General features: G+C 39.0%; 2 protein-coding genes across 6 annotated transcripts in view; one reads left to right on the forward strand and one right to left on the reverse strand.

Moving 5' to 3' along the window:
• Positions 1–2,328: 2,328 nt before the first annotated feature.
• On the reverse strand, positions 2,329–82,149 carry palm3 (paralemmin 3). Of its 2 annotated transcripts, none has more exons than XM_061983760.1 (8): positions 81,791–82,149; positions 34,463–34,515; positions 32,451–32,531; positions 24,967–25,082; positions 21,275–21,335; positions 17,341–17,371; positions 17,066–17,122; positions 2,329–3,321 (listed from the first exon to the last, which is right to left on the reverse strand). In XM_061983760.1, the coding sequence occupies exons 2-8, from the start codon at positions 34,505–34,507 to the stop codon at positions 2,456–2,458; spliced, it is 1,257 nt and encodes a 418-aa protein (XP_061839744.1). In that variant the 5' UTR covers positions 34,508–34,515; positions 81,791–82,149; the 3' UTR covers positions 2,329–2,455. The 2 variants fall into 2 exon arrangements, with proteins under 2 accessions (XP_061839744.1, XP_061839743.1); XM_061983759.1 differs by having other exon boundaries at positions 81,563–82,149.
• A 38,731-nt stretch (positions 82,150–120,880) lies between these two features.
• Positions 120,881–144,179, forward strand: part of plppr2b (phospholipid phosphatase related 2b) — a 165,285-nt gene continuing 141,986 nt past the window's right edge. For 2 of the 4 annotated variants that reach the window (XM_061983762.1, XM_061983761.1), the window contains exon 1: positions 143,310–143,543. In XM_061983762.1, the coding sequence (XP_061839746.1) occupies positions 143,403–143,543 (141 nt within the window). In that variant the 5' untranslated portion in view covers positions 143,310–143,402. Of the gene's footprint in view, positions 121,244–142,403; positions 142,467–143,309; positions 143,544–144,179 lie in introns of those variants that run through there. The other 2 variants (XM_061983765.1, XM_061983764.1) reach the window with 2 other exon arrangements.

The following is a 144,179-nucleotide window of genomic DNA, read 5'->3' on the forward strand; positions in this document are numbered from 1 at the left end:
TTCATGCTTCCTGCTGCTGACCTGCTCTATGGAGATGGAGATTTCAAGTTCCAACAGGACTTGGCGCCTGCACACAGCGCAAAATCTACCCGTGCCTGGTTTACGGACCATGGTATTTCTGTTCTAAATTGGCCCGCCAACTCCCCTGACCTTAGCCCCATAGAAAATCTGTGGGGTATTGTGAAAAGGAAGATGCAGAATGCCAGACCCAAAAACGCAGAAGAGTTGAAGGCCACTATCAGAGCAACCTGGGCTCTCATAACACCTGAGCAGTGCCAGAAACTCATCGACTCCATGCCACGCCGCATTAACGCAGTAATTGAGGCAAAAGGAGCTCCAACCAAGTATTGAGTATTGTACATGCTCATATTTTTCATTTTCATACTTTTCAGTTGGCCAACATTTCTAAAAATCCCTTTTTTGTACTAGCCTTACACAATATTCTAATTTTGTGACACACGGAATTTTGGATTTTCATTTGTTGCCACTTCAAATCATCAAAATTAAATGAAATAAACATTTGAATGCATCAGTCTGTGTGCAATGAATAAATATAATGTACAAGTTACACCTTTTGAATGCAATTACTGAAATAAATCAAGTTTTTCAAAATATTCTAATTTACTGGCTTTTACCTGTATATATATATATATATTTTTTTTTTTTTTCATTATTTAAAAAAATCTGTCCTTCCTAATCAATAGTCTACCGCTTGTTACTCTCGGTGTCTCCTAGTCACTCAGGCAAATCATATTGTCTAAAAATGCACTTTCCCATCCGTAATATATGTGTGTGTGTGTATATATATATATATAGTATATATATATATATATATATCCATCCATCCATTTTCTACCGCTTATTCCCTTTTTGGGGTCGCAGGGGGGCGCTGGAGCCTATCTCAGCTACAATCGGGTGGAAGGCGGGGTACACCCTGGACAAGTCGCCACCTCATCAGGGCCAACACAGATAGACAACATTCACACTCATATATATATATATATATATATATATATATATATATATATATATATATATATATATATATATATATATATATATATATATACATACATACATACATTCTGTGTTGCTCAATAGTTATTTGATGACACATAAAATTAGCATCATTTCTAACACATTATTGTTTGCTTCACAAAAATGTTTCAAGTTATTACACTAAAACAGGGGTAAGAAATTATAACATTAAAAGCTGTTTATAAGTGTTTGTCACTGTCCAACAAAAATGATCTAAGTATACTGTATGTGAGTGGACCAAACATGTAATACAAAACCATATAAATGCAAGATGAATACTTTATGTTGGACAGCAGTGATTTGTAAAATGGCAATTATCACCAACCAGGCGTTAGCGCCTCTCCTTCTGATTTTTTACCTTTTTGTGTGACGAACCTACACTTGGTACATGTGAGGTATTTTGTCAATATTGGGAAATCAGCATGGACATGAACAAATGCAAACAATACATGACAAACTTCAGTTTAATCATTAAACCATGGGTCATTTCAAAAACTCCTACAACTTCAAACCTATGTTTATACATTCAGTATAAATATGTATGTACAAGAATTTCTTCAGTTTGGTTAAATTATACAAAAAAAACCCATCATACATGTTAATTAATTACATGAGATGTTGAAGCATGACTTTGGTTTTCATATAAATGAATACACGCAGCCTGTATTATGAAGTCAACCCAAATATTTGGGCCATCTATCTCTTAAAAACACATTAGTCATTCCCACATCTATTAAATAATTCATCTTTTACGCCTCCTAATTAGAAAAAATATCCTCTCTGAACTGCTCTGCATCACTTAAAGTAAAAATCCTGTATTTACATTAGAATAGTTATATATGTACATCATTTTTTTATTGATAAAACACCTTTTTCATCTTACTGCACCAAAAATGTTGGTTTTGTGAAAAAACTTGATAAATGTTTGCCAAACTTTGAAGACATTTTAAAGGGTAAAAAAAAAAAGTGTGCAGAGAAAATGCGGAATAAAAATAGTAGCAAAAAGTAACTTTTTTTTGGCTCCAACTTATCATGGATTGAATTCAAAAATATTATACGCAATACAACACAAAAGTTAGGATGTGTGTTTAAACCTTTGACTTCATATGCTGTATTCTATAATAGCACCTTCAATGGATCCATAGGAGTTCTTTGTATTTATGAGCACTACAGTGACATAATGTGCCGCCTGTACACAGGTGGTCCTTCGTGATGTTTCATAGTTATGACTCACTTCCATGATTTATTAATACTGTAAAAAATAAATTACTTCAAAAAACTTGAAATAGGTCATGAGCTCAATAAAATGAGTGTAATAAAAGGTATTTCAATTATAAACTGCACACTGTATGAGTGGAATCATATTGTATTGTTATTGTTGTACTGCGTAAAAAAAGTGTCAATATTTTTGTTGGCTTTACATGACGGAGCAGCACTGGCAGCTTTTCTTTTTAGGTGCCTCCATGGCGTCTCCAGGTGTGCGTGTGCCAGCCGGCCGGCTCTCGGCCGCCTCCGCCTTGTGCACGTTTGCAGCTTGGACCTCCTCCAGGAGAGGTTCCTGCTCGCCGGGTTCCGCCGCAGTCCTGTGGTTCTCCAGAGTATCGCTCAGGGGAACCTCGTGGAACTGAGAGTCGATGCGCTCCTCCGGGGCTTTTAGGGAAGACGTGTCAGCTTCCCCCGGTGTTGCTTCTGCAGCTGGGGTTTCTCCTTCGGCTTGAAGAGCCTGTGAAGGCTCCGACTGAGCGTACACCGGCACAGGAGCCACTGTGGCGCCCTCTGGAGGGATGCCTGGTGATTGCGTCACCACCACGGATGCTTCAACCTCCATTTTGTTGTCCTGCGCTTGAGTCTCACACTCGCCATCGTCTCCTGCTGTTCCTGATTGCTCATCCGCATTAGCCTCAATCTCCACCCATTCTACAGAGGCTTCCAGACCTCCTTCCATCTCCTCCACGGTCTCTCCTGACGATTCTGGAGTTGTCTGCGGGGTTTCTTCTAACTCCTCCTCATCATCATCATCCAAGATGATGACTCGTTCGGCTCTCATGACGACCACCCCTTCATCCAGCTCCGTGCAGCTCAGAGTTGAAATGTTGACAAGCGGGCTCTTCCCCGGTTCCTCCTCGCTTGGTCCGTTTGTGGTGCCGGCCTGAGAGTTCCAAAGCTCCAAAGCCTCATTGTGGGGTCTCAAATCTCCTTCCTTCAAGTCTCCTCCACCATTGACTGTTGCGTCTTCGTCCCGCGCTGAGATTTGACACGCCTTCACATCACCCTCAACTTTCCCTGAAGATATGCCTTCAATTAATCTTCTCATTGGAGCATTAAAAATGAGATTAAGACCAGATACTGACTTTATTAGCGATCGCACCCTGGGGGATGATTTTGTTGTTTCATCGCTTCAATATAATTAGATGCTGATTTGCCAACAATACGTCAGAAAAAGCAGAAATAAACTCGCTTCCCAGCAACCGTAAGGGTTCGCAACTTGAACACTGACTCAACAAGGTGCGAGCTGACCCGAAATGTGGGCTGACCTCGCTATCTGTTGCTTCCCGATGGACTGGACTCCCACATTATCTATTACCGTATTTTTCGGAGTATAAGTCGCTCCGGAGTATAAGTCGCACCGGCCGAAAATACATAATAAAGAAGGAAAAAAAACAAATATTAGTCGCACTGGAGTATAAGTCGGATTTTTTGGGGAAATGTATTTGATAAAAGCCAACACCAAGAATAGACATTTGAAAGGCAATTTAAAATAAATAAAGAATAGTGAACAACAGGCTGAATAAGTGTACGTTATATGAGGCATAAATAACCAACTGAGAACGTGCCTGGTATGTTAACGTAACATATTATGGTAAGAGTCATTCAAATAACTATAACATATAGAACAGTGGTTCTTAACCTGGGTTTGATGGAACCCTAGGGGTTCGGTGAGTCGGGCTCAGGGGTTCGGCGGAGGTCAAAACATACCCGACTCATCGTGTAAATACAAACTTCTCCCTATCGGCGTATTATGGATACGGCAACAGCTGACTGGTTTGCAGGTGTGTAATTTGTTGTGAGTTTATGCACTGTGTTGGTTTTGTTGTTTGAACAAGGTGATGTTCATGCACAGTTCATTTTATGCACCAGTAAAAAAAACATGGTAACACTTTAGTATGGGGAACATATTCACCATTAATTAGTTGCTAATTAACATGCAAATTAGTAACATATTGGCTCTTAACTAGTCATTATTAAGTACTTATTAATGCCTTATTCGGCATGACCTTATAATAACCCTAACCCTGACCCTAACCATAACCAAATAACTCTAAATTAAGTCTTTATTACTTAGAATATGTTCCCCATACTAAAGTGTTATCAAAAACATAACTTTGTCTTGAATTTTAACATTGTTTTATTTTTATTTTTTTACTAAAGAAGGCTTTGGTGAATGCGCATATGAAACTGGTGGGGTTCGGTACCTCCAACAAGGTTAAGAACCACTGATATAGAACATGCTATACGTTTACCAAACAATCTGTCACTCCTAATCGCTAAATCCCATGAAATCTTACACGTCTAGTCTCTTACGTGAATGAGCTAAATAATATTATTTGATATTTTACGGTAATGTGTTAATAATTTCACACATAAGTCGCTCCTGAGTATAAGTCGCACCCCCGGCCAAACTAAGAAAAAAACTGCGACTTATAGTCCGAAAAATACGGTACTTAACAATTAAATAATGATCCCCACCTGACATCCAGTGCAGCCCATCACCCTGGAAGGGGTGTCCCTACATCTGCGGTTTCTTCTCAAGGCTTGTTGTTTTTCCCCAGCTGGGGTCTTTTGAGTTTTGAACAGGGGATGTGGTTGTGAGTTTGTGAAGCCCTTTGAGACACTCGTGATTAAAGAGGAACTACACATTTTGGGGGGAATTTTGCAAATCATTCACAATCCCTACATCAGACAAAAAAATGCATGTTTTTTTTTTAGGCAATCTAAGTCGTGAAATATGGCAAGTATGAGGAGGCTAACAATGTAGCTAATAGGAGTAATATATTCCACCCATAAATCCCACCAAAAAAAAACAATTCAATTTATATTTTGTGACCTAAATATGTACCAAGTATTAGCAATATTGTTATTATAAGCGCTAACAAGCTTATGTTGCTATATTAACATACTGAGCCGGTGAGCCGCTGCATCGCCTCTGAGTTTGTGAAAGTTAATTCTAGATTATAAATCATTCCTCACAATGGTATTGTAGAAGGATGTGGCCATAAACCGAGAAGTTGGTCAACTTTGACAGTCAATTTATACCCGGGGATGGCGAGAAAGACACGGAAAAACACTTGTTAGCGGCATTTTTTTTTTTTTAATTCCGGACCACATGCAACTACTTTTTTCCTATACTTAGAACCCTGCGGCTTATAAAACGGTGCGGCTAATTTAGAGATTTTTCTCCGCTGATGAAAAATGCAAATAGTAATGCAAATAGTTTAAAAACAAACAAAAAAGCAAATTCACTGAACATTTGTTATTTTTTGTGCAATGGCACCATTCTTTGGACAAGTTCACTCACTGCAGGTGCTGTAGTGCTGCAGTGCCCTTCCTTTTAGAGCTTTGAACCAGAAACAGAAGTGCTGTTCCGTCTTCTAGCCATCCACAGCGCTTCTACTCATATGGATTCTTCATTCATCATTCCAAGGATCATTTGTAAGTTTTAGAGTTTAACTAAAACTGTTTATACTTATTAAATCATCCCATTGGTGATGTCTGTAGGAGTGTTTTCATGCATATTTGTACGTGTTATCGTAATGTAATCAAGTGAACGTTGTTAGCATTAGCTACCATGCTAACACATTTACAAGTGTTTGTCTTAGTATTATTAACTTACAACGAAATTCTTTTTGTATTGTTTCAGTTTCACAAATTCCTCAGTAAACTCAGCATGGTTGTAAGTCTGTTCAGCTGATTGGGGAGGTATCTTCCGCAGCTAGTGCGTCCATAATGATGACTTCTGTTTTGTTTGATCAGCCGTTTTACTGCTGTGTTACAGACACCGTTTGGAAACAATGAATGTATGTAAATAGACATTTACAAAATCTTTCTGTGTAAATAACGCATTACACAACGTATATATCTGAATCTGAACGAGTGCTTTTCGTCTCATTCTTGCCAGTTCCAGGTCTTAAATGGTTGTCAACGTGTCTCAGCTTGTCAGATTATATCACCAGCCACCTTCTGTCCAGGTGAGAGGCATGCTTTTTGATGTACAATAAACTTACAAGGAGCAAGGAAGTGAGAAAGCAGCAGACCACTCGATGAGGTCGCCGCTAGAAATAGTTTGTCTGTGTTAGTGCTTATAATAACAATATCACTAATATTTTGTTAATATTCAAATCACGAAATGTAAATGGAGACCTGTTGGCACTTTTTGAATGGTTAATTACCGGATATTATGGGCGAAATAATGGAGCTCCCATATTTTTTTCATATTTAGAATGCATTAAAAAAAACATCCATCGTCATGTCTTTCATAATGATTGTAAACTATAGGCAAAATTACCAAAAAAAGTGCAGTTCCCCTTTAAGGGCTGGATAAATACATTTTGATTGATTTATGATTAATTTACTTTTTTTGTGAGAAATTACATATTAAAAGTGTGTCGATGACTTATCCTAACCTATGCGCTTGCGTCCTTACTGCTCAGCACAATATGGCTACAATTCCAAATATGGAGTCTTTAAGGAAAAAAATATATATTTTGAAATGTTCCCATCATCTACAATCCTTATGTGAGACAACACACTCTTTCCCTTTTTTGTGCATTCTAAATAGTGAAATACTGCTAGTATGAGACGGCTAACGATGCAGGTAATGATGATTAATCTACTCCGCTGATAAAGTGCTCTAAAACATCCAAAAACCACCAACAACGCGCATTTACATGCTGTAAATGTGCATATTAACAACGCTATACCGACATTGCTATTGTAAAATCTAACACAGAGGATCGACTTTTCTGCTATCGAATTGCTCACACTGCTCTTCCGACAAGTACCAAGTAGAAAGCTACTAGCTGGCTTGAGCTGCCCACAACGTTGGTTGCAACCCACCACAAAATAAAGAAGAAGGAGCTAGGAAGCATTTTTTCATCTAAAAAATGAGGATAATTCTGAATGTAGCAGCTCAAGGAGAGCACATGTGCTGAAAGATACAACCATCCCATCAGTGAGCATCCCAGTAAGAGCGGACATAAGTCACTGTTTTATGTTCTGATTTCAAATGTTTTGCAACAGTGCTACATGATAAGGCTCTAAGGGCCTGATCTACTGAGATGCAAACACCCCACACTACATAGCGTGTGCAAACTATAAAATTGTGTGTACTACTAGTGGGAGTGTGATCTACTAAGACTGCATTTAAAATTAATAACTGGTCTAGACCACCCTATTTGTCACCATGGAGACTCTCAATCCTTACTTCATGTTACAATGCTCCTAGCTGTTGAGTTTTACTGGCCTTTACAATACATAATATAGAATACACAAGCATTTTACTGTCAACATACAGACGGACACGTCCAGGATTTAGCATTGGAGAGATAATGACTCGGTATAAGTTTGACTTTAGTGTATAGTTACAGACCTGCAGCATGGTTTCTTTTTCTTTCTCTCGTCCGCCCGCATATAGTTTACTTATTGTGCCGACAATAAAACATGGTGAGCCCGTTAATCTCGCTATATCATCGGAAATGTTGTGATAAAAGTAACCTAAAACAGATGACAGGCGCCGATCATCAATGTCCAAAGTGCGCAATAAAAGCTAAAAACGACCTAAAAAAATTTGACCGGTGGGGGTGAATGCTGACTCAGGGTGGGGGCGTGGTGAAGAAGGGTTAATTTGCATTCAACAACTCTGCCTCTCAAAACAAGCTCTTTTAAAAGGGAGCAAACATATTGCTTATAAAAGAGGTCTGTAAAACAAAATCCATGTAACATAATTACATGTTATCTAGACCAAATTGGAGTGTTTTAAAAATAGGAAAAAAAAAATCATAATATAACCCATTTAATGTGAGTGGAAAATGATAGTCTCCACTGGCAAACTTCTTTTTACACTTGTATGACAACTATTAATGTCAAAAAGCCCACAAAGTGATTCGTTTTTGTTATATTGTATTGTATTATATAAAGTGGTTAACTTATTTTTACACTTGAATAAGTGTTGTCATTATGTTTGGTCTAACCCCCATGATAATACTGTAAAGGCCTTAGTTTTTATTGAGATAACTTTACTTATCTGACCTTGAGAAGCTTCCCGCCGACAAGGCTGTATAACTTAGTGTCCTCTAAAACTGCAAATGTTGCCCTTTAACCCCTAGTCACCATATTTATTTATGCGCAGCTGTAATAAATAAGGGTATGCATATTCATGAGCAAATGTGATCACAGTAGCACCCCTAAGGCTGAATGCAATCTGTTCCAAAATGCTGGTTAACCTCTTTTGTCTGGATTTAGAAACAATATTTCTTCGAAATAGAAAAAATCTGTTTCAGGGTCAAACTGTCTCCTTTGTAATACGTTCACCAGGTTACATTTTAAGTAGCGATGGTTGAAACGATACTGAATCATTGATGCATTATGAAACACAAGAAGTGATGTATTGCTTTAAGAAAAAAAAACTAGCGAAAACCACGTTTTCAATTAGTCTTCATCATTGATCTACATGGAATTAGGAAAACGGAAACATTCCGAAGCGTTACAGTGCGAAATAAGGTTATTGCTCTTCTTTTCCTTTTTACTATATGGCTTATTGACCAGAGTTGTGTGTTTCATATTCCTTTCTGTGCAGCTATTAGTTGAAAAAAATATTTAACATTTATTTATAATATTTGTAATCCAGTAAATGGCAGATGACCATAATGAAATACTAAAACAGTATTAGTGCTGTGTCAATACAGCTGGTGAGTGTGACCAACACTCGCTGAGGCGTCGGATACCCATCAATAATTTTGAGCATATGCTTACAAAACAGCAACCAAGCGGCAACAGGGGGAAAAAAAACATTTATCTCTGACAGCATGCTCATTTAATTAACACGTCAAATCCAACAGAGCACAAAACAAGCAGAGGGTCGTTAACTCAAATCACTATCTCACAACACAAGTCATGTCGGGGAGCCCGTACGCACACTTTTCCTCTGACGTGCTTCCTACGAGTGGTGCCACATCCCCAGCATGCCTTGTTTCGCAACATGACTGAGATAGTGGTTCGAGTTGATGACCCTCTGTTTATTTGTGCTATGTCTAAGTTCTCCTCGATGACCTGGATGAATGAGAACATCCGGATATGTCTAAGTTGTCGACAGCCAATAAAGAACTGCTATGAAAAACTGACCTTAAAACATAGCACTAAACTTCCTTCTGCACTAGTGATGTAGGATACCACTGATTTTCTTTCTGATCTGATAGCGATACCAAGTAAAATTCAGGCTGGTATCGGCGATATTGATCCATTTACTTTGTGCAAATATAACAACGTGTCTGCTAAAATGTGTGTATTTTCAAATAATAACATATCAGTTGAAAAAACAACAGTACACATTTAAGAAAAAAGAGCAAAAAATCATAATGAGGATTGAGAAAAGGCTAAACTAATAATTAATAATAATATATTTAGTCACCTATACCACCAAGTTTTGTTTTAAATGTATATAATATCTGTTTCGGCATTTAAAAAAAATATATATCAAAATGTCCACCCCATACTTGATTTTTCAGTATGCGGCTCTTGGTGGAAAAAAAACCCATAAAATAATAGAAGCTCTCAAAATAAAAAATACAATTTACCTAAAATATATGTATAAAAAAAAGTTAGTAAATAAAAAAATACATAATTATGAATTAATTTGAAAAATGTGGAACTGAACATTAATATTTTTGTACAGGCAGAATTTTTGACACACTAGGTTATGCAATTGTATTATTATACATTTTTGAATCCTATTCTTCCATAGGAAAAGACAATAGCAAAAATATAAGAAGAAAAGAGCTAGATATGTAATGAGAAAAAGCTGAAATGTTCTAACTAATAATTAATAATATACACCTCTAATACAAAGCTGACACGATATGTTTTTAGCATTGTTTTAAATAAAAAAAAATATCAATATGGACCCTGCATACTTTGACTTTTTTTTAGTATGTGGCCCTTGATGGAAAAGGTATAAACCCTCCTGAACTAAAGTATCAAAAATATCAATAATTTGATCAATATTAGAGCATAAAGATCTGGTATCGGCGGGATCGATATTTCTGTATTGATCCGCACATCACTAGTTGCCACCCTAAGTAGCATTAACAGATGACACCCCGCTGCTGAAAATAATCCCCTTTAGAAGAAAAGCGCAATATTTTGATTATTTTGTTCCTTAAAGACAAGCAACCTGAAGAATACTAGTAAAGAATCACTGCCTTAAAGGGGAATTGCACCTTTTTTCTTCATTCACAATCCATATGTGAGACAAAAACACATACAGAACGTCTTTCTTTTTTTTATGCATTGTAATTCTTAAATAAACTTTAGCAATAGGTGGCTCACAATGCAGCACTGTACATGTAGCAGATTCATAATACCATTTAATATTTACCGTATTTTCATACTTGCCAACCTTGAGACCTCCAAATTCGGGAGATTTGGGGGGGGGGGTCTGGGTCGGGGTGGGCGGGGCCAGGGTTAAGGGGGAGGAGTATATTCATAGCTAGAATTCACTGAAATTCAATTATTTCTTTTATATATATATATATATATATATATATATATATATATATATATATATATATTTATATGTATATATATATATATATATATATATATATATATATATATATAATAAATACTTGAATTTCAGTGAATTCTAGCTATATATAAATATGTATTTTATTATATATACAGGTAAAAGCCAGTAAATTAGAATATTTTGAAAAACTTGATTTATTTCAGTAATTGCATTCAAAAGGTGTAACTTGTACATTATATTTATTCATTGCACACAGACTGATGCATTCAAATGTTTATTTCATTTAATTTTGATGATTTGAAGTGGCAACAAATGAAATCCAAAATTCCGTGTGTCACAAAATTAGAATATTACTTAAGGCTAATACAAAAAAGGGATTTTTAGAAATGTTGGCCAACTGAAAAGTATGAAAATGAAAAATATGAGCATGTACAATACTCAATACTTGGTTGGAGCTCCTTTTGCCTCAATTACTGCGTTAATGCGGCGTGGCATGGAGTCGATGAGTTTCTGGCACTGCTCAGGTGTTATGAGAGCCCAGGTTGCTCTGATAGTGGCCTTCAACTCTTCTGCGTTTTTGGGTCTGGCATTCTGCATCTTCCTTTTCACAATACCCCACAGATTTTCTATGGGGCTAAGGTCAGGGGAGTTGGCGGGCCAATTTAGAACAGAAATACCATGGTCCGTAAACCAGGCACGGGTAGATTTTGCGCTGTGTGCAGGCGCCAAGTCCTGTTGGAACTTGAAATCTCCATCTCCATAGAGCAGGTCAGCAGCAGGAAGCATGAAGTGCTCTAAAACTTGCTGGTAGACGGCTGCGTTGACCCTGGATCTCAGGAAACAGAGTGGACCGACACCAGCAGATGACATGGCACCCCAAACCATCACCCAACCATGCAAATTTTGCATTTCCTTTGGAAATCGAGGTCCCAGAGTCTGGAGGAAGACAGGAGAGGCACAGGATCCACGTTGCCTGAAGTCTAGTGTAAAGTTTCCACCATCAGTGATGGTTTGGGGTGCCATGTCATCTGCTGGTGTCGGTCCACTCTGTTTCCTGAGATCCAGGGTCAACGCAGCCGTCTACCAGCAAGTTTTAGAGCACTTCATGCTTCCTGCTGCTGACCTGCTCTATGGAGATGGAGATTTCAAGTTCCAACAGGACTTGGCGCCTGCACACAGCGCAAAATCTACCTGTGCCTGGTTTACGGACCATGGTATTTCTGTTCTAAATTGGCCCGCCAACTCCCCTGACCTTAGCCCCATAGAAAATCTGTGGGGTATTGTGAAAAGGAAGATGCAGAATGCCAGACCCAAAAACGCAGAAGAGTTGAAGGCCACTATCAGAGCAACCTGGGCTCTCATAACACCTGAGCAGTGCCAGAAACTCATCGACTCCATGCCACGCCGCATTAACGCAGTAATTGAGGCAAAAGGAGCTCCAACCAAGTATTGAGTATTGTACATGCTCATATTTTTCATTTTCATATTTTTCAGTTGGCCAACATTTCTAAAAATCTTTTTTTTGTATTAGCCTTAAGTAATATTCTAATTTTGTGACACACGGAATTTTGGATTTTCATTTGTTGCCACTTCAAATCATCAAAATTAAATGAAATAAACATTTGAATGCATCAGTCTGTGTGCAATGAATAAATATAATGTACAAGTTACACCTTTTGAATGCAATTACTGAAATAAATCAAGTTTTTCAAAATATTCTAATTTACTGGCTTTTACCTGTATATGTATATATACATATACCGGTAAATAAAATAAATACTTGAATATCAGTGTTCATTTATTTACACATATACACACATAACACTCCTCTCTACTCATTGTTGTATTTGAAAGTGCAATGCTTTGCACCCAGTAGCACAGCCTTTGAAGGAGCCTAGGTATGGGCAGTGTAATATTCTGCGTTGGAGTCAATAACCAGGCGAGGTGATGAAGTTACGTCTCTTTACTTCATACTTCAGAACCGACTCCCACACTTGCCGTCAGGGTGCGCAATACAACGTAAACCGTTGGCCAACCAAAAAGTAACCACAGAACACTATAGAGGACACTATAGTGTTCTGTGGTTACTTTTTAAACCGTTGGCCAACCAAAAAGTTACTTTTTGGTTGGCCAGCGGTTTACGTTGTATTGCGCACCCTGACGGCAAGTGTGGGAGTCGGTTCTGAAGTATGAAGTAAAGAGCGGACGTGACAAGAGGCTGTCCTCACTCAGGTCCGCACAGACCTGGAGGGGGCGTGCCTTAAGTCCGGCTGGAAATCGGGAGAAATTCGGGAGAATGGTTGTCCCGGGAGATTTTCGGGAGAGGCACTGAAATTCGGGAGGGTTGGCACGTATGCGTATTTTGGTCATTTTAAGCATTACCGGAACATTTTGACGGCACATTAATTTCACAGAGCGTATCACAAAGTTTGCTATTTCCTTCAACAACAACAACTACTACTACTACTAATCATGGCAGACTTCATGAGAACCAACGATGATTACTTTGGGACAAATCATGATCAAGAACCTTATCTTTTTGGGCCTGAATATAAGAAGAATGAGCTCCAAGTTTTAAACGGTGAGTGATAATCAGATCATGCTCTAGTGCAGCGTTTCTCAAAGTGTGGGGCGCGCCCCACTGGTGGGGAATAGAGACATGACAGGTGGGGCGCGAGGAACAAGAGGAAATTTCACTTTAAATGTTTTTTTTTTAAATTATATTCTTAGATTTTTTTTTTTTTTACTATGCTTTCATTTTCTATACACACTGTAAATCACTTTGTGATTCCGTCAGTGAAATCCACTATATAAATAAATGTAAATTACTTAAGTTTTCCTGTAAGCTTTAAATTTCTAGGTAGGAGCGAACGTTTGACAGACATAGCAGCAGTAACTAATGGGGGCGGGGCTAAGCGGAACAAGCGCAGCAAAATTAAAAGCTGTCCCACTGTCAAACGACACAATTGCGAGACGTATATGCGACATTGCAAGTGATCTTGAGTAGACAAATGAAAAGAAAGTCGTTTTGCTTTACAAGTGGACGAAGCTACTGACAGCAATAAAGACTGCCTGTTCATCGCATACGTCCGCTTTGTGAATGGCGAGTCACTGCGAGGATTTGCTGTTTTGCAAATACATGAAAAATAGAGCCACTGCTGATGAGCTGTTCAAGATAATGGACAGTTTCCTCAAATAACACGACCTTAAATGGGAAAACTGTGTGGGCTTTTGCTGCGATGGCGCATAGACCATGGCAGGGTGAAGAAACGGGCTGCAGGCTCTAATAAAGAGGGTTGGACACACTGTGTCATTCACCGGGAAGCACTCGCGTCAAAGCAGCTCAGCCCCGAACTCAATGAGGTTTTAACAGATGTTGTGAGCGCGGTAAATTTGATCAAAACACGACCACTGAAAGTGCGACTGTTCTCTGCACTGTGTGAGGAAATGGGAACTGATCATACAGCCGTACTGTTTCACAGTGAAGCAAGGTGGCTCTCCCGGGGCAAAGTGCTGTCACTTGCCCTGTCTTGCCAAATGCATAGCTCCTCCTTTTTTGCAAAGTGGCACTTTTATTTGATTTATTATTGAACTTGATGCAAGTTATTTGATTTATTATTGAACTTGATGCAAGTTATAACACTTTTATTTGATTTATTATTGAACTTGATGCAAGTTATAACACTTTTATTTGATTTATTATTGAACTTGATGCAAGTTATTTGATTTATTATTGAACTTGATGCAAGCTATAACACTTTTTGATTAGTTATTGAACTTGATGCAAGTTATAACACTTTTTGATTTGTTATTGAACTTGATGCAAGTTATTTTATTTATTATTGAACTTGATGCAAGTTATACCACAGCTACACAGTTATTTTATTTATTATTGAACTTGATGCAAGTTATACCACAACTGCACAGTTATTTTATTTATTATTGAACTTGATGTTATTTTATGTTATTGAGTTTGAATGTATACAACTTGATGTTACTTGATGTTCAATAAATTTGAAAATGTTTAAGCTTGGCATTAGCGTTCTGTTAGGCCGATGGGGGCAGGTGGGGCTTGAAAACTCCCTCTTGTCCAAAGTGGGGGATGACAAAAAAAGTTTGAGAACCACTGCTCTAGTGAAACCTGAAGCATCATGTAACAGTATTACTAAGCGCTGAACAAGAAAAAAAAACTATGAACATAATAAAACAATCACTTACCCCGGATTTCCACTGGATGTAAAATGGCTGCGGAACGGCTACCGCACGGCGGCGGACTCTTTCGTTTTTATTTAAGTCAATATGTCGGTTTCAACCGCCTGCGGAATGTCATGACATGCTGTTGACATTCCGCACTCTAACGCTAAATATACGTAGAGCTTCTATATTCAAGATTCAAGTTTGTTTATTGTCATATGCACAGTTAAACAGACAGTTTGCCGTACAATGAAAATCTTACTTTGCTAGTCCACCCTTCAACAAGTCACACGGTACTTAGCTAAAATAAAAAAATAAAAATAAAAATGTATATTTTACAGTAAGTAACATAACATTATTGCACATTCTGATTGACAGTCAACAGTATAAATATGGAGGTGACCTTGGGTCACAGCAGCAGTTAAAGTGTCTTTATTTATATTTGCAAGACGACGGAACAAATCTGGTAATTTTAGCTCAAATGTGCTCGTGTTGGACAGGAAGTCATGCACCAACACAAAATAAATCATCCGATTTACTTTTAAAATAAAATAGTCCGTTTTTAAGGCGGATGGTATTTTACATTTTGAAACGTGGCGGCGACGGACATGAAGTAAACTTGTGACAGGTTTTTTGAAGTAATTTCACCTCATTGACACAAATGGACGAGGACGTGCTGATTCTGGAGGTCTAAAATTAAAGAATAATATACAGGCATATACTGGGCAGCTATATGGGTATAAGGGGGCCTATGTCAAATAACAGCTTATACGGAGACCAGGAAAGCAGGGGAGGGGTTGTTGTGACACGTTCGCCACGGATGATGTTACTGTTGTATTGTTACTTTATCAAGGAAAAACTGTTGTCGGTGTTGCCGTACGGCACCTGTTGATAACGGTAGGACCGACTTTATTTGGTTCTGTTTGTTGTGATTGCTTTATTACAACTTCCCTTTATCGCGTGATTACACTCGGATTTGTGAAATCTCGTAGATGTCTGTGCTATTTCGCTGCACGACAAAGCCGCAACAGAACGGCGACGGGGATTGCCGGACGGCAGATGGCGGCGTCTTTCTGTGGTGACACCGTTCCACGGCTGTTTTGGATCCAATGGAAATACCGGGGTTACAGTACAATATTTGCTCTCACTGGGATGTTTATATCTTTCTGCACAATACTTGTGTCGCCTGTTTCAATGATGAATTCATTATAAATCTCACTCCTCAAGTAAAAAACAAAAAGGTGGGACAAAACAAGCATTATGTCGCATCTTCTTAGCAATGTCTTCAAAAATATAATCTGAATTGAATTTCAAAGTTGACTTTTACCAACTCAGAGGCGATGCAACAGCTCAGTTACCTCTCGGTGATCAATGTGCTGTGTGCGTTAGCTCTTATAATAACAATATTGCTCATACTTAGTATTCAGGTCACGAGATGTAAATGGAGTATAATTTTAGAGGGTTGTATGGGCGCAATAGGTGACCCCTATTACTTACGTTGCTAGCCGTCCAGTATGAGCCATATTTTACAATTTAGAATATACAACAAAGAGAAAAAACATGTGTGTTCTTGTCTCACATAGGGATAGCGAATGATAACAAAATTAAAAAAAAGTGCAGTTCTCCTTTAAATGCAGCCATTGCCATCTTGTGGAGGTATTCAAAATAAAACGACTAATGAAACACAGATCGTTCCTTACTTTTGTTGACCACACACCTGTTGTTGGCTGGGAATTTAATTTAATAATTATTTAGTAATATTATACATTAACTTTTTTTTTTTTTTTTTTTAAATATTCTTGTCACTCAAGTATAAAAAGAAGGTCAACACTAAAAATAATAATCATTATCAGTATAACTATCCATTAAAAGTGATACAAACTGAAACAGAAATTGGACTTTCTAGGGGAAGTTGGGAGAAGATTTGACATGGATTCAAATTTCATGTTATCAAGAATCTGGTATGCGCAGGATATGTTTTAATGTTTTTAGGGTGATGGAGATTTTTAGAAGATGTTGTTACAAATAGGTCACCTGATCTCTCTGTGTTGTTGTTGTCTCTATTCAGCAGAACTGCACCTCGCATCATTTCTGAAAGACAAGAAAGTTTGTTGTCTGTGTGTACTTTGGAAACCCCAATTTTCTTTGAAAATTAAATTAAATTTTTCTGATCTTGATGTTATATATAAACGGTGTATGTATAAAGAGGCAGAGAGATGCATGATTTGAAAGTAACACTTTCATATCCACGTCTGTATCAGAACATCATTTTTTCTGACATTTGCCAAAGAATGGATTTTACCACTTACCCACGCCTTCCTCTTCCATTTCCACTGCTTCCTGTTGGGTAAAGGGCAAATAATAACAGGTTTACTGTGATGGAGTTGGTAAAGGTGCGTTGTCTATCAAGGTTATGATTTCATCAAGCATCATTATTCTCATCATAAAACAGAAGTGCATCTAAGAGAAGAGAGCAGCTGGCTTTCAAGAAAAAAATCTAGTAAAAAAAAAGGTGCCAAAAATGAAAAAAATGTAAAAGACAGGACATTTGCTGTCAATTACTGCCCACGGAATGAATTTCTGGAAGGCCTTCTTGTTGCTGACAAATTGGTATAAGGGTCACACATTCAAGTCTCTTCCATCCCAGCTTACATCACTAATCTTCTATATTTTTTTCTTTTATGAAACAGGCCATTTATGTTTAAGGCTGACTTTAGCTAAAAGGTTTCCTATTGATAATAAAAAAAACACCCCGAAAAGACAGCAAAGAAAGAGTACAAGTGATAATGAGATGCTTTTGTAAACCGCCCTCAAAGAGGTGAGATGTGAAAGAACAGTAAATAAATGCATTTGGCTTAAGTAACCAAGTCCATAAGAAAATGTGTCGTCATGATTATAGAATTGAAGCCTGTCTCTAAAAAACAGTGGGATTAACAGCTGTGGCTGTATGCAGCCCACTGGTATATCTTCATCCCACAGCAACATGGATCTCTGCATGCAGGTTGCACTATTCAGCTGTTGATGGCGCTATTTGCAGTACGGTTGTGAACAATGAACTCATCAGTGATGCAAATGCAGTTTCTTCTTGACCAGGATTTCACACAGTAGTTCTGCTGCCGCCATTTTGTGCAATATACTGTACTTGTTGATAAATGAGGTCAAAGAGAGCAAGATCGTTTTCTCCCCCTCTTTCTTTCATGCTTTGCAAAACATTGTTGAAATAAAATAAAAAAAATTTGATCAGCAATTAAGTTTTATCTTATGTAATTTACTGTATTGTAAAACCACACAGACCTTTACTATGTCACATGTAGGGATGAGTACTTGAATTTGGTACTTTTATCGGCACAGACCAAATTCCATCGGTGCGACCGAGTGTCGGTTCACGTAAAATCATTGAGTGCTCAAAAAAAATATTGATATCCGAATCACAATTTTTATTAATCCCGATTCTAAATCAATTTATAATCTTCAAAAATGTATTAAATATATATAGAGTACAGGCCAAAAGTTTGGACACACCTTCTTACTTCAATGCGTTTTCTTTATTTTCATGACTACCGTATTTTTCGGAGTATAAGTCGCACCGGAGTTTAAGTCGCACCTGCCGAAAATGCATAATAAAGAAGGAAAAAAACATATATAAGTTGCACTGGAGCCCGGCCAAACTATGAAAAAAACTGCGACTTATAGTCCGAAAAATACGGTATTTACATTGTAGATGGTCACTGAAGGCATCAAAACTATGACACCTGTGAAGTAAAAACCATTTCAGGTGACTACCTCTTGAAGCTCATCAAGAGAATGCCAAGAGTGTGCAAAACAGTAATCAGAGCAAAGAGTGGCTATTTTGAAGAAACTAGAATATAAAACATGTTTTCAGTTATGTCACCTTTTTTTGTTAAGTACATAACTCCACACGTGTTCATTCATAGTTTTGATGCCTTCAGTGACAATCCACAATGTAAATAGTCATGAAAATAAAAAAAACACATTGAATGAGAAGGTGTGTCCAAACTTTTGACCTGTACCAATATATATATATATATATATATATATATATATATATATATATATATATATATATATATATATATATATATATATATATATATATACACATATATATATTTTTTATTTTTTATTTTTTTTTATAAAAAAAAAAAAAAAAAGAATCAATGTTTAAAAATACATTTTTAGGCTATCTCCATTCAACCAGAAGGAGCTTTTATAACCTGTAACTTGTTTAGAAAAAGTTCCATTATGATTATTATACCAAATAATACATCGGTTTGAATCTAAAATCGATTCTGAATAGAATTGTCAGTTCAGGAATCGAATCAAAGCGTTAGGTGCCATATTTCGATAACTTTGCTGCTCGTGACGTCACGTCCGAATGCAGACTAAAAACAGACTCAAACACTTGGCGAGGAAACGCGAACTCAGCCAAACTGCCTCAAAGTAATGTTGCAATTTTCAATGCCAGCAAAGTAAGTATGTCTGATAGAAAACGCGCCAAAAAAATAAATAAATAAATAACTTAATTCAGTCAAAAGTGTAATAAGGCTCCACTTTTCCAAAGTGCGATAGATCCATGCTAATTTACATTCACATGCTACTGATTAGCGTTAGCGATTTTATATGGCAATTTCAAAACCTCCATTTTGATAAGGAAAACTTAAACTAAGATGCAGGGTAAACTCAAACAGCCGGTGTGTAATAAGTACAATATTTATAGTTTAAACACTTTGTAGGGCGCAACATAGGACGAGACTGGCACATTCAGCTTTATTGCAAAAACGACTTCCTTGCTCGGCAACACGCCATAGTCACACTGCTATCTAATGTGTTGGAATTGCAAATCCACATTTCTCAGTGTTAGTGAGATTGAGAAATGTAATAGAAAAACACAAATTTTTGAATTTCTTATAAACACACACGCATTAGAGATGTCCGATAATGGCTTTTTTGCCGATATCCGATATTCCGATATTGTCCAACTCTTAATTACCGATTCCGATATCAACCGATACTGATATATACAGTCGTGGAATTAACACATTATTATGCCTAATTTTGTTGTGATGCCCCGCTGGATGCATTAAACAATGTAATAAGGTTTTCCCAAATAAATCAACTCAAGTTATGGAACAAAATGCCAAGTCACAAAGTGCATTATTTTTTTTAACATGCCTCAAAACAGCAGCTTGGAATTTAGGACATGCTCTCCCTGAGAGAGCATGAGGAGGTTGAGGTGGGCGGGGTAGAGGATAGCGGGGGGTGTATATTGTAGTGTCTCGGAAGAGTTAGTGCTGCAAGGGGTTCTGGGTATTTGTTCTGTTGTGTTTACGTTGTGTTACGGTGCGGATATTCTCCCGAAATGTGTTTGTCATTCTTGTTTGGTGTGGGTTCACAGTGTGGCGCATATTTGTAACAGTGTTAAGTTGTTTATACGGCCACCCTCAGTGTGACCTGTATGGCTGGTGACCAAGTATGCTTTGCATTCACTTGTGTGTGTGAAAAGCCGTAGATATTATGTGATTGGGCCGGCACGCAAAAGGCAGTGCCTTTAAGGCACGCCCCCAATATTGTTGTCTGGGTGGAAATCGGGAGAATGGTTGACTCGGGAGGGGCACTGAAATTCGGGAGTCTCCCGGGAAAATCGGGAGGGTTGGCAAGTATGACTGGGAGACGCAACTGGTCTGTACTTCTCCCTACGTCCGTGTACCACTCCGTACAGCGGCGTTTTAAAAAGACATAAATTTTACTTTTTGAAACCGATGCCGATAGTTTCCGATATTACATTTTAAAGCATTTATCGGCCGATAATATCGGCAGTCCGATATTATCGGACATCTCTAACACGCACACACACATCAATACAATTGTTACCATTGAGTACCAGTATCGATTGCCAGGTAGTGGGAATTGGTACCGTATTGGTTCTAACGTGAAAGGTGCCTATCCCTAATTACATGCCCTTCAGGCAGCCTTTTTCTTATACAACATTATGTATTTTCTGACCTCCTGTTTATATGCCCGAGTGAATCCCAAAATCTATGAAATACTCTTCAAATTTGCAATGAACTGATGAGTAGATCTTTAAATAAAGTAAGTCAAGCGCGCGCAAATTAATTATTTAGATCCTAATGCCATGAACACAAGATGTGATAGAGAAAGCTTGTTTGATACAGATTCTACAATGTAGGCAAATGTGTGTGTGTGTGTGTGTGTGTGTCTTACCGTTTGGCCCACTGCGATCTGTTCTTCCTCCTCTCCCTCTGAAACCTGCACACTGTGTGACCTACCATGGGAACACAGGCATCACACGTCTCCATTTGCTCAAAAATATGTCATGCTTTAAAACAATGAACTCTAGCTTGCAACAAAGAGAATAGTATGTCTGGTATTGCCATGGCGACTGAGGAAGATATATGTGGACTCGCCGGGACACATTATTGTGTCCCAAAGCCTGCATTGGCGTTACCATTTTGTGATGTTAGAGATTTTGTATTTGTAAGTGTTTATTCTATGAAAACACTTTTTCGTAAACTCAAACACATTCAGGGGCTTCAAATCAATTAGTTGTCTTTTGAATTATTGCTCTATAAAGCAGAAATAGGTAACTCTGACTTTACAGTGACACTTTTCCAAAGTCATGTTTTAGTCAGTTTAGTTAGTATTTTGAGCAAAACATCTAGCAGCTATTTCTTTAAGAAGAATAATTGCATCAGCTATTGCCAAGGTAACCTCAGAACACTTATTTTAAAGGTCTCTAATATTAGTGGAGCAGCAAGGACACCTCTCATGTCACATTATTGCACATATTATGTTTGCTGTACAGTACAGCATTATATGCATCTATAAATCTGTGATTATTATTAGAGGTCACCTGATACAACTTTTACACCTCTGATACGATACCAATATTGGCGCCTTAATTATTGGCCGATACCGATATTGAGTCGATCAGTCCGAACCATATACACTACATTATTTTGTAGTGCAAAATGTTAGAAAAGGCTTTGCCACGTGATATTACTCAAACAGAGAACAATGGTGTGGATGAGGATATAAACGCACGCTGATATAATCTGATACTTGTTTTATTTTATTTTTTGTTGTTGACTGATATCCGGTATCAATATTGAATTGGGACACCTGATTATTATCCTATAAATGAACAGAAAAGCCCAAAATTATTTGATCATTGGATAATTTGTTTAATTTCTTCATCATAGCTTTTCTATATTTGTTGATTAGATAGAAGAGTATTCCATCATTTATAGCTGTTGACTGGTTGCGGGCCTAACCGTAGTAAATTAATTTCTGTGAAGTAGGAATTATTAATTATGAATAGAATATTTTCATAGCTAGAGCCTAAAGAACCTGTTTGCATTCATCTAGATACATTTTTAACAAAAAAGAGAGTCCACTATATATGAAATAACACCCACAAAGTCACCTCTACACTCTTTAAATCCAATATACTAAAGCTTCATGAGGCTGAGCCAATCAGTGGCCTCGATGCTGAACAGTTGGCTTAGAGATTGACCAATTATTGATGCCGATATTTGGCATTTTTGTGTTGTTGTTTTATTTAACAACTACACCAAAACTACATCAGCAGATGCAATGTATAAACTTATACCAGTATTTAGTATATAAAAAAACAAATAACTCATGTAGATAGTTATAAACACTGCTCAAACATCTGCTTGTAAGGAGGTGACTTTTTTTTGTTTCTACTGCAGCATTTACGCGGCTTGAAAAAAACAATTAAAGCCTTGTCCAGCTGTTTACTGACAAATACAATTCATGTTTACATAACTTTAACTGCAAATGAATATCGCCTCTAAATCGTCCCCCCAGACTGCTAATCATCGGTATCGGCCCTTAAAAAAACATATCGGTCAATCTCCATTATAAATATTTTTATTTTGCCGTTTTTTTGCTTGAAAATGTTTAATTTATGCCAAAAATATTTAGAATTGGATTAACCCACGCAGTGAAGCTGCAAACTTTGAAGCGCGATGTGGCAAGGGCCGACTGTAGTTGATCCACTAGTTACCAGGATCTTTTTAAAATAAACATTTTCAAAATGTAAAAAATTAAAAGTTTGATTATTTTTCTTTACTGTAACTTTATATTGATAACTTTTAACAGTAATTTCCAGCCTAAAGATACACTATATTGCCAAAAGTATTTGGCCACCCATCCAAATGATCAGAATCAAGTGTCTAAATCACTTGGCCCGGCCACAGGTGTATAAAATCAAGCACTTAGGCATGGAGACTATTTCTACAAACATTTGTGAAAGAATGGGCCTCTCTCAGGAGCTCAGTGATTTCCAACGTGGAACGGCCATAGGATGCCACCTGTGCAACAAATCCAGTCGTGAAATGTCCTCGCTCCTGAATATTCCAAAGTCAACTGTCGGCTTTATTATAAGAAAATGGAAGAGTTTGGGAACAACAGCAATTCAGCCACGTAAACTGAGAGAGAGGGGTCAGCGAATGCTGAAGCGCATAGTGCAAAGAGGTCGCCGACTTTCTGCACAGTCAATTGCTACAGAGCTCCAAAATTCATGTGACCTTCCAATTAGCCCACGTACAGTACGCAGAGAGCTTCATGGAATGGGTTTCCATGGCCGAGCAGCTGCATCTAAACAAAACATCAACAAGTCCAATGCAAAGCGTCGGATGCAGTGGTGTGAAGCACGTCGCCACTGGACTCTAGAGCAGTGGAGACGCGTTCTTCGGAGTGATGAATCACACTTTTCCATCTGGCAATCTGAGGGACGAGTCTGGGTTTGGAGGTTGCCAGGAGAACGCTACATTTCGGACTGCATTGAGTGAAATTTGGTGGAGGAGGAATTATGATGTGGGTTTGTTTTTTCAGGAGTTGGGCTTGGCCTCTTAGTTCCAGTGAAAGGAACTTTGAATGCTCCAAGGTACCAAAACATTTTGGACAATAAACATTTTGGACAATTCCATGCTCCCAACCTTGTGGGAACAGTTTGGAGTGGGCCCCTTCCTCTTCCAACATGACTGTGCACCAGTCCACAAAGCAAGGTCTATAAAGACATGGATGACGGAGTCTGGTGTGGATAAACTTGACTGGCCTGCACAGAGTCCTTACCTGAACCCGATAGAACACCTTTGGGATGAATTAGAACGGAGACTGAGAGCCAGGCCTTCTCGACCAACATCAGTGTGTGATTTCACCGTTGCGCTTTTGGAAGAATGGTCGAAAATTCCTATAAACACACTCTGCAACCTTGTGGACAGCCTTCCCAGAAGAGTTGCAAATGTAATAGCTGCAAAAGGTGGACCGACATCATATTGAACCCTATGGGTTAGGAATGGGATGGCACTTCAAGTTCATATGTGAGTCAAGGCAGGTGGCCAAATACTTTTGGCAATATAGTGTACCTTAAATGCTCTACCTTTATGGCAATTTAATGTAGGGGCTTGAAATGGAATTAAACTTTACACCTGACAGGGGAGTTAGAGAGCAAAAAAAATTTTTTAACTTTAAAATACAAAAATAAATACAGCTCTTTAGCTATGAAGAAAGAAATATAGCCTATTTTCTCTTAGCTGAATTTATCTTCATCCTGCAACCTTTATTTAAGTCACATTTTTGTTTTTAAACTCCCCCAGGGGCCACACTTAAGATAAGTGAGGTGGAGCTGAGCAACTCTACAATAACAACAGTGTATGCAATCGTGGGAGTGTCGTCTTGGGGGACCTGAAAACGATTTTTTTTACTTTTCGTGTGATGGCAGAGTGAAAACTCTTGCCAGAGCATACATAATGCAGAAGCACAGCTTGTGAGTGTAAGAAGCATTAAAAAAAGGGAACATACTCTATGCATGAGGTGTTAAATCACTGCTAAAGCACGTCCTTTGCACACTGTGGCTGTGCTCCTACCTGTTCTCTCCCACCTCCGGAGAGGCCCATGGAGGAGTGCGTGGGCTTTGGGAATCCAGGGAAGAAGGAGACAAAGGAGCTCCCTCCATCAGCCATTGATCCCTCAAGGACTTCCTCTGGAGGAACACAGAGTGATGTCATACATCTGAAGAAGACTATTAGCCTTAGTGTAGGTCTGCAATATATGTAACTGGCCTTGAAGTTATAACTATCATTGTCACATTCATCCTCATTAAGTCTTCCTCCTCCTGCTGATTCACTATCGCTATTATTATGTTCGGCCTGTATTGCCTTAACGTTTCCGGACTCCCTGGGAAATGCTAAGATATTATTTGCAACATCTTTTAAATGCGCTGCACGATTCAACTCCCATAAACAGGAGCCATAAAAGTCCAGGGATTTATTAAGTGACATTTTGTTTTGTTATGTTCATTAGAAAGGACTCGTTCCAGATGATGATGATGATGATGATGATGATGACGCAATCTCATTGTACAGAAGTCAATACTATTTATACATTACCAAATTATCTCAAAGTACTTTACACAAATGGTGGAGATCTAGAACCACCTTTTTCATACATTACGACAGAGGTCTTCAATAGGGGTCTGTGAACCCCAGGGGCTCGGCAGAGGTACTGCGGAGGGGCCTTGAAATTTTTGGTACATTTAAAAAAAAAAAAATACATGTTTTGATATTTCCCCCCGCAATATTTACACAAATATTTTTACACAAATGTAAATGTGTTTGAAATGTTCGCCAACACACTGTCATGTAGCTGAATGTGAATGAATTAGGGCTCGGCGATATGGCCTTTTATTTATATCTCGATATTTTTAGGCCATGTCACGATACACGATATATATCTCGATATTTTGCCTTAGCTTTGAATTAACCCTTGATGCATATAATTACACCAGTATGATGATTATATGTGTCTACATTAAAACATTCTTCTTCATACTGCATTAATATATGCTCATTTAAAACTTTCATGCAGAGAGGGAAATCACAACTAAGTCAATTTACCAAAACTGTATTTATTAAACAGTTTTTAAGCAGTGGCACTAACATTCATGTAATTTCCAAAACAGAACATGCAAGATTATCAGACATGCTGCTCACTGCTTCCTTCACCTCCCAGGGGGTGATCAAGAGTGATGGGTCAATTAGTGTGTGTGTGACAATCATGGGTACCGGTACTTCAACATTTTAAAACAAGCTATTAGTGCACTTTTGTGCATGATGTCACTAAAAGATGACCTATCAAAACAACACTAAATTAAAGTGCACTTTTTGTACAGAACACCACTACAATAGTTTAAAACAAAATAAAGTGCACTTTTGTGCATGATGTCACACAAGATATTTCAAAAAGTGTAAAATAAAAATGAGCTGCATAATAGGAAATCAAATAGTGTATGTCCTTCGCTATGTGGTAGGTTACTGCGGACGTTATCTCCTTCTGTTGTTGACTATTTGTTTCATTCGGTGTTGATCTGGAAATGGTTGCTTGGGCATTTTGTGGGTGTGGCACCGGCCGTAGATGTTGACATGCGGAGTTTCAAGCACTCTTCATTCTCTAGCGGGTGACTTTTCAAATGATGCTACAAATTAGCAGTAGGTGCTACTTTTTGTAACAACGCTTTTGATGCATACTTGACATATTACGGTTGTCTGTTCAACATATTCCCGCTTGAACCCAAACCACCGCCAGACGATGGACCTCGTGCTGTTTTTCTTGGGAATTAATTCTTCTTCCTCCATTTGTTACCAGATTCGCACCTTCTCTCTCTCCCACTCGCACCACAGCTAACTTTACCCATGCTGCTACCTCTCTGCTCCGCGAAACAGCACGTGACGTATGTAAGAAGGTGTGCTTGTTTTATGTCTCTGTGAGAAGGAGAGACAAGAAAGAGTGAGAAACGCATGTAGTGTAATGCCCGCAACTAAAAGCAACTGCGTGAGAACGTATACTCGAATATCACGATATAGTCATTTTCTATATCACACAGAGACAAACCCGCTATATCGAGTATATTTGATATATCGCCCAGTCCTAGAATGAATAATACCATATAACACGAATAAATAGTTATATTAATATATTAATTTCATCATCTACGACAGCTAACGATTGCTGCGCTAGTTTTTAGCTCATGATTAATGCCATAGTTATCAGCTAGCGATCAGCCCTCTAAATGCCAGCGAACAAGTAGCGCTCTAGGTAGGTGTCAGCTAGCAATAAGCGCATTAGTTGCAAACTAACAATTAACGCGCCAATTGTCAGCTGGTGATTAATGCCATACTTGTCAGCTAGTGATTGCTGCGCTAGTTGTCAGATAGCAATTGGGATGCTAGTTGTCAGCTAGCGGTTTGTGCTCTAGTGACATATGAAAGTGTACTACTGTGGAAAGAAACTTCACACCATGTAATTCCTGTGTTCCGTGTTTTAATTCCTGTTTAGTGCTCGTATTTTGTTTCCTCTTCCTGTTCTCTGTACTGTTAGTGTGCAGTGACTTCACCCCTGCCTCAGAGTGCTGTTATAGCCACCTGCCTGTGATTTGCAATCAGTGAGCTTCTTAAGCTAGCCATATTGTGCTGTATTATTAGAACTGTTTAACGCTGTTCGTTTTGTGTCACATTTATACAGTGAGTGATTGACAAATGTTTCCAAGTAGTCTTACGTGCATTCCCAACTGCACTGGTGGTTTGTTTTGCGAGCCCTTCCCTGCACAATAGTTTTTGTGTTTTGCCTGGTCTTATATTAACTACCTTCAACCTGTACACTGTCTTCTGCATTCTGGGATCAGAACTACCGCGATCATGCAACCCTAGCTTGCAAACATTTCAAAGGAATGATATCAATATACTAGTTAAGAAGGGCCCGCAAGAAATTCATAGTATATTTTTCACCCTGCGTCCAAAAAGAATCGGACTCGACCAAATTCAAACGATGCCCAATCTTAATTAGATATCACACGAATTAGATCGGATATATGTACATAAATCATCTATAATTATACAAAATGTATCAAAGAGAGCACCGCATCATGTTTCCAGGTTACAAAATGAAATATAAAATTAAAATCATAAAGACAGCCAGTAGTAACATAAGAGAAAATCAAAGTGGAAGCATGGCAGCTTAAGAAAAACTAATAAAAAAATTTTTTTTTTTTATTCAAAGCTCTTAAGCTACCTTCAATTGTGTTGAAAGCAAACTTGGGAGTATGTAGAAAACACCACAACATACAGTGCATCTGGAAAGTATTTACAGTGCTTCACTTTTCGACACTTTGTTACAGCCTTATTCCAACATTTTAAACACATATTTTTGTACTCAAGATTCTACAAACAATACCCCATAATGACAATAACAAAATAACAAAAGTTTTTGCAAGTAAAAAGTTTGCCAACCTGCGCCTGAAAGACTCTCAGACCATGAGAAATACAATTCTCTGGTCTGATTAGACAACGATTAAACTCTATGGCGTGAATACAAGGCTTCATGTTTGAAGGAACCCAGGCACCACTCATCACCAGGCCAATACCATCCCTACAGTGAAGCATGGTGGTGGCAGCATCATGTGGGGATGGTTTTCAGCAGCAGGAAACTAGTCAGGATAGAGGGAACAATGAATGCAGCAATGTGCAGAGACATTCTGGATCAAACCCAACATTTCCCGTCCAACCTGATGGAGGTTGAGAAGTGCTGCAAAGAGGAATGGGCAAAACTGCCCATAGATAGGTGTGCCAAGCTTGTGGCAGCATACTCAAAAAGACTTGAGGCTGTAATTGCTGCCAAAGGTGCATTAACAAAGTATTGGGCAAAGGGTCTGAATACTTATGCATATGTGTTTATTTTTTATTTTTAAGAAATTTGCAAAATAAAAAAAAATGTTTTTCACATTGTCATTATGGGGTATTGTGTGTAGAATTCTTAAGAACAATAATTCATTTATTCCATTTTGGAATAAGGCTGTAACATAACAAAATGTGGAAAAAGTGAAGCGCTGTGAATACTTTCCAAAAGCACTGTGTGCTCCAGAAAGCATATTTTTTCTCTGCAATTAGGGAAGGTCCTATTACCTTAAGGTTTATGAGGAGAGACCTACTGTGCCACACTTTACAATATACATTTATTAATTAAGATAAGTCAACCAAAAATAGCAAATATTACACAAAGCACCAACGGGGACCGTATTCGGGGCCACAGCTGCACGTGAAGTTTATGACTTGCTTCTGAAATCTCCGTCTCCACTACAGCCATGTCCTCAGGTTTCTAAATAGTCTGCCAATAAGTTATTTGCTCGCTCCCTTAACCATAATGGGCACAAAACCATCTTTGTCTTCTCTTGCTGCAGAGCACAAGCTCGTCTCTGTTACCTTGCCTGCTAGATGCAGACTACCTCCAAACATTCCTATGAGGCCCAGAGCAATGTTCATGTGGATACTTCCCTTTTTAACGATGACATCAACAGAGACAGATTAAGCGGAAGGTAAAAGACAATAACCCGGCCGCAAATTCTCCTTTTTTTTTAATGACTGCAACACTATTGTTAAAGGTAATGCTAATAAATGTACTTGGAGCTCTCTCGAAGGGAGGAAGTATCAGTTCATGAAAAATTAAAGTGCGCTGCAACCAGCTTGAACGGCCACAATGTCAACAAACTCATGGGTGCACTAAGACACTGTTTTTCAACCACTGTGCCGCGGCACACACGTGTGCCGTGAGATACAGTCTGGTGTACCGTGGGAGATTATCTAATTTCACCTATTTGGGGTAAAAAATATTTTGCAAACCAGTAATTATACTCTGCAAATTATGTGTTGTTGAGTGTCGGTGCTGTCTAGAGCTCGGCAGTGTAACCGTGCAATACTCTTCCATATCAGTAGGTGGCAGCAGGTAGCTAATTGCTTTGTGGATGTCGGAAACAGCGGGAGGCAGCGTGTAGGTAAAAAGGTATCTAATGCTTAAACAAAAAATAAACAAAAGGTAAGTGCCCCTAAGAAAAGGCATTGAAGCTTAGGGAAGGCTATGCAGAACGAAACTAAAACTGAACTGGCTACAAAGTAAACAAAAACAGAATGCTGGACGACAGCAAAGACTTACTGTGGAGCAAAGATGGCGTCCACAATGTACATCCGAACATGACATGACAATAGACAATGTCCCTACGAAGAAGGATAAAAACAAAGTAGATGCTGGAAATATTGCTCAAAGGAAGACATGAAACTGCTACAGGAAAATACCAAAACAAGAGAAAAAGCCACCAAAATAGGAGCGCAAGACAAGAACTAAACCCTACACACAGGAAAACAGCAAACAACTCCAAATAAGTCACGACGTGATGTGACAGGTCGTGACAGTACACCTACTTTGAGACAAGAGCTACAGGTAAAAGCCAGTAAATTAGAATATTTTGAAAAACTTGATTTATTTCAGTAATTGCATTCAAAAGGTGTAACTTGTACATTATATTTATTCATTGCACACAGACTGATGCATTCAAATGTTTATTTCATTTAATTTTGATGATTTGAAGTGGCAACAAATGAAAATCCAAAATTCCGTGTGTCACAAAATTAGAATATTACTTAAGGCTAATACAAAAAAGGGATTTTTAGAAATGTTGGCCAACTGAAAAGTATGAAAATGAAATATATGAGCATGTACAATACTCAATACTTGGTTGGAGCTCCTTTTGCCTCAATTACTGCGTTAATGCGGCGTGGCATGGAGTCGATGAGTTTCTGGCACTGCTCAGGTGTTATGAGAGCCCAGGTTGCTCTGATAGTGGCCTTCAACTCTTCTGCGTTTTTGGGTCTGGCATTCTGCATCTTCCTTTTCACAATACCCCACAGATTTTCTATGGGGCTAAGGTCAGGGGAGTTGGCGGGCCAATTTAGAACAGAAATACCATGGTCCGTAAACCAGGCACGGGTAGATTTTGCGCTCTGTGCAGGCGCCAAGTCCTGTTGGAACTTGAAATCTCCATCTCCATAGAGCAGGTCAGCAGCAGGAAGCATGAAGTGCTCTAAAACTTGCTGGTAGACGGCTGCGTTGACCCTGGATCTCAGGAAACAGAGTGGACCGACACCAGCAGATGACATGGCACCCCAAACCATCACCCAACCATGCAAATTTTGCATTTCCTTTGGAAATCGAGGTCCCAGAGTCTGGAGGAAGACAGGAGAGGCACAGGATCCACGTTGCCTGAAGTCTAGTGTAAAGTTTCCACCATCAGTGATGGTTTGGGGTGCCATATCATCTGCTGGTGTCGGTCCACTCTGTTTCCTGAGATCCAGGGTCAACGCAGCCGTCTACCAGCAAGTTTTAGAGCACTTCATGCTTCCTGCTGCTGACCTGCTCTATGGAGATGGAGATTTCAAGTTCCAACAGGACTTGGCGCCTGCACACAGCGCAAAATCTACCCGTGCCTGGTTTACGGACCATGGTATTTCTGTTCTAAATTGGCCCGCCAACTCCCCTGACCTTAGCCCCATAGAAAATCTGTGGGGTATTGTGAAAAGGAAGATGCAGAATGCCAGACCCAAAAACGCAGAAGAGTTGAAGGCCACTATCAGAGCAACCTGGGCTCTCATAACACCTGAGCAGTGCCAGAAACTCATCGACTCCATGCCACGCCGCATTAATGCAGTAATTGAGGCAAAAGGAGCTCCAACCAAGTATTGAGTATTGTACATGCTCATATATTTCATTTTCATACTTTTCAGTTGGCCAACATTTCTAAAAATCCCTTTTTTGTATTAGCCTTAAGTAATATTCTAATTTTGTGACACACGGAATTTTGGATTTTCATTTGTTGCCACTTCAAATCATCAAAATTAAATGAAATAAACATTTGAATGCATCAGTCTGTGTGCAATGAATAAATATAATGTACAAGTTACACCTTTTGAATGCAATTACTGAAATAAATCAAGTTTTTCAAAATATTCTAATTTACTGGCTTTTACCTGTATATTGATGCATGGTTGGTTATGGTTTAAAGTCATATCCAACAATTGCGACGACGACTTTTTACAGTCAACTGAGTTTCATTTTTTAATGATTTCTGCTGATGGTGTGCCTCCGGATTTTCTCAACGCAAAAATTGTGCCTTGGCTCAAAAAAGGTTGAAAAACACTGCACTAAGATACGCGGTGCAGATGCAGTCGTACCTGCATGCGCAATAAGACGGGCCGAGCTAAATTGTGCACAACTTGAGGAATGTGCCGCAGGCAGCGTAACACAGGAGAGTAGGAAGTGGGAAAGGCAGTTTAGACATGATGTGAAAACAATGGAGGCACTCTCTGGGTGGAAACATTTCACCCGGGCAAAAAGGGGGTGAGAGTGTGTGAACAGGAAACACATGAAGGCTATCTGCGCTCTAACAAGTCAGAATGAGTCCAATGAAGATTGTGTGTGTGTGTGTGACATGAAATGAGACATTTAAAGTCATCCTTGGTAGGTGTCAGACCTTGAGCTGCTGCACTCTCAGTTTTTCGTCCTCCATCTCTCTTTTGGCTCGCTCCTGCTCCTCCTGCAGCCGCCGCTTCTCCTGAAAGAGGACATGGAGGCGGCAGGAAGGACAGAAATTGCATAAGAGAAAGAATCGTGGCATAAATTGAATAGCCAGATTGGCGGTGGGCATAATAATGCATCATTAAGAATATGGTCGTTGGTTAATTGTCTCTTCAAGCAATGTTAACAAAAATGGAGCGCACGAGTTGGCTGCAAGGTGGTGTTGATTTAATGTCAATTAGTTTGATGCCAAATAAAGAACAATAAGGCGTACGTTACGCTACATCTACACAAACATCCACTGTGGTAGCATTAGTACAGGTGTCAAACTTATTTTCATTGAGGGCCACATTGCAGTGAGAGGGCCACTTGTAACAGTATATATATATATCCATCCATCCATCCATTTTCTACCGCTTATTCCCTTTGGGGTCGCTGGAGCCTATCTCAGCTACAATCGGGCGGAAGGCGGTGTACACCCTGGACAAGTCGTATATGTATATATATATATATATATATATATATATATATATATATATATATATATATATATATATATATATATATATATATATATATATATATATATATATGTACATATATATGTATATATATATATATATATATATGCCCACACACATATATGTATACATAAATATACATATATGTATATAGATACATATATACATACATACATGTAAACATAAATATATATACACAGTATATATATATATATATGTATATATATATATATATATACATACATACATACATACATGAATATACATGCACACATACATGAATATACATACACACATACATGAATATACATACATACATATATATATATACATACATACATATGTACGTACATATGTATAAGGCGTGAGCTTTTACAAGCATTATAACACAGACGTGCAACATGCAGTGATATAAATGCTGCTAAAAGCACCTTGTTTTATGCACTCTGAATCGATCAGAGAGCGCAGGTGTCCCTAATGTTGTAGCCGGGTGAATCTATATACTGTTTATGAAGGTGGCGTTCGTTTTTAAGATATATATTTAAACTCTGTACATTTTCAAAAGATCAATTATTATACTTTTGGAGAGGGTGGAGCATGATTTAATTTGCAATTTAGGAACGCCTCCAAAATCGAACATCTTGCAGATATACACAGAAAGTAGGTTATAAATGTGACTGTGAAACAAAATTTACACCAAAGCATATGGAATACATATTATCTCGACCAGAAGGAAATGTTTTAAATGTGGGTTCAATTATCATATGTCCCTTTTTAAGATGACACTGACATGGAAACAGGAGCATATCTACCACCCCATTAATAATATGTATTTTTTAATGTAATCATTTATTTATTAAATTTATACATCCAATTAATAAAATCATTAACATCCCCATACTTGAACATGGTTATTTAGTAAAATGCATAGATACAATAAAATAAAATACATGGACTATTGTATTAACCTAAATATAAGACAATCATTCTTGACCCGTTTTGTAAAAGTATTTTAAAGACAAATAAACCCCAAAATATTTTATTCATTGATGGTGGTTCTGTATTTATCACCTTTTTCTGATGTGTGTGTGTGTGTGTGTGTGTGTGTGTGTGTGTGTGTGTGTGTGTGTGTGTGTGTGTGTGTGTGTGTGTGTGTGTGTGTGACAGTGCTTTGGGACAAGCCATTTGGCGCCACCTGTTGGTTTGCGTGTACAAATCTCATCATTTATAAACTACAATTTTTAATGATGACAGGCGAATTAATCAACAGGACGATATCACAGGGAATAAAACATAACTGAGGAACCATCACAGGTGTATTTGTGCCACGGTCACTCTTAATACCAACAACACGATGTCCCACAGCGTCCTGTGCAACCTGATGTTGTTTTTTCCAATCTTTATGAATTATTTATGAGCTACCAACAGCTCTTTATTGTGGACTTACAGCAATGGCCTCCAGACGGTGTTTGTACTTCTGCGCCTCATCCATCCTGGCACCTGCGACACACGCAAAGGGGGCAGAGGTTAAAGACGAGGGATTAAAGAACAGCAGATCTATTCACAGTATTGTGACAAAACACAAACTATCAGAAGAAGAAACAATAGACACTTTTACACTAGCTAAAAAAGAGAAATCTATGTTTTGTGTCTAGCAAAGACTTTGTGAAAAGGACAGACGAAATTGGCGACCTGCTTCAGAGGCAACATCAAAAGATTTGACAATGGCTGTTGGCTTTGGGGTGTGACTCAGTACTCCTTCCCTATAGTCCATCCATTGAAAGCAATTGTCACTGTTCGAAATATATTGTATAAGTCACACTGTGACCGTATCTAATTATGTGATTTCAGGACTTGTGTAATTTTTTTCTGGACTGTGCTTTGCTGGTTTCTGTGGAAAAGACACCTTAGGTCGATGTCAATCGGGATATAAACGACAGGCTATACCAGTGGTTCTCAAAATTGTTTCACCAAGTACCACCATAATGACCATCATTAAAATGCAGTAGCGTAGTAGACTTAAGTATTTATTAAAAACAAGGCATAGGTTTTATATAACAAACATATGTGATATTTTCGGCCACTGTGACAGTACACACAGTTTGAACAGTAACACTGTAATTGAATATAGGGAAATAAAACACTGTACTTTAATCAAGTGATTATTTGGCGTACCACTAGATGGAGCCTGTGTACCACTAGTACTACACGTACCACAGTTTGGGAAACACTGGGCTATACAATATACATTTAGTCAACAATAGAGCTATTAACACTATCCTTATATCATGATAATGCATGGTAATGCCACATTCTAGCTGTGTTCCGCAAATTTGACAGCTACAAGCGAAGGAACGTAACGCAATATAGCATTCTTGCCAGCGGCTAACGTCCCTCCACAGTGCAAAGCCACTTCTAAGTTAGTCATCCTCGCCATGATGGTGGCACATAAACTATGTTTCTTACAAGTATCCATGGAGGACGAGGAATAGCTATAGATGCTACATTTCACAGTGTAGAAGTAAACAATATGTCATGCTAACCGCTAACAGCAAGCTAGCGCACTTGAATATAAACAAAGGTGAGTGGATCGATACACATATCGACAGTAACGATACCAAGTATAAGAGCCGTATATAGTCAATACTACTTTATCATCACAAAATCTTTCATCATTTTGTTATTGTTTACAATTGGGAAAAAAGTCCCGGGACACATTAGGACTTTCAGGGCACAAATCTAGGGATTTAAATCAGAGCCAATAGTAGGAAATAATTTTAATATTTAATTTATATTTTTACACCGCCATTAGGTGCTTTTTGTCTGATTATAATTGTGAGCAAGAATTTCATCATTCAGTGATCTTGAAAATTTTAAGTATGAGTATCAGCATTGGTATAACCAATACTACCAATGTATCTACTTGGTATTTCATCAATACCCAAATTTGTAGTATCACCCAAAACTAATGCAAAGTATCCAAACAATAGAAGAATAAGTGGTTATTACATTTTAACTGAAGTGTAGATAGGACCATGTTACAACAGAAAGTAACCAGATATTAACAGTAAATTAGCAAGTAGATGTATAATAATTTAGAGAAAATAATACAACCATAAATGATGCACAATTTTACTGCACGTCAGCAGCTAAATTAGGAGGGTTTGCATAATTATTTCATCATAATACAAAATATAATACAAATATAATACATAATATTGAATATATTGTGATATATATAATTATGGTAGGAGGCCGCAATATTTATATCAGGATACAGATTTTAGGCCATTTCACCCACCTCCAAGCACCAATATTTTGGAATGTCTGTGTTTTAAAAATGTAGTATCTACAGAAGTATCGTTACTGCTCTTAATAAGTGGCGGTGGCAGCTGACAGTATTAGCCTCCAGAGGGACCAGAGCGGTGCATCTCAACATAGCCCCAGCCAGAGATAAACAAGCAAACACAATTGGCAGCTCTGAATGAAGAGATATTGAGGAGCTCCCTTAAGACATACACTGACTCCGACAATTAGATGTAATACAGTAGGACAGAGCAAGGATGCTGACATTGATAAAAAGTTAATACAAAGAGGAAGAAAAGTTGAGATGGTCGGACCCACTGCAGGAGCCGCAGAGACAAGATGAGAAGAAGAATGAGGTGATGTTAAAACTTATGTCTGTTTCTCAAAAGACGCTTGGAGCTAAAATGTAATCTGCGGTCAGTCAGCGTCCTAACTTCCCCGGTGGTTCAGTAGTTCAGACAGCTCTCAGAAGAGCGAGGTTAGGGTGATACTAATAGGCTGAAAAGATAATAATATCAGGCGGAAGGAAGAAGATCATGCCGCTTATCCTGTGCAGGGTCATGGGAGTATTCATGTCTGTGGGAATTGAAATTCCTGAAACTATCCATAGTTCCAAAATCAAAAAGGAAACACACGTTTTTAGGAATCCAGACTGCTTTTACTTAAATTGGAACTTAAACTTCCTTAATGGCTACAATTTAAGGCCCAATCCCAAAGTTCCCCCTCACTCACGACCACTAGCCCACACCCACTACCACTACACCCTAAAACTTAAGCAACAAGGGGTAGGGCTTTGTAATCGTCCCTAAGAATTGGGACACCACTTGCTTCGTCACTGCATAGTTTATGTTCGGGCACGTAAGCGACTACGTAGTTACGTTTGCACATATGTCCCACCTAAAGTTGTCCGGACACAAGTATTTTGGTACCTCTACCAATATTTTGGTACTGGTACCAAGATGTATATCTTTATGTATTTCATTACTTTGATACTTTTTCAAATAAAGGCGACCACAAACAAAATGTCATTATTGGCCAATTTGGCCTCATTTTTCCAGACAATCTTGTGATAAAACTTATGATTAAACATACATTTTTTTTATTGCACTCAAAGAAAAAATTTAGAAGATTGGAATTCAAATTAAAAGGATATTAACGCATGGGTTTTTCTTATTGCACTCAAAGAACAGTTTAATTATTTTAGATATTACATATAGTTTGACGTAATCTAAAATTAAGTTAGAATAGAATAGACAGCTTTAATTACATTTACATTATATTGAATGCTTCATGATTTATGGTTGCCAATTTTGGGAAGCGAGGAAACAGCAGACCACTCGATGATGTAAACAGACAAACAGAAGTGATTACGTCTCTGCTATAAATAGTTTGTCTGCGTTAGTGCTTATAATAACAATATCACTAATACTGAGTTAATATTCAAGTCACAAAATGTAAATTGAGTATTGTTGGCGCTTTTTGAATGTTATTTATTGGATTTTATGGGGGCTCTAAGAAGACTTTTATTTAAGTTTATTTAATATTTAGAATGCATTTTTTTAAAATCCATCCGTACCTACCTTTTTTAATTAATTAGTAGCGCTGTGCATTATTAGTAGCGGTGTGCCTTTCAACCTTAGTCCCACCATTACACAACAAACCTGGCAGGAATGGAGTTAACAGCAGAGATCGATTTTTTAAATCATTCATCATGCTTCTGTTGATGAATAACCAAATAACTACACAGAGAAGAAGCCGCCATCGACGACTGTTGTCTCTAATTAATTTTTTGAAGACACTGTTGCTGTTAACGCACTTTTTGTATATCTTTACGCATTGAAATCAGAAAGGACGCGCATTTCCGGAAGTCCGCGTGTCCCCAGGACGCAGATTTTATTTTATTTTTTTACCGACACTGCCTTTTTCGGGTCAAAACTCCAGTTTGCTTGTTTTTTTTATCGAGTATATCTTTCCGCCGGTGTTTTGTTCTTTTAATATTTGCCGCATCAAATTTCCGTCCCCGTTTACTGTGTTTTTATTGGTCGTACATTTTGATTCGCCGAAAGTTTTATCAATGACAAATACTGCCTCAGTGTGCACTCGGACAACTTTACCGCGAGGGGCTGTCAGAAGAAAGACTTCATGGTAAACACTAAGGTGAGTGTAAAGGCAACCTTTTTAACTTGATCCTGTGCCATGGCTCCAGTAAATGAGTTGTTTTGGTCTTTGTGCGTCCATTGAAACTTCACCCTTATTTCCCGCTGGATCGACATCGTTCAAGGATGGAGACAGGCTAGCTGTTAGCGTCAAGCTAACCAGCACCCTCCACTCCAAAAACATACTTTGCAGGTCAACAAACGGGGCAAATATATGCCTTTTGAAGAAGTGTTAATGTGCCAGGAGTGTTAAAAAGGAGTCTCTTGGAGAAGTAGCTGACAAGTTAGCAAGTGTCGCTCGCATCGCTGACAGTGACTTCATCACTGTCATTGTTTACTGAAGCAGAGATGCTGACTGTGCGTTATGATAAACGTGCATGTGTCGCCAGGCTCTGCTTTTTATCAATAGACTTATCAGATTACATTTTTTATTAAAAGTGTGGCCCGGAGGCCATTTGCGGGCCGCAGCTAATGTTTTAAAAGGCCCACGGCACATTCTAAAACTACTATTAAAATAAACAAAAACATAACAAAAGTGGAATAAAAAAAGCTTACAGGTGAAATGTTATTTAGAAAAAGTTGCAATGTTGACTAATAAAACAAAGCTGTTTTTTTTTTTCTTTAAACCTGTCATTGCTCAAAACATAATATTGAATCAAAACCAATGTTTTTATGAATTATTGACCTATCCAAGGCTCCCATTACTTCACTTCTAATATTCCACTTTGAAAAATATTTTTTTTGGAAGATTTTGCATATTTTGTGTGTTTGCCATAAAAAAAAAAAAAAACATTTATGAAAAACTTAAAATTGATGGATAGATCTGAAGTTGATGTAGACTCTAGAGATTTAAGCGTTAAATAAATAATTATCCTAATTTCATGACCGAAGCAAAAAACGTTTTACACTTTTACACTGAAATAAATACAGCTACAACTTATTAAATAAAAAATATATAAAAAACTACCGGCAGCGGTAAAGTTTAGATGGCAGTCACGGGGAGAAAATGCAAACTCCACACAGAAAGACCCTGAGCAGTGGAATCGAACCCAGGACCCAGTGTCAAACGAAGGAGAGCATGTGCATCAGAAATACAGTAAGAGGGAGAGTATCGGTCTGGTGATAATTTCAAGCTTTCATTCCAGGACCTTTGTTGGCATGAGATCTTAAATACACAAGAACACCCTAAAAAAACACCACAGTTGATGGTAACCCAAACAGAATGTGATTATGTGTTAGTTGAGAAACCTAAAGCCAATTAAAACAATATTGTAATCAATTGCAATCAGCAGGGACTGAAAGAATAAACATTGTCTCCCTGCAGTAATTCTTTGCAACACAATATAATTATTTCATTGCTTCCAGACACACATGATTTAAATGAAAACTTTATGTGAAATGGCCAAAAAAAAAAAAAAATCCGGCTGTCATTTACTCCTTACTGAGGCAGGTCATCATGGTTTCATTGCACACATTCCTCCTGCCCTGTTGCAAAGTATATTTACCTTCAGCGTACGCATGCATGTTTATAGAAGAGTGTATATTTGCTTAGTAGGGGGCCGTGAATTCTATATGCTGAGCACCGGTTTAGTGACATTGCCTCTGTTGGAACAGATGGAAGAACAGCAGGGTGCCGAGAACATAAATCTTTTTGGATCTAGTTAATATTGTAGCTTTCTTAACCAAACAAAGTGCAAATCTATTTTTTCTTCGGAGCTATATCCACACAAACAAACAAAAAACACCTCTCTGGTGTTAAAACGATCACCATTCACACGAGTGTGGCGTCAAAACAATCTCTTGTCTCCAGGGAAACACATTCACAGGGGGTCATGCGCATTTTGTCCAATCAAAAGCCCAAAAAAGCAATCACAGCAGACATTGTACGTAGGCATCCCAAACAAAGTCACAATCCGAAGAGCTTTTTTATCATATTTTCAAACAGTAAAATGCCAGAAGGACCAAGCATTAGCATTTTATCCTCCGGTGGCTTAAAGGTCTTGGAAAGGACAGTTTCAGTTTGCTAAAAGTCAGCATTTACATACATACAGTGCCTCGTGCCACTTAAAGAATGTTGAATGTTGTTGCTAAAGAACTGAGAGTAGGTCAAACAGATGACATCAGCTCTCTGTCTAGGAAAGGCCCGTGCTTGAGGAATTCAAGTCATGAATGAGGCATTAGCGCGTTCAAAGCATGAATACGGTTGCACATTTTTCGGCTTTTACGTGACTGGAAGGTGTGGAGCATAAAAACTGCTGCCCAGGCCATTTTCGATCTCCAGGCTTCACTGAACTGGGATATTTGTTGACAAAGCCTCGGTGAGGCTGAGCCAAATAGGGAACTACTGTGCTGTAACTACAGCAAAAAGATGGTACTGAGAAGAGATGTACTAAATCATATCACTGCTTAAAGGGGAACATTATCACCAGACCTATGTAAGCGTCAATATATACCTTGATGTTGCAGAAAAAAGACCATATATTTTTTTAACCGATTTTCGAACTCTAAATGGGTGAATTTTGGCGAATTAAACGCCTTTCTATTATTCACCCTCGGAGCGATGACGTCACAACGTGACGTTCTCAAACACATTACAAACACAGAGTCAAATCAGCTCTGTTATGTTGTTTTTTCAACTGTTTTCCGTACCTTGGAGACATCATGCCTCGTCGGTGTGTTGTCGGAGGGTGTAACAACACGAACAGGGACGGATTCAAGTTGCACCAGTGGCCCAAAGAGGCAAGAAATTGGACGTTTGTTCCGCACACTTAGCCGACGAAAGCTATGCTACGACAGAGATGACAAGAATGTGTGGCTATCCTGCGACACTCAAAGCAGATGCATTTCCAACGATAAAGTCAAAGAAATCTGCTGCCAGAACCCCAGGAAAAGAGAGCGGATGAGGGTATGTCTACAGAATATATTAATTGATGAAAACTGGGCTGTCTGCACTCTCAAAGTGCATGTTGTTGCCAAATGTATTTCATATGCTGTAAACCTAGTTCATAGTTAGTTTCCTTTAATGCCAAACAAACACATACCAATCGTTGGTTAGAAGGCGATCGCCGAATTTGTCCTCGCTTTCTCCCGTGTCGCTGGCTGTCGTGTCGTTTTCGTCGGTTTCGCTTGCATACGGTTCAAACCGATATGGCTCAATAGCTTCAGTTTCTTCTTCAATTTTGTTTTCGCTACCTGCCTCCACACTACAACCATCCGTTTCAATACATGCGTAATCTGTTGAATCGCTTAAGCTGCTGAAATCCGAGTCTGAATCCGAGCTAATGTCGCTATAAACTTGCTGTTCTATCCGCCATGTTTGTTTGTATCGGCATCACTATGTGACGTCACAGGAAAATGGACGGGTGTATATAACGATGGTTAAAATCAGGCACTTTGAAGCTTTTTTTAGGGATATTGCATGATGGGTAAAATTTTGAAAAAAACTTTGAAAAATAAAATAAGCCACTGGGAACTGATTTTTAATGGTTTTAACCCTTCTGAAATTGTGATAATGTTCCCCTTTAAAGAGCCACATAATGTCAGGAAGATTACGGCCACATTCACACTGCCATTGGACCAAACACAGTAAACAACATAAATGCTGTCTTCTGGGGTGAATACGTTTGTTATTTCATATTGTGTTATTGTTCAAATACAATACAAAAAGTTTTATTCTACAGCACTTTATAACAAACGGAGCTAACTATATATAGGGCTACACAAATTAGGACAGGTAAAATAAGGACACTATGACCGACTCAAAAAGCCAGAGAATGAAAACAGGCGTTCAAACGCGACTAAAAGACTTCCACCAAAGGCGACTATCTGGGCCACCATCCTCAAAGGGCTTCTTCACAAATCACAACATCATCCCCTGATCTGAACCCACATCAGAGTAAGCAAAAACTCCAAAAGCCCGAAATGGGAAAAATAAAAAGGTACTGTAACTTGTTCCGGAGTTTTGTGCCCACAGGAAAGAACGCTTGATCACCACTAAATTCTGCAGACTTGTGCAAGTGGGAAGGAACATACAATCGTGGTCAAAAGTTTACATACACTTGTAAAGAACATAATGTCATGGCTGTCTTGAGTTTCCAATAATGTCTACAACTTTTATTTTTTTGTGATAGAGTGATTGGAGCACATACTGTACTTGTTGGTCACAAAAAACAGTTTGGTTCTTTTATGAATTTATTATGGGTCTACTGAAAATGTGACCAAATCTGCTGGGTCAAAAGTATACATACAGCAATGTCAATATTTGGTTACATGTGCCTTGGCAAGTTTCACTGCAATGGGGCGCTTTTGGTAGCCATCCACAAGCTTTTGGCAAGCTTCTGGTTGAACTTTTGACCACCCCTCTTGACAAAATTGGTGCAGTTCATCTAAATTTGTTGGTTTTCAGACAAGGACTTGTTTCTTTAGCATTGTCCACACATCAGGACTTTGGGAAGGCCATTCTAAAACCTTAATTCTAGCCTGATTTAGCCATTAATTTATCACTTTTGACGTGTGTTTGGGGTCAATGTCCTGTTGGAACACCCAACTGCGCCCAAGACCCAACCTGCGGGCTGATGTTCTTAGGTTGTCCTGAAGAATTTGGAGGTAATCCTCCTTTTCCTTTGTCCCATTTACTCTCTGGAAAGCATCAGTTCCATTGGCAGAAAAACAGGCCCAGAGCGTACTGCTACCACCATGCTTGACGGAAGGGATTGGTGTTCCTGGGATTAAAGGCCTCACCTTTTCTCCTCCAAACATATTGCTGGGCTCAATTTTTGTTTCATCTAACCACAAAACTTTCCTCCAGAAGGTCTTATCTTTGTCCATGTGATGTCATGACATTATGTTCTTTACAAGTGTATGTAAACTTTTGACCACGCTGTAAGAATGAAGCAAAATAAGATGGGGCACAACCATTCAGGAATGGCGAAGCAAATAAAAAAAGTTAAGGTACAGCCAGCCAATAACAGCAAGCCGAGTAGCAGTGAGCAATCTGACAGAAACATTTTGTACCAGCTGTAATCGAGCAGCTGAGATGTCACTAAAGATACTGAAACTCATTTTAAATGTTGGGAATGATTAGTTTTTGCGGTCTCAAAAAAGTCATTGTAAATTTAAAACATCAGTAAATGTAACTGTAATACTGTACTAAGTTCAATTTACACAACTATTGATACCCTTTTTCAATACAGGAATAATAATACACTTAATTCATGAAACATACTGCAAAAAGGGCAGTTGGGATAATACATAATGCTGGTGAGAAAATATATAAACCTTCTATTCTTAACCCAGCTTTTGCATTTACACACAGCTTAAAGGGATCCTACAATGATTTGTCTACCTACATTTAAAACACTTTATTGTGGTGTACATAACAGGAAATTGTGTTTTTTTGGAAAAAATTTCAATAGATTATGTTTTACAGACCATCTTGAAGCCGCTTTATGACCGTCTCTTCAGAATGTGCCGTTTTGTGGGCGGTCTTAGTTACGTGCCTCCACTTTGACTGTACCCCCTCCCCTTTAGCCATGTTGTAGTTTTTAGCGCTTCCATATGGAATGTACTGACACATACAAGTTAGAACTGAACGCTACTTTGTATTAGAAATGGCAACAACGGCGGATGCATGTGGATGTGCGAGCCAGTCTGCCTCACAACAAGAGGATAGAGAAAAAGAAGAAACGTATTGACTACAATGTCAAACTACAATGGCAGACTCGCACAAAGCTCTTCGGGTAAATTTATACCATATATGGAGATATCCGCTGTCGTTACCAATTGGGAAAAACGCCACTAATGGGGCAAATACTAAACGGCTCGTTTGGAGGAAGTATATAGAAAGGAAAGATTGTTTTATAAATGTTTCTGCCATACCTCCATGTTTGATTTCAAATTTATGCGAATCCCAAATACACAAAAAAAAGGTACCGATAGGTTTTGCATAATAGGGCCCCTTTAAATCAACCTGCTAATGTAAATATTTTTTGAAACAAGAGGGGAATGATACAATATCTGGGAAGAACATTTTTAAAATCCGTATGCTCACACAACACACAAAAAAGTAACATCCGTATGTAGAAATGTTTTGTCTACAGTATTTCCTGCAATCTTTCTGTGAGCGACTATTTGTATTTATTTATTTGTTTACTTATTGGAATAGGAAGTATATATATCTAATACATTATTATTATTAAGTAGGGATGGGCATTATGGCCTGAAATATATGTCGCAATATATATTGCAGCCTCTCGCGACAAAAATATATATTACTAGGGCTGGGCCGATAAAACGATATCAATATATATCGTAATAGAAACATTAATAATACCAATATAAAATGTGATTGATAAAATATTCAATATATATATATATATATATATATATATATATATATATATATATATATATTTATTTATTTTTTTATTTATTTTTTTTTTTTATTTATTTATTTATTTATTTATTTTTTTTTTAATCGGATGAAAGCGGAATTTATGAAGCAAGATTTGTTCGTGCTTGGAAATCCAGCAAACAGGATAGAGTAAGTGTCACTGAGCAATGGGAGGGACAAGCTAACAGCCAATCAGTTAACAGTATCGACTACCATGTTCAGTTGCGTCGTCTTTCTGTCTTGCTTTTGATTCACTGCATGGAGTGAGAAGATAAACTGTGTTATCTTGATGTAACAACTCAATAACAGAAACATGTCTTTAATTTTGTTGATTTAATGCAGACGGTGCGGGAACATTCTGACACTTCTAATGCGTTGGTTTAATGAGTAGCTTCCCAAACTACTCTGTGTAGTGTTCAATAGCTTATACACTACTGTCTCAAATCTGCAACTACCTTCAAATCTACTTAAATGTTTTTATCACCTTAGCCGCGTTCATCCTACCTGGCTACCAGACACTCTCTCCACTGATAAATAGCACTCTTGGTAAGTTGGAAATTGTTTTACTGTATGTATTGGCAGACTATAATATGTCATAAAACGTACCAATAATTATTGATATCTGTGGTATATAAAAACACTTATTTTGTGATATAGCTTTCAGCCATATCGTCCAGATCGTCAATCCTGTATATCACAATATATTATTTGGCATATAAATGATGATATAACCATTTAAAAAATGGTTACAAAAGTTTTCAAATTTGGCTGCTGACGTATGCCGTACCATATTGCATAATTTCCAGTTGTATCAGTTGCTCAAAACTATTGTTCTGTACTTGCTAATTTACTGTTAATTTCTGGTTACCTTCTGCTGAAACCTGTCTCTATCTACACTTCTATTAAAATGTAATAATCACTTATTCTTCTGTTGTTTGGATACTTTACATTAGTTTTGGGAGCTACCACAGATGTGGGTATCTATCGAATACCAAGTATCTGATACTTCAAATTTTCAAGATCAATAAATGATTACATTTTGATCACAATTATAATCATACAAAACCACAGGATGGCGGTATAACAATATCAATTGAATGTTCAAATTATTTCCCTATTCTCTTTTAATACATACAATATTTTAGGCAAAATCTGATTTAAATCCTTTGGTTTTTACCCTTGAAGCCCTTTTGTATCCAGGGACATATGTCTTCAGTTTGTACACATTTGGACCTAATCACTGTAGTACCAACCATATATTGATACTACACTCTGTATTGTTATTGTCAATATTTGTAGCAATCCGCCAAACTCCACCCCAGTCCCCACTCTTCACCGTGAATATAAATGGTATCATTTGTCTATATAATTGTTGCAAGTACACCTCTGCATAACTGCGTATCCTTATTAAAAATAACGTGAACAAAACAAACAGAAAAAGGAAAGGAAAATAGACCGACCTAGCAACAAAGAGTATCTGTATTAATATTGTTTTTTACTTTTAACATAAAAGATTTAAAGTGCGTCACTTTGCCTGGAATTCTTCCCAAAAATGTATCCTTATTTAAACTATAAATATTTTTTGAACGACTTGAACCCTTTGATACTCAATTCATCCATCTTTTTTCTACTGCTTGTGTCCCTCTCTGGGTCGCAGTATTGCTGGAGCTTATCCCAGCTGCACTCGGGCGGAAGGAGGTGTACACCCTGGACAAGTCGCCACCTCATTGCAGGGCCAACACAGATAGACAGACAACATTCACACTCACATTCACATAATAGGGCCAATTATAGTGTTGCCAATCAACCTATCCTCAGGTGCATGTCTTTGGAGGTGGGAAGAAGCCGGAATACCCGGAGGGAACCCAGGCAGTCACAGGGAGAACATGCAAACTCAACACAGAAAGACCCTGAGCACGGGAATCGAACCCAGGACCTTCTTATTGTGAGGCACGAGCACTAACCCCTCTCCACCGTGCTTCCCTTTGATACTGAAAAGCAGAAATGAATATATATCTATCTCAGATTATATCTTCTAACTGTAACAACCCCAGAGTTCTGTTTAAAACTATTAACACTGTCATTGATGCTCCCAAATCTGCTGGTTTTGATGCTTCTTTTGAATTCTGTGAAAATTGTCTCCATTTTTTCACTGACAAAATTGTGTCAACTAGAGCCAGTCTATCTCAGCCTTCATATGACCCTTCTGTTCCCCTGCATTTCTCTTCTGTTTTCCATCAGTTTGAGCCGGTGTCCTTTTCTTTTTTAAGTGACACAGTTAGTCATATGAAGCCCTCTGGTTCTCCTGCAGATGCCCTCCCACCTCGCCTGTTTAAGGAGGTACTTGCAACTATTGGATCAAGTGTCCTTAACATTATCAATAGTAGCCTCTCTTCTGGAATAGTTCCAGTAGAGTTTAAACATGCAGTGGTACGACCTCTACTTAAAAAACCCAGCCTCGACCCCTCTCTCCTCTCTAACTTCAGACCTATCTCTAATCTTCCATACATTTCCAAAATATTAGAGAAGGTTGTCTACAGTCAGTTGTTGCCCTTCTTAGAGGATAATGGTATCACTGAGCTGTTCCAGTCCGGTTTTAAAGCCCTCCACAGCACAGAGTCAGCGCTTCTAAAAGTTTTTAACGATATCCTCCTGTCCACTGATTCTGGTAAATATGTTGTCCTGGTGCTTTTAGATCTGTCTGCTGCGTTCGACACCGTCGACCACGCCACCTTAATCACTCGTCTTGAGAACTGTGTGGGCATTAAGGGCGCCGCCCTCAACTGGTTCCGGTCGTACCTAACCGACAGGAGTTTTTGTGTAAAAGTAGACAGTTTTATGTCGTCCACAGCTCCTTTACCACATGGGGTCCCCCAGGGCTCAATCCTTGCCCCAATTTTATTTGCGCTTTACCTTCTCCCCCTTGGTTCTATTTTTAGGAAGTACAGTATTGCATTTCATTTTTATGCCGATGATTGCCAGATTTATTTTCCCATGGCACAAAATAACACGGTGCAACGTCTTATTGACTGCCTGCACGACATCAAAGTCTGGCTTTCAGCTAACTTCCTGAGCCTAAATGAAGATAAAACAGAAGTTATGTTGTTCGGTCCAAGTCGCTCTCCCTCCCCCAACGTTGACCTCGGCACTCTGACCCCGTATCTCAGCGACTCTGTCACAAACCTGGGGGTAAAGTTTGACTCAGATTTTAAATTCGAAAAACAAATCAGCAGCGTCGTTCAAAAAAGTTTTTATCAATTACGCCAAATAGCGAAAGTGAAACCGCTTCTATCAAGACATGATCTTGAGAAATTAATCCACGCTTTTATCTCGACTCGTCTTGATTATTGTAATGCCCTGTATGTAGGCATTAGCCAGGCCTCCCTCGCCCGCCTGCAGCTCGTGCAGAACTCTGCTGCTCGTCTGCTAACACAGACCCGCAGACGTGAGCACATCACCCCTATTTTAGCGTCCCTTCACTGGCTCCCTGTGCGTTACCGAATACATTTTAAACTCCTTTTATTTGTTTTTAAATGTCTAAACAACCTCGCGCCAACCTATCTCTCCGACCTCCTTCAGCCTTACTGCCCCACCCGATCCTTAAGATCAGCTGCTGTTGACGGTCCCTGACACAAGGCTGAAGCTTAGAGGTGACAGAGCTTTCGCCGTTGCTGCTCCCAAGCTCTGGAACGACCTACCCCTGAGTGTTAGACAAGCCTCCTCTCTTCCTGTTTTTAAATCTCTCTTAAAAACATACTTTTATTCCATGGCTTTTAACACTGAGTGATATCCATCCTGCAATGGCGCCCCATAATACACCTGCTGTGATCCTGTTTTTATGTTTTTATGTATTCTATTTTAATTATTTATTTTTTATCGTGTTCTGTTTGTGTTGTGTTGTGTTTGCTCGGTACTCGTTTTATCTTTTAACCTGCTCATTGTACAGCACTTTGGCTACCCCTGTGGTAAATTTTAAATGTGCTCTATAAATAAAGTTGATTTGATTTGATTTGATTTGAAAAATAAACTCAATAAATAATAATGCATTCCAATTGATTAGCAATATTAACTCAAGAGCACAATAAATAAAACACTTTAACCTACAAAACAACAATGAAAAATAAAATTTTTACAGATTTTTTTTTTTCATCAAAATGAAAAAATCAGAATTATTGGTTACAAAGAGCATGTTTTGTTGTGCACAGCTTTTCGAAGCAGGATTTGAAGCATGAAACTGCATGATATTGATAAAGCATGTCACACATAAAGCATGTGTGATAAAGCATGTCCCTACATCTAAAATGTCTCATGACTCTCATCAACATGCATTATCACGATATGGCAGTAGTATTACAAGCTCTATTAATGGCCAAATGTATATAATTTATATCGTATACCGTCATTTTCTAAAAATCAGTAGTATACCCATACATGATTAAAAGCTACACCTACAAAATATTTTCACATGTGCTGGCATGAAAATAATTGGATATTCCAAGGCCACTGTAAACTGGATACATCCTTTCAAACAAACATCACTGTCCTCCAGACCATTACCGACAGAACATGCAATCGCAGGGACCCTGACCCCTGAACCTGCACGTCCTCTGCTGTCGTCACTGTCCGCTGCTCAGGAAAAGGCCCGACTTGGACGGCCAACAGCCAAACAAATTAAAGATAAACTCTGTAGTAGGGCTGCATGACGTTTCTTCACAGAAATAACTAAAAAGACTGCAAAAAAATCCATAAACATGGCAAGCTTGCTGACTTGATAGTACACTCATTCACGTATAAAAGACAAGTCAAAAGATAAATCAATTTAATTAATGTGACCCCTCTTCTCCCGAGCCAATGAATGATAACCAGCAAGCCACACCGGCAGCGGATGTTATGCAAATGACAGTTCAGTGCGCAGACCTTGAATTTTTTGTGCAGCCCCCCTATGTAGCTGGTAGGAGCCTGAAAACTACTGCTCAGTGCCATTCATCAGCCATTGATTTTCAGTCGCTTTATTGACGGCAGCAAAAATTACTTTATTGGAAATGGATATTCTGCTAATCCAGACGGATATAAACCTAACACAGTCGGAGGGAAAGGATTTGCCCGTGTGTGCTTGCAAAGCATGAGCTAATCTATGGGAGAATGGTTGTTGAAACGCTATGCGGCAAAGTCCCTTTGATTGGCACTTTAAATCAGGAATGAAAACACTGCATGCCAGTCATGGTGAAGAGGGATGTGTGTTTAAAAAGTGATATACAGGCTTGAGGGTGCAGTGGTTTTTGGAGTGCGATGGGGATAATCAAAGTCAACAATTGTTTTAGGATGTTTAATCCAGTTAATCTCTGCACTTCACTGGAAGAGACACCCCATAAAAGCGCACTAAAAATATGTACAACCTGTACAATTTCAGTCGTATCCAACAAGCAATGCAGGAATTAATCGCCTATGAAGGAAAGACAGAAGTATGGGTCGCCTGAGAACCATGACTGGACTGTTCATTCTCTACATTTTGGTCTAATAAATAGAGATGGTTACTGAATTTGGTACTTTTATAAGTACCAGCCAGGTACAAAACGGTGCCCTATTTCGATACCTTTGTTGCATGTGATGTCAAGTCCGGTTGCAGACTCGAGCACTTGGCCAGAAAACGAGCAGCCAAGCACTCAGGGCATACTCAGCCGGACTTAGATTTAGACAAGCTTTAATGATCCACAAGGGAAATTGTTCAAAACATAGGTAATGTTACCAATGCCAACAAAGCAAGAAGAAGGCGCTCAAAAATACATTAAGTCTTCACTTTCAGTATAGTACAGTACAGTACTTGAAAATTAAACACAGATGTTTAAGAAAACAAAAACTGGACAGCAGAGCTCACTGTTTAAAGGGGAACATTATCACAATTTCAGAAGGGTTAAAACCATTAAAAATCAGTTCCAAGTGGCTTATTTTATTTTTCGAAGTTTTTTTCAAAATTTTACCCATCACGCAATATCCCTAAAAAAAGCTTCAAAGTGCCTGATTTTAACCATCGTTATATACACCCGTCCATTTTCCTGTGACGTCACATAGTGATGCCAATACAAACAAACATGGCGGATAGAACAGCAAGGTAGTGACATTAGCTCGGATTCAGACTCGGATTTCAGCGGCTTAAGCAAAATTGAAGAAGAAACTGAAGCTATTGAGCCATATCGGTTTGAACCGTATGCAAGCGAAACCGACGAAAACGACACGACAGCCAGCGACACGGGAGAAAACGAGGACGAATTCGGCGATCGCCTTCTAACCAACGATTGGTATGTGTTTGTTTTTAAGTGTTGTAATGTTTTTAAGCTAAATTATTGGTAAACACAGTTTATGTATAATAATTTACGTAAAACCGAGAGTAATGAATAAAGTTTTCATCAATTAATATATTCTGTAGACAAACCCTCATCCGCTCTCTTTTCCTGAAAGCTGATATGTCCAGTTTTGGAGTTGATGTCAGCAGGCCAGGGAAGCTAGGGTCGATATTCTTCTCTTGATCATCTTCGGTGGCATAAGGGACGGTAGAAGCAGTGTGAGCCAAGACATCCAGGGTGCGACTTATACTCCAATATATATATATATATATATATATATATATATATATATACATATACATATACATATATATATATATATATTTATATATACACACACACACATATACACAAATGCAACTGTCTTTCTTAATGGGATTTAATTGGCTCTTAGCTTGTCAGTCAAATGTGCATGAGCAGATTGTCCAAGAAAAACTTAACTTGTGATATCATCAAGGAAACTTACTCATGGTGCATCAAGGTTAGGCCCTAAATTTTAAATACTGGAATGCATTTTAAAAAGCAACTACAAGCTGCTTTGGTTGCATTGACTTGATGTTTTCTATACCATCAAAGCACAGTTGCAGCCACAATCTTGTCGGACCAACCCACACATGATTGGCAGGGCACTTAACTCTTGATATAGGTGTGAATGGCTTGATATTGCCCTCTAAATGGCTTCCAATCTGGACACGCGTCTGATAACAAGTCGTGTCAAAATTAACATCTGCCACCCGCGTTTGACAGAAAATTAAATGTGGAAGGATTTCGGTGAGGAAAATCAGTTTCACGGCCTTTGAGCTGCGCAGTAGATTTGAAGTGACAGCATGGTGACGCTTCTGTTGGAAAATTATTATTTCAAATCACTGCAGGGGCCTCCATAATATTACAGTCATCCGGGATGTAGATAGATATGATGAAAAAAAATAAAACATAACCCAGTGTGCATTTAAAATTAGCCATCTTGGCTTGCTGTGATTACCATGCAGTGCCGGTTTTAACGGTTAATGTAATTTCCAAGTATGCTTTTTTATTGTTTTTCCACTTCTATTGAGAAGTTATCTGATGGATATAATCATTCCACTTGGTTTATAAAATACACTTTCAATAAAACCCAATGATGTTTTATAGAGGACTTCGGATGTTTAGCTTAAGTATGCCATAGCAGCCATATTCAAAGGCTAGTGGCATCACGATAGCGGCACACGTAATACCTCCAAACTATTTAGTGGAAAATACTGATGGATAAATACTGTGAGGGACTAGATAAGAAGTCCCTACGTCACAAGGAGAAAACCGCCGTAATTGGATGCAAGAATCCGTACAAGATTGACAAGTCTGAGCGCAGCAGAGACCACAACATCTTCCCCGATGTTTCATACCCGGACTTAGTGAACTATTTCATTTTTGAACCAAGTCCATTTTACACTTTGAAGAACTTTAAAAATTGTAGGAGTCTAGAAAGCTATGACCCGTGAACATTGTGTCGTCAAGCCAGGCCAGAGTCATGCACTTGCAGAAATGATCCGACCCAAGTTTGACACCATGGATAATCACAAATAACCAATTGAATGTCATCTCCACACACTGTGACTGTAAGGCAGGATTGGGAGAAAGATGTTCTCTTGTCGCTTCAGTTTTTTTATATGTTGAGGCTACAGTCCGGATGAGAGAAGTGAGTACTATTTTATCAATACAACTACTATCAAAGTTTATTCGACCAAGCACAAAAAGTTAATGGAAAGTGGGGATGTCATTTATTTTGGATTAATTTCTACTTACAAAATTTCCTCAATTACCTGATATAAAATAATTCGAACAAACACAAAGTCGTCAAAGCACGTCACATCTCGGTTGATTGCAGCAATCCATGCTCGCTTTCGCCGTTCACTCTTCTTTTCAGCCGCTTCCATTTGTCCAGAAATACACTTAGGAATTCGATAAAAGCTAGTGATATCTCACCCACCTCGGTTGTGGCAGTTGACAATCAAACACATCGTCGGCATTGTCAATATCACTAAATGAATGATCAGCAACAGTGACCGTGATACAAACGTAGCTTTCTAATATGGAGACTGCAGTGCCTCAGACTGGAAGTCTCTGCAGAGAGTGGTGAGGACGGCGGAAAAGACCATCAGGACTCCTCTTCCTCCTATCCAGGAAATTGCAAAAAGCCGCTGCCTGACCAGGGCTCAGAAAATCTGTAGAGACTCCTCCCACCCCCACCAAGGACTGTTTTCACTACTGGACTCTAGAAAGAGGTTCCGCAGCCTCCGTAGCAGAAACTCCAGGTTCTGTAACAGCTTCTTCACTCAGGCCATCAGACTCTTGAACGCATCAAAATAATTCCCTCAATTCCCCCCCAAAAACAGATTAAGTCGCTGGAATATAAAGACAATATAACATACATCATTAAACGTGGATGCATATGAAAAAGTGCAACATATTTATCTGTACAGTAATCTATTTATTTACAAACCCCGTTTCCATGAGTTGGGAAATTGTATTACATGTAAATATAAACGGAATACAATGATTTGCAAATCCTTTTCAAACCATATTCAATTGAATGCACTACAAAGACAAGATATTTGATGTTCAAACTCATAAACTTTATCTTTTTTTTGCAAATAATAATTAACTTAAAATTTCATGGCTGCAACACGTGCCAAAGTAGTTGGGAAAGGGCATGTTCACCACTGTGTTACATCACCTTTTCTTTTAACAACACTCAAACGATTGGGAACTGAGGAAACTAATTGTTGAAGCTTTAAAAGTGGAATTCTTTCCCATTCTTGTTATAGGTAGAGTTTCAGTCATTCAACAGTCCGGGGTCTCCGCTGTCGTATTTTACGCTTCATAATGTGCCACACATTTTCGATGGGAGACAGGTCTGGACTGCCAGGAAAGTACCCACACTCTTTTTTTACGAAGCCACGCTGTTGTAACATGTGCTGAATGTGGCTTGGCATTGTCTTGCTGAAATAAGCAGGGGCGTCCATGAAAAAGACGGCGCTTAGATGGCAGCATATGTTGTTCCAAAACCTGTATGTACCTTTCAGCATTAATGGTGCCTTCACAGATGTGTAAGTTACCCATGCCTTGGGCACTAATGCACCCCCATACCATCACAGATGCTGGCTTTTGAACTTTGCGTCGATAACAGTCTGGATGGTTCGCTTCCCCTTTGGTCCGGATGACACGATGTCGAATATTTCCAAAAACAATTTGAAATGTGGACTCCTCAGACCACAGAACACGCTTCCACTTTGCATCAATACCAAAAAGCAAATTGCTAAAATGGTAAGTGAGCAAAAAAATCCTGACTTTCAAATTCTTTGGCATTTAAGCGCCATTACATCCACAGTTTAATGCCCTCAAACGTTGTATACATACAGTCAAGCCACACACAATAAGAGCATGAACATCGTCTTTTAAATGCGGGAAAGAATGCTGTATGTGTGTGTGCGCGCGCGCGTGCGTGCGTGCGTGCGTGCGTGCGTGCGTGCGTGTGTGCGTGTGTGTGTGTGTGTGTGTGTGTGTGTGTGTGTGTGTGTGTGTGTGCGTGCATGTGTGTCTTGTTCAACTCTGCCAATGAATACAGATTACAAGCTTGCAGTATTGTCATTGGGAATTCAGACAGCATGACTGAGGGCAAATTTGTCTTGAAACGGTGACCGAAGGTCATTAAAGCGGTTCACCTCGTGTCTCAGATTTACAAAAAAATGCGCTATGTTGTGCATAATCACTCATCTAGCTCTAATCTACACAATCACAACATCAACAAGTGCAAACTGCATACTGTCTCTGTGTGATAACAGAGAAACAGAGAAAGTCATGCAGCGCTCATACAATTGCTGATTGATATAATCAGGAAGTAAGTAAAGGAAATTTGCAAATACAAGAAACAACAATTAAGGGTGAAATAGACAACATACAAATGGAAGAGCCAGAGGTTAAAAACAATGACTATAGGTGATGCAAGGAGAGCAGACAGAGCTTAAATGGGAACTGCATTTTTTCTGGAATTGTGTCTACTGTTCACAAACATTATGAGTGACAAGAAGACAAAAGTTTTTTTTTCTTTCCGCTTTCTAACATAAAAATTGGCTCGTTCTAGAAGGCCAGCAATACAGTTAATGGGAGCAATAATTTCTACCTCTAAATCACTTCAAAAATGCATTCAAAATCCGTCAATACTTTATTTACGTTCCGTAATCCATATAAAAACCAAGCTGTAGCAGCATTGTTATTGTAAAAGCGAACACTGAGGAACTCTTTTTCTAGCGTAGTAATACATGGCCATGCTACGGTATTAGTCGTAAAAGCTAGCTACGGCAAGAGATAAGACATCTTCTACGTCAACACGAAACGCGTTAGAGTTTGTAATGCACAACACACTCCGATAAGAAAACAATTTGTACTGATTGAAAAACATGAACAATCAGTAAACAGTATCTGTAAAGTATTAGCCCACATTTCTTGTTTCATTTGTACACAGCTGAGCTAGCCAGACAGCGTATGTACTGTAGTTGTACTAACACGTATGGCGTGCTGCCTGTATCATGATCGATATAGAATTGACTCACTCGATGGACAGTTGTTCGTCTGGTCCAGTTGGCCGGGGACGTTTCCTGTAGATTATGGTTAAGCACTCTATTTATGTCAAAATAGCTTGGCTCCAAGTTCCACATTTATAGCGTCAAAATCGCTTTTATACCCCTCTCTCGGCTTTCGTCTGCTCCAACATCTCACTCCTCCTTTGTGCTGGCTTCTATAAACAGAAATATATTTAACTTTAAAAGTATAATGTTGTGAATCCTCATTTGTCCAAAAATGTCTTTGTTGTCCATTACAAAGTCTGCCATGATTACAAAACACACTTGTGTTTGATTCCAGAAGTAGGAACACATTGTTGCCAGAAGTCAGACATGCGCTACCATGGAAACGGAAATCAATGCATGGAAGAAATCAGTCCGGGAAATAATTAAAATGATCAAAATACGGTAAATATTGAACATGTATAATATTGTTATGAACGTGTCTGTTACTACATTATATATATATATATATATATATATATATATATATATATATATATATATATATATATATATATATATATATATATATATATAAATACATATATATATAAATACATATATATATATATATATATATATATATATATATATATATATATATATATACTTGCAATGTGTATATAAAATGTTGCTCAAGGGTTTTGAAGTTGTTTTAGAGGACTTTGAAGGCTACAATGGTGATTCCCATTAGTCGCATCTTTCAAGTGTCCATTTTAAAATTGTAAAAAAAAAAAAAAGACATCTGTGTTCTTGTCTCTCATAAAGACTGTAAACGATGAGCATACGATCAACGATCCGATCCGAAACAATTCAGTGAGTTGAAATTGATTCAGTACTGGTAACTTTTTAGCAAACAAAAAATTCAACCAGTGTGACTGTGAAATAAACACTACATACTGGACGACTGCAGGTGAAGTTTCCTATATTCCGCAAATTTATTGTAAGGGAAATAGGTAAAAATCCATTATGAAAACAAACAAGCAAGTGAACATTCAATGGCCAATGCATTCACATCTTATTTGAAAAAAGTGCAACCCACACTTGAGGTTTAATTAACAAGATGACATATGTTTTGCTCATTTTCAACATTCAAAACATTTTTCAATAAAAGTACAGTAACCAACATTTTAACAGTACATTTACCTGCTTCTAAGGCTTTTGTTTTTCAACATTTAAATACATCAATATTAAAGTGCAACCATCATGAACGGAACATCAAAAAGACGTAACCGATGTGACAGCAAACAAGTTTCAGCGATAGACGGACCAAATGGGCGAGTGTTCAATGAACGAAGTATGAAAAGTAAATGAAATGTGACCACTTTTTCAGCCATAAATAACTTTTTTTTACGTTTCCAATAATACTAACATATTATGTTCATTACCCTGTTTATAACCTTCTGTCTCAACCTGGTCCGTCGCCAAAACTTGCTCTGCTGTTACTTGTTTTGTCTGTTGCGTCCTTTGAGTCTTAAAGTTGAGTTATGGCTTTAAATTATCATATTGTGTTTGCATTTGATGTAGCTTTTACAATCGTGCTGTAGCTGAACGTTTTTATGTTGTAGTTAATGATATTGTCTTGTGTCCACCATATTTGTTTTGATGACGCCACAGACGAGCAGACGAACTTGACATTTAGCGTCGTTATCATTAAAAGTGGTAAACTTTACATAAAATCTGCTGTTCTTAAATACAATGTTTTCTTTTTTCTAGTATTGACAAAATAGATGTATTGCCTTTGAAAATAATATTGGATCGATACATATCTTCTGGAAGGTCAACTTGCCGAGCACAGATCGATACACTTGAAGTTTAGGAATATAAATTGATCTATCGATAATATGGATTAATCGTTAGACCCCTCGTGTGAATCGATTTTTTTTTTTAGCACCCCTTACACAGTGTACTACAAACAACTACAGTAGCTTTATTAAGTAATGTAATTATCATGTGAAGCATGTACCTCTTCTGGCAGCATGAAGAGGATTTTTAAATTATTTTTGGTCTGTTCTGATTGTTGTACATGTACAATGAGCTGATTTAGCAAAGAAAGAAAGGCTGATCAACAAGGCAGGGATAAAAAGTGAGTAATGGTGTTGAAAAAGTGAATATTTTTGCTTATACTATTTCCCACCATCACGGTAGTTGGGGAGAGGAGTGGGTGCTTTCCAGGCAATGTGCTGGTAGGGTCACTCACCATCACACTCGGGTGTGTAGCAGCAGGACCAGAAAGAAGGAAACCGCTGGTTTGGAGCGTGGTGGCTGTTTGGTGCTTTCGTGAGGTAAAGAACACTGAAACTCTGCAAAATAATCTTCATTCAAAATAGACTTTGCACTGTAATTTTTTTTCAATATTCCTTTATAAGAGTTGTTTTTAATGACTTCTGGAACGCCTCATGGCCACACGCGAACACATTATTCTTGCAGCTAATCGTTCCCCCTGTTTGACTTGTGCCGGCTTGCTTTGTCTGCAGGATTAGTGTGTGTGAATGTGTGTCAAACAGGTTTGGAGAGGAATGCAGCGCTAGTGTAATCTGCCCTCAGCTCATTCTCTTTATTGTCAGTGCATCAAAAGCCTGTAGGCTTGTGTGCTTCAGGCCACGAAACGTTACAACTGATTGCTTTAAAGCAAGTAATCTACATACTGTACGTAGATATACGGTATATTCTAATAAACCTTGTAGACTTAGACGTATCAATAAGCTAGATATACCTTACAATCTCGGGCATTACTGTACCCATGGGGGACACATTGGATTCCTTTTCATGGTTTCAATTTTGTATTTTTATAACAGTACTTTCAGAAAAAGCTAACAGTGTATTATTGGAAGCGTTTGTTCAACAACTCTTATGGGACAGGTAAGAGTCAGGATGATGGCCTGTGGGATACACTGTGGTCATCTATGTGCATTGATTTCTTTCTTTGGCAGTCAGGTCACATAAAAAACATCTGATTCTTAGGCAGGGCAATATTTAACTTTCCTCCTACCCAATTATTAGTGAGGACAAACAAAGTGATATTCAAAACAACCTTGCAACAAATTTGTCTGATAACATCAACAACTTAGTGCCAGTGAAGGACACATTTGCAACCTAAATTACGCATGGAAAAGACCACTTTGGCTAAAATAACCTTTGAACACAGCAGTTACATTAAGCATTTATTTCATATATACATCACAACCAAAAGTTAAAGAATAAACTCTGACTCAACCCTGTAAGTCATCTGAAGGTTATCTGAAGATTGAAGTTGAATTGAACATGCCACCAGAACCATGTGAACTGGTATTCCAACTCATGAATGGCCCATTGAATTCCAGTTTATTACAATAATACTGTTTTTTCAAGTGTTATATTTTTTTAAGCTTAGTTTTTTGACACATTTACCAGATAAAAAAAGATCAGTCTTTTTGACCGAAGACAGGCATATGATGTAAGCAGTTTAGAGCTATTAAGGCATCAATCAACATATTTAAGATGATTGCAGTATTTTCTTTTACAAACAGTAAAGATACTCTAAATACTTGTTACTTGGCAGCTGGAGTAACTACCCATGGATTTGAAAGTAATGTCAACACTGCAGAAACTAAATAAAACCAAAGTGAAGATTGACAGTAATAACTATTTGAGGTACAACTATAGAACATGAAGCCATGAACATCTTAACCAAAGACAGGGAAAGAGTTCCGTTCACGATTACACTACACTCCAACAGTGTAGGTATGATTGACTCTATGCAATGGTACTGTAGTACGAAGCTGATTATGCTTCTACTTGTTCTAGCTGGGATCACATCTGTGGCCTTTCAGAAAGAGCACTACAGCTGTAAAGTCATGAAAAAAGCCCACACAAACACCCAAAAAACACTTTACAATCTTGTCTAAAATTCCAGCCGAGACAATGAACAACTGGTATCCCGTCATCCCTTTTCATATTATGCAGCCAAACTACGGGACTCCAATTTCAACATTATGAACTTTTGGAAAATTCACTGGCAGGACATAACATCACAGACTCAATTCCCATTCCTCCCTATCACCACGCCACCACGATTAGAGGAAAGGGTTTGGGTCACTCTAAACGGGATCAGAACTGCCATCAGTTGTTTGAACTAGGGCAGAACGATTAATCGAAATCGAATCGACATGAAGTCTTTAATTGGTGTGGTAAATAACCACAAGATGCTAAGAATTTTTTTTCTCTCCTCCGTCACCGGCATTTGAGTGACAGCCATCTTCGCCAATCAGAATAGTTGAGCTTGGCGTTTGTGTGTCTCTTGCTTTAAACAGAAAGAAAGACGTCTTACTTTGTGCATTGCTCTCATCAGCTGAGGGCGATAATTTCACAGTGGCATTAACTAAACAGAGTGACCCCTTTTTTCAGTCATTCACAATCTTGGTCTCGGCGGAGACGAGAGCGGGGCGCAGTCGCCAACACACTCACAGTGCATGTACAGTGAGCCTCGCGACTCGCCAGTGAGAAGTGCCGCAAAGTAACAAATTATGAGGAAAAAAATAAGATTATAAAAGCCAAACGTCCTTTTGTGGAAATATTTCAGCTTCAAATCGGATGGGTTATATGAGCCCATCAACACGGACGAACGAGCAAAAATGCCGTCGTGATCACATAATAGCAATAAACAAAAAGACAACATCAGACCTCATTCTTGAAACTGGGAAAACATTTTCTTCAAGATGTTTAATATCTATTTTGGTTAAATTTTTGCTTACAGAAATTAGTCCATTTTTTAATATGCGTTTGTTTATTTAGGATAACAGTTATTTACTTTTCAATTACAATACAATGCTAAACAATTCTGCAGTAATGATAAATAAAAGTTGATAGCCTTTTAAATGGTTACTTGCATTATTATGATATATTATGATTACATTACATTGTAAACACTGCATCATTTTAATCTAATATGTCTTCAGTTAAAGAGCATGGTGTAGACCAGGGGTGCTCACACTTTTTCTGCAGGCGAGCTACTTTTCAATTGATCAAGTCGTGGGGATCTACGTCATTCATATATATAAAATTTACATTTACTTATTTATGAAATATATGTTTTTGTTAACAAGTAAAAGGTGTTTAAAGATAATGCAAGCATGTTTAACACATATAGTTAATATTGTTAAAAAATTAAAGGTGTGTAATGATAATACAAGCATGTTTAATACATATAGTTAATATTGTTAACAAGTTAAAGGTGTTTAATGATAATACAAGCATGTTTAACACAGTTAATATTGTTAAAAAATTAAAGGTGTTTAATGATAATACAAGAATGTTTAATACATATAGTTAATATTGTTAACAACTTAAAGGTGTTTAAAGATAATACAAGCATGTTTAACACATATAGTTAATATTGTTAACAAGTTAAAGGTGTTTAAAGATAATACAAGCATGTTTAACACATAGTTAATATTGTTAATAAGTTAAAGGTGTTTAAAGATAATACAAGCATGTTTAACACATATAGTTAATATTGTTAATAAGTTAAAGGTGTTTAAAGATAATACAAGCATGTTTAACACATATAGATTCATTTCTTTCATGAAGACAAGAATATAAGTTGGTGTATTACCTGATTCTGATGACTTGCATTGATAGGAATCAGACAGTGGTGCTGATAATGTCCGCATTTTCGAATGGAGGAGAAAAAAAGTCCTCCTTTCTGTCCAATACCACATGAAAGTGGTTGGTTTTTGGCATCTTATTTGTCCAGCTTCCGTACTCCTTTGTATACACTTTACAAGAAATACATTGTCGGCAAACTCCGTAGCTTGCTAACTTGTGCACGCCAGCTTTCTGAGACTCTTATTTTGTTAGCGCAACTGTGCAACTGTGCAGTCGGTCTTTGGAGTTTTGACGACAGGTACGGCGCCAGAGTCTGTTGAAATAAAGTGTTTCTCGCCTTCCTGTCGGTAATTTTAATGAGCTGGCAGCAGCCAGCGTCATCTCAGAAGACCCTCGGGTGCCGTGAATGTCAATCAAGTGACGAAAGTGACGTCATAGTGAAGATTTATGATCGCTCATTATTAGGACTATTTTTTTAATGCCTGGCTGGTGATCGACTGACACACCCTCCGAGATCGACCGGTAGCTCGCGATCGACGTAATGAGCACCCCTGGTGTAGACAAAAGGTCTGAGTCTGTCTGCATACAGTTAAATATTTTTGAAAGTAAATTATTGCATCTTGTTCTAATGTGTGGCACCTTTAGACAAGAATATGTTTATTGACAGTCTAAAAGTAACATGTCTTCCTTCACTTGCTATTATTGCAGTTTTATGCATTTTTATGTAAAAAAAAAAAAAAAAAAAAAATCAAATCGCAATTACCGGTAGGTTTTTTTCTCACAATCGTGCAGCCCTAGTTTGAACCATAACATGAAACACTGTGAGCTACGCTCGTCTGTAGCCCGTATCTGCGTCCTGACTGACCAATGCTCAACATGTGCTGCTGGAGTGCCCTATACTGCATCCTTCATTATTCATCCTTAACATTTGGAGCAGATAAAGTAGCGGTCTCATACGCAAGAAAAGAGGAAAAAGCTGCTTATGGAGCAAACTCCTCCAAAAACTTAAGTTGGATTTAACAGGTTTTCACAATCATAAAATAATTTGTTTGTCTTATAAGTGGAAAGTGGAACTCTTAACATATTCCAAAAAAAGGATATTTATTTAGTACACCCCTGCAAGCAACAAACAAAAAACTCAAATTGAAGAGAGTAAAGAGTACCACACATCAATGTTGGAAAACAAACACGACAAAGCTTGATGGCAACTCGCCTTTAACACCATGTGCATAATTTGGCCTGGTTATGTGCTCCGCTCCATTGTTGTGCTTGGGGCTTGTGACCAAAAGTATATTCAATATATAATGTGTACTCCAGCTGTGAAGTGTGTCAAATAGAAACACCATTTGGTTAATTGTTGACTCAAATCTGCCATTTTTATAACTCATGTGCACGACAACATGACTAACAAGACAATTTATCCCACCAAATACACATGTACACATTTGCTATCTGAGGTTGAAAATGTGGATGTTTTGTATCAATAGCATGTACTGTTAATGTAGATATCAAAACTAACTTTTACTGGCAATAAACATTGGAATCTCTAAAGTCAAAATACACTGAGGAATACAATTCAGAGTTCAACCATAAATTTGGGAATGCAGCGTAAGTATGCATGACACCAAATGAGGCATCAGCATATTGCAAAAGACAATTAAATGATAAATACTAGACGTGTGGCTTGCTTTTTATTTGGCTTTTTGCAACACTTATCCCTAAGTGGACCCTCATCGAATGAAGGATGTCCAAAAAAGGATTAAAAGGAAGACAAGCCTCAAGTAGGGTGGTTAAGATAAAAAGAAAGTGAGAGCGAAGAACATACTTTAAAACGTGTCCATACAGTGAAGTTAAGTTCAAATGGTTTGCTTCTACACTTCAATGCAAGTGGAGAATGTAATTTAGCTCATTGTTGTGACTAATTATACCTCATAAAGATTTCACGCTGAGATAGATCATTTCTTTTCCAAATAAAAGTTCAGAATCAGAGTTCAAATAGCATCCTGAAATGAATCATACTCAACCTTTGAAGTTACAGAATTAATCTCTGAAGAAAGTTCTTGGATTTTACAATGCTGAATTGCAACATTGACTGCAAACCAAGTTAATGACCTTCTCAAGCAAATGACATGTCCTTACAGTCTAATCTCAGTATTCTGGATCAATACATAGCTGATGGTGTCAAAAGAAAGTCAAGAGGATAGCAAAGTTGAAACAACAGACCGAGTAAACAGAATGTTTCTCCAACCTCCGCCTTTCTCTACTTGGACAGGACATCTGAGGCCTTAAATCAACAGATAATTGCAAATGAAAGTGTGTTTTCTCCACACACACGCAGACACACACTGTCCTCACAAAGCAAATATCAGAGGACATTTCGCACTTTCATGTTAGGCATCTCAGACTGATACGAATTCAACAATTACTTGATTTAATCCTTTCTTCAGTAACAGAACATCACAAATGCATTCACCTACGCAGGTCCCTTTTGAATAATGTAATCAGTCCTTGATTGCTTCAAAGACAAAAATCAGTAAGAGAACTATAAAATTGTAATTGAGTACAGCTCCACTAAATAACATATAGGAATTAGGCATCAACCATTCATTACTTTAACAATTTATATTTTTTCAGCACATTCATCAATCATTAATGATATTCAACTCTCCTCTGTATCTATATATTTGCTTTATGTTACCTTAAACTAAAGAGGAGCCAATCAATATCAGTATCAGCTGAATTCCCTGTAAAAGTAGGCTATCAGTCAATGGCGATTCAGGCGTTTCGATGCTAATCCCAAAAGCCGATGCCCTTTGGCTGATATTTGTTTTGTTTTTTTGGTCCCCCAGCTGGGAAAAGCAGAAAACAGCTAACAATACATTTCGGCAAATAAACTAAAATTCTTACAAAAATTATTAGCACTAAAGGACAAGACCAAATATGTTACACAACAAATAAGAGCAAACAGGAGCAGAGAATAAGGTATGCTAATTGATAAATTAGCTGTGAAGCTAAGAAATAAGTACACTGATTTGTCCACTTTAACAAGTCTAGATTGAACCATGTTACAGCAGAATGTAAACTAGACTCTAAGACTCTAGAGCAGGGCTAGTCAACTATGTAATGAAGAGGGCTGCGGTTTCAAGAGCCGAAGGGCTAAGGGGCTGGACATCAAAATGTGGAGGTTTTGTCAGAAAGTGCCTCTGCAGGTTACATTCCTTTGAGACTGCGTTTACTTCATTGCAAAATAAACACATCCGCTTTATTCAGCTCTCTCTACTTGTTCCCAGCATGTGCAGCTAGACAGATAGTTAACAGCATGAAGAAATAGAAGCTCCAGAGGTTTTGTTGAGGGTTGAGGTTTTCTTTTAAATTATTTTCCTTCCTCAGTTTTATTTCTTTACACTTCTTCCCTTATCTAGGTTTGTAAGACTATAAATATAAACATAAAATAAACGCTACAAAATGGTAACATCCATTGTGTTCTTGTATACTACTTTATGTTGAGATAAGAGTTTTGGTCCATATCGACCAGCCCTACACTCATGTTACCGACAGCGCTAGCACAGTTTAGGGATGTTCTCTGTGTTTAATTAAACGTTACAGTAGGCCTTATGATGGCATTGTGTTTATAGTGCACATGTGTACGTTATTTGAGTGTTAATAAAGAAATTGTGAGATTTAAGACATTTCATATTGCTACTAAATGTACCAAAAAAATTCTGTGCTACTAATTTTTTTCATTTAGTAGCACCGGTGGTACTAGTGAAAAAGCTAAGCATACAGCCCCGATTTATGCTTTTGTTTAGGTATTGTGTACTGTTGATTATGTTTTTTGCTCAAACAATTATACGTCATAAAAGAGAAAAAGGAACTTGTTTAAATATTGTGTTGATATTTTTTACACTGTCAATACCACTCACCATAAATACTTTTAAAACATTTTTTACAGATAATGCATGTGATAGGTATCGGTATATCTCACTCATGGGCGATCGGAATCAGCAGCATAAAACCCTGATCAGAACACACTGACTTTAAACGGATGAGCTTTGGGTTCTTGAAAAAGCTTCAATGCAGATTTTGCAAACTTTATGGACAAAACCATCAAGCTTCATTTGTACACCGACTAAAACCTTATTGAAAAATAATTATGAGGCGTATTAGTCCTGATATGTTGAGCTATTGTTCACCGCACCCACTGTCTTTAAAGCCAAGTAAGGCCATTGTCCTTGTGTCTCCGTAATGTTGTTTCCAGGTGAACCATATTTGTGTGAGACTAATCTCCGGTTCACCCATAATAACAAGTCTGGAGCCAAGTGTTTCTGTGCAATGTTGAAAAATTATTGAGGTCAGTGGAAACAGAGCGCATTGACACAACTTGCGGTGAAATGCTGAAGTAAAAGACAACGGAAGACATTCAGCCAAATTGGACATTCTGATGGTCCTTAGATTGTTGGAATTTCCAGGATTGTAAAAAAAACGACCTTTTCAGCTGTATTTGGCCTTCTACAATGCATCCTTAACTTTCCAAATAGAAGACCCAACCACATTGTTTTACACACATTTTAGACATGTTACAATTTACTACCAACAACGGAAAATAGCTATCTAAGGTGGTTCATTTTGAAAGAACAAGCACGACAATTATTAGGTTTTTGGTTGTCTCACATGCTGTTTTTACTGGAGACTGTAACAGAGAAAACTGCTATGGTAGTGATATAGTTAGTAAAGAGGAGAGAGATTAGAGTCCAACATCACTAGAACTGTGGCAGGAGCGGGAGAGATACGCCAAGAGCGATGCTAGAGTGAGGAATTTCCCTCTTCCTGAAAATCCATCCATCAGCCAGTGTGACAAGTTAGTGTAAGAGATGAGTTTAATATCTGCTGGCTGCACTGCATCTTTCTGTTAAAAAAAAAAATCTCCTTCTACCTGCTTTTCAGTCAGAACATATCCTTTTGTTTTCGTGTCTAAGGCAATGTCTACACGAAAACAGATAGTTTACAAAACGCATGTCCGGGGTTGAAACTATCTCCATCCACACAGATGTAGTTTCAAAACTGTCATACACCAACTGTCATGCACATTTGGTCCAATCAGAAGGCTAGAAAAGCTGCAAAAGCAGACATGGTTGCATTACACCTCATAATGTTTATTTTGATATACTAGATGTACAATAACATGTACAATGTCTTTAAAACCAGCCTGCATTTATACAGAGCCTTGGGAACATTATGCATCTTTTTTAAGACCTACCAAAAGCCCATTTTGGTAGGTCAATTTCATCAATGTTGAGTGAAAGTAGCAGCATGTTTACATTCAAACATACAGTACGTCTTCTTATAGTGCGTTAAAAGCCAGCAAGGCAGCGTTGTTGAGCTTTGGAAATGACAGCGCACAACCGTGACGTCATCAGAGGAGAACAAGTCTCCGTTTGTGCCGTGTACATGCATACACTGAGCGGAGAGTTTTGTAAATCTTCACCTTGGCCAGAGTTTAAAAGTCTGCCTCTTTAAGAAAAAAAGTGTGTGTTTGCGTATGTACAAGAGGCCTAATGCAGAAATAAGTATGCGTTTATTAGGTATCCGTGTTCATGTGGACATGACCTTAGCCTGGATTTACACTACATGGTTCAAGTGTCTGAGTTTTTTCTCACAAGTATCCCAGCTATGCATCATGGGAGCAAACAGAGAAAAATTCACGGAGTTAGATATTCTCAGCTCTGAATCAGGCTCTTCCAAATGTAGCTAAAATCCGATATGAATCTGACATATGCCGATGCGACAGAAGCACAAATGGACAGATCAGATCTACCCTGTCCATTTCAGCCTAATGTTAGGCACACAGAAAAATAAATGCCTGTGCTAACTCCAGTAAAAGCAAAGACAAGCAGTTTTTTTTAAAAGTGGAAGGCAACAGACTTCTGTCAAAGGTGCTGCAGCTAGAAAAATAAAAGATAAATACATTTTTAAACCTACTGCACTAACTTCAGTTACATTAAAATGCAAAATGAATTATTTTTTAGTTCCTAAAGTGAAAGAATAAACAGTCTTGAGCCTAAGTGGGCAGAAAACAAAAATTTGCTGCAGAAACTCCAGCATGTAGGGAAAACACAAGCTCCATGTTATTCTTCGAGTCGATGTGTGTGACATATTTTAGCATATAGTACACACTGCTCGAGGCTGAAATAATGTGCAAGGATGTAGGAAAGTAGCAGCAAACACAACACACAATGGTTATGTGACAGATTATGAAAGTGTGACAAAAAACAATTTGTAAACATGACATGACCGTAAATTACATTTGCGATGCGCCCTTTGGGTTATGATCAAACACTTGCTAGCATACATGTATCACGGATATCTGTAAAGTTTTATAATCATTAGATAGATGGTCAAAGACCTATGGGCAATTAGTTGCTGAATATAGATGTTTGGCTTGATGATGGCTTAGTTTTTCGACCAATTTTACACCCAAGTGCCAGTCAGCCCCCTTAAAAGGGAAATACACTTATTTTGGAATTTTGCCTATTGTTCACAATCATTATGAAAAACATGACAATGGAGGATTTTTTTTTAATGCATTCTAAATATTAAATAAACGTAAATAAAAGTCGACTTACAACGGAGCCAATGGGAGCTCCATTATTTCGCCCATAAAATCCAATAAATAACCATACAAAAAGCGGCAATAACACTGAATTTACATTTCGTGACTTGAATATTAACATTATTAATATTAAAATTATTAGTATGTTATTATAAGCTCTAACGCAGACAAACTATAGCGGCGACGTGATCACAAGCTTGTGTGCCTTTGTTTACGTCATCGAGTGGTCTGCTGCTTCCTCACTTCCTTGCTCCCTGTAAGTTTATTCTAGATCAAAAATCATGCATCTTACCTGCACGGAAGAAGTCTGAGTAGGTATTTCGACAAGTTGGTGCATTTGATAGCCATTTAGGACCCGAAACTGGCGAGGACGACACGAAAAGTTTGGTGCCCGCATCGAAGGATCCCCTAGTTCGCATTTTGTTGCAGATTATCGGTAACTCACATTACTATACAAAAATAGAAGAAAATAGAAGAAAAACAGCCACTTGCGCGTCCAAAGTTAGTCCAAGACTGGCCTACAATGCACTCCATTTTTAGTACGCCGGACCAATATTTATTCGAGTTTTGGTCCTTTGTTTTTTTAGATGTACAGCGTCTTTTTCTTCCTCTGATTTCCTCTTTTTATTTTTTAGCAGTGTATGCCGTAAAGGCAAGCGCAGGTATTGCAATCTTTCTAGGTGGGTGTTCGGCAGCTGGGTGATGCAGAGACGTACTGACAGAGGCAGAGGCAGAACTAAGCGGAGCAGCTTGTTAAGACTTTAGTTTAGGCAGTGGCTCTTTGTTGTTAAGGCGGCCGCCTTAACAACAAAGCGCTGCGAGAAACCCTGAATTATAAGGCAGAGACAGCACGCAGACGTATGATTTTTTCAGAAATGATTACTGTTACGATATACTGTATGATGTAGATATGATTTTTTTTTTGTTAAAGAATATAACATAGGTACCCAAGCTTTAAAGCCATTGATGTTGAAATATTAGCTTTGTATCCATATTGGTTCTCTGCGAGTATTTTAAATTTGTTTATGAAATCTGTTATTAAACATTTTTTCAATAATTTTTGAAAATTGTGGAAGTTAAGAAACACGTCTATAATATTTAAATTGGTGTTTGTCTCGTTATGTTTAATATAAGAGTTAGAACACACTAACTGTGTGAAATACGTAATTTCGATTCCAGGTATGTCTTGTACATGTAAATAATTGAATAAAACTGACTTTGACTTTGATTAAAAAAATACATCTGTCTTCTTGTCTTACATAATGATTGTGAACGATATACAAAATTCCAAAAAAGTGCAGTTCCCCTTAAAGCTGTGTGACAAATGTCAATTCTATCCAATAGAGTCCAACTATAGGATTCAGTAATAGCCCCACCATGTGCTATATTTAACATAAAAAACAATATCACAGGTGACTCGGTCGGTAGGCATGTTTTGCCAGATTTCCACTATTTTGTGTAAAGTGATTCAGTCGTCGAAGTTTTCTACTGTTGGGTGTACTAATATTTTCACTTGACTACGTATACAATATCATATGCAACTATTTTATTGCTGCCGCCTAACAAGATGTTCAATCAATATGACATTGTCATCTGCAGCTATATTTCTCTACAGATCAGTGGGAATACAAACACAGCGTAAAAGGTACTCCCAGAGGAAAATATGCCAATGAACCAAAGTTACATCACTGAACTGTCACACGAATAAATCAGATGATATGTGCAAAAAAAAAACTACTTATACTTTGCTTGTACAATCTTGTGACTGGATCAGGGTTTTTTATTCTCGCTTAACTGGAAAGAGAGTGAGTTAAAAAAAACAAGCAGGGCAAAGTTCCACCAAAGCCCTCATGATGAATTTAGGCATCACAAATCATTTACAACAGTTCAGCCGTGGCTGTTTCCTTTTTGTCGAACCTTGAACAGTGAGTGTCAGCAGCTGTAGTTCAATTTGTAGTATGTCTTTTTAACTACAATGACTTCCTTAGTGAAGATTTACAGACCTGCAGATCAACAGTGCAATGTGTTCTTTTGCTAGTGTGACATTCTCACAAATCTTGTGTTGGGATTCTTTACATTCAACGTCTCCTTGAAACCTCATGCTAAATGGGCTGTACACCAGATGTTTTTCTTTTTCACTTCCAAAAAAGGTAATTTGTGATGTCAACAGTATTTTGTCAAATGACAGGGTCATTCATCTACCGCTCGTTACTCCCATTAAACAACGGTCTTATCTTAGGACATGTTTGTTGTGCTTTGTTACAGTCCAGTGATGTAACTATATGAACATTTCATATCACAGTTATCGTGACCAAAATTATCACATTTATCATTATTATCACAGTATTGTTTAATGTAGTCAAAAAGTACTTATACACATTGCAATCTTTTGATCAAGTAATTTTTTTTAATAACTAAAATAAATACATTGTTGGAAATCCCACTATTTTGTGTTTTTTATGCTTCACTGATAGTGTTTAAGTCTTAGTATTTTATCTTTTTTAATGGCTCAGCTTTTATTGTTTTAAAATTTGGTTTGTACTGCAGCACTTTAAGATTTATTGAAATGAAAATAAATAAAATATGTTATTATAGGTGTACTGGAGAGGAGGCTACGCCGGATAGTCGAACCTCGGATTCAGGAGGAACCGTGTGGTTTTCGTCCTGGTCGTGGAACTGTGGACCAGCTCTATACTCTCGGCAGGGTCCTTGAGGGTGCATGGGAGTTTGCCCAACCAGTCTACATGTGCTTTGTGGACTTGGAGAAGGCATTCGACCGTGTCCCTCGGGAAGTCCTGTGGGGAGTGCTCAGAGTATGGGGTATCGGACTATCTGATTGTGGCGGTCGCTCCCTGTACGATCAGTGTCAGAGCTTGGTCCGCATTGCCGGCAGTAGGTCGGACACGTTTCCAGTGAGGGTTGGACTCCGCCAAGGCTGCCCTTTGTCACCGATTCTGTTCATAACTTTTATGGACAGAATTTCTAGCCGCAGTCAAGGCGTTGAGGGGATCCGGTTTGGTGGCTGCAGGATTAGGTCTCTGCTTTTTGCGGATGATGTGGTCCTGATGGCTTCATCTGGCCAGGATCTTCAGCTCTCACTGGATCGGTTCGCAGCTGAGTGTGAAGCGACTGGGATGAGAATCAGCACCTCCAAGTCCGAGTCCATGGTTCTCGCCCGGAAAAGGGTGGAGTGCCATCTCCGGGTTGGGGAGGAGACCCTGCCCCAAGTGGAGGAGTTCAAATACCTAGGAGTCTTGTTCACGAGTGGGGGAAGAGTGGATCGTGAGATCGACAGGCGGATCGGTGCGGCATCTTCAGTAATGCGGACGCTGTATCGATCCGTTGTGGTGAAGAAGGAGCTGAGCCGGAAGGCAAAGCTCTCAATTTACCGGTCGATCTACGTCGATCTATGGTCATGAGCTTTGGGTTATGACCGAAAGGACAAGATCACGGGTACAAGCGGCCGAAATGAGTTTCCTCCGCCGGGTGGCGGGGCTCTCCCTTAGAGATAGGGTGAGAAGCTCTGTCATCCGGGGGGAGCTCAAAGTAAAGCCGCTGCTCCTCCACATCGAGAGGAGCCAGATGAGGTGGTTCGGGCATCTGGTCAGGATGCCACCCGAACGCCTCCCTAGGGAGGTGTTTAGGGCACGTCCAACCGGTAGGAGGCCACGGGGAAGACCCAGGACACGTTGGGAAGACTATGTCTCCCGGCTGGCCTGGGAACGCCTCGGGATCCCCCGGGAAGAGCTGGACGAAGTGGCTGGGGAGAGGAAAGTCTGGGCTTCCCTGCTTAGGCTGCTGCCCCCGCGACTCGACCTCGGATAAGCGGAAGAAGATGGATGGATGGATGGATGGATGTTATTATTATTATTTCTGGGTGTGGTGTGGCACTCTGTTCAGCTCACTTTGAACGCACTGTAAAAACACCTCCGTCTCATATTCCTCTGTCTATAGAATAAAGGTGGGGGAAAAAAAATTTTTTTAGATGCATCGCAATTCAGACATGAACAATTATAAAATCGCTTAGTAAACGTCATAAATCGATAATTGTTTTTTTTTTTAATTGTAAATAAAGTAAAGCAATTATACAATTTGGCTGACTGCAGCGAGCCACCTCACTGAAAGATCCGACCAGCTCCTTTATTTTAGGGCACTTATGGTACAGTTTTGCACACATTTTCATTAATTTAATAAATGTGATGGAATTCATTTAACAGTTTCTCATTATAAATGCACTGTTTTTAGAAGTTACAATTGATAAACGTTTATTTAGTGAAACAAAAAGAAATGTAAAACTGCATCAATATACTGTATTTTTCAGAGTATAAGTCGCACCGGAGTATAAGTCGCACCTGCCGAAAATGCATAATAAAAAAGGAAAAAAACATATAAAAGTGGCACTGGAGCCCGGCCAAACTATGAAAAAAACTGCGACTTATAGTCCGAAAAATACGGTACATAAATTATAGATGTAACAATAATTGATTTTTAATCGAATCGTAGCTCCTGAATTGTAATCGTAATCGAATCGTGAGGTGCCCAAAGATTCCCACTTCTAGTATAGAACGATCACTCTGTTTTAAGAGAGCACAGCTTGTAGGTTCAATGTGCACAACTAAATAGCTCAGACAGTAATGTGGTTGTATAAGTTTATATTGTGGTATGTCGTTTCTTAATAGGGAATTACGTTAATGTCTTTTGTTTTCATGTGAGAATTTGAGCTGGCGCCAGTCAGTCAGTGAGTTTATCAAAGTGCATTTATCAATTTCAGTTCGTCAATCATTTTAATTTAAAACGGTAACACTAACCATGTGGAGTTTTACTGTGCTTATCATTGTTACTGTTTATCTTTACATTCCAATTCCAGTCTTGAAGTGTCATCGCCTACTAGTGTTCTGGAATGCACACAGCTTGAAATGGCCATAGCATCATCAATGTTTAGTATTATGTTGGTTGTCAATAAATCGGTTAATTGAACGATAAATAAAATTAACTCGATAATTTTGCAGGCATCAATACATTGCTGTGTCTTTGTATGTTTGTTTTCTTCGTCAAACAGGGTGCAAGACAGTTCACTTTGTCTTGCTCCCAGCACTTAAGCTTGTTTATTCAATAGTAGAATTAAATGAGCACGGACAGAGCTTCAATAGCATTGACTTGCTAGTGAAAATCACCTCAAAATAACACAGATCATGAAGAAAAAAATGACGATTTCAAAACCAAACCTCCATGTGTGGGAATATTTTTGCATCAAACCAAACAAACAAGATTAGCCCATCAACACGGACAAACAAGCCGGTATGCCGAATTTGTTGGAAAGTGAGGGACAGCAAAAGAGGCAACAAAACAAACCACCCTACCCAGTTTTTCATACTAGGGGGAAAATCAACATTTCCTGTCATGTCAATATTCAAAATATATTGAAGTGCAAATTGGCTAACAAAGATTGAGAGTGCATTTAATTATATTGTTTGTTTACTTAATTAGGACATTTAAAATGTTTTTGACCTTTCAATTACTGCACAATGGTAAACAAATATACTACAGTAATGAGTAATAAAAGTTTATCGTGTTTCAAAGGGTTACTTGCATTATTATTATGAAATATTATGATAACATTGCATGATCTCCAAATAATAGTGACAATAATATAGTTTATCGGCAATAATTTGTGGGACAATATATCGTCCAGAAAAATGTATTATCGGCCCAGGCCAAGTTAATTGTTTGGAATTGATTAGAGTACATAGGGAAAAATAAAGGTTACTACTTGGCACCGTTAGTAATCTGTTTCAAAGGTTCCGACAAAGACCAAATCGCACAAAAACTACAACTAAACTAAAATCCAAATCCAATTAAATAGGTTTTAGACACCCAAAAATAATACCATAAACACATTTTAGAGATATTTTTCATAGATATAAATGAAGAAAAAATGTGGAATACTTTTAAATGATGAATTAAATAAATAAATTAAGGTTTAAAATCACTTAAATCTTAATTGAAGAATTCTTGTTAGCAAAGAAGGCGATGACAGAGAGGGAGGTGGGAAAGAGAGTGGTACCTTGGGACTTAACTATGGGTTCGATCTTGAACTACAGTCAACCAGTAATGATGTCATAGAGGGGCGACTTCGCTAAGAGAGAATGATTTCCGGCTAACATAGGCACAGTTTGTAATAAAGACACGTTACGAACACAGTAGGACTCATGAAGAGAATTAATAACATGACAAGACGTGTAGGATTTTGTTTGGCTTTACGATTCTGCAAAATGTTACTTGAGCAAAAAACGGGCCAGGGGCAAACTTTTGGCCAAAATCTGAATCCTACAAAAAGTAGGGCGTACCAAAACAATTGTTCGAACATCGTCATTATACGTTAAAGCTTTCAAAAGCGCAAATAAAAAAACAAGGTCGTTGTAGTGTAAACATAGCTCATTGCTTCTCAAATAGTGGATCAGAACCCCAGTGGCAGTGAGAGGGTCAATGTAGTCAGGAACGGTTGAGGAAATGTTCATTATTTATGGGTATACACTAGTATTCATGTTAGAACGATACACAAGCCTGCAGCTGGATGGCAGCAGTGTTTAATCTAACTAACAGTAGTAAATACTAGAGATGGACCATTATATCTTTTTTTTTTTTACAACTACAACAGATCAGCAGATACAATATTTACACGTATGATAGCAGTATTTACTATTTAGTATTTAAAAAAATAAATAATTAGTCAAGTAGATAGTTATAAACACTGCTCAAGCACTATAGCCTGTTTGCCGTGGTTGCTTCTATTTTTTTTTTTTTTTACTGCAGCGCTTACGCAGCCACGCACCTTTCTCTTCCTCCTGCAATGTTGGTCGTTTGTACACAGTATAGCTCTTCTGCTTAACTTTCAAAACTTCCATTTTTGCTGGCAAATCTAGTTTTTGTCTTTCTTTCCCGGCGTCTTAATGGTTCTGTTTTGTTTGTTTTGCGACTGCAACGAACAAGACTCCGTCCACAGCAAGGAGTGTGGGCTCATTAAAGGAGCGAGGCAAGTGTCATGTCCCGTGATTCAATCAAATAACAACGCGACATACATGGGTGGACATTAAGATGACTGAAAAGATATCTCTGACAAAAATCCCAACTTTGTGTAAATATATTGACAAAAAGGAGGATTATTATACAGGTAAAGAAAAAGAGGCAGCATTCTTAAATGTTCTGCAACATCCAGAAACAAATTATGTCGGCCAGCTTGAAAAATGTCTCATCTATTGTATAAGGAGCCTAGAATGGATTGCATTTAAATGTTTGCAATATTTCAGGGTTCCTCACAAGGAAACTTAAATGCATTAAATCCATACATTGCTATAAAGTTGAGTTATTGCAATGTAGAGAATTCACATATTTTTTTATAAATTTTGGAATGCAAATGTTGATTTTCCTCTGACCCGCAGCATTAGACACACGTAATAAGGGTGTTTGTGAAATCCCTTGATGTTATTTGGCGCTAAATCAACAACAACATTAGTGTCGCATAAAACACTGTCTCGCTACTGGTCCGACATTTCCTCAAAAATAATGTTAAAAAACAAATTAAAGCCTTGACCGGCTGTTTACTTTTCATCTTTGCTGGAGATGAATAATGGCTCCAAATATCGGTTACCGGCCTCCTTGACTACTACTAATCGGTATCGGCCCTAAAAAAACATATAAGTCAATCTCTAGTAAGTACACAAGAACAGAGTAGGGGTGCAGTTATCAGTTATTTTATCTCTCTTCTTCTTCAGCTTATGGTTATTTTAATAATCGAGTAATGTATCGATTTTTTTGTTCGAGTAATTGGATAAAACACTTTATAGCCTCAATGTATATTTTAGGGAAAATAGTTTAAACTGACAACCATTTTCCTGTTTGCCATAACCTTCATTCTTTTTTTAAATAATAAATTTACATGATCAACATTGAAATAGCAACATCCATCCATCCATCCATTTTCTACTACTTGTCCCCTTTGGGGTCTCGGGGGGTGCTGGAGCCTATCTCAGCTGCATTCGTGCGGTAGGCAGGGTACACCATGGACAAGTCGCCACCTCATCGCAGGGCCAATACAGATAGACAGACAACATTCACGCTCACATTCACACACTAGGGCCAATTTAGTTTTGCCAATCAACCTATGAAATAGCCACACGTGTAACACAGATAGACAGACAACATTCACACTCACATTCACACACTAGGGCCAATTTAGTGTTGCCAATCAACCTATGAAATAGCAACACGTGTAAATTAATAAAAATTCAAGAACAAAAAAAAATACTCTCCGCTGTTTGCCCCCACACTGAAAATCGAGTTTCAGTAAAAATTAGAGATGCCCGATAATATCGGACTGCCGATATTATCGGCCGATAAATGCTTTAAAATGTAATATCGGAAATTATCGGTATTGGTTTCAAAAAGGAAAATGTATGACTTTTTAAAACGCCGGTGTGTACACGGACGTAGGGAGAAGTACAGAGCACCAATAAACCTTAAAGGCACTGCCTTTGCAGTCACATAATATCTACGGCTTTTCACACACACAAGGGAATGCAAGGCATACTTGGTCAACAGCCATACAGGTCACACTGAGGGTGGCCGTATAAACAACTTTAACACTGTTAAAAATATGCGCCACACTGTGAACCCACACCAAACAAGAATGACAAACACATTTCGGGAGAACATCCGCACCGTAACACAACATAAACACAACAGAACAAATACCCAGAACCCCTTGCAGCACTAACTCTTCCGGGACGCTACAATATACACCCCCCGCTACCCCCTACCCCCACCTCAACCCCCCCCCAACCCTGCCCACCTCAACCTCCTCATGCTCTCTCAGGGAGAGCATGTCCCAAATTCCAAGCTGCTGTTTTGAGGCATGTTAAAAAAAAAAAGCACTTTCTGACTTCAATAATACATATGGCAGTGCAGTACAGATAAATCAGTGTTAGCGCTAGGAATTTTCAAAATGGGGTCCCAGGAACCCCATCAAATCATAAAAATGGGGTCCCAAAGTAAATTTTTGGGGTCCCACTTTTTTTTTTAACCGTTTTGAAAACAAATAATAAATGTATGCATTATCCTGTTATATCTCACATTCTATATTGCGTTTTGGAAAAAGGGTGTCTCCCCTGCGCTCCTCGACTACGGTCTTGGAGCCGACAAGCAGGATGTAACATGATGTTTTTTGGTGCCTGGTGAGGCTGGATCTTTGAAAATCAGTGCACCCGGTCGTAAAGGTGTTCTTTTTATTAGCCCGTTTACATGGCGTGCAAAACATCTTTCCATCTTCATAAGTGAGCTATTTGCTGAAAAGTGTCTCCTTTCGCCATGACGAAAACATTAACACACGGAAATGCAGTATTTGTGATTGATAAAACTTTTGGCGAGTCAAAATTTAAGAAATTGTACCGGGAAGTTCATTACTTTGAAGTGGATCAATAAAAACGCAATAAACGGGGACGGAAATGTGACTCTGCAAATATAAACAAAACACTGTTTTGACAGAGAGAAGGCAGGGTCGGTAAAAATAAAAATAGAAATTTGCTTCTCAGGGGACACGCGGACTTCCAAAAATGCGCGTCCTTTCTGATTTCAATGCGTAAAAAGACACTTAAAGTGTGTTAACGCCAACACTGGATAAATACATCAATATTATTACATTTTTAAAAGCAATTCAAATCAGGAGGGTCGCGGAAAATGTATTTCCCCCAGGTGGGTTAATGACGGAAAATAATCGAGAAGCACTGCCTAACTGTGCTTGTTAGCAAGCCTTCAAAAAGAACGTATTTCCTGTGTGTCAAATTAAACCAGAAGTGAGCGTCACCCCTTGGCGTAAAAGGCCTTAAGACCCCTCCGTTTGGAGCTTGACAGAAGCAGCAGCATTTGAGGAGCTCCTGCTGGGAACTTTATTTACAAATCAGCATGCTCCGCTGCATGCAAAGCAGTGTTTGTTTGATGCATTGCTCAGATGAGGTTTGCCACAAACAAACCTTGCAGACCAATAATAGCTTGGATAGTTGCAAGAGTGTTGCCATTCAGTAGGCCTACGTGAGTCATAAAAGCCGGTGTGGTTAACCTAGTAGAACTCAAGACCTTGCACATACATTAAGGCCATGTCTACACTAAGTCGTTTAACCCCTTAAACGAATAATTATTTAGCCTAAACCCCGTTTCAGCCACACTAAACCAGCGTTTAAGGTCCCCCTCCTCGGACACATTTTTACACGAGTAAGTGCGCCGTGTATTTCTTGAATCTCCGGCACTTAGCTTTGTATGGACTCATTGATCGTTTACAAAGTGAGTTCAGAGAGGAAGTGATGCCAGAAAGACCTCACCCAAACAGGAAGTGACATCAGAAAGAACATGCCACAGCCAGATTCATAATAAAGCAGTTTTGGTAGCTCAGAGCTAACCACTGGAAATATGAAGGCGAGTCATCCAGACATGCCCGTGTTTCTCCTTCTTCTACATGTACAGACGCTTGTGGAAATCACACATGAATACCTTAAGAGAAAGCGATTGCAGCTATTTGGGATACAACACTTCTCAGACGGAAAGAGAACTTTCCAATGTCCGGCCGGGTCAGCTGTGATGCTACTTAGCGAAAAACTTTGTCCATTTGTCGAAGGAGAGACAAGGAGAACGCAAGCTCCCGTGGATTTGATAAAAAAAGGCAGGGTGTGCTTTGTATTACCTGGCCGTCTAGGAAAACGGTGAATGCTTTTGGACTGGCAAAGCAGACTGTATCAGTTATTGTCCGCCATGTATGTCGCGGACTCGACGTCTCGGTCCAGAGTTTATAAAGTCACCAAAAACGTATGGACAATGAAGGTGAAGGCAAAAGAGTGAGGCGGGTCCTGACCAGATATCTAGATCCCTAGATTAATGTTAAATGTTCTTTATCACATTGTTTACGTGTCTAATAAAGATTTTATTAATTTATGATGTCTCAGGTGGGATTCACTACAATAGGGCCCCACAGTGCCATACTTGCCAACCTTGAGACCTCCGAATTCGGGAGATTGGGGGGGGGGGGGGGGGGGGGGGTTGAGGTGTGTGCGTGTGGGGTTAGCGGGGTGTATATATTTTCAAGTATTTCTCCATATATATATGTATATATATATATATATATATATATATGTATATATATATATATATATATAAATAAATAATCCGTTCATGAATGAGCATATCCGTTCGGCCACCGTGTTCAATGGAGAAGTCTGATCTACAAAATTTGCAGGCAGCATACCCCTTCCCCTTCGAGCTGTCCTGGATGAACTGAAATTATTTTTTTCCAATAATTTTGGAACTTGCAAGCGTACTTCTTCTTCTTACTCGCCGTCGCCATGTCTCTTCTTCGTTCTTTTGCTTCGTCTCTGTTATGTTTTTGGACATTACTACTTGCCGGAGTTTTGAAGCAATGCATGATGGGAATCCGGATGTTGTGTGTCAGAAATAGCTCCGTGCCTGCCTACTTTATGGGTTATAGATAAACCTATGGATAACGGAGACATATATAGGGATGCAACAACTAATCGATTAAATAGATTAAAATCGATTATAAAAATAGTTGGCGATAAATTTAGTCATCGATTCGTTGGATCTATGCTACGCGCATGCGCAGGAGCTAAGTTTTTCTTTTTTTGTTTTTTTTTCTAACCTTTATTTATAAACTGCAACATTTACAAACAGCTCAGAAACAATAATCTAAATAATAGGGGTGTAACGGTACGTGTATTTGTATCGAACCGTTTCGGTACGGGGGTTTTGTTTCGGTGCGGAAGTGTACCGAACGAGTTTCCACACGGACATATTAAGTAGCGTTCTGCACGTTGTGTAAATAATACTCAAAATGCCGGACATTTGAGGCATTTATCAGAATCAGAATGAAAATCCGCCCTGACAGCTCCGCAAAAGAGGACATGTCCGGTGAAAAGAGGACGTATGGTCAGTCTATCATAGCCCGTTAGCTGCTAGCATGCTAGCAAAAGAGGACTAGCAGCGATCGGTTTCACCGGACGTGAAACCGATCGCTGCTAGCATGCTAGTGGCGACAGGGCTAGGTCCTGACCATACGTCCTCTTTTCACCGGACATGCCCTCTTTTGCAGAGCTGTCGGGCGGTGTTTCTTAAATGCCTCAAATGTCCGGCATTTTGAGTTAGGGTTGCGTGTATTTTCAATATACGTTCAGGGTTAAGAAGGTTAAAAACACAACAAATTGTGCGTGGAGCAACATTCGTGAGGGAGGGGCAGAGACAAAGAGAGCGAGAGAGATGTGATAAATGCGCATGCGTCGTCAGGCTCTGCTTTTTATAGATACATTTATCAGATTTAATTTTATAGCAGGGGTGTCAAATGTGTGCATTTTTGTAACATTTTCCTTGTTTTATTTGGTAAGTTGAAAGAACATGACGCCATTATGCTGTTTTTTTCCCCCAATAAAATACTGGAAAGGATGGAAATGTAGTTTGTCTCTTTTATCCGATTATTAATCGATTAATCGAAGTAATAATCGACAGATTAATCGATGATCAAATTAATCGTTAGTTGCAGCCCTAGATATATATAATAGTCTCCTTTTCAGGTGAGAGAGGACGCTAAAAGGCAGTGCCTTTAAGGCACGCCCCGAATATTTTTGTCCTGGTGAAAATCGGGAGAAATTCGGGAGAATGGTTGCCCCGGGAGATTTTCGGGAGGGGCACTGAAATTCGTGAGTCTCCCGGGAAAATCGGGAAGGTTGGCAAGTATGCACAGCGCACAGGATTCAAGTTAATTGAAATACCACAACACTGGATATGGTTCAGATAAGTTACATTTAAGAACTTGCACGCAAAGCAACACTGGAGATGACTATGATGTGCGCATTTTCCGCGCATGCGTGCTAGGTCGTGTTGCGCCGGCGGACGGAGGGTGCTGGGGTCTTAAACGTTGGCATTGTTGTGTGTGGACACGGATAAGGTTAGGTGTGATAACCTTATCCGGCTTAGTGTAAACGGGGTCTAAATAGGCCTATGTGAGTCATAAAAGCCTGTGTGGTTAACCGAGTAGAACTCAAGACCTTGCACATACAGTAAGTGTGAGATGCAACTGCTTGAAAGTGTCAAATGAGTGTCCTGGTGTCTAAACTACTGCATCATAAAAGTGGTCCAAATAGCCTGCAGACCTGGACTTTATTACTCATAAAAGTGTTCAAAGGCACACTTGCAAACTGAAAGAGTTCCTGATGATGTGACACAAAATCAATAGGCTACTGCAAAATCCCACACAGATTAAATCAGTTTTTTTCACGATGTGAGTGACATTTGCATCGTTTCCAGAACAAAATGGGGACTTTAAAAATACACAAGTGACACTTAAATTGTAGTGTAACTTTCCAGGTAAGACAAGTGAACAGCTATGCATAGCTCATGAATGGGCTCACATCCAGCAGCTGGACTGCTTTCAAAAATCTAAATAATAAGGTAATAATTAATAGTAGCAAATTGAGTTAAAATGGCGAAAGTGAAAGTAGACTCACCTGTTTACACTGGATCGCTTGACAGGAGTCCAGTCCAAAACTAGCACAAAAAAGCCGCGGAAATAGACTAATAAAACGAAGTAAAGGTTAAAAACTTTGTTGAACTTTCTCCAACTAAAAAAGAGAACGTGACAGTAAAAAAAAAAAAAAAAGGAGTGGAGAGACAAGCGCTCTCCTTATGCGTCCTTTCGTGTGTGTGCGAGGAGGAGGAAGCCAGTCGGCGGTTACCTGACTCCGGCGGTGAGTGTGTGTGAAGCCCCGGCCCTCCTCCTACTTCCTCGCAGCACAGACTGGCGGGGTTGTGTTCCCAACAATGCTCGGCTGCAGCCAGTTGGATGCTTTAATTACTTGAACTTGCGCCATCATGGCTGCCGGACGATGCTACGCTTCACTTTTGCTAGCTAGCTAGCCAGCTATAGCTACGTGTTTTACTGTTAATCAAAAAAATTAAATGAATAAATTGTCTAATATGTAATCTTAGCAACAAGTGTAATGCTAGTCCAGTATGTAAAAGAGCAAAATATTTGTAAAGTATCGGAAAAGTACAAACACACAAAAAAACAAGTAGACTACAAGTTCCACTCCAGTCCTTTAGGTGGCGGTAGTCCAATTTATAAAGTACCAAATACCATTTATATACAGTGATACAGTCTTTTTCAACCACTGTGCCGCGGCACACTAGTGTTAACTCTCTGTACCATGAATTGATTAACGTGGACCCCGACTTAAACAAGTTGAAAAACTTATTCGGGTGTTACAATTTAGTGGTCAATTGTACGGAATATGTACTGTACTGTGCAATCTACTAATAAAAGTCTCAATCAATCAATCATTTCCCTCGATCCCAGATCCTTGTGTGGAGCTCAGCAAACTACAAGGATCTGGCGAGAGTCAGGTTACACTAGTGTGCCGTGAGATACAGTCTGGTGTGCCGTGGGAGATTATGTAATTTCACCTAATTGGGTTAAAAATATTTTTTGCACACCAGTAATTATAATTCGCAATTAATGTGCCGTTGTGGAGTGTCTGTACAACGCAGGCAGCTAATCGCTTTGTAGAGGTCGGGAACACGTCGTGTGAGACAACGATGGTTTGTCGTGATCACAACATGCAGACGACAGCGGGAGCGTGCAGGTAAAAAAGGTATCTAATGCTTAAACGCGAGTGCCGCTAAAAAAAGGCATTGAAGCTTAGGCATGGCTCTGCAAAACGAAACTAAAACTGAATGGCTGCAAAGTAAACAAAACACAAAATGCTGGACGACAGCAAAGACTTACAGCGTGTGGAGCAGAGACGGGGTCCACAAAGTACATCCGTACATGACATGACAATCAACAATGTCCCCACAAAGAAGAATAGCGTCCGCACAACTTGGATAGTCTCGATTGCGAAAACAAAGCAGGCGCGGAGAATAGCGCTCAAGGAAGACATGAAACTGCAACTGGAAAATACCAACAAAACAGGGAAAAAAAACAAAATAGGAGCGCAAGACAAGGACTAAAACACTACACACAGGAAAACACCTAAAAACTCAGAATAAGTCAGGGCGTGATGTGACAGGTGGTGACAGTACACCTACTTTGAGACAAGAGCTATAGTGATGCATGCTTGGTTATGGTTTGAATTCATATCCAACAATTGCGAGAACGACCTTTTTATTGTCAATGAGTTTCGTTTTTTTAATGATTTCTGCTTGTGGTGTGCCTCAGGATTTTTTCAATGAAAAAAATCTGCCTTGGCTCAAAAAAGGTTGAAAAACACTGCAGTAGTACATGGCTATTCAACTGGCGGAAGGGCAATGACAACAGGCAAGCCCTTGAGTTTATTTGTTTCAAGGGGTCTAATTGTGATTTTTTTTTTCTACATTTAAAACACTTCCTTGTGGTCTACAAAACATGTACCGGTAATTGTGTTTTTTGTGGCAAAATTTTGCACAGATTATGTTTTACAGACCACCTTCAAGCCGCTTTCTGACCATCCCTTCAGGATGCGCCATTTTGTGGGCGGTCTTATTTACGTGCCTCCACTGCGACTGCGTCTTGTCCCCGTCAGCCATGTTGTAGTTTTTAGCGCTTCCGTATGGAGTCTACTGACGAATAAAATCTAGAACTATACGCTACTCTGTATTAGAAATGGCAACAGCGGAGGATGCATGTGCATGTACGAGCCAGTCTGCATCACAACAAGAGGATAGAGAAAAAGAAGGAACTTTTTGACTATGGCTTGTTTGGAGGAAGTATGAAGGAAAAAAAGATTGTTTTATAAATATGTCTAACATGCCTGTCTAAATATATCTCACGGGACATATGCAGATCCCAAATACACAACAGGTATCAATAGGTAAGAAAAGTTGCTTTTGCATATTAGGTCCCCTTTAAGTTCAGTTAAAAAAACTTGGAAGAGACTTTTCAGCTGATTCCTAAAACACTAAGGTGCTGTTATATAGAGGATCTTTGACTACCTTTTTGGTAGTAGGTCCTTAAAATCAGCTGGGTGCTCCTGTTGGAAAGATTGGGCTATTTTTTTCTGAACTTAGTAACGCTGGCAAGATATACAAAAGTCAGATGTCCACTGATGGTTCTCAGGAATATACAAAATGGAGTAAAGGGAGAAGTCCGGCCTCGCAGGATTTTAGCTTTCTGGAAATGCGGCCCTTAAACAATTTAGTTGTATAGCCCTGCAGTAGTACCTCAATTTACAAACTTAATTGGTGCTGTGACAGAGCTCTTATAGCCCCATTTAATAACTTTCTGTTTTGGTTGATTTTGGCAGCGCCAGTGGACCAAAGCTGTAGTGTTTTGCCAGAAAAAGACCACATTTCCCATGATGACTAGCGCACATTGCGTCAAACTGACTTGATGTCCGCTGTAATATTGGCACAAATATTACGTCTCTAATGGCAATGCTGATTTTAAATAGAAGACACTATTAGGAAATGATCTTGGATTGCGCTACAAAAATGACGCTACTACCAAGAATGTATCGGAGCAGATGCAGGTCCGAAGCAAAGCAATTTTTTTCGGATAAAGTAGTAGTGGCTATTTATTGCTAACACAAACATTTCCGATAGCTAACATTTGCATTAGCATTTTGATTTGAGCAGTGAAAGTCACCAACTAGTCCAGCAGGAACAGAGCCAAAGCAGGATTGGTCTGAAATTCTTCATCTTTGAGCTCATGCCATCAAATGAAAGCTGGGTCTATGTTTATCCTGACTGCTCTGTTTTTCTTTTTTTGTCTCCTTAGAAAAAACTTTTCGTTTCTTTGGTTGTTTTGAAACGTCAGCCATGATAGCAGTAATTGCACACAGGCGTTCTTCTTTTTGTTCTTCTTTTCATTTTCTGGTGGCATGTAAGCGTTTGCACCAATTTCCGTCTGTTTAAGAAATGGGGTAAGGGGCAGTGACGTATGCCGTAAAGCAAGTCAGCACATTTGTAGGTTTTTGTGTGGCAGGGTTCCTAAGTCGCTAAGTGCCAGTGAAAGCGATACAGATCCCCTCCGGCCATGACAGAAGTGTCATTGAACTAGTTGTAAGTCCATGTATCATCCCAAAAGTTATGAAAATATTTTATGAAGGTTGAAAAGTTACTTAGTGCTGCTTTAACTCACAACACTTGTATTTCAAATCAACATTTCCAATTTAAATCACTTTCATTGGTGCACAATTTTAGCATGCCTTTTAAACCTAAAAACAAACTTTTAGATTCTATGCCACATCAATGTGGAATGCGCTCCCAACAGGTATAAAAGAAAGGGCATCTCTATCCTTCTTCAAAACCGCAATAAAAGTACACCTCAGGGCAACTTCAACCCTAAACTAACACCCTCCCCGGATTGTTAATAATCAAATGTAAACAATCAAATGTAGATACTTTTTCTTATGCCTTCTGATCTCTCTCTCTCTCTCTCTCTCTCTCTCTCTCTCTCTCTCTCTCTCTCTCTCTCTCTCTCTCTCTCTCTCTCTCTATGTCCACTACTTGCTGTACATATCCTACCAAGTCAGACCTACACTGTTTCAATGTCAATTTCTCTGTTCTCAGTTGTTGATGACTGATGATAACAACCAAACCTAACCCCCCCCCCCCCCCCCCCCCACACACACCCCGAATTGTAAATAATGTAAATAATTCAATGTATACACCCTGATGATTATCTTGTGTGATGACTGTATTATGATGATAGTATATATGATAGTATATATCTGTATCATGAATCAATTTAAGTGGACCCCCACTTAAACAAGTTGAAAAACTTATTCGGGTGTTACCATTTAGTGGTCAATTGTACGGAATATGTACTTCACTGTGCAACCTACTAATAAAAGTCTCAATCAATCAATATTGTATAAAAAATGCAATAGAATGTACTACAGTGATACCTCAACTTACGGACACAATGAAAGTGACAGCGGACCAAATTTATAATAACAATATAAATATAAAATCCCGTTTTAAAAATAAACAAATGTTTCAAAAAGTACATTATTGATGATTCATGACAGTCAGAGAGTGACATCGCTCACAATAACTTACTTTCACTTACATTTCCAACTTTGTTAATTAAAATGGTCTCAACTTTCCGCCTCAGTCACTTGGTTAGTTGTCACTTCTGTCGTAGCTTAAAGTTGTTATGTTGTGGCTTTTTAATTTTGAGCTGTGGCATTTGTATTTGTTGTGGCGTTTTTATTTGTGCTGTAGCTGTAAGTTGTTGTGTTGTGGTTTTATGTTGTTGTGTTGTGCCGTTTGCATTTGTTGGGACCTTTTTTGGGTGTCCAGGGGATATCGATATTATGGGTGGATGGAAGGCCTATATAACTATACTACTATAAAACATACTGTACCGCTATCCAGTAGGCCAGTCCTGGGCAAATTAAGGCCCGGGGGCCACATGCGGCCCGTTAAGCTTTTCAATCTGGCCCGCCGGACATTCCCAAATCTTTTTTTTAGATCTTTAAGATGGAAAGTGTATGATGTGCAGTGATGTTTTCTAATGACCGTAAGTCTTGAACTATACAAAGTATGTTAATGGTTGGAATCTGTGCTTATGGCTGATATACCAGTTACTATGGTAATCTAATTAGTTACTATGGTAATCTAATTAGTTACTATGGTCATCTAATTAGTTACTATGGTAATCTACGTCACAGCAGCTCAGACGAGGCACCAAGTAGTGTGGGCGGGAAGCGTTCCCACAGACGCAAAAGAACATTTTTACAACGAAGTTCTAAAGTTTAGTGAAAAATCAGATATATCAGATTGTAGGTGGGTTTATTTTGTACCCTTCGCGTTCATATTTCACTGTTTGTTGCATTTTTGTTGCGTTTCACTTGATTGTAAAATTTGTCGATCGAAAGGGGGTGTGACATTCATATTTTGTTAATATTCAGTGTTTTATCGTTCATAGACAAATTTAAAAATTCCATTACGTTTTTTAAGGCGGTCTGTCATAACATTTTTAGCATTCAATCAGACATTATTGTGAGGTTTTGTATTAGTGTTCTTAAAAATAGATATACCGGCCCCCAGACACATTTTTTTCTGTAAATGTGGCCCCCGAGTCAAAATAATTGCCCAGGCCTGCAGTAGGCTGTGAATCTTTGAGCACCCCACAATTCGATTCAGAATCGATTTCCGATTCAAAATCAATACTTTTTTAATAACATTGGATGCCAGTTCTATGATTAAATACATTCATCCATAAAATAGATAACAGCTCTGATAAATTTCTGTATTACTTAAAATAAAACTGGTTTTGTTTATAATAATTCTACCCAAACATTTAACAAAGTCAAATAAAAAAGTACCAATGATTGTCACACACACGAGGTGTGGTGAGATTATCCTCTACAATAGGGCAACAAGAGAAGTATCTCACACTTCTCTTTTCTAAAGTAAATCTGTTCAGCAGCTATCGGAATCTACATCAACAATATGATTTGCCTGAGTGGCCGGACAGGACAGATAAAAAAATTATATATATATATATGTATATATATATATTTATTTTTTATTTTTTTATTTTTTTTTGGGAAATCAACTTTTTTGACTCGATTAAGAATCGTTACAAGTAATACTCCCGATTAATTCGAAAATCGATTTTTTTTTTGACACCCCTAGTATCCAGTGTTGCTCTATGCCATACTTGCCAACTAGTGATGGGTTGATGAGGCGTCATGAAGCGTTTCGACACATTGCAAAACTGTATTGATACTGTGTCGATACTGTGTCACTAAATACTGACATCTGCTGGACATTAAAAATCCCTACAGGCAACCTATGGACCAACTCAACTGACACTGATTTTATGACCTAGTATATACAATAATATAAACTAAGTCATTGTATTTCATTTAGGATTATTTCTAGAGATAAATGCATTCAAATGTAATATCGGAAATTATCGGTATCGGTTTTTTTTTATTATCGGTATCGTTTTTTTTTGTTTTTTGTTTTTAAATCAACATAAAAAACACAAGATACACTTACAATTAGTGCACCAACCCAAAAAACCTCCCTCCCCCATTTACACTCATTCACACAAAAGGGTTGTTTCTTTCTGTTATTAATATTCTGGTTCCTACATTATATATCAATATATATATCAATACAGTCTGCAAGGGATCCAGTCCGAAAGCACACTTGATTGTGCGTGCTGCTGGTCCACTAATAGTACTAACCTTTAACACTTCATTTGACTCATTTTCATTAATTACTAGTTTCTATGTAACTGTTTTTATATTGTTTAACTCTTTTTTATTCAAGAAAATGTTTTTAATTTATTTAACTTATTTTATTTTATAAATTTTTTTAAAAAGTACCTCATCTTCACCATACCTGGTTGTCCAAATTAGGCATAATAATGTGTTAATTCCACGACTATATATTGGTTGATATCGGTATCGGTTGATATCGGTATCGGTAATTAAAGAGTTGGGCAATATCCAGAGGTGGGTAGAGTAGCCAGAAATTGTACTCAAGTAAGAGTACTGTTACTTTAGAGATTTATTACTCAAGTAAAAGTAAGGAGTAGTCACCCAAATATTTACTTGAGTAAAAGTAAAAAGTATGTTGTAAAAAAACTACTCAAGTACTGAGTAACTGATGAGTAACATATACACACATATCATATATATATATATATATATATATATATATATATATATATATATATATATATATATATATATATATATATATATATATATATACACACACACACATATATACATATATATATATATATATACACACACACATATATATATATATATATATATATATATATATATATATATATATATATATATATATATATATATATATATATATATACATACGTTGATATATACAGTATATAATTTATATTTATTGTTTTTGCCGTTTTTGTTTACATGTTAATAGTGTTTTAATGAATATACATGCATGTTTAACACATATAGATTCCTTTCTTTCATGAAGACAAGAATATAAGTTGGTGTATTACCTGATTCTGATGACTTGCATTGATTGTAATCAGACAGTAGTGATGACAAACGTCCACGTTTTCAAATGGAGGAGAAAAAAAGTTCCTCCTTTCTGTCTAATACCACATGAAAGTGGTTGGTTTTTGGCATCTTATATGTCCAGCTTCCATATTCGTTTTTATACACTTTACAAGAAATACATTGGCGGCAAACTCCGTAGCTTGCTAGCTTGTTTGCGCAGGCTTTCGGAGACTCTTATTTTGAAAGCGCAGGCGCGATGGAGCGGCACTTTTATTGTGAAGACAGGAACTGTGCAGTCAGTCTTTAGGCTTTTGACGGGGTGTACGGTTAAAATAAAAAATGGTCTTTTTTCCTTCACACTTTTGATTGATTGATTGGAACTTTTATTAGTAGTTTGCACAGTACCGTACATATTCCGTACAATTGACCACTAAATGGTAACACCCCAATAAGTTTTTCAACTTGTTTAAGTCAGGTCATGTGACCCCTGGCTCTGTTTGATTGGTCCAACGTCACCAGTGACTGCATCTGATTGGTGGAACGGAGTGAACGTCACCAGTGACTGTATTTGTTGAAACGCAGGCACTATGAAGGTCTGTCTGACAGACCAAAACAAACAAAGCGTGCATTAACAGATCGATAAAAAATTAGTAGTGAGTAGCGAGCTGAATGTAGATAAAAGTAGCGGAGTAAAAGTAGCGTTTCTTCTCCAGAAATATACTCAAGTAAAAGTAAAAGTATGTTGCATTAAAACTACTCTTAGAAGTACAATTTATCCCAAAAGTTACTCAAGTAGATGTAACGGAGTAAATGTAGCGCGTTACTACCCACCTCTGGCAATATCGGAATATTGGCAAAAAGCCATTATCGGACATCCCTAATTATTTCATATTTTCATTTAAATAAAAATAGGTTTTTATCTTTTTTAGATACAATCTAATGTGAACATGTATCATAACATGAAAATCTAAGATAACGTGTTGTGAACGAGGATGCTTGTGGACTGGGAATGTTTTTTTGTTTGTTTTTTTTACACATTTTTATACCGATACACTTTGCGTATCGGTCACGTGACCCAAACGGCTCATGATTGGTCACGTGACTTTCTAAAAGCGGTACGCGCAACGACACAGGGTTTTGCTCTATGAGCTCGATGCATGCGCCGATGCACCGGTGTTGCCGGACCCATCACTATTGCCAACCTTGAAACCTCCGATTTCGGGAGGTGGGGGGGCGGTTGGGGGCGTGGTTAAGAGGGGAGGAGTATATTTACACCAATTCACCAAGTCAAGTATTTCATATTAATATATATATAAGAAATACTTGACTTTCAGTGAATTCTAGCTATATATATATTTATTTATTTATTTTATCATATATATATATATATATATATATATATATATATATATATATATATATATATAAGAGAAATACTTGAATTTCAGTGTTCATTTATTTACACATATACACACACATAACACTCATCTACTCATTGTTGAGTTAAGGGTTGAATTGTCCATCCTTGTTCTATTCTCTGTCACTATTTTTCTAACCATGCTGAACACCCTCTCTGATGATGCATTCTGCTTCGTCTCCTTGTTGTGTGTGCAGTTGTGCACTGCACTCTCTCACATATGCATGTACAGTAGATGGCAGTATTGTCCTGTTTAAGAGTGTCACAACATTGCTGTTTATGGCAGACGAACTGCTTTACGGTACACGAAAACGTGACTGCTGTTGTTGTGTGTTGTTACCGCGCTGGGAGGACGTTAATGAAACTGCCTAACAATAAACCCACATAAGAAACCAATAACTCACCCTCCATCATTCTACAGTTATAACGTGATTGGGCAGGCATGCTGTTTATATTGTGGGAAAGCGGACGTGGAAAAAAAGCTGTCGACACGTCACTCAGGTCCGCCTGAATTTCGGGAGATTTTCGGGAGAAAATTTGTCCCGGGAGGTTTTCGGGAGAGGCGCTGAATTTCGGGAGTCTCCAGGAAAATCCGGGAGGGTTGGCAAGTATGCTCTATGCGTCATTCAGTATTTCACTGAAAATTGATGGGAAATCTATTTACCATTTTATCTACTTTGCCTCCTGTAGTACCATATAACTTATTAATTTGAAAAGAATGTCTTCTTGTAAAAGAGGCTCTCCCACATAAATTAGTCATACAATGTGCTTATCAAATACTAACATTGACCCTGAAGAATCAAGTGTTTAGAATAATTAGTGACAGCAACTGATTGACTGACTGGTAGCCATTGCAGGGCATAACCCGCCTGTCACCCATAAGTCAGCTGGGATAGGCTCTATCTCATCGGTGTCAAACGTAAGGCCAGCGGGCCAGATCAGGCCCGCAAACAGATTTTATCCGGCCCGCGGGATGAGTTTGCTCAGTATAAAAATGAGCCGAAATTTTTGAATGAAAGAAACTGCTGTTCTAAATGTGTCCACTAGATGTCGCAATAGCAATTCTGTGTAGATGATGCTACATATGTTAAAAAAACACATGATGTTAGTGCACCAGTCAAGGAAAATGAGCAAACTACATAAATAACATCCTGTAATTTTGATATAATTTTTTTATCTTTATAGATTAAAAATGAACACCAATGAGTTGACTGATGAACATTATCACATAATTTATTCAGGAAGTATAAATAAGGACAAATAAAGATAGCATACTATTAACCGCAACATGTAAGTGTAAAAAAAAACCTAACAACATTAAGACTTGTACATTTTCAGAATGTGCTCGTTCTATTTTTAAACAAAGAAAACAATCTGAAGTTGTGTGTATTTCTAAGTTATCGTGCCGCGATTTTACCAGTCCGGCCCACTTGGGAGTAGATTTTTTTCCATATGGCCCCCGATCTACAATGAGTTTGACACCCCTGCTCTAGCTTGATGGATGGATGGAGTGACAGCAATGCAGCATATTTCATGAAGCATTGTTACATTCATGCTTGGAATTATTGATTGTTAGTTTAGGGAAAACCCTATAAAGGCAATAGTGATAAATCAATATATGTTTTTCTCTATAGAAGACATTAGCATGGCAGTATGAAACTATATTGTCCTTGGCTGAGATTCAGACTGGCAGTGTATGTAATGAGCACAGCCATGATTCGGCCTACTTCTGATTTCCCATGATGACAGGAGATGGTCTTCCCCGGGTAACACAAACAGACGCGCTCGTATCACATGGCTTTCTCTTAATAATATGGCAGCGCGGTCCCTCACTTTTTCTGGTGCGCGTGCGTATGTCTGGTCGGGGATTTGTCGGTAGTGCTCTCTGCCATTAACAATGCAGAGAGCTTGTGCTTTTGTACCTGTGTGTCCATGCGTACAAAAACCAGAAGCTTCTAAACACTGCCCTTTGTTTGCTTGTGTGCATGTTTGTCTGCCTTGTGCTGCACCCTGCAGAAAAGAGCACATATTCATTTCAAACCTGTAAAGGGGAACTAGATCAATGGGATGCTAATGTGAGGCCACACAGTAAATCAAGTATGCTTGTGTCAAGTACACTACATGCACAATTTTTTGAAGTATTTTTTGTTGTTGTTATTATGTCGGTGCAGTTTTTCTTTTTTATCTTCAAGGGTTATTATCTTGAACTTATTGAAAAAAAGGTATTCATGTCATTATGTAAATTATAACTGACTCAATTATTTATTACTGTAAGAGAACTCCTGTATTTAGAATTCATTGATGTAAATTGTGTTACAAACTAAGAAAAGGAAGTGAACAATAGTTCTAGTAGTTGCTATGGAGTTGAAAAGGGGTAGTATTAAATAGGCTTTGCTTCTTCCTACTTTTCTTTGGACATGTTAAGACAAATGAAAAATTAAATGTATCATGTTGAAGTTGCATGCATGTTCGAAATAAATGTCAACCAACCAATTGTATTTAACAAAGAATAATAAACGCCCCATATTTAGGTTTGCATAATCAAAGCTAAAATTGGAAAGAGAGATTGGTCTAAAATATTGTAAAATAGCTCAATTATTGTTTCAAAACCTCCGGACAATCGAACATTTTGTTGCAAAATGTCTAAGTGTTGCAAGAAAATGCATGGGAAAGAAAAAAAACTACAAAAGTGGGACATAAAAACGGCCTTTTTAAATCAGAAAAACCAAGTTATTTAGTGTTCGCCCTTACTTTTATCCAACAGTCGGGTTAATTTAGATTAGACCACCCTCAGACTGAGATTCTTGACCCATGACTTGGCTGCTGCCTTGGAGAAGACCCACCAGGTCTTTGCACTTTCTTTGGCACATCCACCAGTAGTGGGTGGCCTGTTGAGCACTGGCTCATTTGCATGCCCTTCAAAAATCTGCTGCTCTGAACAGGACTGATTAGAGGGGCTGATAAGTAGGGTTGTGCTATAAAGACGATATACAGTGTGATATAAATGAAGGCCGGCGATCGAGATTTTGACTCTATCGTTATATCAATATTCTATCAATTTGTTGATGACACATTCTAGCTGTCTACCTACCGCAAATTTGACAGCGATAAGCGAACGATCTTGTCCTCAAAGAACTGTGCGTCCTCGCTAGCGAGCCAGTGGCTAACATGCCTTTACAGTGCAAATAAAGCCCTATCTAGTCAGATATATATAGCAAATAAACCAAGTATCATTAGAATATAACAGAATAGCTTTATTGTCATTGCACTTAAAAAAACCCCAACAAGATTGATTTTCAGTACAACTGTCCAAGAGCAGAGGTACAATACAGTTACAGGGGTATACAGAACTGGAAGACACATATGGAAGTCAAAAAAAGGTAGAAAATGGTAAACATGGATTACTGGAGGATGAGGAATATCTAAACATGCTACACTACACACCGTAGGAAGATATGCTAAATGCTAACTGCAAGCTAGAGCTCATGAAGGTAAACAGAGGTGGGTGGATCGATATAACTATCGACAGTAACGATACGCATAGTATTAGTATATGGTCAATACTGCAATGATGAGAGCAAAATTGGCCGTGGGCTGAAAGCCGACTGCATGTTTTTTTAATGTATATATTTATTTATTTATTTATTCATATACTTTATATACTTAAATATTAATATATACCGTATTTTCCGCACTATTAGCCGCACCTAAAAACCACAAATTTACTCAAAAGCTGACAGTGCGGCTTTTAACCCGGTGCGCTTTATATATGGATTAATATTACGATTCATTTTCATAAAGTTTCGATCTCGCAACTTCGGTAAACAGCCGCCATCTTTTTTCCCGGTAGAACAGGAAGCGCTTCTTCTTCTACGCAAGCAACCGCCAAGGTAAGCACCCGCCCCCATAGAACAGGAAGCGCTTCTTCTTCTACTGTAAGCAACCACCCGCCCGCGTAGAAGGAGAAAAAACGCGCGGATATACCGTACGTTTCATTTCCTTTGTGTGTTTACATCTGTAAAGACCACAAAATGGCTCCTACTAAGCGTCAGGGATCCGGTTCATGAAAAGACGCAATCTCTCCATCCGCACACGGATTACTATTTCACAGCAACTGATATTCCTGTGAACCGCACTGTGGATACAACGGGAGCACGTACGGTGAATATTCGCACCACAGGGAATGAGAAGTCATCCTTCACTGTGGTTCTAGCTTGCCATGCTAATGGCCAGAAACTTCCACCCATGGTGATATTCAAAAGGAAGACCTTGCCAAAAGAGACCTTTCCAGCCGGCGTCATCATAAAAGCTAACTCGAAGGGATGGATGAAGAAAAGATGAGCGAGTGGTTAAGGTAAGTTTAAGTTTACGCGAAGAGGCCGGGTGGCTTTTTTCACGCAGCTCTGTCCATGTTGATATACGTATGTTTGTGATTGCACATTTGCGTACATTTTGGGAGTGAACAGAGTTGTTAGAACGCTGGTTTTTAATATATTATTAAAGTTTGACTGACCTATCTGACTGTTTTTTTGACATTCCTTTAGCGCAGTTAGATGCGGCTTACAACACCGGGCGGCTTATAGGTGGACAAAGTTTTGAAATATGCCGTTCATTGAAGGCGTGGCTTTTAACCCAGGGCGCCTTATGGTGCGGAAAATACGGTATATATATATATATACATGTTTTATTTATGTATTTATTTATATGTATACTCATATATATACATTAAAAAATATATATACATATAATTTTTTATTCATATATACTCTTATATATACACATATATAGCCTATACATATGTGTGTACTGTGCACACACACACACACACACACACACACACACACACACACACACACACACACACACACACACTAATGTATATATATATATATATATATATATATGTATATATATATATATATATATATATATATATATATATATATATATATATATACACACACACTGTATATATATATATACAGTATATGATTTTGAATTATGTTATATATATATATATATCCATCCATCTTCTTCCGCTAATTCGAGGTCGGGTCGCGGGGGCAGCAGCCTAAGCAGGGAAGACCAGACTTTCCTCTCCCCAGCCACTTGGTCCAGCTCTTCCCAGGGGATCCTGAGGCGTTCCCAGGACAGCCGGGAGACATAGTCTACCCAACATGTCCTGGGTCTTCCCCGTGGCCTCCTACCGTGCCCCAAACACCTCCCTCGGGAGGCGTTCGGGTGGTATCCTGACCAGATGCCCGAACCACCTCATCTGGCTCTTCTCGATGTGGAGGAGCAGCGGCTTTACTCTGAGTTCCTCCCAGATGACAGAGCTTCTCACTCTATCTCTAAGGGAGAGACCCGCCACCCGTGATCTTGTCCTTTAGGTCATAACCCAAAGCTCATGACCATAGGTGAGGATGGGAACGTAGATCGACCGGTAAATTGAGAGCTTTGCCTTCCGGCTCAGCTCCTTCTTCACCTCCTCATATATATATATATATATATATATATATATATATATATATATATATATATATATACATACACACACTTTATTAAAAAAAAAAAAAAAAAAAAAATAATATATATATATATATATATATATATATATATATATATATATATATATATATGTGTCAGGCTTGTCCCTGACAGTTTGGTTATGTTTTAGTTTTTCCTCTGTTTGTCTTTATTTCCTGTCACCGCTTTTATTTTGGTTGTTTCCTGCTTGTCTCCCTGAGCGCTGTGTTCCCTCAGCTGCGGCTGATTGGCACCTGGTGTCAATCAGCCAGATGCTATTTAAACCTGCCTTGCCAGCCAGTCTGTGCTGGAGTATTGTCGCTAATACTTGTCGATGTCAGTGTAGCTGTATGCTGCAGCTGAATGCTGTGGACTGTTTGTTTTTTTCCATAGTTCCTGTTTTCCTGGTATCCTGTTTCCTGTCTTCAAGTTCCTGGTTCGTGTTTTCTTTATTTTTTTACATTAAATCATGTTTTCCTGTACCAAGCCTGCCTTCTCTGCATCCTGGGGTTCGTCACCAACACTATGTGACATATATATAATTTTAAATATTGGATATATAATTAATACAATTGGATAATAAGAGTATGTGAAAGTTTGACTCCTACCTTGTTTACTTCCATGACAACATCCTAAAAAATGTTGTATTCCATCAGAAATATCAAGCAGCTAAAATGCACCAAACATGGATAAGTATGGAGAGACAGTTTTTTTCCCATCATGCATTGCATGGGATTTAAATGGGTGTAATGTTGAATTATGTGTGGTGTTTGGACATTTTTATAATATCAAAAAAAATTCAGTGGGCACGTTGTGTCATGTGTGACATTGTGTGTTGACTTTTTTGTTAGTTAATTTGCATCATGAGTGAGAAAAGTTGTTGGAATGGGTCATATATATATGGGTTATTCATAAACAATGACCTAAATTATTGACATTGTCCACAAGATAGCGGCAAACGTGTCGCAATTATACTGGCAGATATTTAAAATTAAGTTGGAAGCAAACCACTGGCCAGATTCCTTATTAAACTCATGACGTCTCACGGGCCAAAATAAACACGCTCGTGTGCTGCACTTGGCCCGCAGGCCGTAGTTTGGACACCCTTTGCTAAGTGAGTTTTTTTCAGTCCCACAAAATATTCTGTCGTTTTTGGTATTGTTTACAAACTCAGGAAAAATTCCATAACACAGGAGGACTTTAAAGGCAAACAACTATTTAAATCAGAGTCAATAGTAGTAAAGAAAATGGATGGATGGAATTTAAATGTTTAATTGATATATTTACGCCACCATTATGTGTTTTTGTCTAATTATAATTATGATCAAAAATTTATTATTTTTTAGTGCCACTGATAGTCACACACAAACACTAGGTGTGGTGAAATTACTCTCTGCATTTGACCCCCTGGGAGGTGAGGGGAGCAGTGAGCAGCAGCGGTGGCTGCGCTCGGGAATCATTTTTGGTAATTTAACCCCCAGTTCCAACCCTTGATGCTGAGTGCCAAGCAGGGAGGTAATGGGTCCCATTTTTATAGTCTTTGGTATGACTCGGCCGGGTTTGATTCAATGATCCTGACCATTTGAAGTATCAGTATCAGCACTGGTACGACCAATACTGTCCCTTTAACTACTTAGTATTGGATTGATACCCAAATTTGCACTATTGTCTGAAACTAACGTGAAGTATCAAACAATAGAAGAATAAATGCTTTGTACATGTTAATAAAAGTGTAGATTGAACCATGTCACAACAGAATATAGCCAGATATTACCAGTAAATTAACAAGTAGATTAATAATAGTTTTAAGAATTTAGTACAACCGTAAATGACGCAATTTGTTACTGCATAAGTCAGCAGCCAAATTCGGAGCCATTGTAACACGTTCTGTTGTCATTTATATGTCTATATAATTGTCACAGGAGGCTGCAATATACAAACCCTGTTTCCATATGAGTTGGGAAATTGTGTTAGATGTAAATATAAACGGAATACAATGATTTGCAAATCCTTTTCAACCCATATTCAGTTGAATATGCTACAAAGACAACATATTTGATGTTCTAATAGATAAACTTATTTTTTTTTGCAAATAATCATTAACTTTAGAATTTTATGCCAGCAACACGTGACAAAGAAGTTGGGAAAGGTGGCAATAAATACTGATAAAGTTGAGGAATGCTCATCAAACACTTATTTGGAACATCCCACAGGTGAACAGGCAAATTGGGAACAGGTGGGTGCCATGATTGGGTATTAAAGTAGATTCCATGAAATGCTCAGTCATTCACAAACAAGGATGGGGCGAGGATCACCACTTTGTCAACAAATGCGTGAGCAAATTGTTGAACAGTTTAAGAAAAACCTTTCTCAACAAGCTATTGCAAGGAATTTAGGGATTTCACCATCTACGGTCCGTAATATCATCAAAGGGTTCAGAGAATCTGGAGAAATCACTGCACGTAAGCAGCTAAGCCCGTGACCTTCGATCCCTCAGGCTGTACTGCATCAACAAGCGACATCAGTGTGTAAAGGATATCACCACATGGGTTCAGGAACACTTCAGAAACCCACTGTCAGTAACTACAGTTGGTCGCTACATCTGTAAGTGCAAGTTAAAACTCTCCTATGCAAGGCAAAAACCGTTTATCAACAACACCCAGAAACGCCGTCGGCTTCGCTGGGCCTGAGCTCATCTAAGATGGACTGATACAAAGTGGAAAAGTGTTCTGTGGTCTGACAAGTCCACATTTCAAATTGTTTTTGGAAACTGTGGACGTCGTGTCCTCCGGACCAAAGAGGAAAAGAACCATCCTGATTGTTATAGGCGCAAAGTTGAAAAGCCAGCATCTGTGATGGTATGGGGGTGTATTAGTGCCCAAGACATGGGTAACTTACACATCTGTGAAAGCACCATTAATGCTGAAAGGTACATACAGAATTTGGAGCAACATATGTTGCCATCCAAGCAACGTTACCATGGACGCCCCTGCTTATTTCAGCAAGACAATGCCAAGCCACGTGTTACATCAACGTGGCTTCATAGTAGAAGACTGCGGGTACTAGACTGGCCTGCCTGTAGTCCAGACCTGTCTCCCATTGAAAATGTGTGGCGCATTATGAAGCCTAAAATACCACAACGGAGACCCCCGGACTGTTGAACAACTTAAGCTGAACATCAAGCAAGAATGGGAAAGAATTCCACCTGAGAAGCTTCAAATATGTGTCTCCTCAGTTCCCAAATGTTTACTGAGTGTTGTTAAAAGGAAAGGCCATGTAACACAGTGGTGAACATGCCCTTTCCCAACTACTTTGGCACGTGTTGCTGCCAAGAAATTCTAAGTTAATTATTATTTTATGAGTTTGAACATCAAATATCTTGTCTTTGTAGTGCATTCAATTGAATATGGGTTGAAAAGGATTTGCAAATCATTGTATTCCGTTTATATTTACATCTAACACAATTTCCCAACTCATATGGAAACGGGGTTTTGTATTTCACGATAAAGATTTGAGGCCATATCGCTCATCACTAGAAAAAAAAGTGTTGAGTAATTCTTAATTCATGATGTATTTTGACCAAAGCAAGTCACCAACATTTTATTAAGACTCCAGGGAAAATGCCATAGTCTGTCTCATTTAAGTATAATTACATGATGACAATGAACACATTATGACACCTACTTGCAGACTGTAGGTTGTGGTTCTAGAAAATGTTGGCGCTGGCGTATCATTTGTTTCTGGTAGATTCACATGGTCAAAGTAATGAAGGCTGAAACACTACCACCACTGAATAAGACTCACAAATCGAAGCATCAAAAATGTATTATTATGAACTGATGAAATGAAAGTCATGCTTGATTGACATACGGCACCACTTCCACTCAGCCGCCAGCAAGGTGGTGGAGCTTTTTGCATGGAAGATGACAGATATCTTACTGGTGATTAGCTCCCACAACTACTGCACAGGTAGGTGCCTGCAACATTCAGTATTCAGGAAAGCCATGATCTGTATGCAGGAGGCTCCATCACCATCACAAGTTCAAAGTACAGTAGTCCACTGCTTAAAAATATTGAAAATGACCCCCTTCTTCACATGATTGAATCCCTATGAGGATTTGTGGGTTATTCCCAAACGTGTGCTTTACAGCGAGGCAAGATAATGCACCTCCTTGAAGAGTATCTGGCAGGCAGCGATTGCTGCTTCAGCGAAACTTGACCATGAACTGATTAAGGAACTCCACAGAAGGATGGCTGTGATTAAAAAAAAATAGGGTGCCTATATTTGTCAGTCAATATGCGTGAAAGGCCTACATTTTAACTGAAGGGGAACTGCGCTTTTTTTGGAATTTTTCCTATCGTTCACAATCACGAGAGATAAGAAGACATGTCTTTTTTTCAGGATTTTAAAGATGATAAACGCTTGGAAGATGTGGCTAATGGTAGTCACCGTTGTAGTCTTCAAAGCCCACTAAAACAACTTCAAAACTCTCCATCAACGTTTTATGTACCCTCTGCAAGTTTATATACAATGTTGGTTGGTTGGTGTCAGTTTATTTCCAACATGCATACAATTACAATGTAATGCATTACATATTTCCTGTTGTTTCATTACAGCATGTCCAAAAAGGAGTAGGAAGAAGTAGAGCAGTGACGTGCAGTCACTAGAGGCTCCGCCTCACCTGCCATCATGGAAAGAAAAAAAATGTAAAAAGAAAAAAAAATAATTAAATTATTATATGTATCCAGTGATTATACTATAAAGTTATTTTCCATTTAACTTCACCAGTTTTAGATTATTTTTTATTTAAAATTGCTGAATTTTCACATTTGCCGTTCAAATACTGAGAAGAGACGGTGCGGTGATCAGCAGCCAGTTGAGGCACGTCACTCAGTTGTGCCTCAACATGGATTGCGGACTCGGCTAACTGCTGGCCTGCTGTGCAGTGAGACCGTATTGCTATATGAACTATATTATACATTTCCATAGTTTAGTTAGCTGAGGTTTATAATGTACAGTGTATTTTGTCAACAACTGTATGTGTGTAACGTATTTCTTGTGCTGAGCAATCATAAAACGGCTGCAAAAGACGCACTGTGTGAGGCTCGCAGTAATCCCGCCTCCTGGTGGTAGAGAAGCACCCCCTGACGGGAGTATTATATCAACTAAAGCCCACACTTAAACTTTCCACGTGCAAGATTTAATCTATTTAAAAAAGTTATTTAATAAGAAGCCAAAAAGTGCAAAAACAGTCATGTTCGTGTTGGAGGAGTTGTGAATGACAGGGCCACAACATTAGGTACACCTGCAGACTGCAGCACGGATTTCATATTTCATTCATTCACAACTCCTCCAACACGAACATTATTGTTTTTGCACTTTTTGGCTTCTTATTGAGCTGCTGCATTTTTTGGTTTGGTTGTTTATTTCTTTTGAGTAACTTCTACATTTGTAAAAAGGGAGGAATGTAATAGAGTGATCTATGTTTGTCTGTTGCCATCTCCTGGTTAATGTTGGCTATAGCGTACTGGGAATCTTTTTGGTTGGCCAGCGATTTACGTGCCGTTGCGCACCTGACGTCAAGTGTGTTGAGTCTGTTCTGAAGTCTACAGTAAAGAGACGTACTTCATCACCTCGCCTGGTTATTGCCTCCAACCCAATATATTACATAAAGGTAAGACCATAATAACGTTTTTTTTAAATTAAATGTGCTTTTTTGTGTGCTACAGTTTGTATGTGTAAAGTTAAAGTTAAGTTAAAGTACCAATGATTGTCACACACACACTAGGTGTAATGAAATTTGTAGTCTGTATTTGACCCATCCCCTTGTTCACCCCCTGGGAGGTGAGGGGAGCAGTGGGCAGCAGCGGCGCCGCGCCCGGGAATAATTTTTGGTGATTTAACCCCCAATTCCAACCCTTGATGCTGAGTGCCAAGCAGGGAAGAATGCTGGTATGAGCTTTTAAACATAACCCGTTAACTGCTGCCAATCAAATGGTGAATAAGATACTCTTTAGGGTTCATATGTTTGTAAATCTGACTGTGATGAAGTCAGTGCCTCACCAGCCATCAACCTCACCGCACGTCACTGAAGCAGAGCTTATTTAATCCTACCCCTTTTCGTATCATAGCAGTTTTACCACTTTTGTTTGTTTTCTATTTGTAACACAACATTTAATAAATAAATGAGTAAATCAATAAATTAGTATACAATGAGTAAGTAAATAATTATTAAACACATTAATAAACAATAATTAAAGTTCTCATAAATAAATAGTTAAGCGACTTGTGGTTCATGTATGAGATGGATAAGATTATCTGTTATATTTTTAAATAAGGTCCAAGACTTTTATCAAGATTCTTCTTCTTTGTACATTTTGAACACATTGAGTTTACCAGTTTCTTAAACTGGATCATAGTTCGACTTCCTTGCGTAATCCATTCCATATTTTAATTCCACATATGCTAAAAGTGTTATACGTGCATACGGATGTGTAAATTATATTTTTCTCTGAGGTTATATTTCTCCTCCTTATAGTGACAATAACAGTTAAAAAAATATGTAGGGTAGTAAGAGATGTTCTAAATAATCTTATTCAAATAAAAATTTATGTCACAAATTAGTAACAGACACGTTCATAGCAATATGTAATATGCACAATATTTACCCTATTTTAGTCATTTTAATCATTGCCAGAACTAATTCCTCGACGCATTTATTTACGTTTCCATAACAGTCCACTTCCGACTTCTGGCAACAAATGTGTGTCCTACTTCCGGAAACAAACACAAGTGTGTTTTCTAATCATGGGAGACTTAGTACTAGAGAACAAAGACTATTTTTGGACAAATGAAGATTCACAACCTTATCTTTTTGAAGCTGAATATACGGAGGATGAACTGCTGCTTACAGAAGCGAGCACAAAGGAAGAGTGAGACGTTTGTACAGACGTAAGCCGAGAGAGAGTGAGGTGAAAGTGTTTTTGCCACTGTAAATTTTTGCTATTGCGACATACTGTAAATGGATTGCTTACCCAAATAAACCGAAAAAAACGTCCCTGGACAGCTGCACCAAATACACAACTGTCCATCGAGTGATTCACACTTTAATATTGTACATTAAACATACAGCACGTCTGGCTCGCTGTGTACAAATAAAACATGAAATTTGGGCTAATACTTTACAGATACTGTAATATGATTGTTCATGTCTTTCAGTCAGTACAGATTGGTGTTCTATCACATTGTGTTGTGCATTACAAACTCAAACGTGTTTCGTGCTGATGTGAAAGCGAACGTATCTCTTTCCGTAGTTTTTACCGCTAATACCGAAGCATGTCGATGTGTTACTCCAATAGAAAAAGAGTTCCTCAGTGTTTGCTCTTACAATAACATTGTCGCTACAGCTCGGTTATTATACAGGTTACGGCAGTGTTTTTCAACCACGTGGGAGATTATGTAATTTCACCAATTTGGGATAAAAGTATTTTGTTGCAAACCAGTAATTATAGTCTGCAAATAATGTGCCGTTGTTGGGTGTCGGTGCTGTCTAGAGCTCGCCAGCGTAACCATGTAATACTCTTTTATATCAGTAGGTGGCAGCCGATAGCTAATTGCTTTACAGATGTCAGGAACACGTCGTGTGAGACGACGATAGTTTGTCGTGATCACAATATGCAGACCACAGGGGGAGGCAGTGTGCAGGTGAAACGGTATCTAATGCTTAAACCAAAAATAAACAAAAGGTGAGTTCCCCTAAGAAAAGGGGAAGGGTATTCAGAACGAAACTAAAACTGAACTGGCTACAAAATAAACAACAACAGAATGCTGGACGACGGCAAAGACTTACAGCGTGTGGAGCAGATGGCGTCCACAAAATACATCCAAACATGACATGACAATCAACAATGTCCTCACAAAGAAGGACAGCAACAACTTAAATAGTCTTGATTGCCAAAACAAAGCAGGTGCGGGGAATGGCGTTCAAGGAAGACATGAAACTGCTACAGGAAAACACCAGAAAAAGAGAAAAACCACCAAAATAGGAGCGCAAGACATGAACTAAAACTAGGGATGTCCGATAATTGCTTTTTGCCGATATCCGATATTCCGATATTGTCCAACTCTTTAATTACCGATACCGATATCAACCGATATATACAGTCGTGGAATTAACACATTATTATGCCTAATTTGGACAACCAGGTATGGTGAAGATAAGGTACTTTTTAAAAAAATTAATAAAATAAGATAAATAAATTAAAAACATTTTCTTGAATAAAAAAGAAAGTAAAACAATATAAAAACTGTTAGGATCCGCTGCCCGGATCATATTTTTGTTTTTGTTTTCAAGTCACTTGTGTTTTCAGCACCTCTTGAGTTTGTTTCTGTTGCCATGACGGCAGATTATAGTCACCTGCCTCTGGTTAGTGTCCCGGACGCGCACCTGTTGCCCGGGCACTAATCAGAGGGCTATTTAGTTTACGTGCTGGCCTCACTCGGTCTGTTGGTCTTGTTTGCTCCTACGCAACAAGTTACGCTCTTGGTTTCTCTCATAGTCTACATTTTTTGATATTAGCATCTTTTGGCTACCCTCTTGTTTTCCGTGCCGTGGTGCACCGCGCAGCATTTTGTTCTGCAATCAGAATAAATCATTTATTCTCACCTGCAAGCCGCTTCCTGACATCCCTCTGCATCTTGAAAAGACGACCTCCGGCATCACAATGCCACGCAAGCGTAACAAAAAACAGTTACATTGAAACTAGTAATTAATGAAAATGAGTAAAATTAACTGTTAAAGGTTAGTACTATTAGTGGACCAGCAGCACGCACAATCATGTGTGCCTACGGACTGTATCCCTTGCAGACTGTATTGATATATATTGATATATAATGTAGGAACCAGAATATTAATAACAGAAAGAAACAACTATTTTGTGTGAATGAGTGTGAATGAGGGAGGAAGGTTTTTTGGGTTGGTGCACTAATTGTACGTGTATCTTGTTTTTTATGTTGATTTAATAAAAAATAAAAAAAATAAAAACGATACGGATAAAAAAAAACGATACCGATCATTTCCGATATTAAATTTTAATGCATTTATTGGCCGATATTACTGGCCATCTCTAACTAAAACTATACGCACGGGAAAACACCCAAAAAGTCCAAATAAATCAGGGCGTGGTGTGACAGGTGGTGACAGTACACCTACTTTGAGACAAGAGCTATATTGATGCATGCTTGGTCATGGTTTAAAGTCATATCCAACAATTGCAACACAGACTTTTGTATTGTCTACTGAGTTTCATTTCTTAATGATTTCTGCTGGTGGTGTGCCTCCCGATTTTTTCAATGAAAAAAATGTGCCTTGGCTCAAAAAAGGTTGAAAAACACTGGGTTATGGAACGTAAATGAAGTATTGTTGACGGTTTTTGAATATGTTTTTAAAGTGATTTAGAGGTAGAATTGATTGTTCCCAATAGCTGCATTGCTTGCCACCAAGAACGAGTCAATTTTTACATGTTAAAATGAAAAACAAAATAAAAAATTTGGTCTTGTCTCTCATAATGATTGTGAACGATAGGCAACATTCCTGAAAAAAAGTGCAGTTCCCCTTCAAGTGATGGTTATTTTAGGGCTGTCAAAAATAACAAGTTAACTCAAACAAATTAATCACAAACAATGATTGCATTAATCATGTACACACTTCGATTAATCATGCATTTTATTTTGACCATACAAGGTAGGCTCCAGCTCCCCCCACGACCCCGAAAGGGACAAGCGGTAGAAAATAGATGGATGGATACAAGCTTTTTTACCTTAACCGCTATATGGTCAGTGATTAAATAAATTCTTACAAAAATGAGTAAGAAGAGTCTGACTGGTGTGCTTGTTGGAAAATGTCACTCCAAAATACAGCCTGAGAGAACTTTAGATGGTTTTGTGCAAATAAATTACATTCATTTAAGTTAAACGTTTAAAAATGTTCCTAAATGAGATTCCGAGATTGCATTTGTGTAGAAATATTGGGGTCCTTTCCTAAACCAATTTTAATTATGCAAGCGAGTAATCACCTGTGATTAGAGATGTCCGATAATGTCTTTTTTGCCGATATCCGATATTGGGTTAAATGGGTTATACTTGTATAGCGCTTTTCTACCTTCAAGGTACTCAAAGCGCTTTGACAGTATTTCCACATTCACCCATTCACACACACATTCACACACTGATGGCGGGAGCTGCCATGCAAGGCGCTAACCAGCAGCCATCAGGAGCAAGGGGTGAAGTGTCTTGCCCAAGGACACAACGGACGTGACTAGGATGGTAGAAGGTGGGGATTGAACCCTAGTAACCAGCAACCCTCCGATTGCTGGCACGGCCACTCTACCAACTTCGCCACGCCGTCCCCATATTCCGATATTGTCCACCTCTAAATTACAGATTCCGATATCAACCGATACCGATATATACAGTCGTGGAATTAACACATTATTATGCCTAATTTTGTTGTGATACAAAGTCATACAACTATACCAATAATGAAGAACTAATTTCACTCAGTCATATCTTTTCATCATCATGATTTTTACATTTACTGAGTTTATACATGATTAATGTGTCATGTCTGTGTAATCATGTTTTGTTTTAGTCATGTTTTGTTTAGTTATTGGACTCTTTAGTTTCTGGCTTTTCACTCCCTTGTCTTGTTTCCATGATTACCCATTAGTTTCACCTGTTCCACATTTGGACTCATTGTGCACTCTTGTTTGTCACCATAGCAACCCATTAGTTTTCACCTGTCAAGTCACGCACCTGTTTCACGTTTTGAGTCACGCACCTGTTTTCGTTAATCATGTCTGTAGTATTTAAGTTCATTGTTTTCAGTTTGTCTTTCTGGTGACATCCCACAATTTCGCTCTACACACTCTTCATCCTCTTAGATCCTGCTTCATGTCCCATGCCAAAAGTAAGTTTTTGTTCCATGTTTATAGTCTTTTTGGTGTCATAGTTTGTTCTCCGCCATTGTGCGCGCCTTTTGTTTACTTCCTTTTTGTGTAGTTATAGTGTTTGAATAAAAATGTACTTACATTCCCGTCTCGCCCGAGCCAACTTTCCGTTGCATCCCGGAAAAGCAAACACCCAGGATCAAGTCATGACATAATGCAATTATTTATGTGATTAATCACATGCATTGACACGTTAACTTTGACATCACTAATACACCAATAAACCTGTTCAGTGGCTTTGTGGTTAGAGTGTCCGCCCTGAGACTGGAAGGTCGTGAGTCATACCAAAGACTATAAAAATGGGACCCATTGCCTCCCTGCTTGGCACTCAGCATTAAGGGTTGGAATTGGGGGTTAAATCACCAGATGATTCTCGAGCGCGGCCACCGCTGCTGCTCACTGCTCCCCTCACCTCCCAGGGGTGGGGATGGGTCAAATGCAGAGGACAAATTTCACCACACCTAGTGTGTGCATGACAATCATTGGGACTTTATTTTGATTAAACAAAAAGTAATATAGAGATGTGTCACAGCTGTTTATCTGTTTTATAGAGGAATGTAGTTAATCATAGAACTGGCACCCAATGTTATTAAAAACTATGGATTTTGAAACGAGAATCGTTGTCATGTCTGTGTAATTATGTTTTGTTTTAGTCATGTTTTGTTTAGTTATTGACTCTTTAGTTTCTGGATTTTCACTCCCTTGTCTTGTTTCCATGGTTACCCATTAGTTTCACCTGTTCCACGTTTGGACTCATTATGCACTCTTGTTTGTCACCATAGCAACCCATTAGTTTTCACCTGTCATGTCACACACCTGTTTTGAGTCACGCACCTGTTGTTAATCATGTCTGTGTTATTTAAGCTTTTCATTTTCTGTTGTTCGTCCTGGTGTCATATCTTTTCTAACCCTGCTATCCTCTGGTTTCAAGCCCTGTTCACGGTCCCATGCCACAGTAAGTGTTTTGTTATTTCGTGTTCAGTTTCTGCCTTTGTGCAAGTTTTGTTTTCATTCGCCAAATTTTTTTTACCTCCGCCATTGTGCGTGCTTTTCGTTTGTTCCTTTTTGATAGTAGTAAATAAATCATGTACCCACCTTCAAGCCATGTCCGATCCAAATTCACTTGCATCTTTGGAAAACAAAAACTCCATAGTCCAAGTCTTGACAATCGTTGAATTGAATCAAATTGTTACCACCAAGAATTGAATGGAATGGAATGGTGTGGTGCCCTAAGATTCACAGCCCTACAAGTCGAAGGTTATATATATCACTGTATACAATGAATCTCCAGGAACAAAAAGATAGACATGAAAACCTGATAATCTTCACATAAATATTAATGCAACAGATGAGATATTAGACACTGAGATGAAAGAAGGAAAATGAAAGCACTGTTCTTCGATTGATTATGGGACTGTGTTCTGATGAAGCCTTTGAGCTTTTTCGAGAGTGTAAGTGGATTGAAAGTCATTTAATAACATTTAATTCAAGGATCTCCGGCATCTCCGCTGATTTTGTTTGCTCTCTCAGTTCCCAACATTTTTGCTCATTTGCGTCCCTTGTGTGCAAGGCTGTTTTGAAGTGACACTTTCCCTTTCAGCCGCACTGTATCTGCTCTTGAAACGTGTATGAGCATGGGTTACCATGGGAACTGCAGTGCGTCGTCTGTGACAACACAAGATTTGATTACTTTTAATAGAAGGGGGGGGGGGTTAAAAAAAAAAAAAAAAGCTTATTTGCTGCTAGTAGTAGTCTTTTGTCCGTGAATGGACGTGAGTTCTGGAGTGCAGCAGTGTAGTTTATTGTACAACAAAAATCATTAGCGCTGGGTGAAATGATTAAGCCATTTAATTATTTTTTTTATTCCTTATTGCCAGGTCTTGTTTGGCGGTGCCAGTCTGACCAGCTGTCCACTGGGGCGGTGTTATTGCAGCATGCTTGAACATGTTGAGACAAAACATGCCTGTCAATATTCTACACAGACATGAGGACACTGTTCTGCAGATGTAGACTCCCACCAGAACAGACTATTCTCCAAAATCTTTTGTAGGATTTGAATGCATTGTAATGTTGTGCAATGCCCACTCATTAGTCAGGGCTGGTTTTATGTGCACATAATAATGGGTGAACACAAAATGGCACAGATGTAAATTACTGTCCATAGACTTAGACTTAGACTTAGACTTCCTTTTTATTGTCATTCAAATTTGAACTTTACAGTACAGATACGAACTAAGTTGTGTTGCATTAGCTCATGATAGTGCAGGATAAAAAATCAATAAGGTGCAGATATAAATAAATAGATTACTGTACAGATAAATAATATGCACTTTTGCATATGCATCCATGTTTATAGATGTATGTTATATTGTCTTTATATTCCAGCGAGTTCATCCATTTTAGTAGGAAAACCACTCAACGGTATTCTGAATGGTATTTCTTTACAAATCTAGAGATTAACAAACAAACAAACAAACAAACAAAAACAACAGCAATGTACAGTAGCTGAGTATAATCCCCCAGGATTGTTTTTCTTCCTTGGATGGTCACTTGTTGCTAGTCAGAATTCATAGGCATGGCTGTTCGATTAGCTTTTTCACTAGTAGCACTGGAAAAAAGTTAGTGGCACAGAATTTTTTTGTTGCACAGAAAAAAATTAGGAGCAATATGAGATTAGGTATCACAATTTCATTCTTATCACTCAAACAACGTACACCGAGTCATACCAAAGACTATACAAATGGCACTTGGCATCAAGGGTTGGAATTGGGGGTTAAATCACCAAAATGATTCCCGAGCGCAGCCACCGCCGCTGCTCACTGCTCCCCTCACCTCCCAAGGGGTGAACAAAGGTGATGGGTCAAATGCAGAGAATAATTTCGCCACACCTAGTGTGTGTGTGACAATCATTGGTACTTTAACTTTAACTTTACTGAGGACACTTGTATAGAAAACTGATGGATAGATGAACTTTTAAGACCGACTCAGTGACAGCTCTAAATTTAAAAATACATACGAGAAAGACAGATTATACATATGCTGTATCATGTGTGGCACTTTAATGCCTATAATGCATCGTCACCACAGATGGCGTTTATAGTGCAGAACAGTGACGTGCGGTGAGGTTCATGGCTGGTGAGGCACTGACTTCATCACAGTCAGATTTACAAACATATGAACCCTAAAGAGTATCTTATTCACCATTTGATTGGCAGCAGTTAACAGGTTATGTTTAAAAGCTCATACCAGCATTCTTCCCTGCTTGGCACTCAGCATCAAGGGTTGGAATTGGGGATTAAATCACCAAAAATGATTCCCGGGCGCGGCCCCGCTGCTGCCCACTGCTCCCCACTGCTCCCCTCACCTCCCAGGGGGTGATCAAGGGGATGGGTCAAATGCAGAGGACAAATTTCACCACACCTAGTGTGTGTGTGACAATCATTGGTACTTTAACTTAACTTTAACTTTACACATACAAACTGTAGCACACAAAAAAGCACATTTAATTAAAAAAACGTTAATATGGTCTTACCTTTACTTATATGTGCGGGAACAGTGGTGTTGGTGTTGGAGGAGTTGTGAATGAATGAAATATGAAATCCGTGCTGCAGTCTGCAGGTGTACCTAATGTTGTGTCCCTGCAGTCGTTCACGGCTCCTCCGGCGCGAGCAATGTTGTTTTTGCACTTTTTGGCTTCTTGTTAAGTGACTTTTTTTGGGTGGATTCGGTCTTGCACGTGGAGGTGGGCTTTGGTTGGTGTGGCGCTCCCGTTGGGGGGTGCGTTCTGCGGCGGGGGGTGCATTAACCGGCACCAGGAGGCGGGATTACACGAGCCTCACACAGTGCGTCTTCGCAGCAGTTTTATGATTGCTCAGCACAAGAAATACGTTACACACATACAGTTGTTGACAAAATACACTGTACATTATACACCTCAGCTAACTAAACTATGGAAATGTATAATATAATTCATATAGCAATACGGTCTCACTGCACAGCAGGCCAGCAGTTAGCCGAGTCCGCAATCCATGGTGAGGCACAACTGAGTGACGTGCCTCAACTGGCTGCTGATTACCGCACCGTCTCTTCTCAGTATTTGAACGGCAAATGTGAAAATTCAGCGATTTTGAATAAAAATAATCGAAAACTGGTGAAGTTAATTGGAAAATAATTTTATAGAATAATTACTGAATACATATAACAATTTAATAGATTTTTTTTCTTTTTACATTTTTTTTCTTTCCATGATGGCAGGTGAGGCCCCGCCTCACCTGCCTCCAGTGACCGCACGTCACTGGTGCAGAACATGAAAACAATAAAAGACTATAATGAATAACAAAGACTATAGAAGTCCAATAATCATTTTTTGTTATTCTTAATTCTCACCGAAGTTGAAAAATAAGTGGACAGCTGTCATTAGCAGGAGCAGAATTAAGATTGCATAGGATTGACTGATGGACTTTTTTGAAGGTGTAACAATATTTGTGCTTTTTAAAAATTATACAGCCTCTCATCGTTTCAACATTTCTGACGACTATAAAGCTGACAAAACACTGGAATGCACTAAAAAATATGTTAAATGAAGCAAAAATTTTTATATCCAAGCTTGTCCGGATTATATCCCACGTAACTATGGAGAGACATTTGTGTCAAGTGGCCTTGCCAGCAACTTGAGGGTTCCAGGTTCGATTCCTGCTTCCGCCATCCTCGTCACTGCTGTTATGTCCTTGGGCAAGACACTTTACTCACCTGCTCGCAGTGCCACCCACACTGGTTTAAATGTAGCTTAAATATGTAGATAATGGGTTCCATCATGTAAAGCGCTTTGAGTCTCGAGAGAAAAGCGCTATATAAATATAATTCACTTCACGCACTTCACTTATTTTTATCCCATCAAACAAAACTAAAAAATGCCACATTTTCTTGCTATCATTCACTTTCTTTGTGCCATGACTTTACTAATAGTCAGCTAACATTGGGTAAACCAGCAGAGTTTAAAATAAGATTCACAAACCAGAGTCATCACCTGTTCCACAACAGCTGGTGTTGTTTTCAATCTGTTGCGGTACTTTTGGTAAAAAATACATCAGAATATCCATGTTTACAGTTTTCCGCTGAATGCTTCTCCCTCTGGGGCGCCTATGTTGGCTGTATGCAGGCCACTTTATGCAACTGTTGCCTCTCTGTGAGACTCCAGTACTTCACTTTACTTCCGACAGGTTTTTGTTCCCCTCCTCAATGGTAAAATTCGAAATGGGTGCTTTTCAGAAATGTAACTACCTCCAAAAGCAAAAAGTAAAACCAAAAAATGTCACGTCATATCTAGTGTGTTCCCGTCTCGCTTTCATCTTTTCTCATCACCCGTTGTTGAGACTGTTATTTTTTTGGGAATAATTCACAGAAGTCAAAGACAGAGGTAATTCTTTGACGTTTTCTGACAGCGTCAAGAAAAATTCTTAGCCAAAATCAAAAATTAGAGAAAAAATAAAATAATAATAATAATAATAAACATTGCAATTTCAATAATTATTATGCAAATATTACCATTGCATTTATGGCTACAGCTGTGTACTAACCTGGGATTTCACAAGTTAGAATTTAACCTTCAAAGAATAAAACAATCATAAAATTGTGGATAAAAAATATATACCACTGGAATTCCAACAATATAAAATACAAATAATATAATATATACAGTACATGCCAAAAGTTTGGACACACCTTCTCATTTCAATGTGTTTTCTTTATTTTCATGACTATTTACATTGTAGATTGTCACTGAAGGCCACAGGTGGGTAGAGTAGCCAGAAATTGTACTCAAGTAAGAGTACTGTTACTTTAGAGATTTATTACTCAAGTAAAAGTAAGGAGTAGTCACCCAAATATTTACTTGAGTAAAAGTAAAAAGTATGTTGTGAAAAAACTACTCAAGTACTGAGTAACTGATGAGTAACCTGTTCGTTTAATGATGCACAAAAACATAAAAATAGCAATGAGCAAATTCAGAGCCAGGGATATCTCTTAAGCAACTAAAACAATAATATATATGAAATAATAATACATTAACATAAAAAAAAAATAAGGCAAATTGAGCAACAATAACTTAACAGAATCATAGGCTCAGTAGGCAGAGATTACAAAGTAAAATAACAAGTTAGCCTTTACGCAAACCATTAACTGATAGGTGTGGGCTGCACCTGGGAACACACTGTACCATGAATTGATTTACGTGGACCCCGACTTAAACAAGTTGAAAAACTTATTCGGGTGTTACCATTTAGTGGTCAATTGTACGGAATATGTACTGAACTGTGCAATTTACTAATAAAAGTTTCAATCAATCAATCAAAAAAGTGTGCACTTCTGATTGGTGTTTCTATGCATGCGTGTGTGTGTGTGTGCGTGACTGTGCGCGCGTGTGTGTGTGTGTGTGTGTGTGTGTGTGTGTGTGTGTGTGTGTGTGTGTGTGTGTGTGTGTGTGTGTGTGTGTGTGTGTGTGTGTGTGTGTGTGTGTGTGTGTGTGTGTCTGTCTACGAGGCTGCAGTGCGTTAATAAATGTCCCCACACGATGTACATTTGACAGTGATTCATAGCAGGGAAGATAACATCAGCCTACGGTGACAGCCAAAATATCTACTAACGTTACTTCCCGCGATGTGCTTCCTCAAATTTGACGTTGAGTTCATGTAAGCTTAAGCTTGTTGTCGTTTGCCGCTGAAACTTTATGTGCAGTTAATCATGTGACCGCCTGGCTCTGTTTGATTGGTGAAGCGGAATCAAACTTCACCAGTGACTGTATTTGATTGGTGAAATGCAGGCATGCGATAGATCCTACTTTGAAGGTCTGTCTGACAAACCAAAACAAACAAAGTGTGCATAAACAGATGGATGAAAATCAGTAGCGAGTAGCGAGCTGAATGTAGATAAATGGAGCAGAGTAAAAGTAGCGTTTCTTCTCTATAAATATACTCAAGTAAAAGTAAAAGTATGTTGCATTAAAACTACTCTTAGAAGAACAATTTATCCCAAAAGTTACTCAAGTAGATGTAACGGAGTAAATGTAGCGCTTTACTACCCACCTCTGCTGAAGGCATCAAAACTATGACACCTGTGAAGTGGAAAACATTCAAGGTGACTACCTCTTAAAGCTCATCGAGAGAATACCAAGAGTGTACAAAACAGTAATCAGAGCAAAGGGTGGCTATTTTGAAGAAACTAGAATATAAAACATGTTTTCCTTTATTCCACCTTTTTTGTCAAGTAGATAACTCCACATGTGTTTTGATGCCTTCCGTGACAATCTACAATGTAAAAGTCATGAAAATAAAGAAAACGCATTGAATGAGAAGGCGTGTTCAAACTTTTAGCCTGTACTGCATATATTCCAAAGAAGAAATCAACAGAGAAGTATAACGTGGGTTGTTCTACTACAGCCAAACTCATTGGAACATTGGAAAATTGCTCAGCTTTGTCCCGCCCATTGGACGCTTAGCATCTCTGGGAGTTTATAGACAGTGGGTTGGCCTGGACGCTGGACTTTCCATTACGAAGGGATGATCTGTCTAAGGCTGAATCACTTATTACTTGATAGCAAAATAAGCCAATCAGTGATTTTTCTAGTGCCATCAGCGGTTTTTCTAGTGCCATTCCATTGCCTCGCTCTGCAGTCCCAGCTGGCGCTTCCCCTCGTGATATTTCCACGTTATATGTTTTGCAGATCGCTGTCCACGGGTTTCTCTCTGATATATTGAAGTGCAATCTACCAGTGAAGTGCGGTGAGGTTGATGACTGGTGAGGCACTGACTTCATCACAGTCAGATTTACAAACATATGAACCCTAAAGAGTATCTTATTCACCATTTGATTGGCAGCAGTTAACGGTTTTGTTTAAAAGCTCATACCAGCATTCTTCCCTGCTTGGCACTCAGCATCAAGGGTTGGAATTGGGGGTTAAATCACCAAAAATTATTCCCGGGCACGGCGCCGCTGCTGCCCACTGCTCCCCTCACCTCCCAGAGGGTGAGCAAGGGGATGGGTCAAATGCAGAGGACAAATTTCACCACATCTAGTGTGTGTGACAATCATTGGTACTTTAACTTAACTTTAACTTTACATATACAAACTGTAGCACACAAAAAAGCACATTTAATAAAAAAAACAACGTTATTATGGTCTTACCTTTACTTATAAATGAAGTCCATGCGCAGCTCCTTTTGAACAAAAGCATCGATAACTTGTTTATAGAAGTCTTCCTTATCTTTCTTCAGTTTTAAAAGTCCCTCTGTCTCGATGGAGATCTTCCTTTAAGTATTACCTCCTGCTTCGATTGAAAGTCCAGTTTAAAAAATTGTTTTATTTTAGATATGTAATCCTCCATGTTAATAGTCCAGGCGCAAGGAAGAAATAAACGAGTAGCCGAGTAGTCGCAGAAATGAGCTCTGGGATCAATAGCGCCCTCTACCACCAGGAGGCGGGATTACTGCGAGCCTCAGCCAGTGCGTCTTCGTAGCCGTTTTATGATTGCTCAGCACAAGAAATACGTTACACACATACAGTTGTTGACCAAATACACTGTACATTATATACCTCAGCTAACTAAACTATGGAAATGTATAATATAATTCATACAGCATTTATTTATATAGCAATACGGTCTCACTGCACAGCAGGCCAGCAGTTAGCCGAGTCATTGCGTAATCCATGGTGAGGCTCAACTCAGTGACGTGCCTCAACTGGCTGCTGATCACCGCACCGTCTCTTCTCAGTATTTGAACGGCAAATGTGAAAATTCAGCGATTTTGAATAAAAATAATCCAAAACTGGTGAAGTTAAATGGAAAATAACTTTATAGTATAATCACTGGATACATATACAGTAACAATTTAATTTTAATTTTTTATTTTTACTTTTGTTTTCTTTCCATGATGGCACGTGAGGCCCCGCCTCCCCTGCCTCCCCTGACTGCACGTCACTGCAATCTACAAAGTACAATCAGACAATCGCAGACTTCTTGCTTACGTCATCATGACATCTTGTTTCGACACTGTTGTTTCGGTGCTAAAAGTCCTTCAGCCAAAAGCTGAAAATGCAATTGTGGACCATTTTTAGTGGCCGAAATGTCGGTGCTTCACTAGTATGTACATCATGACGACAATTGCATACAAGCCCAGGAGAAAGCAATACATCTGCTCTGTGAACAAGATATGCCGAAAATTCCAGACTTTAAGCCGTTTAAAACTGTGCGGCTGATTTATGTTTTTTTCTTCACTAACAGCCATAATGCAAATAGTTTTCATAAAACACTTTGAAAAGATGTTATTGTTTGTGTTAGGGTACCATCTTTTGGACAAGTCTGCTCACTACAGGTGCTGCGGTGTGAACGTCTATAGTATTTTCTTCAGTTTGGTGCTCTCAACCTGAAGTACAAGTGCCGTTCCAACTTCTAGTCGTCCATAACGTACCTATTCGTATGACTTCTTCATTTGTCACTCCAAGAAACCTTTGTCAGTTGTTCAATGTAACCACAACTATTCATTCTTACTAAACCTTCCCAGGTGTGATATCTATAGTTGTTTTCATGCATATTTGTATGTGTCATGTCTGTTGATCATGTTTTTGTTTGGCCATGTGCTGTTTGTTTTTTGGACTCTTTTTAGTTCCTGGTTGCACTTCCTTGTTTGTTTGTTACCTTGACAACCATTAGTGTCACCTGTTTCACGTCTTGGACTCACGCACCTGATTCATTTGAACTCACGCACCTGTTTTCAATCACCACATGACTATTTAAGCCTGTCATTTTCTGTTGGTCGGCCTGGCGACATCACATTCATGCTCTGCACTCTTGACACGCTGCTTACTGTGTCCAGGTCATAGTTCATGCTGCTCTTTTCTTGCCACGCAAGTTTTTTTGTTTATTCAAGCCACTGTTTTGTACCTCCGCTGTGAGCGCCTTTTGTTTGTTCCTTTTTTTCCATAGTTCTGCCTTTGTGCTAGTTTTGTTTTATTAGCCAAGTTTGTTCCCCGCCTTGTGAGCGCCTTTTGTTTATACTTTTTATAGTCAATTATTAAATCATGTATTTACCTTCACGCCATGTCCAGTCCAATTCTTATGCATCTCGGGAAAACAAACCACGCCAAAGTCCAAATCTTGACAGTAGGTGCTTTCATAATGTAATCAAGCTAGCGTCATTAGCATTAGCTAATATGCTAACACGTCTACGAGTGCCTGTCTTAGTATTATTAACTTACAATAGCATTCTTTTTTGTCTTGTTTTAGTTTCACAAGTTCCTCAGTAAATTCACCTAAATTTCACCTTGGAGTTATTGAGTATGTTTAGTTGTTCGGAGAGCTAGCTTCCGCAGCTACTGGGTTCATGAAGATGGCTTCTGTTTTGTTTGATCAGCCATTTTACTGCTGTGTTACAGGCACCGTTTGAAAACAATTAATTAAGGTATGCAAGTAAACATTTACCAAATCTTTCTGCGTAAAAAACTCATTTCCCAACCTAAATAATTTTTTCTTCTATAATTTAGCGAGTGCGGCTCATATGCAGATGTGCTCTACAGGCCGGTGAAGTGAATGAATTAACTCATGCTATGTTTTGCATATGGTGAATGTTTATATTCATCTTGGAGAAAGCGAACCACCAGGTTTAAGTAAATAGTAGCATTTCAGTTTGGGCACATCATACCATAGGACCCTTTAGTACTGACATTTGTGTGTGGATTGGATTAGTTCTCGCCAAAGAAAAGGCAATACAATTGGACCTTGGTATGCAAAGGTGATGGCCCTATCCGTGAGAAGAGACTACACGTGTAGCTTAATGACAGCATCTAAGATACGACCGGCATCTGTTTTCTTTTCAGTCACTTACACACAAACATCCCATTTATGGCCAGGATGCAGTCTCCTGACACAGACGGGAGGTACACTGCAAAAAGTCAGTGTTCAAAAACAAGAAAAAAAAATACAAAAGTCAGGGGCATTTTACTTGAACTGAGCAAAATTATCTGCCAATAGAACAAGAACATTTGGCTTGTCAAGAATCTCCAAAACTAGTAAAATTAGCTAACCCCAATGAACCCAAAAATACCTTAAAATAAGTATAATCTCACTAAAAACAAGTGCACTTTTTTTGGTAGAAAAAACAAATATGAGACCTTTTTTCTCAATATGTTGAAAAATATTCTTAAATTAGGTAAATGCTAGTGCCATTATCTTGACATAATGATATGCACTCGGCATTACATTTTTTGCATTTTCCCATGACATCATCGCGCCAAGTGCGTGCTCTTTCAGTCAATTAGTGTGCAAGGAATATACACAGGTAAAAGCCAGTAAATTAGAATATTTTGAAAAACTTGATTTATTTCAGTAATTGCATTCAAAATGTGTAACTTCTACATTATATTTATTCATTGCACACAGACTGGTGCATTCAAATGTTTATTTCATTTAATTTTGATGATTTGAAGTGGCAACAAATGAAAATCCAAAATTCCGTGTGTCACAAAATTAGAATATTGTGTAAGGCTAATACAAAAAAGGGATTTTTAGAAATGTTGGCCAACTGAAAAGTATGAAAATGAAAAATATGAGCATGTACAATACTCAATACTTGGTTGGAGCTCCTTTTGCCTCAATTACTGCGTTAATGCGGCGTGGCATGGAGTCGATGAGTTTCTGGCACTGCTCAGGTGTTATGAGAGCCCAGGTTGCTCTGATAGTGGCCTTCAACTCTTCTGCGTTTTTGGGTCTGGCATTCTGCATCTTCCTTTTCACAATACCCCACAGATTTTCTATGGGGCTAAGGTCAGGGGAGTTGGCGGGCCAATTTAGAACAGAAATACCATGGTCCGTAAACCAGGCACGGGTAGATTTTGCGCTGTGTGCAGGCGCCAAGTCCTGTTGGAACTTGAAATCTCCATCTCCATAGAGCAGGTCAGCAGCAGGAAGCATGAAGTGCTCTAAAACTTGCTGGTAGACGGCTGCGTTGACCCTGGATCTCAGGAAACAGAGTGGACCGACACCAGAAAAAATGTATAAAATAAAATAAGATAAATAAATTAAAATCATTTTCGTGAATAAAAAAGAAAGTAAAACAATATAAAAACAGTTACATTGAAACTAGTAATTAATGAAAATTAGTAAAATTAACTGTTAAAGGTTAGTACTATTAGTGGACCAGCAGCAGCATACGGACTGTATCCCTTGCAGATTGTATTGATATATATTGATATATAATGTAGGAACCAGAATATTAATAACAGAAAGAAACAACTCTTTTGTGTGAATGAGTGTGAATGGGGGAGGAAGGTTTTTTGGGTTGGTGCACTAATTGTAAGTGTATCCTGTGTTTTTTATGTTGATTTAATAAAAAAAATAAAAAATAAAAAAAAGATACCGATAATAAAAAAAACGATACCGATAATTTCCGATATTACATTTTAACGCATTTATCGGCCAATAATATCAGCAGGCCGATATTATCGGACATCTCTAATATATATATATATATACAGTATATTATATATATATATATATATATATATATATATATATATATATATATATATATATATATATATATATTTACAGACCGGCCCCCGACCAAATTTTTTTTAATTGTAATTTTGAAGAATTTATCTGAATGTGCATGAACTATTTCTGTTCAAAATTGTTAGAAATGTCACATGTTAAATGTTTAAATATCAACTGTCAGTTTACTGTACTGTGCCAACCGTACTACTATATGAGTACCTATTTTATATTGTTTCATTGAAAATAAAACAGCAAAGTCCATTTGGCTGCCATCCGTTTTAATTATGAGACACAACTGTGTCAATCATGATTTTTTATTTCATGCTTGAAATAAGAAATTCTTACTTTGAAAAAGCAGTTTTATACTTGTGAGTGTTGATGACACAGCTTTACAACTGTTGATATTCTAGTTTCAAGCATGTTTTACTCAATATAGGTCATAACATCTCAGCAACAAGCTGTAATATCTTACTGAGATGATTTAGGACCAACACCCTTAAAACAAGTAAAACAAGTAAAACACTCTAACATGAAATCTGTTTAGTGAGAAGAATGATCTTGTCAGACAGAAAATAAGCAAATATAACCCTTATTTGAGATATTTCATCTTACCTAGATTTCAGTTTTTGTAGTGTAGGAATATAAAACGGATGGTTTGGCTCCTCCAAGTTATGAGTGATTAATTTTTGACCTGACCTCCTCCAGGAACTGCAGTCCTGTATATTAATGAAGCAACTTTTGGTCCGACGTCACTTTTGATCCAGCCGCACTGCCGTGTCACCCTTCTGTCCGGACGAGGACGTCAACACCAGAAATACACATCACCGGAAAAATACAGTAAGTCATGTAAATGCACTAAAAAATATTGTAAGATTGCACACAGCTTGTACTCGCAGGCCTCTGACCCATTTAGGACCTTGATCTGGAGCGTGCCCCACTTTCCCTACTTATATTTGCAAGGGTACCGTTCATCAGCCGTCATTCTTTGATGCAATACAACACTGGTTTTCCAGAATGATTATTTGGAGTTTTGTAACATACGAGGTATGCCTGTGCTGATTTACTGAGTTGTTAAAAGTGCAGCGTGTCTTCCATTTTAGCCACAGTGCTCCCTCCTGGCTTTGACACATTCAGACCTCCACTGCCTCCATCTCTTGCTTCCTTTCGGTCCCCCGCTCGCCGCATCCCTCGCTCCCTGGCGCACACGCCGGCCGTCTCTTCTCCTGCTGTCACATTCTCTCATTCCCATTTCCCACCCTCTGCTTTTTGCCCTCCTCCTCTCCGCCTTTCTCTCCCACACAGACATGCAGATGCGCACACACTTGCTCTCCATCCCCCCTCTCTTTCTTTCCCTCCACATCCTCTCCCTTTCACCAGCAGCGACACACAGCATCCTCTTTCTTCCAGAGCCCGTGGATCCTTTGACTTGACTAATTAGCCTTGAAGATCATCATCTTCACGGTAGCAACATAGCAGCGGACTGCAGACAGATCATTAGGTGCAGGGTGTCTGGTACCAGCCTGTTTTCTCTTCACTCTCCGCCTCTTGGACTTTTTAGTGATCCAGCCGCAGAAGTAAGAGGAGGTTCTGTCCGTGAAGAAATCCCGAGACCAAAATCACAGCATGGGCTGCCGGAGCAAATCCTAGTGGAGGCGAGGACCTGACGGAGGCTCTGCAGGTGACTGCTTGAAACAAACGGGGGTTAAAGGTGAGTTATAAGTGCAGGGATGCAAACGTAGCACCACTTGTTGGACTGGCACTGAAGTTGAAATGTATATTTTTGTGATGAGCATACAGATGTGCAGATGTGATGTAGCAAACTGGTACTTTGTGCACACGGGAGCGTGTCAATGTAAAAGACACTTGCAATCAGTCATGCCAGCTTTATGCCCGATGGCATCTCTGGCGAAGGAAGACAGGCACATCAAAGAGCCACATTGTGTATTTCTTGCAGAGAACTTGTGTGTGGGTGGGTGTGTATACTGTACATGGAATAAGTGTGGTTTATAAAAAAAAAAAAGGTTTTGGGTCGACAGTATCAGTTTTAGCACAATTCAACTTATAATGGCAGAGGGCAGTTTTTTTCTTTAACCGTCTTTTGGAGTATAGCATTTTTACTAAGGCATTTGGTATTAGCTATTTGTATCATTTTTTCTACAGGTATAGTATATATTTCAATGCATTGTGATAAATATGATGGACTGTACACAAATATATATATATATATATATATATATATATATATATATATATATATATATATATATATATATATATATATATATATATATATATATATATATATATATATATATATATATATATATATATATATATATATAAAAGCTCAAATCGAATCAAGGTCAAAAACACTTATTTTTGAATAACCAAATGTTTTTTTCTAATAGAATGTGAGACCAGTGTTCTTATCTTAAAGGGGAACGATGACAATTTTAATTTACTTCAGGGGTCCCCAAACTACGGCCTGCGGGCCGGATACGGCCCCCCAGCGTCCAAAATCCGGCCCGCGGGAAGTCCCAAGTTAAAAAAAATATATATATCTATTTTTTTTTTTCTATTCTTTTTTTTTTTTTAATCTGTCCTTACTAGTCCATTTTCTACCATCTCCTAGCCACTCAGGCAAATCCATCCATCCATCCATTTTCTACTGCTTAATCCCTTGGGGTCATATTCTCTAAAAATGCATTTTACCATCGATAACGTGACATGCAGCAAGTGCACTCTTTAAGTCAATAAGTGCGCGAGAAATATATATATATATATATATATATATATATATATATATATATATATATATATATATATATATATATATATACATATATATATATATATATATATATATATATATATATATATATATATATATATATATATATATACCATATTTTTCGGACTATAAGTCGCAGTTTTTTTCATAGTTTGGCCGGGCTCCAGTGCGATTTATATGTTTTTTTCCTTCTTTGTTGTGCATTTTCGGCAGGTGTGACTTATACTCCGGTGCGACTTATACTCCGAAAATACGGTGTGTATATATATATATATATATATATATATATATATATATATATATATATATACAGTATATATATATATATATATATATATATATATATATATGACGACTTGTCCAGGGTGTACTCCGCCTTCCGCCCGATTGTAGCTGAGATAGGCTCCAGCGCCCCCGCGACCCCAAAGGGAATAAGCGGCAGAAAATGGATGGATGGATGGATGGATATATATATATATATATATATATATATATATATATATATATATATATATATATATATATATATATATGTATATATATGTATGTATGAGTGAAGTGAATTATATTTATAAAGTGCTTTTCTCTAGTGACTCAAAGCGCTTTTACATAGTGAAACCCAATATCTAAGTTACATTTAAACCAGTGTGGGTGTCACTGGGAGCAGGTGGGTAAAGTGTCTTGCCGAAGGACACAACGGCAGTGACAAGGATGGCGGAAGCGGGGATCGAACCTGGAACCCTCAAGTTGCTGGCACGGCCACTCAACCAACCGAGCTGTACCGCCCCACACATATATACATATATACACATATATACACATTTACATATATATATATATATATATATATACATATACATATATACACACACATATATACACATACACATATATATATATATATATATATATATATATATATATATATATATATATATATATATATATATATATATATATATATATATACACATATATATATATATATATATATATATATATATATATATATATATATATATATATATACATGTAGCGCAGCCCCCAGCCAAATTGTTTTAACCAAATGCGGCCCCGGAGTCAAAAAGTTTGGGGACCCCTGATCTACATTTACTTGTGGTATACTTGTGGTCCAGGTAACACTGTAGCGTTGGATGGCATATTGATGGTCTTTAATTGAAGATGTCAAGATATGCTGACACTATGTATGATCATAGCCGAGTTTAATGATCTTGTTTAAATTGAACACATACACATAGAAGTGAATGAAAAGGCATACTTGCTCAACAGCCATACACGTCACACTAAGAGTGGCCGTATAAACAACTCTGACACTGTCATAAAGCCATGCAATATAATAAAACCACAGTAAACAACAAGGATAAACACATTTCAAGGGCATATTTGCACCGAAACATAACATAAACACAACGGAACAACTTCCCAGAATTCCCTGCAGCACCAACTCTTCCGGGACGCTACGATACGTATCCAATATGCTTTGTTGTAAATTTTGCTCCACAGTCACTTTTAGAACCCGTTTTTTGAGTCTGTCTGCACGGGGCCGTAACCAGGATCTAACAAATACCGAGGTTAAAAATTGGTGGTCCAAGAGCAGCTTTGAAAGGCTGAAAACATTGGTATCCCAGCACTGTAATATTACATTGAGCAACATAATGAACAATCCACTTTTTTATATCACTATGTTGAAGTTTAGCATATTAAACACTTTTGACATAATTAAAACACAAGTTTGAAAACATGACCTCATTTCATCTCCGACATGGGTTTGAACCCAAGATTTTAAGTACGAGTGACTCGCCCTACCAGAGACGCCGGAAGTCCAAGGGGGAACTCTGTCTTATATTATAGTCAGTAACAAAGGTAAAGTTTGATACGAAGCGCCTTGTCATTCGACATACGCTTTTTCACACAAAACAGATGGCAAACCATAGGGCGAGGAGGCACCTGACTGTCCGTTTCTCATCAATTTTATTAACATCAATATACTTTAATGTTATTGTTGAGTTGGCAGCGCATTTCGGATCGGGTGATGTTTAAAGTAAAAGTGGACTTCATCGTAGCGGGTTGTGCATGACCAAAGATCGTATATTGAGAGAGGATGATTTGTACTTTGCACACAATGTCCCAAACAAAGTATATTTGCAGTCAGTCATATCATCTTCTTTTTGTCACATAATACTAACCCTGTTTCCATGTGAGTTGGGAAATTGTGTTAGATGTAAATATAAACAGAATACAATGATTTGCAAATCCTTTTCAATCCATATTAAATTGAATGCACTACAAAGACAAGCTATTTGATGTTCAAACTCATAAACTTTATTTTTTTTTGCAAATAATAATTAACTTAGAATTTCATGGCTGCAACACGTGCCAAAGTAGTTGGGAAAGGGCATGTTCACCACTGTGTTACATGGCCTTTCCTTTTAACAACACTCAGTAAACGTTTGGGAACTGAGGAGACACATTTTTTAAGCTTCTCAGGTGGAATTCTTTCCCATTCTTGCTTGATGTACAGCTTAAGTTGTTCAACAGTCCGGGGGTCTCCGTTGTGGTATTTTAGGCTTCATAATGCGCCACACATTTTCAATGGGAGACAGGTCTGGACTACAGGCAGGCCAGTCTAGTACCCGCACTCTTTTACTATGAAGCCACGTTGATGTAACACGTGGCTTGGCATTGTCTTGCTGAAATAAGCAGGGGCGTCCATGGTAACGTTGCTTGGATGGCAACATATGTTGCTCCAAAACCTGTATGTACCTTTCAGCATTAATGGTGCCTTCACAGATGTGTAAGTTACCCATGTCTTGGGCACTAATACACCCCCATACCATCACACATGCTGCCTTTTCAACTTTGCGCCTATAACAATCCAGATGGTTCTTTTCCTCTTTGGTCCGGAGGACACGACGCCCACAGTTTCCAAAAACAATTTGAAATGTGGACTCGTCAGACCACAGAACACTTTTCCACTTTGTATCAGTCCATCTTAGATGAGCTCAGGCCCAGCGAAGTCGACGGCGTTTCTGGGTGTTGTTGATAAACGGTTTTTGCCTTGCATAGGAGAGTTTTAACTTGCACTTACAGATGTAGCGACCAACTGTAGTTACTGACAGTGGGTTTCTGAAGTGTTCCTGAGCCCATGTGGTGATATCCTTTACACACTGATGTCGCTTGTTGATGCAGTACAGCCTGAGGGATCGAAGGTCACGGGCTTAGCTGCTTACGTGCAGTGATTTATCCAGATTCTCTGAACCCTTTGATGATATTACAGACCGTAGATGGTGAAATCCCTAAATTCCTTGCAATAGCTGGTTGAGAAAGGTTTTTCTTAAACTGTTCAACAATTTGCTCACGCATTTGTTGACAAAGTGGTGACCCTCGCACCATCCTTTTTTGTGAATGACTGAGCATTTCATGGAATCTACTTTTATACCCAATCATGGCACCCACCTGTTCCCAATTTGCCTGTTCACCTGTGGGATGTTCCAAATAAGTGTTTGATGAGCATTCCTCAACTTTATCAGTATTTATTGCCACCTTTCCCAACTTCTTTGTCACGTGTTGCTGGCATCAAATTCTAAAGTTAATGATTATTTGCAAAAAAAAAATGTTTATCAGTTTGAACATCAAATATGTTGTCTTTGTAGCATATTCAACTGAATATGGGTTGAAAATGATTTGCAAATCATTGTATTCCGTTTATATTTACATCTAACACAATTTCCCAACTCATATGGAAACGGGGTTTGTAAATTACAGAGGACATATCTCGGTGTCATCAATGGTAGTTACCGCCATGTATGTGCAAGATGTTCATTTGTGGAGGCGTTCCCAGGTTGCAAATGAAATACAAAAAAAATAAATAATAAACTTCATAAACATTATGTAGAATGACCCCATCACACATTTGGTACACCTACACACCTTTTTCATAGCCTGAAGCAGAAGGGTAGGAGCTCTTCCCTCTCTGGCTGAGGGCTTGACTTAATAGTCAATAGTGGGGCGGGCCCACCTGGGGGGGGGTTTGACCCCGGGGAACATCCTTTTTTTGCGGGTTCCAGACAATGATGAAGCGTATGCAGCACTTGGCTTCACTGTAACCACGGTGGGAGACAAGGAAAGACCAATGTGTTGTTTCCTTTAATGTTAATAAGCTTGCAATATTATGCAGAGAAATAGTTATAACAATTTTATAGACAAATTATACTATTTATAGTCACGGTGGAGAGTTGGCGGGCACAAAATATTTTCTTCTTCCAAGGGGTGGTGTAACATATTTGAGAAGCACTGACTTAATGCAAGGCTGTCAAACTGGGTTTAATTGAGGGCCACATCCCAGTTATGGCTGCCTTCAGAGGGCCAAATGTCTTAATATAAATGTATAATAGCCTCAAATATATTGTTGCAAAATTGCCTATGCATTTGTATCGTTGATTCTTCTACATATAAATTGATGGATAACTTGTTTTGAAATCATAAGTCAAATTGACAAGCAGATACAGTATTTAAGTATTTATTTGATTTTTTACAAACAAATTGTAATACAGTATACAATAATTTGCTTTCTTTTGTATTTCAACTTATCATTGCATATATGTATTGTTGCATTTGAAACAATTGTATTGTTGATAATAGAAATAATAATTATTATAATTCATTATCAATAATGCTATTTTTATTACTTTTTGTATTGTTCCATTTGTAGTGCAATAGTGTTTATTGTCATTTCTGTGTTATTAATATTTACTTCACTAACTGCTTCTTTGCTATCACATATTGTATTTGCTGATGCTGTTCTTCTGTTGTTGTGGTTGTTGTTGTTATTGCTGTGTTTGTTGTTGTTGTTGTCGTTGTCTCTCTGTCTTATCCCCCTCATGTCCCCGCAGTTTCCCCCTCTGTCTTACTTTTTTTTCATTTTCTATCCCCTCCTGCTTCGCTCTGGCTGCACCAAACAAAAATAAAAATCCATTTAATAAAGGGGACCAATACAAAGGTACTGGGTTCGATCCTGGGCTCTTTCTGTGTGGAGTTTGCATGTTTTCCCTGTGACTGCGTAGTACCCCGCCTTCCACCCGAATGCAGCTGGGATAGGCTCCAGCGGTAGAAAATGGATGGATGGATGGCATTTAATAAAGTCCAGTACAAATAAGGCAACAAGAGTAGTATCCCACACTTCTCTTTTATAAAGTAAATCAGTACAGCAAATATGCACATCTACATCAACAATATGATTTGCCTGAGTAGCTGGACAGGACAAACAAATTTAATAAAAATACATTAATATCCGAATCGCAACTGTTATTTATTTAGATTCTAAAATGAATAATACTTTTCAAAAATCCCTTTTAAAAATATTAAAAGAAATGTAAAGTCTCAATTTTACAAAATACCTTTTTCAGGCCATACATCATACATCATAAAAGGGGGGTTTGTAACCTGTTTTAAAAAAGGGTTTATTATAATTACTGTACCAAAAAATACATTGCGAGAATCTTTTTGAATCGAGAATCGTGTTCAATAAGGAATCAATTCTGAATCGAATCGTCACCCAGAGAATCTGAATCGGATCAAATCGTGAAGATTCGAACCTCTACTAATATAATATTTGTTGCATGAGCAGATACTATTAAAGTTTAAAACATATCCAATTCCATGCATTGTATATTTTTGTTCTGTCAAAATGGAAACAAACTACATTATCAGCAGAGAATAAATAGTGTTAAAAATTTTGAAACTTTTCGGGTGGAATTCATTCCCATTCTTGCTTAATCTTTGCAGTCTATGCAATTGAATATAAGTTGAAAAGGATTTGAAAATCATTGTATTCTGTTTTTATTTACGATTTACTCAACTTGCGAACTTCAATGGTTTTGGGTTTTGTATTTTTTGATTGTGTTTTTTGATTGTGTTTTGCAATGTTTTAAGCGTTTTCGTAATATGTGATGTTTTGTGTGAACCCTAGTAAGACTATGGTGATCCTTTTCAAATGAACAAATAACTGTTATGGTTGGAGGAGGAAGTTGTGACAGCACAGAACCACGAGGGGGCAATATCGCTCTATGTATTTATTATATATAGTTATAAACAATATAATATAATAAATAATGAACAATATAATTAATTAAACAACAAAGGAGTGGCGTGTGACAAAACCCAAAGGGTGTATGGTGTAAGACTATGTGTAGGAATTCATTGCTGAGTGTTTACCCGAAGTGATGAGTGAGAGGCGGAACATCAGGAAGACAAGGCAGAGCTCGGAGGTCGTGAGGCGAGTAGGAAGTCGGGGCTAAGCGGGGCGTTGAAGGTCTGTGTCCAAGCGGGAGGTCAAGAATCCAAAAGGGCAGTCCGGGAAGCAAGGGAACAAGAAAATGACGAGACGCACAGCTCGCCAACACATGAACAAGGGCAGACGCTGGAAGGACAACGAAGATACGGGAGCAAATCAGACACGACGGGAGAAACGCGCACAGAGAGAGAGAAAGAGCAAGATTTCATCAAGCATGTAGATCGCTTACGGTACGCCAACAGAAGGTTATATTCCGGCGAGGGATGGCAGGTTGTGCAGACTTTTGAAGGCAAGTCTGATCATCAGCTCCAGGTGTGCAGATTGCCGGCGATTGATTGCAGCTGTTCACTGCTGCTGGCCTGGGGTGCGCTTTGCGCGCTCTCAGAGCTGCGTTCGATGCAGCGCACAAATGAATGCGCACTGATGCGCGCCCGGACCGTGACAGTACCCCCCTCCTGTGGACAGCTTCCAGATGTCAGACTGAAATCAGAACAACAAGATCAGGAGACAAGGGAGGGCGGAAACTATCGGGGACGAGTCTGGTGGCAGCGGCTAGTCGAACGGCCAATGGACAGCCATCCTCTAGGCCTTCGGGAAGGCTGATGCAAGTGGCGCCCTAACCACAGCAGCCCATGAGTACCACGCCCAATACCTGGGCGTCACTGCCGTTGGCGCAAAAAGCATCCACGCACTGGCCACAGAGGGCGCTGCGTGCGGGCGCCTGATGGCCGCCTGTGCGGCCAGCCAGCCGGAAGTCGCGGGAGCGACAATGCAGGAGACAAGAAGGACAATGTCGTCAAAGCCGGAGACAAGGAGGACAATGTCGTCGGAGTCGGAGACGAGGAGGACGATGTCGTCGGAGCCGGAGACGAGGAGGACGATGTCGTCGCAGTGGAGGTGCAGAAGTATCTGCTGGCTGAGGTGCTGAAGCCGGCGCTGCTGGCCGAGGTGCTGAAGCCGGCGCTGATGGCCGAGGTGCTGAGGCCGGCCGGCGCTGCTGGCCGAGGTTCTGAAGCCGGCCGAGGTGCTGACACGGGGGCCAGCCTGGGAGCTGGTGCTGACACAGGGGCCATCCTGGGTGCTGGTGCTGACTCGGAGGAAAGCCTGGGTGCTGGTGCTGGTGCTGGTAGTGTGGTTGGTGGGTGCGGCCAGGCAAACCGAAAGACCGGTGGTAGCGGTCTTGCTGGCCGCAGCTGTCAGTAACACCCCCCCCCCCCCCCCCCCCCCCCCTCGTTCGCTGCCGCTGGTCTGGGGCGCGCTTTGCGCCCCTAGCGCGCTCTCGGAGCTGCGCTTGGTGCAGAGCACAGATAAATGTGCACTGACTCGCGCCCAGACCGTGACAATAACCAAATCAATATATTTAGTAAGAAGGATTAAGTGCACACATTATTTCCAGGCTTTCACAGGCCACAATAAATGAAGTGCCTGAGATCTGGCCCCTGGGCCCTGGGTTTAAAACCTGTGACTTTATGTCTTAATAAGTACGTCCACCTCGCTCTATGTCACGACATAGCAAGATTGCAAAGCCCTGCGAACAGAGGCATCGAAACTCAAGCCAGAATCCATGGACCTTAAGACTTGATGCTTTGGCATTGATTAACACGAGTATCAAAGATTGCAACAGCTTTTACAAGTCAGAAAATATAAAATTCATTATTGGTCCCCGTTCGGTATTATGTACTTCACTCTGAGATATAGTTCTTATAGAATAAACAAAATAATCTGACAACAGAACACCAAAATATGACTTGGTCTTATGTAATAAAGGGCCTGTTCCTTCTTTTCTGTCACAAAAAGTCAAATAAAAAGCAAAACCCCACATGGAGAGGTAATCCTCTGCTGAACTGTGGTTGTGCTGCAAAATGTAGCACTTTCCCTTTGAACTCCTTCATAACCTTCCGCTTTACAGTTGCCATCAGATGTTAAAGTCCAGACAATTACAGGGAAAAAAGGAGGCTTCTATTTGACGATGCGCCCGGCGACTAATTGGTACACAGTGTCCAACACGGATTCAATAAGACATCAATATCGTACTTCTCATTCGGTGGGGATTTACAGCAGGTCAAATTGCAGTGTGCCTTAGTTGTCCCTCTAAAGCTGCGAGCAATTGTAAATCTCCTCGTATTATCATTGCAAGTTCTTGCCTCATAGGTTCAAAGAATGTCGTTAAACCCGTTAAAAACTTAATGAGATGTGAATACAGACATAGTAGTGAATTAGCATCTCCCAGGAGGAAGACTGTCATACAAAGGAAAGGGGGCCATATACAGTATGAGATCACCAGCATGAATAATTAACCCATAACTGTTGTTTGCCGCGTGCGTACTGCATATTTGTGCACATGTATGAATCCTTCTAGTCAGCTGAGTGTGGAGGGTGACAAGCCTTTGGGACCCCTTTTCCCTTTTCCAGCAGCAAGGAACAAGCTTTGTTCTGGTTCACACGTCAAATTACAAACCGTTTAAAGGCTTTCAACCTGCCATAAATTGATTTGGATTCCAGAACGCTTGGTTCCCTGCCAGGACCAAACGACAGCTAATTCTTCCGATGTGACGGCATTCTTCAACTCTTATTCTGAAACAGCCGTGATTCAATTGGTTGTACTTGAATTCTGTTACCAAGCTTCAGCATCAAGTCTTTAGATGGGTAGATCCTGGCCTGTTGGCGGTCCGACATATACTCTCCGCACATTTGCAGATTTATTTTTTTTGCTTTGAATTGTAAATAACTAGTAAAACATGCACCTGGGGATAGGTTGATTGGCAACACTAAATTGGCCCTAGTGTGTGAATGTGAGTGTGAATGTTGTCTGTCTATCTGTGTTGGCCCTGCGATGAGGTAGTGACTTGTCCAGGGTGTACACCGCCTTCCGCCCGAATGCAGCTGAGATAGGCTCCAGCACCCCCCCCCCCCCCCCCCCCGCGACCCCAAAAAGGGACAAGCGGTAGAAAATGGATGGATGGGGATAGTTTGAAGAGTTTGATGGTGCTATCTGTTGAGGGAAAAGAGTGCTGCAGTTACAATGTATATCCAGCAGAGGGTGCTTTCTTACACTGAACACAACATTTTGCAGCACCAGAAGATGCTCTGACAAGACGTGATATTGTGTAACTGTTGTCTTGGGGATTTGAATTGATTGTATCTGAATTGTTCAGGTAGCGCGGGGGTCGGCAACCCGTGGCGCCGCCCTAGTGGCTCTCTGGAGCTTTTTCAAAAATGTATGAAAAATGGAAAAAGATGAGGGGAAAAATATACATTTTTTGTGTTAATATAGTTTCTGTAGGAGGACAAACATGACACAAACATCCCTAATTGTTATAAAGCGCACTGTTTATATTAAACATGCTTCACTGATTCGAGTATTTGGCGAGAGCCGTTTTGTCCTACTAATTTTGGCGGTCCTTGAACTCACCATAGTTTGTTTACATGTATAACTTTCTCCGACTTTCTAGGACGTGTTTTATGTCACTTCTTTTTCTGTCTCATTTTGTCCACCAAACTAACGTTGTGCATGAATGCACAAAGGTGAGTTTTGTTGATGTTATCGACTTGTGTGGAGTGCTAATCAGACATATTTGGTCACTGCATGACTGCAAGCTAATCGATGCTAACATGCTAGTTAGGCTAGCTATATGTACATATTGCATCATTATGCCTCATTTGTAGGTACATTTGAGCTCATTTAGTTTCCTTTAAGTCCTCTTAATTCAATTTATATCTCATGACACACTATCTGTATGTAATATGGCTTTTAATTTTTTGAGGCTCCAGACAGATTTGTTTTTGTACTTTTGGTCCAATATGGCTCTTTCAACATTTTGGGTTGCCGACCCCTGAGGTAGCGAAACGTAGCCGCCATCTGCAGTCCGGCAATCCCCACCGCCGTTTTTGTTACGGCTCCGCCGTGCAGCGAGGTAGCACGGACTTTTACGCGATTTCGCGAATCCGCGCATATTAAAGTTACAGTTAAAAGTTAAAGTCCCAACGATAGTCACACACACACTAGGTGTGGTGAAATTACCCTCTGTATTTGACCCATCCCCATGTACACCCCCTGAGAGGTGAGGGGAGCAGTGAGCAGCAGCGGTGGCCGCGCTCGGGAATCATTTTGGTGATTTAACCCCCAATTCAAACCCTTGATGCTGAGTGCCAAGCAGGGAGGTGATGGGTCCCATTTTTATAGTCTTTGGTATGACTCGGTCGGGGTTTGAACTCAAGAACTTTCAGTCTCAGGGCAATAAGGGGGTTGTAGTAAACACCGTGGAACGTCTCAAGCTTTGCCGTCCATCAATACACACAGGCTCTGTGACGGAATTTGTGGAAAAGACGACAGTTGTGCACTGTAGAACGACCATTTCATTAAAATTTTGCAGCAAGCAACAACACAACAGTAGCATCATCCCTGGCAAATGTTGCACGAACAAACACATACATACAGCTAATTTAAGTCCGACGAACCACTCCCATGCTTCCCCGGCCCCCGTATTCGCTGGTATTGGACATAGGACCCCATATAGCTGCCCGGGATATGCCTAAATATGCTTCTTCAATTTTGGAACTCTGGAATTAGCATGTTCTCATCTATTTGTCTCAAGGAGGTGAAATTATGTATGAAAACCTTGACAAGTTGACTTTATGTCCATCCCCGCTTATTAGAACGTTTCAAAGTGTAAAATTTGATTTGCCCTCAAGACGTACTATTTTATTTTGAAATTAAACCGGATAATTTGCGGCGACTGGCAAAAATAGAAGCGCTGCGTATACTTTGCGCTGGAATGTGGAACGTAAACGCCATGGCCGTGCTGTTCCGCACACGGTAAGAACCGACACGATGACTTGAATGGAAACGGAAGGAGTTTGCCGCCGAGGCAGCTACGTTTCGCTGTTGTTCCACATCCAGTAGAAATCCGGGGTTAGAAAACGTTTCGCCTCACATCTGAGCAGGCCTCATCAGTTCCTGATTTACTAACTACACCTACTAACTCGGAACTACCATATAAGGCAGACCTGGGCATTCTGCGGCCCGCGGGCCACATCCGGCCCTTTTTGCGTCCCTGTCCAGCCCGCGTGAGGCCAATCATAAATTACAAAATACATTTTAAAAAGTATCTATGTCGAGTGTGCAATACAACGGCGCTGCTTTTGTTTTGAAAAGCGTTATTTGTATTACTTCCGTGTGGACGTGTGCGCGTAAGTGAATGTGAGTGAATGTGAACAGCGGCAATCACAAATGACAAAATAAAGTTTAAAAAACATCAATGTCGTGCGCGCAATACAACTGTGCTGGTTTTATTTTGAAAAGTGTTATTTATGGGCGTATGTCCGGGTGTAACCTGTGAGTGAAGGTGCACAGAGACAAGTGATGAGACGCTAAAAAGAGAAAAGTTGATGACGAATGCCGTGTTTCCAACAAGACATCGACTGCCAAGTATTTCTTTACAGAAATTAAAGGTAAAGCTGTGTGCTTAATTTGTGGTACACAGGTTGCTGTGTTTAAAGAATATCATTTGAATCGCCACTACATGACGAAGTACGAGGAAAAATACCGGAATCTGTCCGATGAAGCGCGCGCAAGGGAGGCTGATGCGTTGATGGTAAAACTGCAAACCCAACAAGGACTTTTTGCCATATTTCACACCCCCAGAATGCAGCCGTCAGGACAAGTTTCGTCATTTCTCACAAAATCCCCAGAAAAAGTACGGCGTTTTCTGACGGAGAGTTTATTAAGGAGTGCTTATTGGACTCTGTTGCGCTGATATGCCAGGTGTTATGCACCGCCGGCGTAGAATGCACCCCCTGACGGGAGAGTTATATCAAGCCCACACTTAAAGTTTCCACGTGCAAGATTGAATCTATTTAAAAAAAGTTGTTTAATAAGAAGCCAAAAGTGCAAAAACAATAATGTTCGTGTTGGAGGAGTTGTGAATGAATGAAATATGAAATCCGTGCTGCAGTCGCTGCTGGGCCACAACATTAGGTACACCTGCAGACTGCAGCACGGATTTCATATTTCATTCATTCACAACTCCTCCAACACGAATATTATTGTTTTTGCACTTTTGGCTTCATATTGAATAACTTTTTTAAATAGATTCAATCTTGCACGTGGAAACTTTAAGTGTGGGCTTTAGTTGATATAACACTCCCGTCAGGGGGTGCATTCTACGCGGGGGGAGCATTATCCGGCACAACACCTGAAACTTGAAGCTTCAGCTGAAGAACAGAACGGCCGACTTTGACTGTTTTTCGCTGGCTTTGGATGAGAGCTGCGATGTACGTGACACCGCCCAGCTGCTCATCTTCTTACGTGGGATAACTGCTGACTTTCAAATCAAGGAGGAGCTGGCAGCCATGCAGTCAATTAAAAGAAACAACCACAGGTAATGACTTGTTCACATAGGTAATTGCGTGTTTGGACATGTTAGGACTGAAATGCGACAAGCTGGCAGGTGTGACAGCAGATGGTTGTCCAAATCTGACGGGGAAAAATGTTAGACTTTTAAAGAGGATGCAGGATAAACTTTAAATTAACCCTGTGCAGAAATGGACATTTTTGCATTGTATTGTACATCAGGAAGTGTAGTGTAAGACAGTGTTAAAAATAAAACCATCAAAAGCAATCTGCTTTTGTATAAAGTTAAGTTAGGTTAAATGAAAGTATTATTATTATTATTATTATTATTATTATTATTATTTATCTTACGGTATATAAAAAATAATATTGAGCAAAATTTAATTGAAATATTGTCAATGTGGCCCTCCAGCAGTGCTCAGGTTGCTCATGCGGCCCCCGGTAAAAATTAATTGCCCACCCCTGATATAAGGACTTTGTTGCTCCACAAAGAGAACAGACCTCAGCCAAGGCTTCAAGGGCAGAGTAAAATGCTACAACTTAGTATCGTCATTGAGGTCGAATCATTCAGACACGTCATTTCTTATTAGAACCTTCATAAGTCCAGCCAGCTACAACTTAATTAAAAGGGATTTCATAATTACATGCACCGTAATTTCCGGGCTAAAGAGCGCATTTAAATATAAGCTACACCCACCTAGTTTTTGGATAAATCTTATTGTGTACATATATTGACTATATATTGATGTGTAAGCCACATGCTAGTGTGGCTAGGTCATGTGTACCTTGGTAAACCTCACTCCATGACAACTTTAGGAGCAGTCCTGGTTACCAGGTTGATAGCTCAGGCCTTTAGCTTGGTAGCTAGAATGCTTGTCTCTTATGCTAGACGACAAAGGTTCAAGTCCAGGGCGGGACTGAACCAGGCGGGTTACACTGGTGCCGTGACCTGGATGGGAGTGAGGTTTCGGTGGTGAGTGTAACGGAGGCCAGCCAGTGTGGTTGAGCCTGGTGTACGTTGGTAAACCTCACTCCCGGACAACCTCAAGAGCAGTGCTGGTTATCGGGTTGATAGCTTAGGCTTTTAGGTGGGTCGCTCCTGCCGGACGACCGACGTCCAGGTTCCGGGTGGAAGAGAAAGCAGACACTGAACCAGGCAGGGTACACACATTGAAACATGAAATATTTACACAGGCGTTTGGGGGTTCACAAACTTAGCAAACCGGAACAGTCATTAAACACGGTTTTCATCCTTCTGCTCATGTGCATTGAAACCGCTAAAGTTGTTTTCTTGGGAGCTCGGCGGCCTGGCCTTTCAGGGCCCGTTGGTGGTAGTGGATTTCGATTCTGTGCATTTGCTCTTTCCTTTTTCGATGGCCCGGTGGATGACCTTCGGCTTTGGGCCTGCGTTGTGTGCATTTCCTAGTATCTTATGATGAGGGTGAGTGTATAACACGATAAATGGCTGACTAAACGTTTGGGTCAGTGTCTTTGATTTAATGTAATGGAATGTAATGGTCCACAGTGACGCTCCCGAACCCCCAAAAATCCACAATTTAAGCACAGCGTTGTATAAAGCACAGGAAAAAAGTAGTGGCTTATAGTCCGAAAATTATGGTATATTGCTGTTAAATGCCCATAGTACTGTAGATCGAATGCAAACTAGGACTTTAAAAAAAATTAATAAATAAATGCAATGGAAGACTGAGCAAGATAATTCAATTTGGACAATGATGGGACTTCTGATACTGTAGTCGTTATTTAGTGTCTCAAACAAACACATCTTGGCGCTGTGTGTTTCAGTTGATAGATCGGCCGTGCCAGCAACTTGAAGGTTCCAGGTTCTATATCAACCTCCGCCATCCGAGTCACTGCCGTCGTGTCCTTGAGCAAGACACTTTACTCTTGCTTCAAGTGCCACCCACACTGGTTTGAATGTAGATAATGGGTTTCACTATGTAAAGCACTTTTGAGTTTCTAGAGAAAACAAAAAAGCACTATATAAATACATTTCACATCTTGTTTGTATCATGCTTTATAAATGTGTATGCACTTGCAGTGTGACTCGCTTCGGTTCGGGTTTGTCAATCTTCCATGTCAAAATACAGGGGTGATTCAAAAAGAATACGCCAAAATTATCACTCGATATTTTCAAAAATGAAAAACAATAGAAAACCTAGCTTGAACGCATGTGACGTACATAACATTGAGTATTTATTTCATGCTTTACAAGTGCTCAATATGGCACGGACAACATAAATTCCTCACAAACGTGCCCCAGGATTTGTTAAGGAGTCGCCATTTTGAGGGTAAATAAACACGTGGTTTTCCTACGATTGAACGGCGCCGAAAGGATTACATGACCACTACGGTGAAATTGTAACACAATAAAACTTGGATAACTCCTGTATCAAATCACCATTGATTCAGACCCTGTCTACATTAAGCAGGATAACTCATTAAACGAATAATTATTTAGCCTAAACCCCGTTTCGGCCACACTAAACCTGTCAGAGTATGTTGGTGACGAACCCCAAGATGCAGAGATGGCAGGCTTTGTCCAGGAAAACATGATTTAATTTAACACTATAGCAAAAAAACAAACAAAAGGGTACAAACAAAAGGTGCGCACAAGGCGGAGAACAAACTTGGCTATGAATTAAAATAGCACAAAGGCTAACTGTGGACAAGAAACAAAAACACTTACTGTGACACGAAGGAACTATGACATGAGCAGAGTGAACAAAAGTAGGCAGAGCTACAACGACAAGTATTATGACAGGTAGTAGTGACAACAATGACAATAATCCAGCACTGACTGGAGAGGAAGGCAGGTTCAAATAGCAGCTGGCTGATTGACACCAGGTGTGGCCAGGTGCCAATCAGCCACAGCTGAGGGGACAAAGCACTCAGGGAGATAATCAGGAAATAACCAAAATAAGAGCGCTGACAGGAAACAAAGACAGGAAAAACCAAAACCTAACTGAACTGTCAGTGACAAACCTGACAAAACCATCGTTTAAGGTTCCCCTCCTCGGATAATTTTTTACACGGGTAAATGCGCCGTCTATTCCATGAATCTCTGGCTCTTTGCTTTGTATGGATTCATTGATTGTTTACAAACTAAGTTCGGAGAGGAAGTGGCGCCAGAAAGACCGCACCTCACATAGGAAGTGACGCCAGAAAGACCGCGCCACAGCCAGCTTCATAACAGACGCTTGTGGAAATCACACATGAATACCTTAAAAGAAAGAAACGCGTGATTGCAGCTATTTGGGATACGACACATCTCAGACGGCAACATAGCAATGTTGAGTTTTGGAAAAGGCCTGGAAGAAGTCAGCCTCGTGGAATATGTTTGTCACCGAGTGTGTTGTGCCACAGGAATGGCAAGAGAACTTTCGAATGTGGTGTGATTCTACTTAGCGAAAAACTTTGTCCATTTGTGGAAGGGGAACGAACGAGAATGCAGGCTCCCGTGGACGACGGAAAACCGTGAATGCATTTGGACTGGCAAAACAGACTATCAGTTATTGTCCGCAATGTATGTCAACGTCTAGTTTTGTACTCCATAACTATTATGAAGCCATATATGGGTTTTTGAAAATTGGTGGTCAAGTACGACCACCAATTTCAGCCTATAAGCACAGTGTCCTGACCAGATATCTAGATCCCTAGATTGATTGTTTAAAATGTTCTTTATCACACGTCCATTAAAGATATGATTCATGTATGATGGCTCAGGTGTGATTCACTACAATAGTCTAACAGCTGTTGATGGTGAGGCAAGCAAGGTTTACTGTTAAGAGAAATGTGGCAATAGGATACATTGAAACACAGGGTAAGAATACACTAACTAATAGAGATGTCCGATAATATCGGACTGCCGATATTATCGGTCGATAAATGCTTTAATATCGGAAACTATCGGTATCGGTTTCAAAAAGTAAAATGTATGACTTTTTAAAACGCCGCTGTACGGAGCGGTACACGGACGTAGGGAGAAATACAGAGCAGTTGCGTCTCCCAGTCAGCAGCCCCTCCCCCACCCCCTCTCCCACACACAACACAGGAGTTGACGACTGCAGCATGAGAGGTTTACTGGCGACGCTTGATGACCTCATCAAACCCCCGCGAGCGCAGCATAACAACAACAAGAGTGTATTGTTGCCTGTGCTGTAGCCTGGCTAACAAGCCAGCTCGCTCGGTGACTAACTAATGACACCATGTCTATGGTTTGGGATTATTTTAAAGTGTCTCTGACGGATAAAAAACTGGCAATTTGCAATGACTGCAAAAAGTTGGTTATGCGAGGAGGAACCAAGACGTCTTCCTTTAATGCGAGCAATTTGATCTCCCACCTCTTCAAGAATCATAAGGAGATACACGATGAATACAAGCGGAAGATGGATGAAAATCAAACAGCGAAAAAAGTAGTACCACACAGTTGTCGCTTAAAGACTCCGCCGAGAAAAAACAAAAATACAACAAAAACCACCCATGTCTCAATGCAGCATTTCAGAAGCTCTGACTGACTGGGAGGCCACTTCAAGCACTCACCACTAGCTTGCAGCACATTTGTGTTACTCATACAAATACGTTAGAGCAGGGCAGATTGAGCCCAGTTTATAATTCTCTGTTATACAGTGTGCCAGGCAGTCTTGCACTAAAGGAGGACTATGTTATTGTTTACTTTATTACTCGCGTACACTCTGGACTGAAGTTGTGTGCCTTCATTGTTTTTGTAGCTGTTGTTTTGAGGCATGTTTAAAAAAAAAATAAAAAAAATGCACTTTGTGAAAGACAAAGTATAGTACTTCCCATAGTTGTAGTGGGTCTCAGGGAGAGCATGTCCCAAATTCCAAGCTGCTGTTTTGAGGCACGTTTAAAAAAACTAATGCACTTTGTGACTTCAATAATAAATATGGCAGTGCCATGTTGGCATTTTTTTCCATAACTTGAGTTGATTTATTTTGGAAAAACCTTGTTACATTGTTTAATGCATCCACTGGAGCATCACAACAAATTTAGGCATAATAATGTGTTAATTCCACGACTGTATATATCGGTATCGGTTGATATCGGTATCGGTAATTAAGAGTTGGACAATATCGGAATATCGGATATCGGCAAAAAAGCCATTATCGGACATCTCTAGTAACTAACATTTAACGGATGGGGGGGGGGGGGTGTATTCTTTTTGAATCACAATTAAAACAATTGAGGAGATTAAGTCTTAAGGGTTGCGAGTTAGGAGACAGAACACGACTGCTGCGAGAATATGTGCCGAAAAATACTGCAGCATCAAGAACTAAGGTGCGAGCTAACATTAGCATCTGTAGCATTATTTCAGTTATTTCTGTCCTTAATTGCTACAATTTTGTTCAATCAATGAGTGATCAGCAGTGGTTTACGTCACCCATGTGGTATCAGTTTGGCTTGAAACCAGGATTGACCAGGTACTGCAGCACAAATAGTACCTGCTTTTGCAAAATAATGAGTAAGAGAGTGGTGGTTATGGTGGAGTAAATAAAAAGAAGTACAAAAGCACAGAGCAAGCAACGTTCCCTGAGGGAAATGAAACGCTAAACAAGACAAGATATATCCACATAAAAAAAACCAAAAAACTTACACCTGGTGATAAACCATTCACTGAAGAGAGGAACTGACCAAGAACAACTTAAGGGCCAGAATGCAAGCAGGTATTTAAATTGGCAACGTTCATTCACTCCTATCTCCGATGTTCAGGTTCCCTGTGCTTTGTAATCCTGCCTTCTCAACAGTAACAACCATTGATCGGGTTAAGGGGCGACAAGGCGGCGACAGTTCTGCAGTTGTCATCATGAAGATAAGCCTAAACTCAATTTTTTCTGTGTACCGGTAAGTGGGGAACTGTCCGCTGTTTGAATACATGTTGCTTCCAGGCTTTTGATAAGAATATGATTTTACAGTTCTATGATGTCAGATATATGGGTGTTGGTATCTGATCATGTTGGAATCTAAAGTGAAAGCACTTCTTTTTTTTTTCTTTTTTCTAAAATGGCATTGGCTGGTTACCGGCTCTCCATTCTTTTGTTCCACTTAGGGTTCCCTTTGAAACTGGAGTAGTTTTCCCCTCAACTTTTACCTTTTTATCTTCCTATTATTACTTTTGACTGCTGAGTCTGCGAGCTTTCACCTTCTCTTCTTCTGATGGCTCTGTGGATGTCTGCATCATGACGTGGTCGCTCGCTCTCATCTCTTTTGTTTTTGATCATCGCTTCTGTGCGTTCACTATTCCGCTCCTCCTTTCTAACGCATTCTGTCCTGAAACATTCTTTTGATTGTCGAACATGCCTTCCTGGGTGTGTGCTTTGTGTGGCACGAAGAGGGATATTCACACACTGCATGCATATGTACTGCACAGTGTTAAAGAAGTATTCCCTCAGCGGACCTTTTATTAGGTACTCCTGGACAATCCATCCTTCAGTGCACCCATCTTCTTCCGCTTATCCGAGGTCGGGTCACGGGGGCAGCAGCCTAAGCAGACAAGACCAGACATCCCTTTCCCCATGCACACCCCCATTCTCCTTTCAAAAAGGTTGTTTGGGGTGTGGAGCTGCACTGTATCATAATGACAACTCTTTCTAAATCCGCATTTGACCTGAATATAAGACTATGTGTAATATATTAGTATTTGACTGTTAAAAATTGTGTGTACTATTAGTGGGGATGTTGCGTGTGATCTACTAAGACTGTGTGTACAATTGATAGCTGGTGCAGACCGCCGTATTTAAATGTGGTTTGTATGTGTACTACCCAGGCTTTCACCATAGAAACACTAATTTACTGCTAATTCTTGTCATCAGGGTGTTTTGTTATGTTTTGAAACATGTATTTTCAATCATCAATCAATCAATGTTTATTTATATAGCCCTAAATCACAAGTGTCTCAAAGGGCTGCACGAGCCACAACGACATCCTCGGTTCAGATCCCACATAAGGGCAAGGAAAAACTCACAACACAGTGGGATGTCAATATGAATGACTATGAGAAACCTTGGAGAGGACCACAGATGTGGGGGAGGGGGGGTTCGATTCCAGCTTCCGCCATTCTCGTCACAGCAGTTGTCATTGGGCAAGACACTTCACCAATCTTGCTCCCAGTGCAGCTCACCCTGGCGTATGGGTGTGAATGTGTCACGATCCGTGGCCCGGATCATGTTTTGTTATGTTCTGTTAGTTTTGGACTCCCTCAGTTCCTGTTTGTGCACCTCTGGGTTTGTTTTAGTTTCCATGGGGATTAATTGGGTTCACCTGCCTCTGGTTAGTGGTCGGCACGCTCAGCTGCTGCCAACCACTAATCAGAGAGCTTTTTATTCACCTTACTCGCCACGTTCAGGCTGGCGTCATTCTGTCACAACGGGGTTTACGTGGCTTACTGCGGGGTCGTTCTCCCAGGAATGCAGACGGACTACTCCGGACAAGGCGTGCAGGTAAAAACATGATTTATTCCTCAACAAATCCTACACATTACAAAAGACAGGAACCAAACAAAAGGAAAGCGTGCCTTTCGCACGAGAAGCTAAAGAACAAAAACTTAGCGCAGGAAACATAGAAGCTAACACTTTGCATGGACTACGGACAAGGCAAAACTCACATAACAGGTGCATGTAGCAAACACTTAGCATAAACTCGAAACAAGACATGAACCTACGTGACTGTTGCATACAGCAAACAATGACGGCAGACTGAGCGTGGCGAGCAAGGTGAATAAAAAGCTCTCTTATTAGTGGTTGACAGCAGCTGAGCATGCCGACCACTAACCAGAGGCAGGTGAACCCAATGAATCCCCATGGAAACTAAAACAAACCCAGAGGTGCACAAACAGGAACTTATGGAGTCCAAAACTAACAGAACATAACAAAACATGATCTGGGCCACGGATCATGACAGAATGAATGTTTACTTGTTAGTCGGAGGGGCCGTGGGCCCAAATTGGCAGCCGCACTTCCGTCAGTCTATGATTTATGGTTTGAGGTTTTTTTCAAACATGCATACATGTACAACATATGTCACAATTTCTACCCCAGGGCAGCCACGGCTACAAAAGGAGCTTACCAATAAAAATGTGTGAATGTGGAGTGAGTGAAAGATAAGATCTCAGTTCTCTGTGAAGCGCTTTGAGTGTCTAGAAAAGCACTATATAAATATGATCCATTATTTTTATTATCATTATTAAAACGGACGTTAATAAAAAAAAAACGCCAGCAGACACCAAAATGAATAGTTAAACTATTTTTAATCCCTTAAATCTTCCAGCATCCATAAAATTATAAAATTATGTTGCTGAAAAGTTTTGTTTAGTTATGTTCCGTTAGTTTTGGACTTCTTTAGTTCCCGTTTAGGCTTCCTTGTTTGCTTTTGTCACCATGGCGACTTATTGTGTTCACCTGTCTCTGATTAGTGCTCGCCCGCTCACCTGCTTCCCGAGCACTAATCAGAGGCATTATTTAAGTTGCCTTTGCCAGTCAGTCGGCTTGGCTTCATTGTTTACGTCACGTTCTGACCAAGTAAGTGTTCATGTTCTATGCCATAGCTTCTGCTAAATAGTAGCTTCATGTGTTTTAGGCACGCTTGCCTTTTTTGTTGTGTTGTTTGTGTTTTTGGTAGTTGAGTGATTTATGTTAATAAATCCAATCCTACCTTTACGCCTTCGTCCGGAGCCGTCTTTTTGCATCTTGAAAGAACAACCGTGCAGCAAGCGGCGACCCTCCCATCGTGACAAAAAGACAGTATATCTAATATGTTGTATTTTCCAATTGTCCACCTATGTTGACAAGCATAAGTAGGACCTAGCTGCAGCGATCGCCTTCTTATGACAGCCATTTCTGCGCAGAAGCTAGTTTGCACGTCCTTTCTAGACATACTAAATAAAGATGCAAAACAGTTTCCGCCGAACAGTTTCAGTCTTGATAATTCACGCTGATTATATTTGCATTTTTTCCTTCCAGTATTGTGGGCGTTGTTGCGTTTGGACCAGTTGTTCCTCCCAGGGAATTCAAGTTGCTGGTCACTCCCAAGCTCTTTTATGACACGTAAAGCTGAGTAGAAGAACCACCAGAGACAGAATAGGTATTTTGTCATTTTATTTCCAAAGCCTTTGGAAATAAACTTGAGACCAAATCCCGTACAGAAGCGCTCACTCG

The sequence above is a fragment of the Nerophis lumbriciformis genome, linkage group LG25, assembly GCF_033978685.3.
Source record: "Nerophis lumbriciformis linkage group LG25, RoL_Nlum_v2.1, whole genome shotgun sequence".
NCBI classification, from domain to species: Eukaryota; Metazoa; Chordata; class Actinopteri; order Syngnathiformes; family Syngnathidae; genus Nerophis; species Nerophis lumbriciformis.

Bases quoted from the DNA above. Each gene is read 5' to 3' on its own strand.
- palm3 (XM_061983760.1), bottom strand. From the start codon at position 34,507: ATGGATGAGGCGCAGAAGTACAAACACCGTCTGGAGGCCATTGCT. The intron at 21,336-24,966 runs GTAGGAGCACAG...TTCCCATGGTAG, and splicing joins CCGGAGGTGGGAGAGAACAG to GTCACACAGTGTGCAGGTTT. The intron at 3,322-17,065 runs GTGACCTATTTG...GCATATCTTCAG, and splicing joins CAACAACACAGAGAGATCAG to GGAAAGTTGAGGGTGATGTG.